Here is a 144,179-nt window from a genome sequence, read left to right on the forward strand (position 1 = left end):
ATAAAAGCTTTAGAAAATGGAAACTGCAACTTCTCAAAAGTGAGTTCTTTCTAGGTAATACTTTTCCTGATGTGCCTCACAGCATTCAGATCGAATATCAGGGGAGGTCCTATCTATATTAGCTCTTGAGACATTTCCCGTGTTGTGTTGCTGACTTTAAAAGCTTCTTCTTCTGCGTTTGATGGCACAAAATTGAACATAGTATATATTCGCGAGTTATTTTTTGGATAAACAACTATTTATAAGTCATTTGTTTTCTATTTATTATGGTAAATTCAGCAAATTGTTTACCATTTAGATTTTTTCCTAATTTGAACTGTGTACAATATATAAACCTTGAGAAACAATTTTCGTGGATAATATTAAATTTGAGTATATCGTATGGTCATATATTTCTCACCTTAATATTAGATACAACATAATAGACTATTCTCTGAGGTTAGTAATAACTTAAATATTTTAGATCATTGTGAGACATTTTCTCATAAGTTTATTAGCTTGGTCAAAAGGGATCTTTAGACTATTTCATAAAAAGGTACATATTAACTTCACCGTTGAAATAGTTAACAAATGAAAAAATATTGACGTTTCACACTAGATACACTTGTATTACAAAAAGAAATCTGAAAAACAATTACTAGGACACTATCAACACCATAAATAACATCCTAATACTTGAACGAATTTTAGTTATATAATACATAACCTACGATTAACTATATCACAACCTTTCTAGACATTCATAAAATTACACGAGGCAAATTTCCTCTTTCATACCATTCAAAATTACGCGAGATAACAATCCAGCAGCTACATCATTTTTTGATGCTGACACCTTTTCAATTCTTTACGAAACGCGGTTACTGCAATAACCTGCTTTAGCCTCATTAAGACACAATACTCATTGATCTTTAGAGAATGATGAGATCGGTTCAACAAATCCCTTTGAAGTCTTCCAACGTTAACATTGGTTGATGAGACACTATCCTATAATATCAATTTAAGGCCTTTAATTAAAAAAACACCTATGTCCTGTAATATTTCAACTTAACAAATTTCATATACTCGCAAAAATATTGTTCCACTTTTAAAATCCATCTAAAACAATCCTCTCCTTTGAAATATGGTTGTTGTTGTTTCTGAAAGTTTTTCCAATCGTTTAGTCTAGCCAAGTGGACATTGCTTCCCTCTTATAAGTTTAGGATTAATCTAATCCTACAGAGGGATGCTTCTACCATAATAGTTCTCCCATGTGCTTCTATTATCTCAAGAGATCTTATCCCTCGAAACCATACTTTGAGCATTCTGACATCTTCTCTCACCTATGTCAAATTAGTTTGTGCAATTCGACTCATCCCTCCATTCTACTCAGCATCCCCGAAAGTTGCTTCTTTAATACCAAATTGATAGACTTTAATGCTGAAATAATAAATAAAGGAACAAATATTGATGTTTCACACCAGATACATTGATATTACACAAGAAATCTAAAAAAAAACACGACAAATTACATCCTAAGACATGAATGAATTTTAGTTACATAACACATGACATATGATTCACTAGATCACTACTTTTCTACACTTTCGAAAGTCTAGTAATCTCCCAGAATTCCCTTTTCCTTTTTCTGAAAAACACTCTTCTAAATGTCTAGCCCCTTTTGTACATAAAATACCACCCCTTAACTGTGTCATGACAATTATAAAGTCAATTAATTACTTTTTTTAGGTCTCCTGAATTAGTATTTATAACTTGAGGAACATCAACAAATAAACGTGTAGGAGTTTTTTTTTTTTAAAAAAAAAGGTCACTCATTAAAAGGAAAAGTCTCAAGTGTGCCATTAAAGCTCAGAAAATTACACAAGGTGTCCCCTAAATGTAGTGGTCTTGATTTTTTTTTTGTCTGTGGTTAGAAATTTTTTAAAGAATTAAAAATTCTTCCTACTTATTGTATGTGTTGGAACACACATAGTTTTCAGGTATTCATTCTTGGTTGCAACTTTGAGTAGAAATAAATCACTTGAGAAAACTAGTAAAACAGAGATTATAATACTACACTGGCTAAAAGACAATGATGGTATATACATATCAAACAATGTATTATCACCTAGTATTTGGCGGCTGGCAAAACTATGACATATGAGAATTGATAATTATTTTGTACTAACCCTGTTATAAGAGGACACTATTGGAAAACTATATGAACGGTGGAAGCATGCCAGAGTGATACTACTTACATTGATAAATGACAACACATAGTTTATGCTAGAACACATGCACTCATGATAGAGCTCATAAACTTTCTGATATTTAATTCAAGAATTACCTCTTGAAGCTTTAACGAATACCTTCAAGCGAATGCACAAGCTATTTAGTAAATTAGAACCTTCAAGCAAATCTAGAAGCTAGTCCACAAACTGGACGATAGTTATATGGTCTTCTACGATTATACCAAGTTCACTTACAAACTATCTGAATACTTGGGTAGGAAAGTATCATACTATAAATATATTTTTCAAGGGTTTAAAGAGTCTCTATTTTTAAATATTTTGTCCTTTTTCCTAGTCCAAGGTAGAGAGGAAGCACATGTCTTTCCTTAGAATAAAAAAAAACATGTACTTCTGTCTTTTCTTAGAATAGAAGAGGATACATACTCCTCCCTTTTCTTAGAATAAAATAATGTACATTTCCCTTTCGTTAGAATAAAAGAATACACAAACTTCTCCCTTTCCTTAGAGTAGAGAAAGATAAATACTATTTTCCCCATAAAATAGATACTAAATTCTAGTTAAATATGGGAACGATAGGTGATGAGTCCATGATTTGAACTCTTTTAGAGTTATCTTTTAGTAGATTTAGTGTCCTGAAATGCATATTTGATCTCAATAACTAATGAAAAATTGTAAGTTTCAGGTACTTAGACTCGGAGACAATGCATGGACATAATTGAGCAAAAAGGATCAAGGTAGTTAAAAGAATGAAGAAAAGACGACATGAGGATCACCTAATCCATTAGGCGAGTCGTCAAATGGACTTATTCTTACCTATTGTTCTAGTATACTAAGATCTGATGGAAAGGATCAAGTCGGCGTTTTGCCGAGCTTTTCGGCGAAGCACTACTAGATCTCCCAATGATCCAGAATGTAATGATTTTGAAGGATAAAGCAAGACATCCATGAAATATAAGAAAGGGTGGATTGCCAAGTTGACCGGTGATCCCTACTAACTAGGGTTAGTGATTTTTCGCAGCAAAATTTTTCAAAAACTATAAATACTTGTTGACACTTGTAGCTTAGTATAAGATTTCTATTATTCGAAGTTTCTGTATTGAGATAGATAATTTAGTCTTAGTTCCTAGAGTTTTTGGGAGAAATAGTTCTTCAGCTTTGAAGAATTGAAGATTTCCAACTCCACGAAATTGCAAGTGGGTACTTAAGAATGTTTATTGCAGACCTGTTTAAAGACATTTTCTATCATACTCAATAAATGAAAACACTTTTCAGTATCGATTTCTATCTCTTTACTATGTCTAGATAAAACCTCGATTTGTGGGGTGTGATATGTGAACATGGTTGAATTTACTGTTGGGTCTTGCTTATTAATATTTATTTTGCTGTTTAAATGTGATTTCTTTCAGTAATAATGTATGAACTTAATGGGATTATAGCTGAAAATATGATTTCATCTTCGTGTTTGTGGCTTGCTCGAGAGAGATGTCTTATTAAAAAAACTAATAAATCAATAGCATGTGATTATTGGATTGATGTGGGTTCAACTCGAGAGAGTGAATGGGATAAGGTGAAGGATAGAAATTATTGCGGATTATCGGTGTTTGACAGAAACAATTTTGATTCGGGGTAAGTTGCTCGAGACAAAATTAACCCCCACTAAAGTCTAGCTTATTCAAAAATTTAAAACGATTTACTATCAATAACATGTACCCAGTTCATTATTTTAGCCCATATTCCTATCACATCTCATGAATCGCGTCTCCATATTTGTATTTTCATTTATCTTCAGTTTTAACTTATAATTTCTTACAAACCCCCATTGACAAAAGAACTTTTGTCACCCCTTGAATTTATTATGCTTTCATTCATAAATATCTTTTATCCATGACTAATATGAATTTATTTGTACTTGGTTGTTAATTTTCGTAGACTCCTATTGGATTCAACCCCAACTCACTTAGTCGGGTTATACTACATACTAACGATCGTAGACACTTAAAATTGGATAAAGAGTCTTTGAGACGTCAAGTCAAAATGGCGCCGTTGTCGGGCAGTGGTGTTATTTGGGAATTTCTAGTTAAGTTGAATTTTGTTCTAGATTGTTATAGTTTAACTAACTTAATTTTTAGTTTTGTTTTGTTTGTTTCCTTGTTTCTGTTTTCAAATTGAAAAGATGAAGAGGCGAACTTTCCTCCGTTAGAAATAATGATGTTCTGGGATAAGATTCTAACTTTCAAGAAGCTAGAAGGTGAACAACTTAACGAGTCGTGGATGAGATTTAAAGAACTTTAGATTCAATGACCAACTCATGAAATTCCCGAGTGGTCCTTCTCGAATATTTTGCCAAAAGTCTTGGTCCAAAGGATCGAGTGCTGACTGATCAACTTATCCCTGGTGGTCTAGTACGAAACCCCTATGTGATAACAGCCCAATTACTTGACCACCTGACGGAGTCCAACCAAGAAGTGGAAAAGGACTTAAGCTTAGAATCTTTGTTAACTCATATGGATGAGTTAACCAAAAAGGTTAGAGAGATAGAAGTCTAGTGTGTGAAGCAGGATTACTATATCGCTCCTCATAGGCAAAGAAAGCTGAAGAACAAAAAGGATGAAAACTGAAGCAATGATCACACTCCTTCTCTAACAAGACAATATGTGGGTTAGGGTATTGGAGGAGTTAAGGTAGAATGTACTTATGTTGAACAAGATGACAACCTCCCATGCAATGCTCATTCAGCTATTAGGACCTCAAATGGATAAAGAGCTGAATGAGCTCTACCTGAATTCGGAAATAGGGGTTTTCTAATAAAAATGAGGCAAACCACACTAATGGAACTTGAGTGTGGACTTACGTGGTGTTGTGACGTAAACTCAGGCACAACTTAAGAGGCAAACCAAGACCTTTTTTCTGCTTTACTCATGTTTTAGAAATAATGGTGTGTTGATTGTGCAGGTTGAAGTGACAATATACAGAAAGTACTGGTTGGTGAGCAAATGGACCCAACAGCGCGTCACCGACGAGTTAGGTGAACCTGACCTTGACCGCCGAATTAGACTCAAAACAAAGTCACATTGGAGTCTGCAAAAATCGGCAAGCACATGAAATTATTGGTGATTTGCTGACCTGATCAGCTATCCTGTTTTTCTCCGCCATTTGGACGCCCACAATAATTGAAGGTTTTGTAACACTCAGAAAGGTAAGTTTTCATTAAGAATGTTATTGAGTGAGTTGGGGAGGACGACTTATATCACCGAGTGGCAAGGATTGGACATTTACTAAAAAGGCCAAAGGTTTAAACTTCTAATTCTTTCACTTTCCCTCACATAAAATCTCCCCCAATTCACACATCTCCAGTATTTTCTATATTCTTACATTCTCTAAATGTTTTAGTTTTTGTCTTATGCTCAGAATTGGAATATTTTGCTGCCTAGCTTTTCAAATTTTGTATTGTTAAAAGGTATATTTTCAAAACCCATTTTTGATTTTTTTTTTATTGCGTTTGGTACTCGTTTACAAAGGACATCATCTAATTATCGTGTGTTGGGCCTCTCTTGTAAGATTAGAATATTTGAATGTGACTATGTTTATTTTCCTGCCTCTACTGCTTTGAATGTGCAATTTCATGTTTTTTGTGCTTCGCAAGAAATCAAAATTCTTGGGTTATGCTTGCTTGTCATAATTGTTCATCAAGTAAAGTATGAGTAGCATGTAATTTTGCCAAATGACGTGATTTATACAATGATAGAATGGGTGACACCATTATTAAGGGAAAAAGTCATCAAATGCCAAAAATTTTGCAAACCCCGAAGAATTACCAGTATCCAGGGGTCAGGGTAATGGGTGTTGTGGGTCTAGTCTTAATTTGAATTGTACATTCTTTGATATTGTTTCGGGGGTTGGGTGTTGAATTAGAGAAGTTGGGTTGAACAAAAGCACATTGGGTAATTTCAGGCTTTATTTGATGTCGAGTTCTGTATCTTTTGGCAAGAATCCTGAGGTCACATGGCCATTCACTGAAAGTCTTCCTATTTTCCCTTTGTATACACTTCTGACCCCATGATACACTATGAATTTTGGCGAGCTAGTTCTTGCTCTTCGAAAGGTGCCAGCAATTCACGTAAAGGCCTATGTATTATCAACAAGCCAAAACTTTTAAGACAACCCTTTTAGTGAGTCGATATGTCTTGCCTAACTGTTTAAGTGTGTTACCGAGTAGATCGACAAGTCTATCTGTAACTCTTTTTATGTAAAGGTAATCAAGTTGTTTCTAATTTTTTTCCAATAATTTGCAGATATGGCTAAACCCAAGGTCGCAGAAAGAAACATGCCACCCCGAAGAAAAGCAAAAAGGATTACAATAAACTAGGATGCAACATCATCCAGGAATAAAGCAACCAAACTCCCAGATCTGGTGGGAAAAGAAGAGGCAAAGAAAAAGCACTTGTATTAATAGAGCACAAATATGACAGTGATGGAATTTACACTACACACCTTACCCGTTCTGAGAGTGAAGGTGTACACCAATAGCCTAAGATTTCAGCATTCGATGAAACCATGCTTGTAGCAGCACAAAAGGCAGAGTTATGCTCTAAAAATATGAATGGCCCCTCTAGTATTTGAAGTCCTTAGACCATCACCTCTACTCCTTCAGTTTTAAAATAGAGTAGTGGTACTAACACCACCGGTTCAGGGCCCCCTCCTCATAAGTCAATCAAAAGATTAAGGACTAAGGGTGAGGACAATTCTTGAGGAAAAATGTTTATCCACATATGGAGTGATTCATAGGTATCCAAAAATCATTAGTTTCCTCAAGTACCATAATTTTCCGATTTTCGCAAATCATTGTGGCCCATATATTCCAAATTAAGTTCGGGAGTTTTAGGCTTCTTATGGGACCTTGATACCATAGAGAAAGAAGCAGGTAGCAACATTCAAACTGGTGGACTATATAGTCATCCGGGGTAAATGGGTCAAGTGCGACAATGATATTATTGATGCTATCCTTGAGTGTCTTGCTGGTATTCATAGTGACTGCTTGTGACTAAACCACTAGACAAAATGAAGAAGTGGTTAGCTCGATGATCACATCAGACAATACTCCCAAGTTTCTCGAAGCTGGTTGTTATTTAAAAGAAGGACCTTAGCTGGCTGTTTCGTCAGTAGTACAATCATGCCATCTCAAAATGAATCCATTTTTTGGCATGCCAAAGCAGCCTAGCAGCCTGTTTAGGTTTCATTATTGGTAAAACTCAGATAACTTTGGGGACCATCATTACATTAGAGGTTCTGATGCGTACAAGATAACTCCAGACTTCACTTTACTTCTCGATATTAATCTCCAAGCTGTGCAAACGTGCTCGGGTACCTAGATATTCCAAGAAGGGTGTGGAAGTAATGCCCACATCCTCCACTGATATACGAAAGATTGAAGTTGAATATCTTAAGGATCGGGCAAAGAAGAAGCATAAGGAAGCCTTTTTGGATCCTTCCCCAGATATGCACACGACTCTATAGCTGCAAAGGAAGTTCTGCCCTCTCCATCCATTAGGCCTTCAGGTACATCGACTTCTATAGCTATTCCTACTAACACCTCAGGTTCTTCTACTGCTACATTGCCACCTAGACCTACTAAATTCTTGTTTCTTAAACTCCAATCACCTAGGCATCATTACTCCAGATTGGACAACTTGCTTACGCTGCCGATAATTGGGATGCCGAACTTGAGGCCTCCATTTGGAGCAGGATTTAGACCTCCCTAGCTGATGTCGTCTCACCTTTGAGTGATGATATTAATAACATTGCGGCAAGAATAACAGTTTGTGAGCGTGGACAAGGGGATACCGAGGAATGACGACCTTAAATGCCATTCTAGCTATATTGTCAGACGATGTGAATTAGCTGAAATCCACTGATATGTGCGTGGTCTTTGGGACGGTGGAGATCCTAGATATGCTAGATACGCCTACGAATACCACCGGATATGAGGATAGAGTTACGCAGACAAATGATCCTAAGGCTGAGGAAAAAACGGGGATATGTTTGAGGTAACTAGGGAAGCAACAGATTAGGGTCTGGCTGAGACTTAAGAGATCATGTAGATGTTGTTGTACATGCTTCACTAGCAGGTACACCTTTTAATGTCTCTAGTGGACTTGGTGGTTCTGAGGCGACACCATGCAGTGAGGCCCAAGTTCACGTTGATGCACCCGATGTTGATGCCCAGACAGATGGAACAACTACTTAAATAGGATCCCCTCTTTTCCTCCTTCTTTGTATTACTTTTTGGGTATTTTCTTTTATTTCCATTTGAGGACAAAATGATCGTAATTTTTGGTGGTGTAAGACCCACCTTCTGTGTGAATATTAATGTTTTATATTTTGTTCATATATTTGGGTCGTTATACTTAAAATTTTGTTTTATACTGCTTTTTGTGGATGTTTGAGTTTGTGGCTCCTGTTTTTAGTTGTAAATGATTTTTGACCCTTCAAAAAATTTTCCGCCACCTCCTACATGTATTTGAGTGTGGCTGTTCTTTAGAAAATTTTAGATCTATATCTTTATCATATATCAATTAATGTTAAAACATAATGTGTAATCATATCCAAATTTAGCATTAATATAATTGACATAAATAATGATCTTATCATATTCAAATAAAACTTTAATCTGACAAACTACCTAAAATCAATGTGAGTATTTTTTACCGAACCAACATATTCAAGGAAATGAAAGATCATAAAATTCATGACCACCTAATAACCAATTTTTTTTAAAAAAAAAATCGCTTTATAAATTGTTAATCTTTCAACCAACTTGATTCAGATTTCTATTTAATTTTAACAATTATCTCATGAACATGAAATATACCTTCAATTTACGAAAATAAATATTTAAAACTAATCTTAATTTAGAATGATTTATAAATGATACATTGAGGATATTCTAATGACTCAAATAATATACAATTTTAGTGATTTATATTTATTAATCATAATTCTCAAATCATATATATATCAATGATTACAAGTAAATAAACCACTTAAGTTATAACTATCTATTAATCACAAAATTCTGCATTTATAAAATAGATATATATGTAAGGAATATTATGCTCAAATAATTATCAAAAACAAATTAATCCATTTGACTTGAATAGTGAATGTCACGACCTAACTTAGCTTTGGAAACAATAATCAATCAAGCATAAATATCATAAAGTTAGAAAAATCACAATCAGTTTAATGATATTTTGTTCATAAACAACTTCTATGAATCTCTTTCTTATAAAGCTTTGCAAAATTTAATTAATTAATAAGCAACAACCCTAAGAAAATTGCAACTAGAAGCCGATTAATAAATAAAAATCATTTACATGTGTAAAAGTTCATACTAAAATTTATTAAGTAAAAAAATCGATGGAACTTTAACTTTTCTTTTTACTAATGAAAAGTTTTCATTTGGGTTCCATTACTTTAAAAATAAAGGACTTCTAATAATCATTAGGGCAAGTATTTTCTGTTGCTGTCCATTCTCACATAAAAGTGAAACAATTGTCGCTAACACGTTTTACCCTCGTGATAATCTCACAATTAAGATAGTTTGTACTTTAGCCAACGAATAAAAGCTCTTCAAGTTTTATATGATTCGTTCTTTTTCGATAAAAGTTTTCCAACCATTGAATATACAATTGAATATACATATAATTAGGTTATATATAAAGATGTAAGTATGATTCTTATACTGATTGTTGGAAAACTATATGCAAACATCGTATATTAATAATAGAAAAAACATAGTTTATGTTAGAACACATACAATCATGATAGAGCACATAAACTTTCTAAAATTTAATTTAAGAGTCACCTCTTGAAGTGTGACGATGTACCTTCAAGTGAACCCACACGTTAATCGGCAAGCTAGAAGCTTCAATTGAATGCAAAGCTTCTCCAAAAATTGGACGACAGTTCAGCGGTCTTCGACAGTGATCTCAAATTTAATTACAACTCTCTAAATTCTTGGTCGAGCAAGTATTATATAGAAAACTTATTCCTTTCAAGGGTTACAAGAATCTCTATTTGTAGAGATTTCTTCCTAGCCAAAGGAGGAAAGAAAATATCATGTCTTTCCTTAGAATAGAAAAAGACATGTACTTCTCCATTTCATTAGAATAGAAAAAGATACATACTTCTCCCTTTACTTAGAAAAGAAAAAGACATGTACTTCTCCATTTCCTTTTAATAGTGAAAGACACATACTTCTCTCTTTCCTTAGAATAGAGAAAGACACATACTTCTTCCTTTTCCCCTTTGAATATATTATATGTTCTAGTTAAATATGGGCACAGTAGGGACCAGAAATGTAACGACCCTTTTGGTCGTTTCAAGTGCTAATGTCGTGTACTTTATAAAGTACTTTTCGATAGATTCTAATTGGGTATTTTGGTCTATTGGTAACTATATTTATGAATTAGTGGGCCAGTTTTAAATATTAATTTAGTTAGTAATTAGAGAAGATACTACTAAAATTAGTAGTGGGTCACTTTATTTATTTATTAAAAAAATTGATTATATAATAATTATGGTGATAATAATCTGTTATAAAAAAGGAGAGGAGAAGAGGAGAACAATGGAGAGCGGCGTTGAACGAAAGGAAATTGGAGCTGCTAACCTTTCCGGTAAAAAACTCATCCAAGATACCGATCATTTTTCATACATATATTTGGTTAATTAGTGAGTACAAGTCAATATTATATTGTCATTGTTTTATTTGTAAAAATTGGGAAAGAAAATAGAGAAAAATCACATTAGTATTATACTAATTAGAAGGAGAAGGAAATTTGTTAAAGGTAGACTCATGGTTATTGTGTGAAAGTGGGTGAATCTACATGAAATGAAAATGATGACATAATGATTATGATAATGATTGACTAATAAGATTATAAAGTTTGTTTATAGTATACGATGCAGTTATGTTAGAGTGGGCACTGGTTTTTGAAACAGTGACTTTAATCCTCAATGCTAATATGTGTTAGCTTTTTATAAATTGATCTTTAGTATATTGAGATAGTTAATTAAATATTAAGTATAGTATATTATTGAATATCATTAAGTCTGTTATTTGGAGATATAAAGACTTAACTTTCTGTTTGAATGTAGGAAATAAGAGACCTGACACATTAGTTGACCTCAAGATTAGGAAATTGATTATAGATTTGTGTTTACTATTTTTGGGACTAGGCTAGACATAAAATAATATGAGTGTTTATAAAGTCATTAACTTACAAGTTATGCACATATACTTATAGATTGGAAGGGTTCGGAGGCATTGAGGAAAGAAAAAGTATTGGAGAAGTAACTTGCTTGACTTCAGTTCTTTGGTGGAGGTAGATTATGGTTTATCTTATTTGATAGTAAACTCTTAATAGTGACTGATATACATTAAATGATATTGTGAAATTTTCTATGTACTTGATTGTGTGATTGTGTGGCTTGGTCGTGTGTTTTTTGATTGGTCTAAAATCCTGATACCGTGGAATGTATAATCTTAAACCATCTCTATTGAAGTATTCTTGGATTGAAGTGTCACGTTCCGGCACGGTATTCTTGGATCGGAGTGTCACGTTCTGACGCGATAATAATAAAGGAAAAACATGTTGAATTAATGGAAAATACTCAATCTCAAAGAAATCAACTCCCAAAATGGTTTGGTTTGGAGGCATGAGTCCTCATGTGTGATCTTGATACCATTGACTTAATACGTGCTTATTTTATTGGTATTGACACTTGTTCATGTTGTTTGTCGCTTATCACATGTTAAGTGCTATATTGAGTTCATACTATTATTCTTTGTATATTTTTTACTATTTTGGGTTGACCAATGATACTTCTCAGTACATGTTGCCTCATACTGAGCCCTACTTGTTTTCTTTCTTTGTTTTCCTTTTATGAAATGTAGCGACTGTACCTATGACTTCTGATTTTCCTCACCTCTAGCAAGCCTCCCACATATCAAGTTTCAGGGTGAGCTATCCATTCAAACTCGTGTTGGGTTCTCTCGGTCATGACATGATGTCCTATACTTTCAAACACATACTATTTTATTATTTTATTTTGGTGTATTTGATATTCTTAGACATAGTATTGGAGATTAGATGTCCTTAATGTGATGACTTTAAGGTTTTGGGAAATGATATTTAGTAACATTTGAGTTTTCGCGTTATACTTGTATTTTGTAAGTTAGGTTAAATTGGTTGGTTCGCCCACGTAAGAGGTTAAGTGTGGGTTCCACTCACAACTCATTTTGGGTCGTGACAAACTTGGTATTAGAGTGTTAGGTTCGTTGATATCATCACACAAAGATAAGTTCAGTAGAGTCTTGAGGAACAGTATGGGGACGTCTTTACTTTTCTTCGAGAGGCTATAGGACTTTAGGAAAACTTCATTCCTTCTTTCTTTCTTGCTACTACTTGAATCCAATTGGTATCTAGGTGATATAAATTGGTATTTGAACTTCTTCACTCTATTTCGCATATTGTTAGTACTAGAGTGTTATAAGTTGAAATAACAACACTAGAAAAAAATATGCCCCTGGAAATACATATATTTTCTCGATTGACTATAAAGCCTATAATAACTAGTGATTAACATAATTTTTTTATTAAGTTTTTAAAGTTGAAACTCATGTTCTTTATGTGTACTGAATATGAAGATGCTTATGATTTTATTATTTTTATGTCATGATTATTGTTTCAAAAAAATGAATATAGTAGAGAGGCTTAGTGTTGAGTTTGTGACATACTAGTTTTGAGTTTTGAGGATTCTCAAAATGTGGTAATAGTCGCATGTTGAGTGGAGATTAGTAAAGCAGCATTTTTCTAGCTTCGTAATGAAGAATTATATACCCTATACTTTGAGGTATAAGAGAAGATAAGTTACTGAATAACAAGAGAATGTTGCACCAATGGAGGTTAGAGTCTCTAATATGATCCACATATTGAGTGATGGTTACTACTCATTAGTATTTTCCTTGAAAGAAATTAGGACATAAGAGAGGTTTTCAGAGAGTTTTCAACTAGAGAGAAGAGTGAAGAAAAATATTTATTTTCTTGCATACCTTTCCTCCAACCAGCAACTTTCAGATTGTGTTTCTCCATTAACTAATCGTTGGATCGGGGTAAAATATTAACTATGTGTTCCTGACATCTTGGTGGTTTATTTAAACGGTAGAGATTGAATTCGGATGTCTGAAAGATCATTTTTTTGGTTCTGAAAAACAGCTACGTTTGGGTGGTGTTTGCATTAAAATTGTAGAGCCATTGCATTTATGTGTATATTATGAGGTGTTTTACTATTAAATGTAAGAAGAGAAATCTTAATTTAAGACAATGGAGGTTATTAGAGTTCATAATGATGATAAGGGGTTGGTGATGTACTATGATTGAGATAAAATTATATAATAAGGATTGTTGGTTAAACGAGTCTTGTACGGTACTAACGAGTTGCGAGCATCTAATGTTGTGGTTTTTCATTATTTGATAAATAATGTGGTTGTATGGAAATTCTTAGGAGATGTTGGAACACCACTTGAATTGAATTTAAAAGAGTAAGAGTCAAAAACAATTGTGGGATATAATGCAATCTTTAGAAAAAGATGAGAACAAGAATATTTTCTCTCATTGCAAGGGATAAAGAGGTGTCTTTTGGAGATCTAGAATTGGGTTTTGAGACATGTGGTTTCATATATTTTAGTATGGTCATGTTTTTAGTGTCACGTGTTTATCAAATTGGTTAAAGCTATCGAATAAGACTTAAGAAAGGAGTATACATACACTCAACTCCAGTGTGATGATAAGTTCTCTTGTGATTTTGTGTTTAGTAATAACTGCGTTGAACATTTAAAGAAGGATATGATAAGATCAATGAAGAGGCGATCAACGATAAATTAAGATACATAAATTCATAAAAATCATCAAGGTATCAATCATGTTTATAGATAAGGAAATTGAGTTACATTGTTTGATTTACAATTCAAATGTTTCATTTTGAATCTATTTTTGTGGTGGTATGTTTTATAAAGGTATGAATTTGTGAGGTAAAATAAAAATAAATAATATATTATTTACATCAGATATTAAACATATGGAAGGACTAATGCATAGTGTTAATTCAAAATTTTGTTATGTTTGATTATTAAAGGACTGAAGGAGGATTTCACTTTAAAGCGTTAATTTAGAGTATAAGGTAAAATTATAGATCATTGATCAAGGAATAAGATTGCTAAGCAGGTTAGCAAAATGAGCAACAATATGGTGTATTGAATCATTCAAGGTATTTGAAAGTGGTGTCATCTATAGAATTTAAGAAAGAAACCTCTCATATAGACCCATGGATCAAAATTGAATGTTGTATGAATTTTCTTTTATAAGCTTAGATCTGACTATGAAGTGTGGACTGGTTTGCCACAGGCTTACTAAGAGTTTATCGTTTACTTTTATAAAGATTCAGTTTTGGTTTGGGTGACAAATATAAGGTATGAAAAATTTAGTGTCGTGGGATTAAATTTCTCAAATTATGATAGGTGACGTAAGAATTATGTACAAGGTGAGATCTAATTCTACATGGTTATTAGGAATTTAAAGTTGGGTTAGTATTTCCCTATTGATGGAACTACATAGAATGTAAGATGTGTTACATAGACATTCGATGATGAATAGAGGTTATGAGCTTACAGTATACAATATAATTTGAGTGATCATGAATTTCCCTAAGTATACGTATCGGCATGAGGTATATATGATTGTGTTTAATGGTAGCTAAAGCATGGTATGTGGAAGTGGTGGGAAGTTGACTTTGAGTGTGATTTAATGGTTTTATCTCAATGAAAAGGTACTAAGAAATTTGAAATTACTGTTATTAGCCTTGTTTGGGACTCATAATTGTCATAACATGCTTAAATGGAAAGATAGTTAGCCATAATATTTGATAAGAATACTTTGATACTAATGATGGTTTAAGAGTAAGGAAAATGATCGATATGATTATGATGTTTGTTAATATTAAGATCATTTCCTTAAGTTGATGCAGGCTTCGATAAACCAATGTGTGCAATTATAATAGAGACTAAATTGGTGATTGTGGGTAACTAAGAAATTAAAGAGATAGAGTTGGATGAATGAAAATGTTTGATATGGACAATATATGGATGAATGAAAATGTTTGATATGGACACTATGAAAGGAGTATCTTGTGTTATTCGACTTTGATGTTGTATATTCCTATGTGACATCTTTCTTCGTAGTGGACATTATTTGACTACGCATTTTTTAAAATCTATGGGTTGATTCATGGTGGTGGATCGGATGTATCGATTCTCTTTTTTCCACTTGACAGGGTAGGATCTTTGGGCAAACTTGGTAATTTTAGTAATGATAGATTTAGTTTTGTTTGGGATAATTAATGTATACAAGTAGTTCTATACGCACAAATTTGCTTATGAGAACTAATTTAAGAGCTGCTATGAAGAGTTACAATTGCCTAAGAGTATTGTTAGAGGATCTGTATTTTGCAGTGTATCCCTTGTTGGTGTTGACTTTATATTATTCTTCTTCGGGTTAGATATGTTGATTCTCCCTTGATGAGTAATCGATGTTTAATGATAATTTTTATCACTTAAGCTTGTGATGAGATTGTGTTGCGAAAAGGAAATCTTGATAAGATCTGTGATGGTTTGTGCATTATGAGTGTGTGGTTGTTGGTTAAAGTCCGCTTCTGATTGCGACCACTACCGATTCAGAATCTTTTTATGGTTATGTTAGATAATATTTGTCCTGATGGTCGTATCAAGGTCAAGTTGGAGAATCGGCCAGGTGAAGAGTCCATTATTGAAAATAGTTTTGGTGTTAGTTGAGCTACATACCACAACAATTATCACTAGTGTAGTGAGATGGACCCAGTTAAGGCATTGTATTGGAGGAGGTATAGATCTTCAATTGGTTGGTTTAATATTCTGATATAAGATCTTGGGTACTACTATTTTGAATGAATTGTTGAGACAACTACCCTTTCTGGTCTTGCCTTTGTTTGATCATTCGAGGACGAACGATGGGTAAATTGGTATCGATTGTAACAACACTTTTGGTTATTTCGAGTGCTAAAGTCTTGCATTTTATAAAATATTTTTCGATAGATTCTAAATGGATATTTTGGACTATTCATAACTATATTTATGAATTAGTGAGCCAGTTTTAAATATTAATTTAGTTAGTAATTAGAAAAGATATCACTAAAATCAGTAGTGGGTCACTTTATTTATTTATTATTATTACAAAAATGATTATATAAAGTAATTAAGGTGATAACAATCTATTAAAAAAGGAGACGAGAAGAGGAGAACAATGGAGAGCGGCGTTGAACGAAAGGAAATTGGAGCGGCTAACCTTTTCAATAAAAATACTCATCCAAGATACCGATCATTATTCATACACATAACTGGTTAATTAGTGATTACAAGTAAATATTATATTGTCATTGTTTTATTTTTTCAATTGTTAAAGAAAACAAAGAAAAATCATATTAGTATCATACTAATTAGTAGGAGTAGGGAATTTGTTAAAGGCAGACTCATGTTATTGTGTGAAAGTGGTGGAATCTACATTAAATGAAAATGATGACATAATGATTAAGGTAATGATTGACTTATAAGGTTTTAAGGTTTGTTTATACTATACGACGCAGTTATGTTAGATTAGGCACTGATTTTCGAAAACCAATGACTTTAATCCTCAATGCTAATATGTGTTATCTTCTTACAAATTGATTTTTAGTATATTGAGATAGTTAATTAAATATTAAGTACAGTATATTACTGAATGCCATTAAGTATGTTATTTTGAGAAATAAAGATTTAACTTTAGGTTTGAATATAAGAAATAAGAGACCTGTCATATTAATGGACCTCAAGTTTTGGAGCTTGAGTATAAATTTGTGTTTACTGATTTTTGGTTTAAGCTACACATAAAATAATATGAGAATTTATAAAGTCGTTAACTTACAAGTTATGCACATATACTTGATAGATTGGAACGGTTCAGAGGCATTGAGGAAAGAAAATGTATTGGAGAAGTAACTTGCTTGACTTCGGTTCTTTGGTAGAGGTAGGTTATGGTTTATATTATTTTATAGTAAACTCTTAATAGTGACTGATATGCATTGAATGATATTGTGAAGTTTTCTATGTACTTGATTGTGTGTTTGTGTGGCTTGGTCATGTGTGTTGTGATTGGTCTAAAATTCCGAGACCATGATATGTATGATCTTAAACCATCTCTATCAAAGTAATGCATTGAATAAAGAAGGCTCGATGAAATATTATTAACGAATGAAAAAGTGGTGATATTAAATTATAAATTAATGGTACTATTGGATCAGAGTGTCACGTTCTGACATGGTATTCTTGGATTGGAGTCAGATTTCGACACGGTATTTTTGGATGGGAGTGTCACGTTTCGACACGGTATTCTTGGATTGCAGTGTCACATTTTGACATGGTATTCTAGGGTCGGAGTGTCACGTTACGACTTGATAATATTAAAGGAAAAACATGTTAAATTAATGAAAGATACTCAATCTCAAAGAACTCAACTCTCAAAATGGTTTGGTTTGGAGGCATGAGTCCTCATGTGTGATCTTGATACCGCTGACTTAATACATGCTTACTTTACTGTTGTTGACACTTGTTCATGTTGTTTGTTGCTTATCACATGTTAAGTGCTATAGTTGAGTTCATACTATTATTCTTTGTATATTAGTTACTATTTTTATAGACCGATGATACTTACTCAGTACATATTGCCTCCTACTAAGCACTACTTGTTTTCTTCTTTGTTTTCCTTTTATGAAATGCAATAAGTGTACCTATGACTTCTGATTTCCCTCATCTCTAGCCAGCCTCACGCATATCAAGTCCAGGGAGAGCTATCCAGTCAAACTCGTGTTGAAATCTCTCAGTTATGATATAATGTCCTATATTTTTGGACACATACAATTTTATTCTTTTATTTTGGTGTATTTGATGTTCTTAGACTTATTATTGGAGATTATATGTCCTTTATGTGATGATTTTCATGTTTTGGGAAATGATATTTAGTAACACTTGAGTTTTCGCGTTATGCTTGTATTTTGTAAGTCAGGTTAAATTGATTGGTTCGCCTACTTAAGAGGTTAAGTGCGGATGCCACTCACGACTCGTTTTGAGTCGTGACAAGAAAGACACATCCTTCTTCCTTTCCCCCTTTGAACATATTTAATGCTCTAGTTAAATATGGGCATGGTAGGGACTATGAAATTAATTACTAAGACATTTGATTAGGGAAATAATTCAAAATAATTAGATTGAATTAGTCTTACCATAATATATTAAACAGAGAAGGTCTAAAATGTCCCTCAAGTATTTGAATTGGTACAGAACTACCCTCCATCTACCTATCGGACATAAAATACCCCTAACATCTACCTTTCGACTCAAAAATACCCCGATGTTAACATTTTGACTCATATTTGCCTTATTTTTAATAAGTCCCTTAAAATAAATTATTAAATGTTTATTTATAATATTGCTTAATGTGATTGGTCTAGATTTAAACCCTTCTCAAATATATAATTAAAATTCTATTTTTAAAAATTCTATTTTTGTTTATAAAAATCACTTATCATTTATATTTTGACCCGATACACTTGCAAATAATATTGATTTTTTTCATGATATCTTCCTGTTGGCCTATTTTAAATCAACCCCAATTTATTATAACATAAATCAACTCATAAATGGAGATCCAACTAAAATCCATACTTACCTAGACTACCTATCCATTTTAAAATATTGTTATTTTCATTAATATATAATTTTATCACAATTATCCAAATGTCTTGTTTATTTTTTTTTTACTCCTTTTATTAATCTCGTATTCTTAATTAGGATATTTGAGACTCAAACTTTAAATGAACTCACATATTTATATTCTGTTAATTAGTATTAATGTCATCATGGGATGAGTGTGGGGATAAAAGAAATGATTATTTTTGTTCTTTTATTTTAAATTTTGGGTACACAAAAATGTAATATTTGTACATATTTGCTTGATTAACTCGTCCTTTATTAAAATTATTATTTCTATATGAATGCATCATTATTTTCCTCCTTTCTTTTCTCTCTTGTTTGTCATATATTTTTAAAAATAAAAATATTTGACCAGATCTAAATAGAAAAAAATTTGGAAGAGATAGGAAGTCAAGGGCCAAAAAGGACTAGTTTCGAGAGTATAATTTTAAATTTGTTTTACGAAAAAATATAATAAACAATAATAAATTACTAAGTTTCAAAAAAGACAATTAATCTTATGATTTAAGAGAAAACGATTTCCCGAATAAACAGAGTCGCCAGTTAATTTTTAATAAATTTCATGACAAAACTTTATCAGTATTTTTCAAAAGATTTAAAAATATAAAATCAATTGAAAAACGGTTCGAAGTTAAAATATACATTCTGAGAAGGTGTTAGACCCTCGGAAAGCTCACTAACTCGCAGTTGATTGTCGATTTGACTAAATCACTTTTTTTAAAATAATTTCCGAATTTTGACTAAGTTAAGTAAATTCAAATCCTTTTCTTATTTTATGCTACTTCATTTTATTTAATTATTTAAAGGGAATATAAACTAAAACGAGAAATTTCTAAAGGAAAATAATTCAAAGTGTTAACCTAATATATATATATATATATATATATATATATATATATATATATATATATATATATATATATATATATATAATGAAGGATAAATGGCTATTAAGGGATTATTTAAATTAGAACCCAAAAAATAAAAGTATAAATTTAAGGAATCACATAGTGTAACACAATCATTACATTATGTCCCGAAAAATTTAGTATTTACTAATAATCCCTTAAAGTTGTTGTGGCGTTATACATTAGTATGTTGTGATACATGGTAAATGTTACACAGTAACCTAAAACTGTTAATATTAAAAGGGAGAAAAAACGGAACATTTAAATTTGTTATCTAAATCAACTTAAATTACGGTAACAGTTCATTAATAAGCATTAATTCAGCGCGTAATTGGATAACAATTTCAAATTTTAAAAATTCAAGATTATATCATCTAGTTTGAATACATTTTTATGAACATCCAGTTATTAAACTTATTGACTGATACATGATAACAATTTTCAAAAACTCGTGACACACAGAAAATCATATGGTACACATCAAATTCATGTATCAATGCATCGTCTAAACACTATAACACACTGAGTCGATATATATCAGCAAACATAGTTGATGACGCAGTTATTAAACTTACTGACTGATACATGATAACAATTTTCAAAAATTCTTGATACATAGGAAATCATATGATATACATCTAATTCATGTATCAATGCATCGATTAACATACTATAATACACTGAGCACTTATGTATTAAGATTATTGTCTGATACATAATAACAATTTTCAAAAATTCATGATACTTAAGGGATTCCTTTACTAAAGTTTTTACTAATATCAACAACAATGGTTGCTGATTTTTTTCTTTTTTTTTTTTGGTGTATTTTGTCAACCTTTGATTTAGATGATTCACCAAAATGTTTGTTTGAATCCTTCCGAACATTCATAGGATCATGCAAAAACTTTTTTCTATTTTCTTTTCAATTTTCATCGTCCGAATCATAAATCCTTCTATTAGTAAAAGGATCTATTAATATGATGTAATGGAACAATGAACAACAAAAAAAGAACGGATGATGGAGTAAGAAGAAAAAGAAGACCTAGAGGCAGCTGATGTAATATAGCAATGAACAAGAAGAAAATAAGAACAGGTGATGGATTAAAAAGAAGAAAAAGAACTATAGACGGATGATGGAGTAAGAAGAAGAAGAACCAGAGAACAACGGTCAAATTTTCAGAAATTTCAAATTTATTGAATTTTGAAATTCAAAATTTCATATTAAATGTTGTGAAACGTTTTTAATTAAAATTAATAATTCAAAATTCAAACAGTGATTCAGAAGATTGAGTATTTTAGTGGAGAAAAAATAGGCATGATATTGGGGAAGTGTGTGTTATAGAAGAGAGAAGGCTATGTATCTCTAAACTTCTACTAAAATTAATAAAAAGGAATTATGTAATATTTAAAAAAAGAAAGGAAAATTAGAGAATACTAAACTTATAGTTGTGTATTTAAGTTATTTTTCCAAACTAAAATAATAGCTTAGTGGCTACAAAAATAAAGAGAAAGATAGAGGTATCAAATTTGGTCCTTTGAGCCCATTGTCTGCTACAAGACCTGCTGGACAAAACAAACTTTTTAAGGATTTTGGGCCTATTTCTCCTTCTTACCCTTTGCATTTCTCGTTAGGCCATAGAGGCCTAAAAACTTTTCATCTAGTCAGCCAAGTCTGTGGAATTGACACACAGGTGGAAGACGATGAATAGATGGCTGAAATTTTTTGATTTTTCAGACTCTGAAAAGCCTGAAAATAGGTGATATACCTATTGTATACACTGTAATACAGCCAAAAATATGATTTATGGGTTGCTAAAAATGTCAGAACATAGATCGTAAAATACAGCTCGGAGTTGATGAATGAACTAGGAAGGTGCATATTAATGAATAGTCTAAGAAAAAAACAAAGGCACATGGATAGCTAAATATATTAATAGCAAAATTAAGCAGAGCATAACCATCAATAGAAAACATTATGCTAATTAATGTTGCCTACACAAAATGGTTGAGATGGAGCAGTAAACATAAGGACACTCATTACAGTGATCTTCGAATGACTACTAGAATACATAAATAATAGGTAAAGGAAGAATTAGTTGACATATTTTGCATGCTTCCAAAATTCCTAAAAGTACTAGCTAGAATCAAATATAGCTACATCAAGAGAGAACATACAATGACAAATATAGAACTATAGTAGACATCAATAGTAAAAAATGCTAAGATAGTATCCTTGAGGGATAATACTATCGAACAGTGACACCACATCATGACGAAAATCAAGTCGAACGAGTATTGTATTAATTTGATTACATTTCTATGTCGGTAAACAACAAAAAATGACACATACATTTTCTATTTTTTACAGCACTTGAAAGGCGAAAAGGATGAACCAAGGCGTCAATGAATAAGAATAAGAAAAACAGAACTTTGCGTAATCTCAAAAGGAGAGAGTAAACTAAACTTTTTGGAACTAGACTCGGCGAAACCGAACCGGCAAGATATCATAAAGGAAACAACATCAATGCTAATGTTCAAAACAGGGGCAAATACAACACATAGTTCATAATGTCAACATCTCGATTTATCCATTCAACTAGAGATGAAACGGATGAAAATTATGGCATTGGGTACCAAACAATAATAAAGGTTCATGCTAAACAAGGGCCAAACTAAGACATATACGATCACCTCGACAGTTGGTCACAACCATATTATGAAAATCAAGACAACAAGACCAACAATGGTTTTGAATCTGACATCCCAAATAATCATACAGGCGCCTCTAAATCTGGCTCATATGTGAAAGACAACCTCTTGGAGCATGTAAAGCGACCACAGTTTCAAAGTGACACGAACAGAGAGATAAGTAAAAAGAAATGTGTTAAGACTTTCATGTTAAACAGAACATGTTGTCTAACTCAGAAAATGAGAAGAAGACAATAACATCAAACTTTCAACTATAACAAAGAAAAAAACCCACAACCATGGATTTTCAAACAGATTCTATCCTTGATTGGTAGTTAACAATGAGTCAAAAACATTAACAAGCTCACACAATTGAGAGTCAAACGAGCAATATATTCGGAATAGAATAGGCTTGAAACGAAATGAGCATTACCTTTCGAAGTGCAGCAAAATTGGGATAGCAACGAGCAAAGATAGATAACAATGACCTCCACCACGCAAATAACGACACGGACAACAGTCGAGAAAGGTTTCAAACCCAACGCATTAACAATAAAAGCACTCCCTTTCTTTTCCTTGAAGTGTATTTAGTGTGTACTAAAGTATTTTTTGCTCAAACTTTCTTTTTGCCTTAGTAAAAAAAATTTTGACTACAATTCTCCAATTTATTTTAAAAAAACTTCCCCCTGATTGAAGATGAAGAGACTATGTATAGGCAAAAATTAGGGTTCAATTTTTTTGGGGGAAAGGGGTGAAAAATCAATAAGACAAGGACAAAAATCGAAATTCAAACTTCAAAAATTTCACCATTTCTGGCAAGACACCATTTTCTGAAGGTTCAAACCATTCTGAAGCGGGAAAGGAGAAATAGATGGTTGGGATTCGATCCCAACGTCCTTGGGCGCGAAGTGAAGCAATCTCATGCTACCAAGGACAATTTGCGTGACCTGCTGCTGCTTTTTCTGGTGCGACGGTATGAGCTGAGGGAGACATTGAGGAAGGAGATAAAAGCGACGCAGAGTGCTGGTACGAGCCTTTTTGAGCTATGAACATTTTCCGTTAACTCGCTTTCGCGTTAGGCTCGACTAGGCGTCGTCTCGCCGTCATGCGCAATGTCGTTTGTTCTGCTTCACACCGTTTACTTATTGTAGTTGTTGATGTTTTGGGTTTCTTTGTGGACTCCGAACTGGGCCGGGTCGGGGCTTTTGGTAAAGACGAAATGGGTAGGCTGAATTACAGTGGCAAAGGGGATGGGCTGTTGCTAACATTTGAATTAAAATTTGGGAAATTTTTCAAAATGTCAATATTTTAGCATTTAAGAGGACTCATTAGCAACAATTTCAATATTTAGTGAAAATGTCATTTTAGATTGTTATGTATCTTATTTATGTTTTTATTATTTATTTTTATTTAAAGAATATAATTATTTAATAACAAAAAGGAGAAAATTAAGGGGGAATATTTCAAAATGAGACAAGCATCCTTAATTTTCTCATAGTTATATTTTCAAATAAAATTTAAATTTTTTTTTTCTCCAGAATTTTTACCTTTTTAAAATTATATTCATTCCACAATATATTCTATTTATATTTATTATAGTTTTTTATTAGTTTGTATTCATTCCAATAGTTATACCGAATTTATCTATATAGTCATTTAAGAAATATATTTGTATTTTCATATATTTTTTCCCTATATAGTTTTTTTTTCTTCAAAAATCCTGTATGTATTCATTTCAATATGTATTTTATTTGTATTTCTATTTATTCTAGTTTTTATTTAGTATTTTGTATAATAATATATAAAATACATAAAATTAGTATGATGAAAAAGTGGATGAAATATAAAATTGAAAAGAAATAATTGAATATTTGGTGCACTCATTCTTAAATAAAATACATAACTAGTTGACATACCTTTAGAATAAATACAAATTAGAAAAAAATGTCAAATTCAGTTGACATACCTTTATTAGTTTGTATTCATTCCAATATGTATGTCAAATAAAATGTAGCTATTTAAGAAATACATTTGTATTCCATATATATTTTTCACTGTGTATTTATTTTTCTTTTCAAAATCTTGTTTCCTTTTCTAAGTCGTATTCATTCCAATATGTATTTGTATTTGTATTCAAATACAAATAAACTAATAGAAAGTTGTGTTCTTATAAATAAAATACATAACTAGTTGACATACATTTGGATGAATACAAATTAGGGACAAATACAAGATTCATAAACCATGCAACATGAAATTTTTAAAAAATACAAATATTGATAGTATACATAGTGATTTGAATACAAATTAAGAAAGCATACCAAATTCTAAAAAAGAACTATAAATACAAAACAAACTAATAGAAAATTGTTCGACAACTATCCGATCTTCGTCATCTTTTTCAAGATCCTCATGAGTAGACAAAGATTCTACATTTGCGTTCTGAAGTTAAGGAAGGTTTTGCACACCAATGAGTCTTGTAAATGTTCTTACCCTCTTTCTTCCCTCATTTAAGTAGCGGATCATACATTATACACTATAAGTTAAGTAATAAATAAATTAAAGGATGAAAAATCACTAGAAATTGGTTGATTAAGATTAATACCTCTAGTAAGCCTCTTGGATTCAGCCATTGGAGAGTAAATCATAACGGAAATTGAAAAATACAAATAACATTTTTTAAGATTTAAACAAAAATAAAATTAGAAAAGAAATCTGAAAATATGATAAAGATAAGAGATACCTTAATCAAAGGAATTCTTGTTGATTCAATTTTGGATTAAAAAAACAACCAAAATATATGGCAAAAAAATATTTGCAACTTGAATGTTGGAGGAAAATCAGAAAAGATAACCATGAGAGAGAGAAAAAAATTAAATGGGAGAGAGAATTAACAATTTGAAAAGATAAATATGAGAGAGAATGATAAGTATTAATTGAAAAAGAGAGATAAAATAGGAAGAAAATTGGGGCACATAAATTTTTTAAAATAATGATATTTTTGACATTATTGCTAATATTTATAAAGTATGGATATTTTTACTTAATATGTTATTTATTTTGACTAGTTTACTAATTTTTCCTTAAAATTTTGCCTTTTTGGAATTGGGTTTGAAAGAGGAAAGGGCTGCTGATTTTATACTAACGTTGGGCTGGGCATATGTATTTGGATTTGGCGAATTAAAACTTACTTAGCAAACTCGATCAATGAATAAGTCATACCAATTAATATAATTAACCAACGAGCTTTTCAAGATATAAAGTATTATATAACTTAATTAATTAATCAAATTCTTACTAAAACAAAAAATTTTGAGACGATTTTTGAATGTTTATAAGATAAATCAAATGCATAAAGACAAATTATATATATATATATATATATATATATATATATATATATATATATATATATATATATATTAAGATTTCAAATTATTTTAACGAAGAAGGGACTAAAATTCCCTTAAACTATGAGATTCGGTACAATTACCCTCCATCAATTAATGAGTATGATCCATTAGATATAAGAGTATTTTTTAGCCAAAAGGTAGATGTTAGGGGTATTTTAGGGTTGATAGGTAGATGAAGACTAATTTTATATCCATTAAAATACTTGATATCATTTAAGGCCCTAAATTAAAGATCATTTCACTAGAAAATCGTAATTGTACTCCTCTACTTACATCTCGAAGTTATCCACTGTACACATATGTAATTCTACATGTTAAAATTACATTTACTAATCAATAAATTAAAATTTTAACAAATTTAATTTAATGATTAATTTCCTTTAGGGAGTGCTTAAATTATTCATGTACCGGATTTATAATTCCACTTGCAAGATTTGACACGATGAAAACTTATACACTTCTCAAAAGTGTAACGACCTGTTTAGTCGTTTTGAGCAGCAGATTTATTTCTGAAAAAACTGGCTGAGACGACGGATCCCACGACGGACCGTCATGGGCACGACGGACCGTCGAGGGGGTCTCGTTCCAAAACACTTAGAATTCTGAAATTTGGGTACTGAAATCGACTCTCTGAACTTCGTGACGACATGGCAGGACGGACCGTCGTGGGAATGATGGACCGTCACAGACTCTTCAAGGAATTGAGTCTCTGAACTCTATGACGGAAGCAACAGGACGGACCGTCGTAGGCACGACGGACCGTCACAGGCTGCGTAATCCCAGGCTGGGTCGGATTTTTTTAAATGTTTTAAGGGACGTTTTGGACTATTCCTGCTTATAATTATAAAGTTAGTGGTTGAATATTAATAATCCAATTTCTTGAGGGTTAAAAGAGATAACCTTGTATCAATTAATGGGTTAATTCATCATCTTTTATACTTAATTATATGCTAATTAGGTAAAAGAAAGAGGGTTTGAATAAGAAAAATAGAAAGAACAAGAGAGGGAGATCGATCGAGAGAGAGAGAGAAGAACGAAGAGGAAAACGAAAAAGCTTTGGGAAATTGCTTGCTTGATCACGAATCTTCGGTGGAGGTAGGTTATGGTTTTTATGCTATTCGTAGTAAACTCTTAATAGCGAATGATATGTATTGGGTAGTATTGTAAACCCTTCTATATGCTTAATTGTGTGCTTGCATGATGTGTTTATATAATTGTGATAAAATAAGCATGATGAAGCTATTGAATCCTAAATCTTGAAAACCTCTTGTTAATGATGATGCCTTGGTATAAAAGAAGGCTTGATGAACTAAACTAATGAGGTTGATGATGCCTTAGTATAAGAGAAGGCTTGATGAACTAAAGTAATGAGATTGATGATGCCTTGGTATAAAAGAAGGATTGATGAATTCATAGAATGAGATTAGTGGAGCGGGTGTCACGAACCGACACGTAGAATTAGGAGATCGGGTGTCACGAACCGACACGTAGAATTAGAGGATTGGGTGTCACGAACCGACACGTAGAATTAGAGGATCGGGTGTCACGAACCGACACGTAGAATTAGGGGATCGGGTGTCACGAACCGACACGTAGAATTAGGGGATCGGAGTGTCACGTTTCGACACATAGTAGAATTAGGGGATCGGAGTGTCACGTTCCGACACATAGTAGTAGGGGAGCGGAGTGTCACGTACTGACACAAGAGGAATAAAGATAACGAATCTCGAAATTATGTTAATAAATTCGAATGAAAAGAACCTATTTCCCAAATGAGTATGATATGGAGGCTTGAGTCCTCATGAGTGTACTTGACGTTATTTATCAAAGATTCTTGTACATGTTGTTGATACAGATTGAGTATTGTAGTTGATTTATGATATGATCTTATATATACTATTTTCTATTTTGAGTTGGCCGATGATACCTACTCAGTACTTGTGCCTTGTACTGACCCCTACTTGTATTTGTTTTCTTGATTTAATTTTGGAGTGCAGCAAACGTGCCGTCGTCTTCAACTCAACCGCAACTCTAGCCAGTCTTACACCGGATTTCAGGGTGAGCTAATGCTTCTAGCTTGGGATGGATCTTCTTCTTCATGTCTTGATGCCTTGAAGTTCCGGCATGGACTAGCTTTTTATTTATTCTAGCTTTCTAGATACTCTTAGAATTAGTAACTTGAGGATAGATGTTCTTGTGATGATGACTTCCAGATTTTGGGGATAATAATAAGTGTTTGAGTTTTTAGAAGTTATTTGATTTATTTTGTTAATGAGTTTTAAGTCTTCCGCAATGTATTTAGTTCATTATATTTGAAATGATGGGGTTTAGATTTGTTGGTTCGCTCACATAGGAGGATAAATGTGGGTGCCACTCGCGACCCGTTTTGGGTCGTGACAAACTTGGTATCAGAGCATTAGGTTCGTTGGTCTCATCACACAAGAACGAGTCTAGTAGAGTCTTAAGGAACGGTAGGGGGACGCCTTTACTTTTCTTTGAGAGGCTATAAGACTTTAGGAAAATTCCATTCTTTCTTTCTTTCTTTCGTGCTATTACTTGGATCCAATTGATATCTTGGTGATACAAATTGGTATCTGACCATCTTCACTCTATTTTGCAGATGGTTAGAACTAGAGCAACAGCTGCGCCAACACCAACATCGGCAAGACAAGAAGCGTCTGAGCCAGCCACTGGAGCTGTAGCTCGAAGAGGAGTAGTGGCAAGAGGCCGTGGAAGGGGTCGCGGGAGGACGTCCTCTAGAGGAAGAGGACAAACACCTAGCCCATCTGGTACTAGGGCGGTGACTCCTCCACCGGCTGAGGAAGTGGTAAGAGAGGGGGAGGATGGGGAAAATGAGCAAGTACAGAATGAGGAATTACCACCCCAACCTACCCCAGAGATGATCAATCAGGTTCTTGCTTATCTTAGCGGGTTATCTGTCAAGGCCAGACACCTTCAGTGTTTTCTACACCAGCACCTCAGGTTCCGGAGGTACAACATGCGGCTACTGTGGCTCCCCGCATGGATGCCTCATTGGAAATAGGCACGTTTCCTCGTCTGACTACAGGGCCTATAATGACAAATGACCAGCATGAACTTTTCAGTAAGTTCTTGAAATTGAAACCTCCAGTCTTCAAGGGTGCTGAATCTGAGGATGCCTACGATTTTCTGGTTGACTGTCATGAGCTACTACACAAGATGGGTATAGTAGAACGGTTTGGTATTGAGCTTGTGACTTATCAGTTTCAAGGGAACGCCAAAATGTGGTGGCGGTCACATGTTGAGTGTCAACCAACAGAGGCACCACCTATGACTTGAGGATCATTCTCTAGCTTGTTTATGGAGAAGTATATCCCCCGGACTTTGAGGGATAGGAAAAGAGATGAGTTTTTGAGCCTAGAGCAAGGTAGGATGTCGGTTACTGCATATGAGAATAAGTTTCGTGCATTATCCCGATATGCCACCCAACTTTGTTTCAGTCCACAAGAGCGGATTCGCCGTTTTATGAAGGGGTTGAGGTCAGAACTGCGGATTTCAGCCTTACAGGTAGCGGCTACGGCAAAATCCTTTCAAAAAGTGGTAGACTTCGTGATAGAGGTGGAAGGAGTGAATCCAGATGACTTCACCATGGCATCGACATCAAAAAGGTTTCGAAAGGGAGGTGAGTTTAATGGTTCTTACTCTAGAGGACAGGGTTCAGGAGGTTACTCAGTCCGACCAATTCAGTCTTCACTACAGAGTGTAGTTGGGGGTCCACCTCAGACCGGTCAACACTTCTCTGAGAGACCTATGCTTGACTCCAGGGAGTGTTATGGATGTGGGGAGACTGGACATATTAGGAGGAATTGTCCAAAGCAGAGTTATAGACCCCCAATAGAGAGAGGTAGAGGTGGTCATGGTAGAGGCCGTTATTCTGGAGAATACGGTGGTCGAGGTAATGGTGGTCACAAAATGGCCGGGGTAACGGGCAAACTGGAGCCACTACAGCACAACATGGTAGGGGCAACGGGCAGACAGGTGATAGGGCCCATTGTTATGCTTTCCCTGGGAGATCTGAAGCGGAGACATCTGATGCTGTCATCACAGGTAATCTTTTGGTTTGTGATTGCATGGCTTCTTTATTGTTTGATCCTGGATCCACATTTTCTTATGTATCTTCCTCATTTTCTAATGGTCTTAATTTACATTGTGAATTGCTTGACATGCCTATTCGTGTTTCTACTCCGGTGGGTGAGTCTGTGATAGTTGAAAAAGTATATAGGTCTGGTCTGGTGACTTTTGTGGGGAGCAATACTTATGTAGACTTGGTTATCTTAGAAATGGTTAATTTTGATGTAATTCTGGGTATGACTTGGCTTTCTCCGAATTTTGCGATCTTGGATTGTAATGCTAAAATTGTGACGTTAGCCAAGCCTGGGACAGATCCGTTAGTGTGGGAAGGCGACTACACTTCCACTCCGGTTCGTATCATCTCCTTTCTTCGTGCTAAGAGAATTGTTAGTAAGGGGTGTTTAACTTTCTTGGCACATCTCAGGGATGACACTACCCAAGTACCTTCAATCGAGTCGGTTTCGATAGTTCGTGAGTTTGTAGATGTGTTTCCTGCAGACCTTCCTGGTATGCCACCGGATAGAGATATTGACTTTTGCATTGATCTTGAACCGGGTACTCTCCCCATTTATATACCCCCTTATAGAATGGCTCTCGCGGAGTTAAGGGAGTTAAAGACCCAACTTCAAGAGTTGTTGAGCAAAGACTTCATTAGACCAAGTGCATCCCCTTGGGGTGCTCCTGTTTTGTTTGTGAAGAAGAAGGATGGAAGATTTCGGATGTGCATAGACTACAGACAACTGAATAAGGTAACGGTTAAGAACAAGTATCCTCTTCCTCGCATTGATGATTTGTTCGATCAGTTACAAGGTGCTTGTACCTTCTCAAAAATCAATTTGAGATCTGGCTACCATCAATTGAAAATACGGGCAACGGATGTGCCCAAGACTGCTTTTCGGACCAGGTATGGGCATTATGAGTTCTTATTAATGTCTTTTGGGCTTACGAATGCCCCTGCTGCTTTCATGAGCTTGATGAATGGGATTTTTAAGCCATATCTGGATTTCTTTGTCATTGTATTCATTGATGATATATTGGTATACTCAAAGAGCAAGAAAGAACATGAGGAGCACTTGAGAATTGTGTTGGAAATGTTGAGGGAGAAAAAGCTTTATGTCATATTCTCCAAGTGCGAGTTTTGGCTAGATTCAGTGTCCTTCTTGGGACACGTGGTTTCTAAGGATGGAGTGATGGTGGATCCATCTAAGATTGAGGCAGTGAAGAATTGGGAGAGATCTACTAATGTGTCAGAAGTAAGGAGCTTTGTTGGTTTAGCTAGTTACTACCGCCGATTTGTCAAGGGGTTCTCTTTTATTGCTTCTCAATTGACAAGCTTGACTAAATAGAATGTTCCATTTGTATGGTCGGACGAGTGTGAGGAAAGCTTTCAGAAGCTCAAGACTTTGTTGACTACTGCACCAATTCTCACCTTGCCCGTGGCAGGTAAGAACTTTATTGTTTATTGTGATGCATCCTATTCTGGGTTGGGTGCAGTGCTAATGCAAGAGAAGAATGTAATTGCTTATGCTTCGAGGCAATTAAAGGTGCACGAACGTAATTATCCGACCCATGATTTTGAGTTGGCTGCGGTAGTGTTTGCATTAAAGCAATGGAGGCACTATCTATATGGAGTTAAGTGTGAAGTCTACACGGATCATCGTAGCCTACAGTATGTCTTTACTCAGAAAGATTTGAATTTAAGACAGAGAAGGTGGATGGAACTACTGAAGGATTATGACATCACTATCTTATATCATCCGGGAAAGGCTAATGTTGTGGCAGATGCTTTAAGTAGAAAGGCAGGGAGCATGGGAAGTCTAGCTCACTTGCAGGTTTCTAGACGCCCATTGTCTAGAGAAGTTCAGACTCTGGCTAATGACCTCATGAGGCTAGAAGTAAATGAGAAGGGAGGGTTTTTGGCCTGTGTGGAGGCAAGATCGTCCTTTCTTGACCAGATTAAAGGAAAGCAGTTTACCGATGAGAAGTTGATTCGGATTCGAGATAAGGTATTGCATGGAGAGGCTAAGGAAGCAAAATCGATGAGGAAGGTGTTTTGAGAATTAAGGGAAGGGTATGTGTACCCCGCGTCGATGATTTGATCAACACTATTCTTACAGAGGCTCATAGTTCAAGGTATTCTATACATCCGGGTGCAACCAAGATGTATCGTGACCTAAAGCAACATTTTTGGTGGAGTAGAATGAAGTGTGACATTGTGGAGTTTGTTGCCAAATGTCCGAATTGTCAGCAAGTAAAGTATGAACACCAGAGGCCCGGAGGAACCCTTCAGAGAATGCCCATTCCTGAATGGAAGTGGGAAATAATTGCAATGGACTTCGTGGTTGGTCTTCCAAAGACATTGGGGAAGTTTGACTCTATTTGGGTAATTGTGGACAGATTAACTAAGTCTGATCAATTCATTCCGGTAAAGGTGACCTACAATGCAGAGAAGTTAGCCAAAATTTATATCTCAGAAATCTTTCGATTGCATGGAGTTCAACTCTCCATCATATCAGATAGAGGTACGCAGTTTACTTCTAAGTTTTGGAGAATATTGCATGCTGAATTAGGTACTAGGTTTGACCTTAGTACTGCATTTCACCTTCAGACTGATGGTCAGTCTGAGCGAACGATTCAAGTGTTGGAGGATATGCTTCGTGCATGTGTGATAGAATTTGGTGGTCATTGGGATAACTTCTTACCCTTAGCGGAGTTTTCATACAATAATAGCTATCGCTCAAGTATTGATATGACTCCATTTGAGGCATTGTATGGGAGAAGATGTAGGTCTCCCATTGGGTGGTTTGATGCATTCGAGGTTAGACCTTGGGGTACCGACCTTCTGAGGGAATCCTTAGACAAAGTGAAATGAATTCAAGAAAAGCTTTTAGCAGCTCAAAGTAGGCAGAAGGAATATGCAGATAGGAAAGTTAGAGACTTGGAGTTTATGGAAGGTGAGCAAGTCTTGCTGAAGGTTTCACCCATGAAAGGGGTGATGCGGTTTTGTAAGCGAGGTAAGCTTAGTCCGAGGTATATTGGTCCCTTCGAAGTTCTGAAGCGCGTGGGGGAGGTAGCTTATGAATTAGCCTTGCCCCCAGGACTGTCAGGGGTGCATCCGGTATTCCATGTGCCTATGTTGAAAAGATACCATGGGGATGGAAACTATGTTATTCGTTGGGATTCAGTTTTGCTTGATGAGAATTTGTCTTATGAGGAGGAGCCTATTGTTGTTTTAGATAGAGAAGTTCGCAAGTTGAGGTCAAGGGAAATTGCATCTATCAAAGTTCAATGGAAGAATCGGCCGGTTGAAGAATCCACTTGGGAGAAAGAGGCTGATATGCAAGAAAGATACCCACACCTGTTCACAGATTCAGGTACTCCTTTTCGCCCTTGTTTTTCTTCTTATGATCATTTCGAGGACGAACGATGGGTAAATTGGTATCTATTGTAACGACCTGTTTAGTCGTTTTGAGCAGCAGATTTATTTCTAGAAAAACTGGATGAGACAACGGATCCCACGACGGACCGTCATGGGCACGACGGACCGTCGAGGGGGTCTCGTTCCAAAACACTTAGAATTCTGAAATTTGGGTACTAAAATCGACTCTCTGAACTTCGTGACGACATGGCAGGACGGACCGTTGTGGGCACGACGACCGTCACAGACTCTTCAAGGAATTGAGTCTCTGAACTCTGTGACGGAAGCAGCAGAACGGACCGTCGTAAGCACGACAGACCGTTACAGGCTGTGTAATCCCAGGCTGGGTCGGATTTCTTTAAATGTTTTAAGGGACATTTTGGACTATTCCTGCTTATAATTATAAAGTTAGTGGTTGAATAGTAATAATCCAATTTCTTGAGTGTTAAAAGAGATAACCTTGAATCAATTAATGGGTTAATTCATCATCTTTTATACTTAATTATATGCTAATTAGGGTAAAAGAAAGAGGGTTTGCATAAGAAAAATAGAAAGAACAAGAGAGGGAGATCGATTGAGAGAGAGAGAAGAACGAAGAGGAAAACGAAAAAGTTTTGGGAAATTGCTTGCTTGATCACGAATCTTCGGTGGAGGTAGGTTATGGTTTTTATGCTATTCGTAGTAGACTCTTAATTGCGAATGGTACGTATTGGGTAGTATTGTAAACCCTTCTATATGCTTAATTGTGTGCTTGCATGATGTGTTTATATAATTGTGATAAAATAAGCATGATGAATCTATTGAATCCTAAATCTTGAAAACCTCTTGTTAATGATGATGCCTTGGTATAAAAGAAGGCTTGATGAACTAAACTAATGAGGTTGATGATGCCTTAGTATAAGAGAAGGCTTGATGAACTAAAGTAATGAGATTGATGATGCCTTGGTATAAAAGAAGGATTGATGAATTCATAGAATGAGATTAGTGGAGCGGGTGTCACGAACCGACACCTAGAATTAGGGGATCGGGTGTCACGAACCGACACGTAGAATAAGGGAATCGGGTGTCACGAATCGATACGTAGAATTAGGGGATCGGGTGTCACGAACCGACACATAGAATTAGGGGATCGGAGTGTCACGTTCCGACACATAGTAAAATTAGGGGATCGGAGTGTCACATTCCGACACATAGTAGTAGGGTAGCGGAGTGGCACGTACCGACACAAGAGGAATAAAGATAATGAATCTCGAAATTATGTTAATAAATTCGAATGAAAAGAACCTATTTCCCAAATGAGTATGATATGGAGGCTTGAGTCCTCATGAGTGTACTTGACGTTATTTATCAAAGATTTTTGTACATGTTGTTGCTACAGATTGAGTATTGTAGTTGATTTATGATATGATCTTATATATACTATTTTCTATTTTGAGTTGGCCGATGATACCTACTCAGTACTTGTGCCTTGTACTGACCCCTACTTGTATTTATTTTCTTGATTTAATTGTGTAGTGCAGCAAACGTGCCGTCGTCTTCAACTCAACCGCAACTCTAGCCAGTCTTCATTACACCGGATTTCAGGGTGAGCTAATGCTTCTAGCTTGGACTGGATCTTCTTCTTCATGTCTTGATGCCTTGAAGTTCCGGCATGGACTAGCTTTTTATTTATTCTAGCTTTCTAGATACTCTTAGAATTAGTAACTTGAGGATAGATGTTCTTGTGATGATGACTTCAAGATTTTGGGGATAATAATAAGTGTTTGAGTTTTTAAAAGTTATTTGATTTATTTTGTTAATGAGTTTTAAGTCTTCCGCAATGTATTTAGTTCATTATGTTTGAAATGATGGGGTTTAGATTGGTTGGTTCGCTCACATAGGAGGATAAATGTGGGTGCCACTCGCGACCCGTTTTGGGTCGTGACAAAAAGGCATATAATCAATCTCTATATCCAAATACAATCTCCATTAACTAAATTATTATATCATCAATTTATATTATTATCATCCAATCGACAAGACATATTTACCAATCTTAGAATCTCATCATTAGATAAACCAAAATAATAAACAAATACATACATATTATAGTAGTTATATTAGGAATAAGAATATAAGTACATGTCATAGCTTAGTAGTTATATTAGGATTAAGAATATAGGTATATGTCATAACTTGGAGAATATGAGTTTGACAGTCAGTCTAAAGCAACTATGTTTACTCTGTCCTATTCAATACATACAAAATTCACTAGCACAAGAAGTTGGAACTATTTATTCCCATAATCCAGATAAACTACTTATAATCTTGTTCTATAATCATACTGATGGCATGTCAAATTCACATCTTAGATTATGAACAAAAAACATAATACTTATAATAATTGATAATATAATCCTTTGTGTATAAGCTAAAACTCAATATACTAAACCATATACTATATAAGTAAACGAATAAAAATAAAGAATATATTATCTATTATAATTAAACAAATAATTATTCTATTATAAATATTAGGGAAAATGCACAAACATATCATCGAACTTTTACAAAAGGCTCATTTATGCCATCAGTTAAATGTTTGGCTCATTTATGCCATTACTATTAATAAAAAACTTATTCATGCCATTATTTTAACAATGGTTTGGCAAAACCATTTTGACACATGGCAAATTATTATTCGGCCACATCATCAATTTTTTTAATTAAAAAAATTGTAAGTCTAAAAAAAATTAGATTTTTTATTAAATAAATTGATGACGTGGTCGAATTATAATTGGCTACGTCATCAATTTTTTAATTAAAAAATCAAAATTCTGAATAAAAATTGAATTATATTTTTTGATTTTTTTAATTAAAAAATTAATGACGTGACCAAATTATAATTGGTCACATGTCAAAAGTAGTGTTACAAAATCATTATTGTAAAATAATGGCATGAATGAGTGTTTTCTTTAAAGGTAATGGCATCAATGAGTCTTTTCTGAATGTGCAATTACATATTTGAGTCTTTTTCCTAAACATTATATCTAAGCACATGGTTAATTTTATATATCCCAACAAATAGAAAGTAAGAGAATTTGAGAAAACTATATTCGCTCAACTTTTATGATTGAAATACCTAGAGGAAGTCTTTTCCCATGCACAAGGAAAAGAAGTATAATGGAGATCCCAAAAGGGTTTGCTTCAGTAAAGTCAATCGCACAGTATGGAAGCCACCAACTTAAAGATTCAGCCATGATGATCGAAGAATATGTTAAAGATATGATGAGAGAAGATAAGCTTGGGGTAATCTTCTAGAAGTTAGTTTGTGCATGAAATGAGATCCTTCTTTTAGGTCATATTAGGTACTTATTTTCAAGAATTTGGTGTGAGAATATCTACTTCGGCAGACTCACCATTAAAACGTAATTGTAGTTTCTATGCCATAAATATCAAAGTGGACACTGTCTCATTGATGTTATTGTGCAAATTATATTACATGAATCGTAGAGAACTACATTGATTAATGCTAATACAGACACGTGGTTACTGGAATTCAAGTACAAAATAAATTTACATCTGCAAAATCAAGGTGTGAAGACAATCGATGATTTCAACAAATTCAAGTAAAAATGCAGAGAAGGTTATATCAGAAGAAATATCAAAACTAAGAAAGAATGTACCAGCTTTAAGACCTCTCAAGAACGATGCTACAAGAAATTACGAAAAATTGTGACTGAACAACGTGAGTTATCACAAGAATCTTCTATATTTGTTAATACAAAGAAATGATGCAAGGAAGCCTAATTTGTTTGTTAAATTATTTCATTGAACGATGAAGATGGTTTATGTTAATCCTACAAAAAGATCTAAAATATGAGTCGTATGACTATTGTTGTTGGTTTGACTTATGTTGCGGAAAACTGCTGACTAAAAAGAGTAGCTGAGGGTATTATACAAAAAAATGGAAACAAAGACTTAAATGAATGTACATTTATTCGCGTGCTAATGCAAAAACTTTCAGTATGATGATTGAAAGAGTTTAGACCATATATTGTTAAAAAATCAATTTTGTCCTAAGTTAATACATCTTTGATCAATTTAGAAATTACATTCTTTTATTCATAAATGCCCCCAATACTTTGCTTTAGACATATTATATATCTCACTATACATTACGAAATCTATAAACTTAAAGATTACCCCCTGATGATTAAAGATTTCCTTAATTAGATCATGTTAGGTCATTGATCCCAGGCATTTTCTTTCAGCATATAAACTTATTTCACACATTAAGCTCCTTTGTAATGATCAGTATGAGAAATTTTGACAAAGAACATCAAAACCACTACACTATTACACGAACTTCAAAAAACACTATAATTATAGGGAATGGAAAAACAAGTTCAAAAAGGGAATTGCTCAAACTAAATTGGGAACTTCAAGAATTCCAATTTAATAATTTATACTTCATCTATTACAATTACATGAAAGTATAATGATAAACTAAAGACTATGATCGTATATATGCTATTTCTTGTCCTAAATTATTGGACCTTTCCACTTAGAGCCAAATTTGAACACTAGACTTGAAGATCTAGGTTCCTAATAAAGACCAATTTCATCAACATCGCCCAATATGCTACCCTTAAAAATTCGATGAACCAAAGAGAATAATCATAATTGAACAACTTCCTTAACGAAACACTTCCACCTTCACAATTCTTAGAGACATTCTCCTCAATTACATCCTACATGTGAACACACACCTTGCAGCCATTTAAAAGACTTTTGTCCATGTCCAAATTCCATAATATTTTTCTTGATCAGCCATGAGTTTTGCATATCGATTCTTGGGGAAGAGTATATGTACCTTATCTCCACATGTTCTAGAGTCACTTCTTGTGGAGTGTTGTTAGTTTTGCAATCTACTTGATCAAATTTTTAATGGAAAGAAATCGTAAAAGACTTCAATGAATGTAGCCTTATTCTTGTGCTAATGCAAAAGATTTTAGTCAAATGATTGATAGAGTTTAGCCCCTATACCTTTTTTTACAAAATCAGTTTTATCTTAAATTAAACGTATCATTGTTCAAATTAGAAATCACATTCCTCTATTAAAAATTCCCAAATACATTTGCAAAGAACATCAAAACTATGAAACTATTACACGAAGTTAAAGAACACTATAATAATAGAGAATGAAAACACAAGTTCAAACAGGGAATTGTGGAGAAGAAATTGGGGATTTTAGGAATTGAAATTATATAATTTAGTCTTCAACTGTTACTGTTAGATGAAAGAGTAGTACTAAACCAAAGACTATGATGGTATGTTTTTTGTGGTTCTAACTTCTTAGTCGTTTCCACTAAGAGGCAATTTGAGAACGCAATTTGAACAATATACTTGAAGATCTTGGATCCTAATAAAGCCTAATTTCATCACTATCTCCCAATCTGAGACTTCTATTATCCCTTGTTATGGATCTAGTTGTGGGACGTTACAAGAGAAAATAAGATTTAAGGTTGATTTAGGATACTGGAAAGAGATTTTCTTTTCACTAGCTATAGTATTGGTTTGTTAAAAGAGAACATGTATATATTGTGTCTGAAGTACTAAAAAACATGTCTAATTTTCTGCTTATCATTTCATGAAATGCAAAAAAACATTAAATACAACACTGGTGGATTAACCACCCTGTATGAAAACAAGGAAGGAAGTTGAAATGAGAAATTCAAGGAATGAATCTTGACTACAACAAATTCTACATAGATATAGGAAAACTAAATAACTAAAAATTTATAGTGATATACAACACACAACTGCTACGCAAAAATAAAAAATAAATAACTTATAAGTTGAAGTAATCGACTTTTTAAGTTCCTTAAATCTTCCATGTGCAAACCAGTGGTAGAACTAAAAGGGTGCCAACATTACTCAAGCGCTATGTTTTGAATGTATTAGTATTTCCCCCTTTTCCAACAAATTCTTCCTCATCCCTTATTTGTTTAGTATCTTCAATTCTCATGAACTGTCCAGACCTAGGGTTTCTAGATTTTCATGATTTATTGTAAATTCGAATATTATGGTTCCGTTGATTTAAATACCATTTTTCTTTATAAAGTAGTATAGTTCCTTGCAGAGAACACAGAACCATATCTTGTGTAAATTTAACTTGGTTCATGATTATACTTGCTAGGATAGGTAGATAGACATTTATGCTTCAAATTTTGAATGTCATATTCTCAGTATATAAATGTTGCATCCTCGGTTAGCATGTCACTTGTTTGAGCTATTCAAATTTAGAATCTTATTGTTTTGACCATGTTTTTAGCATTTACTTTAGTATAAAGTTCAACATGTTAACTGCATGATTAGTACCTGATCATTGCATCATGTTTAGTTTTTGGTTATACTTCATTACATATTTGTATCCTTGTTAAGATTATATTATTGCTTAATTATGTATTGTTTAGCTTATATACTTTGTTCAACTCTGTGTGTGTGTGCGTGTGTGTGTGTGCGTGTGTGTGTATGTGTGTGTGTGTGTGTGCGCGTGCGTGTGCGTGTGCGTGTGCGTGCGCGTGGGCGTGGGCGTGAATGTGTGTGTGGTGCGCGTGTGCGTGTGCGTGTGCGTGTGCGTGTGTGTGTGTGTTTTTATGTGTGTGTGTGTGTGTTGCACACTTAGTATATTCCAAGTAAAACCACATACTTTGCACTACATCGTTTCATATTGTACGTTCAACCACTCAACTTCAAGATCACACTTAGATTGATTCTCGATTTAAGTTTAGTAGCTTCAATTGTGAGTCCTCATACTTTGAGTACAGTAGACATTCTTTCTATTTAGACTTTACTTTGAGTTTTTAAGGTTTGTTACAGTTAGTTGGGCATGTCCAAGCAACTCAACTCAGTTAGAGGATTTTCAAACATAGTACTAGATTCAGTTAGAGTTGTTACTTTTTTTTACGAGCTCTTGTTATTTTTTATATGTTCACACTAGTTGGGTTTCTCCCCATTTAAAATATCTACTATTTTTAGCATGTGTATAATACATGATTTACTAAGCTATTTATTATTAATGCTTGTCATATGTCAGACGTACACTATGCTTGTATCATTGTTATCCATTGTATTGTATTGTATCATTATTATACCTAAAATGTTTGTTTTGATTGTTATTTAAACCTATTGTATTGTATCGTTAAATTTTGTTGTTACATAACAATGAAAACCCCTATTTTATGAAACAACCAATTTGGTGTGTTCCCATTGTGACTTAATTTCTTTTTCCAATTATATATTTACATAATATTTCAAAATACTATTTTACCCTTTATGTTAATTATTTTAATCTAGTCAAACCTCCTACACTAGAATAATTTATTAAATTTATAAATTACAATACAGTACTATACGATCAAACCAAACAATTAAAATCTTATTAAATAACAACAAACAATATAGTTTAGCCAAATATTGTATCTACCATATAATATAGTACAATACAATACAACGCATTATTAAACAACGGGAAACAATGATCCAAATAAAGTGTTAGGGTCAGCTTGGGGTCACTCATGATCCTAGGTCTCGTGTTACGCCTACGGGCAATCCATGGGACATGACAATATCATTTATATACAAGTTATTATGATTGAGTGTTGTGCATCACACCAGTGCTTACACATATATAAACATTTCAAAGTATCTATTACAACGTCAGTTTAATACATCGACGAAGCTGGTCCTTACACGCCATGCCTATTTGCAAAAATAAGTCCCTAGCATGCGTATATACTTATTGATAATTGTATGGGTTCATGGTTTATTAAGCTTTATGTTGTGGAACATATGTATTATGAAACTTTTTGATGATTATATTTGATAGTTGTGAATTGTTTATGTGTTAAAGTATGGTCTACTTAATTATTCTTTGATGTGTTGCTTATGTCTACTTTAATTCGGCACATGATGCCTACCTGTAAATAGCGGCTTGTACTAATACTACCATGTACAGTTCGGATATTTCTTGAGCATAGATCGTGAATGCACCGTAATCAGGCTTTTAAGGATCATTTTGTTTCCCCGGTGACCCTATCAATATTCCAAACTTTTAAGATATTTTATCTTTGTTTTAGTTGTTTGACATTTCATTAAAAATGATTGTAGTTAGAATTGTTGTGCATTTACTTTTTATTTTTTTTAAGTTGTGAGAAAATGTTTTAATTTAGTTTTTTCAGCATTGCCTATGTATAAAAGTAATGACCTAATTGTTGTTTTTGCAATGGATTTATTATACTTGGTAAGTTGGATTACAATATTTCCACCAATGGAGGGTTACTATTGGTACCACTCACGCCTATTTGGTCATGACTAAGTTTGTATCAATGTCTTCAATTTGTTGCTTTCATCGTACAGGAATGATATAGACATGACCAGAGGAATTGCCCTAGGTCTTTTTAGTCATATTAACAATAGGTTTCTCATGATTCAATTCACATTAGAAGGGATAATGATACTAATGTCATTTTTCATCCCTATGGTGCATATGATGGTTGTAATTAGACTAGGCATAAGGTTGATATGCAAGTAGAAGAAGTTCCCATAATGGAAAGGTGGCGCTCAAATTAGCGACAGAGAAAACTTTATTTCTTTTGTAGTAAGGTTTCAGGTATATAGAAGCATCACACGTGAATATTATGGGTACTATTCTTATGTGTGACCAAATGGACACTGTTTTATCTGATCCTACCTCTATCTTTTCGTATGTGCCAACAAAGTTTGTGGTAGAAATATACATGATCTGGATTCGCTTGGTATCGTTGTTCATGTGTCAACTCTAATAGGTAACTCACATCTTGTCGATAAAGTTTACCATTCATGTCCTCTGTTGTTTATAGGTTATCCAATTGTGCAAGATCTAGTAGTCTTGAATATTAGTAATTTGGCAACATCATATATTTGAGTTGGTTATCGCCTTACGATCCAATTTTAGACTATAAGATAATGGGGTTAGCTATACTTGATTTGAAAGGTGACTATCATACCGTTTATCTGAAATTCATCTATTTCATTTGATCTAAGAGGTTGATGGGGGGCGCACTTCCGTAGCCCCTCTTTGGGATGCTGGCAAAAATGTCTGTTCCTAGGATGACTTCCAATATTATGTGTGTTTTTAGAGGTCTTCCCTGTTGACAACATGCTATTGGACCATGACATTGAATTTTTCATCGATCTTGAGCCATATACTTGTCTTATTTCTATCCTTCACTATAGGATGACATTGATTAAGATGAGAGAACCAAAGTCTCAATTGCATGAATTTCAAAAGTAAGGGATTCACCCATTTGAATGCTTCCCCGTGGGTTGCTGCAGTTATGTTTGTATTAGGTTTGCTCATGGCGAAACTATATTATGCAAAGTATTCAAAGTGCGAGTTTTGGATGCCTTCATTATCCTTTCTAGGTCATGTGGTTAAAACAATAGAGTAATGGTGGATCAACAAAATATCGAGGCAAATAGAAATTAGAGCAGGCCTACATACTATGCCAAGTTTTTAAAGGGATTTTCCTCAATTGGCTTTCATCTAATAAACTTAACTTAGAATTAAAGAGTTTCAATTCATATGATTGGACAAAAGTGAGTAGAGTTTACAATAACTCAAGGAATTGATGAACTCTAGTCTTTTTATCTCCTTCATAGAGGAGAGTAAGAATTTAATTATTTAAAATAAGTACTCATATTCTTGGTTTGTTCTTGTGTTAATTAAGGAATAGACTATCATATTATATGTCTATAAACAATTGAAGGTTCATGAGAACTATTTGAGTCATGATTTGGTGTTAGATAGTAATTTTCACACTTATGATATGGATGTATAACTCGTATGGAATATTATGTGAAGTGTTTATTGACAATTACAATTGGTAACATATCACAATAATGAAAGACATGAATTTGAGATCAACATAGATGGATGAAACTATTGAAGGATTATCTTGTTACTATTCTCTAGTATCTAGGTTTGGCTAATATGGTAGCTAATGTATTAAGAGGAAAGATAGAGACTATAGGTATCCTAGCATGTCTAGCAATTACAAGAGGTCCATTAGATATGGTCTTGTAAACCTTGGCTGATAGTTTAATAAATCCTGCATATCCACCAAATATGAATTGCAAGCCATTTAGTGGCAAGGTCTACCTTCTTAGACCAAAGTTATACTGTAGAAGAATTTGTTTATGTACATCTCAAAGAGATTGTTAGATTGCATGGTGTATCCATTTGGAATGTTTTGATTAGGTGTTACACAATTCACCTCTAAATTTTGGGTTAAGTTGAATGACAAGTGGGGAATAGGTTGAGTCTTACCATAACGTTCCACCCTTAGACGAATGGCCAACCGGAGTGGATGATTTTCGGTCTTAGAGGACATGTTCCACCCATGTGTCATGGACTTTAGAGGCTATTAGGATCTGTTGTTATCCATGGTTGAGTTCTATTACAATAATATCACTTGAGCATCGATGTTGCATCATTTGAGGTTTTGAATGGGTGGAGGTATGAATCTCCATTCAGTTGGTTTGATGCTTTTGAGGTCAGAGGAGACTTGTGGCAGCACAGAGTTGACAAAAGTAGTATGCAAACAACAAAGTAAGAGACATGCACTTTATGGAAGTCGAGAAATTTTTACTCAAGGTATCACCCATTAAAGGACTCATGAGGTTTTACAAAAAGAGGAAGATTAGTATGACATTTAATTTATCGGTCTATTTTAAATTCTTAAGCATGTAAGGCTAGTGAAATATCGACAAGTGTTTCCGTTGAATTTTTCTAGGGTTAACCAGTCTTTTATGTATCTATGCTTAAGAAGTACCATGAGAGTGGTAACTACACCATACATTGGAATTTTGTGTCACTTGATGAAAACATATCTTATTAAGAACCTATTTTGATCATTCATATAGCTTTCCAGAAGTTGAGAACTTAAGAGATTCATTCAATAAAGGTGCAATGGAAGAACCAACAAGTTAAGCAGGCTACATGGGATAACGATGCATATATAAGCAACAAGTATCACTAATTATTTATAGAGGTATTTCTTATGATTCTTCCCTTTTACTTTTGGGGGATGAACGGTTGTTCAACAAGCACTAATTCAGTAATTCTAGTTTTAAGGTCACGTTGATTTCATCTATAACTAAAGTTTGGGTTCCTGTTGTTTAGATTCCTATCATGCTTCTTATTTAATATATACTATTTTCTAGGCTAAGTAAGTTTTTGATACTTACTAGGTACCCCACATTTTGGCACTGACACTACATTTCTACTTTTTTATACAATATCTAGCAATCTTAATCCCGCTCGACTTATTTTTTGCCTTGGTTGTTCAAATTATGGTGATCTCTTGGTATTTAGAGACTTTGTGTTGTTCCTTATGTATAATTATAATTAAATTTTTATTTTGTAAGATCGATTGGGTTCTCGTATAACTCTATTCCGTACATTCTATGTTCTTATACAGGTGACACTATGTCTACGGTTTTGTTCTTCTATATTACTGGTGTTTCTCAGTCTTGTTTGGCCCAACTTGTATATTAAATACTATATATATATATATATATATATATATATATATATATATATATATATTCTAGTTTTGGGACACGTTCTTTGCACGTTTGTTCCATATGAATTTTAATAGATATGTTAGAATTACTAAAATTCTATCGAAACATGTATGTAATGAGAGACGAAATGCAACAATGAAAAAAATGTCTTCAATAATATGAACAAAACTATTCAAATGAAGGGCTAATACAATAATAATACATATCGAAAAATAAATACAAAGTTAACTGCATAATTTTTCGAGTTCTTATTGACTCCTTATCCCATTTATTATAAAATTAGGCTCGTGCTTCAAGGATGGATTTCCTTAGGAGAATGCGTAATTTTATGCACTAGTAAAAGGGGAGGAACCTATTTTACACATACTACAACTTGGTTGGCACAAAAACAACACGTGGAGGTCATGGTCAATTGTAATTGAAGGATGGATCGGTTGGGTTGATTGAATGGAGAAGGTAAAAGAACAGACTTGGAGAAATGGTGATATTTATGATGTCATGAAGTTATCTAAGGTCAACATACCATGTGACGAAGATCATTTGTATGTTGCATTATGCTTTTGGTCTGCTTCAGGTAACTCGTTCCACTTTAACTTTGGCATGTTGAGTCCACCGTGTTGGACATTTCTAATTTGACAGAGATTAGACCCCACTTAGTGCAGTCCTTAACATCCACAATTCGAACTTTTCTTTGCAAGAGTGAGAAAAATAAGAAAATATACTATGACGAGTTTATCAAAGAGAACATGGAAATAGAGGATGTAACTGACGATGAACATTTTAGGTTCCTCAATATGTGGCTTTGCAAGTTTTTCATTTTCAATGGTTCATCAAGGGTAACGATGGAGTATAGGACAAAGATTTTTTTAATAATTCCTACCCTCTATTGTGACCCTTGATGACCCATTGCAGAAAATGAACTTTCAAAGCCACATATTCAGGAACGCAAAATGTCCATCCTCTGTAACATCCTCTCTTTCCATATTCACTTTTATAAACTAACTCCCCATAATATGTTTCCTTATTTCTCAATCTTCGGCAAAGAGGACATCGAATTCTCGATGTCTAAGATTGTACCTAATCACCTCACCGTGAGGTCTAATCCCTGTCAAAGCACAAATGTACAATATAACTGGACTCATCATGCCAAATACGAAGTGAAATTAGTTACCCGAGGGAGACCAAAATAATGCAGCATACAAGACATCATTGTCACATGATATAGTGACTTTAGATAACTGGATGGAATCACAAAAATCAATCGTTCTCCATGTCTCCCCTTTTATATTTTTCATTTGATTAGCCCAACCGATCCATCCTTTGGTTGTAGTTGGCCATGACCTCCATGTTAGTGTTTGTGCCAACCAGGTTGGAGTGTGTTTAAAAGAAGTTTCACCCTTTCTACTAGTGGATAAAATGTCTCGAGCTCCTAAAGAAATTCATCCTTGAAGCACGAGCCTAATTTTATAATTTATGTTGTACTTTCAAAAGAATTAATAGTATTAAGAGAAAAAATAGTTTTTTTTTGGATCAATACTATTTGATTTTGTAAATTGACAAATAACCTTTGATAAATATTTAAAATTATGTAGGCAACTAATATGAAATGGATATAACTAGACGTTATATATCAAAACTTTTCTATAAAAAAATATAATGAATCACAAATTAATGCGACTTCTGAACATTTTGACGGAACTCATATATGAGTGAATGACCATTGAGGTCTTCAATCCCACAAATTGAAATAACGTCACTTTTCCAACTCCTAATAATGTTATAAATATATGAATTAAGTGCAGTTATTGCACTTTGATTCTTTTAATTATGTAATTAAAATTTTAATATCTAACTGTATTTTAATTTCGGTGGAGGGGCAATATGGTTATCCAACTCTTAAGAAAAAATTTTCCCACTTTTAATATAATACATATATGATGATTGATGTAAATGTTTATATCATAGTCGAAACTCTTCAGTGATTTGGTTATGAAATTTTTTCAACAAAAAAAGATTTAAAAATCTTTATTTTGCTGACTGTTCGTTGACAATTAGTCCTTAGCAGTTAGGGCTCTTGATCTTTGTCATTATAGATATTTTCTTCAGTCGTAGCATTTCTAGTTTTCATAGTTATTTAACAGCATGAATTCAATCATGTTGAATCCTTCAGTTCATTTAATTTGAAATAATTATTATTCCTGGAAATTTCAATTACAATTATTAGTCGTGGAAATTTCATTTTGAATTTACTTTATAAGGTTAGTTTTCTAAATTAATTTTTAACTTGAGGTTTTTCAATTTGTAAAATAAGTATGATGATTACATTATGTATCATTATTTTTATTGTTGATAATATTAATAACTATTATATCAATTATTAGCCACTGGAAAAGAATATGGGAGCATTTACGTATATGGAAATGATTATGCTCGGATATTGACATGAATTTTAGGGTCCATTATTCCTCTTATTGCTTTTGATCGCAAGCCTTTCAAGAGAGGTAAGACAATGTGGGATTATTTACGAAAAAATTACAACTAAAACAACAAAAACTTACTTTCAATTAGAGTTTGAAATTGCTAATTTTTCATGAGGAGGTATCTTAGTTAGAGATTATTATTCTGAATTTCAGAACTTATGTTCTAAGTTTGCAGTTACTTTTATGTCAAATACATACTAAATCTCTATATGTAATTCAGGCAGTTCATGAGCAAAGCAAGCGAGACCAAATTTCTATAAATTATAAGCATGTCCTAAGAATGACTAGCTATATAGTTAATATTCAATCCTTTTTTTTATTTACTATGTGTTTCATTTCATTAAACAAATTTGAATGTCCCTCTTTTCCATAATGGACCTCTCTTTTAGAATTTTATAACATAACATAAATAAATTAAACACTAACAAATATTAAATGTTAAGCTTTTAGCGGAGAGTAATTTTACTTCTAAATAATAGGTAATTTACTTTATAAGGTTATTTTTCTAAATTAATTTTTGTCTTGATGTCTTTCCACTCATAAAAAGTATGATGATTACATTATATATCATTAATATAAATAACTATTATATTATAGTTTCTAAAAGGGTAAAACATCTAACAAATTTCTATTGACATTTCCGTGTTATAACTTTTGATTGTGAGCACAGTCGTCTCAACCCCTGGGCCACTAAAGCCATCGCTTGGGGCCCCATATATTTTGGGACCCCCATTTTTGAAAAACAATTATATATACATATATATATATATATATATATGTTATTTTAAAATATATATATGTACTATGAGTGTTATGATTTCTACTAAAAAAATTGCATATGAGATTAAAATAAACCCAAATTTCGTATGATACAATTTGATGAAAATATGAATTGCGAAATGACAAAGTCCCTTGAAGAATTTTGTATTTATATATGTAGAGTAGATCAAACTATTAAATCACTTCAAACAGATTCGAACCAATTGAAACATATGTAAAAATATTTAATATCTTATTTAGTGGTAAAATATTGAGATCTCAAAATTGTGAGAAATTAAAAAAATATTGTCTTAACCTTCGCGTAATAGTTATTATCATATTGATTGTTTAAATTTATTTTTTGAAATAAAAATGTTGAGGAAAATAATATAAGTAGAAGATAATGATCTAATGAAAATACTCAATCAAATAAAAGACTTGATTCTTTTTCAAATACACATATTCTTTATAAAATAATAATAACACTCTTGTAACTGTTGCCTCAGCCGAAAGAAGGTCTTTATTAAAAATTAAAATTTATTAAATCTTCTTTAAGATCAACAATATCATAAGATCGTTCGAATGAATTAATTATATCAGCATTTTAAAAGGATTATTAAAACAAATTGATTACAAAAACAATATATTTTAAATAAAACTATATATGATGAAAAAAAATAATACTAGTGCCCTCTCTTAAGTTTCGCTTTAGGCCCCCTAATTTTGTTGACTCGACCCTGATTGAGAGTGTGTATGCGTCTGAACATGTGCGTGTGTGTCTGTTTTTTATTTTGTGTTTGTTAAGCGTTTGGTACTAGATATGCAAATGAAAATGCTTGAGTGAATCTTTATACAAATACTTTAAACTATTAGACTGTTCCGATAAAATGTTTACTTTTTTCTTCTCTAAGAAATTATTCACATGAGATTCTGTTTGATTTTATATGGTTGTTTGAAATTAATATTGTGGCCCGATTAAAATAATTTGTTTTTATATGTTTATATGTAATAATCATCCATCAGTTGAAAAAAGTATGTCAATAAATTAGATTGACATTTTTTAATATCAATTTTATGATAGACTCGATTTGACTCCGTTAGAAGTTCAACGTATAATTACACATGAAAAAAAATATAAAGATAGACATTTCAGATTTTTAAATATGACATATAAGAATAATAAATTGATCTAATCAAGTTAATAAGATAAACAAACTTATTTTTCCCTTTCTAAATAATTCTAGTAGAGTTCTAATGAAAATGGAACTTAATAAAGATTAGGGTTTGTAGATTACCAGATATTGAAGAACTACTCCAAAACTTCTTCTTTAGTCCCTTAAAGAAAAATGTTGACCACCTATGAAAAGGTACAATGAATTAGTTCATCAAAGGAAAAGGGAAGAAAAAAAAGAGAAGATAAATAATGTAATATTAAAGGAATAGAAAGAGCTTCAACCATATAAAGAAGGGGTTGAGCTTGGAAATGATCCACTAGAGGAGCAAAAACTATTGTGAGTTTTTCTGACCCGACACCAACATCTTATTGCTGAGGAGGCGGTTTTGGAGAAAGAGTACTAATACTCCCTTACACTTGATATATATAGGTTAATTTTACGAAACCTAAGGGCTTTTTGGTTTGATGGATTTGGGCCTGTGGTTTTATCATTATTTTATTAAAATTTTTTCAAAATAACAATATTTTAGCATTTCATTGGTTCACTTGTCAAAACTTCCAATATTTATTTAAAATGCCAATATTTTAGTTTGTTATAATGTAAAATTAAAGAATACAAACTTTTAATAACAGAATGGAGAGAATCATGGGAGAAAATATTTCCAAAAACGTAAAAATATTTTCCTTAATTTTTTATCATTACTTATTTTTAATTTTTTAAATATAATTTTTCTGAAATGTATTCGAATGATTTTCTTTGATTATGTGTTTTTAGACGAACTTCATTGAATATAATTTTGCATACAATTCAAAACTCGATTGTATGCAAGAAGAATACAAATCCAAATCTGAATACAGCATAGATGATATACAAACTGATATTGAAAATACAAAATGAATCAAATAAAATACAAAATCTATTTTACTAATGCAATCAGTATTAATACTTATATAATGTATACATAAATAAACTACATTTTAATTATTTAGAATAAAAAATGCATACAAATGAAAATCAAAATATAAACATTCTGGTATACAAAGGGATATTGAAAACACAAAATGAGCAAAATAAAATACAAAATTTGGTTTAATGATGCAAATAGGTTGAATGTATATATAACATAAATAATCTGTATTTTGGTTATTTAGAATGGGAAAAAGCATAGGTACCCCCTCAACCTATGCCTGAAATCTCAGATACACATTTATACTATACTAAGGTCCTATTACCTCCCTGAACTTATTTTATTAATAATTTTCTACCCCTTTTCGACCTACGCGGCACTAGTTTGAAAAAATGTCAACGCACTGGGCCCACAAGATAGTGCCAAGTAGGTCGAAAAGGGGTAGAAAATTATTTTTAAATTTAATTGAGGGGGTAATAGGACCTTAGTATAGTATAAGTCTGTCTCTAGGATTTCGGGCATAGGTTGAGGGTGCACTTGTGCATTATCCCGTCCATACTTCAAGCGACATAACACAAATCTCTTTCTGCTTCTCCAAAATTAACCTTTGAATGTTGTTGCATAAACTTGGATATAACACAAACATAAAACTGCAATATCGGGGCGAGTATGGGTTAGGTATGTTAAACCTCCAACCATACTTCTAAAACTTCTAACATCATCCATCTCTGTTCCACCATGAAGCTGCAATTTTTCACCAATATTCATAGGTGTAGCACCAGGCTTGCAATTAACCAAACCAAACTTAATGAGAAGGTCCTTTGCATATTTCCTTTGTGAAATAAATATTTCATCTTCAGTTTGATGGAATTCAATGCCAAGAAAATAGTTTATAACCCCAAATCTAACATCTCAAACTCATTCACCATTAGAGACTTAGATTTATCCACCAGAGAAATAGAATATCTAGAATAAATGATATCATCAACATAAAGGAAAAAAATGATAAATCATTATCAATTTTCTACTGAATCCCTCTCAAAGCGAGAGAGCTTTCCAGTATATAGAAAGAATAAAGATTGCACATCCCTAAAGATCCATCATTCCTATCCCTAAAGATTAGCTATTCTATCCCTACAAATCTTCTATTCAATCCCTCTAAATCTACCATGCTATCCTGCCAAATCAGCTATTCTATCACAGTATTTATTCCTTTGATTCTACAAAAATGTATATGATCATGCTAATTTATATAACTATATAATTGCATAATATATACAATAATTTAGTTATATTTCACGCTTACGTGCCCCGTCAAATTGATGCAGTGGATCAAGAAACATCACTTTTCCTACTAGAATCTGATGGCGTTGTCATGCCATGGATTTTGTAGACATATCAGCTATTTGAAGAGCACTGGACACATGTGGAAGAATAATGACTCCTTAATCTATATCTTCTCCAATATAATGACAATCCACTTCGATTGTGTTTGGTCCTCTCATGAAAAACAGTATTACTAGCAATCTGAACAACACTTGTATTGCTAGAATAGAGAGGAGTAGAATGATATTGAGGAAATCCAATCTCAGCAAGTATTCCACAAAGCCATACAACCTCAGAGTAAGCAGTATACATGGATCAATATTCAGCCTCTAATGTAGATTTTGACACACAATCTTACTTTTTTACTCTTTCACTCTTTCATGATATCAATAACTCTCCAGGAACATGCAACAACCACAGACTGAACAACGAGTATCAGAACATCCCACCCAATAAGAATCAATAAAATCATTTAGATGAATAAGAGAACCACTTGAAAAGAACAATCCACGAGTAGTTGTTCTAGAAGATACCGAAGGATGCGACGAATAACCACCAAGTGGAGATGACGGGGAGCTTGCATAAGTTGACTAACTTATTATAATGCAAGAGAGATATCAGGCCTAGTAATAGTAATGTAATTTAGACTCCCAAATATTTGTCTAAATATAGTTGAATCAAGAAGAAGATCGACTTCCTCACAACAACACTTCACATTCAATTCCAATGGAGTATCTAAGGAGGAGGAATCTTGTAGGCTAGCGAAAGAAATCAGATCCTAAATGAATTTGTGTTGGGTTAAAAACACAACTGAAACAACATTATTAACTTCTAAAACAAAAATATAAGTTAGATTACCAAGATATTTAATATGAAATGAATATTCAAGATGATTTTGGAGGCTAGTGATTAGTGAAGAATCAGTTCCTGTGATAATAATGTCATATACATACACCAAAAGAAGAACATAACATGTAGATATTTTCCAAAGAAGCAAAGATGAGTCGAATTTTCTCTGTTCAAAAGAAAATTGTAGCAAAGTAGACTGAATTTATTAAACTAAGCTCTTGGATCTTGTTTTAATCCATACAAAGACCGCTTCAACTTGCATACATCTGATGTAGGCGATGATAACAAACCAGGTGGAGGTTTCATATAAGTATCTTCTTTAAGATCACCATGGAGAAAAGTACTTTGACATTCGTTTGATAAAGAGATCAGTTTTGTGAAGAAGTAATGGCAGTACAAAATACTAATTCTCGAAAGTAGGAAGAAGAGATGCAGAAGATGAATCTACATTCACAGGAAAAAATATTGATTTCAAAGTAAACAACAATTCTAAAAATACAAAATTTGTGTGAATATGGATCATAACAAATAAAACCTTTTTATGAAGTAATATAATCCATAAAAGCACATTCAGAAAACTATGCACAAATTTTATTGTGTTGTAAAGGAGTAAAATCCACAAAACAAACACAACCAAATGTATGAAAATCACAATAGTTAAAATTTTGGTGATAAAGACAAATATATGGAAACTGAATATTTAGAACTTTAGATGGCAATCTATTATTTGAATAGACATTACTAGAAAATGCTTCCAGCCAATATTTAGATTGTATTGAGGACTCAATCAATAAAGTACGAGTAACATCTAAAAGATTGCGATTTTTTTTGTTCAACAACTCCACTTTGTTATCGTGTATATGGGCAAGAGTGTTGTGAGATAATTCATTTGCCAAGCAAGAATTTTTTGAATTCATAGGACATATAATCTCCATCAGAATCAAATCTTAATAGTTGGATGCATGAAGAAGATTATGTCTCAATGTAAGCTAAAAATGTCTTGAACCTAGAAAATACCTCATATTTGGATCAAAGAAAATACACCGATGTAAAACCGACTATAATCATCTATGAACGTCACAAAGTATTTGAAATGCGCATGAGAAATAATTGGTGAAATGACCCAAGCATCACTATGTGACATCAAAACATTTTGTATAACAACTACCAAAATTAGGAAAAGGAAGAGTTTTTCTTTTACCTAATTTACAATTAGAACAATCAATGGAGGCAACAGAAAATTTAGCTTTGTTTCCCAATAAACAATAATTTGATAAATGAGACAACACAACAGAATTTGGATGTCCTAGACGGTTATGCCAAACCTCAATCTTTCTAGCAGTAGAAGTACAAGCAAAAAATAAACACGAGGAATGGAAAAGTATATAGGAACCAATGTTCCAACATTAGGCCCCTTCGCGATAATCCTCCCGGACACTTGATACTGCACAAGACAACCGTTACGTGAAAAATTTACATCACAATTGTTATCGACCAATTGTCAACTGAAATAAGTTTAGTTGAGAGCTTTGGTGAAACAAAAATATTCTTAAAAGTTTGAGTAATATATACCCAACCTTGGTAATGGGTAAATTACTACCATTGATAATTTGTATTTGTTATGGATCTTGATACTTACGAACATTTTTAGGATGCTTGTTGAGTTGGTCATATAATTCGAACCACCTGAATCAAAAATCCAAAAATCAGACGTAACATCATTACCTTGTAATCCTAATGCTGAAATAGCTCACAGGATAATTTGTTGCACCATTTCAGGAGAAAGAACTTGTCATGAAGATGAGTTATCATTAATGGAATTATTTATCCCAGCTTGGAAAGTACTTACCCTTCGATATTAGAGGCGCGTGGGACACTCTTTGATAATGTATCCTTGTTGTTTATAATAATTACAAAACTTCTTACTACAATTTCTAGCAATATTACCATATTCCCTGCAACTATAACATTGAGTTTTACTCATAGCCAACCGTTGCTTTAACCTTGAGCAACAAATGAAACACTCACATCATTTTCTTTCTTGAAAGCATTTTGTGTGACCATGCTTTTCTCTTTATGGAGTAATTCCCTAAAGCAAATATCTAAAGAGGGAGACAAGTCACGATTCATCAAGTTAAAGCGAACACTCTCAAATTCGGAGCGTAATTTCATCAAAAATTAGTCTAGTTTGATTTGCTTATGAACTACATGAATCACTGATAGAGATTCAAATACGTATTTTTGGCATAGACAATATTTGTAAATTAAGCCCATTAGTTCAGAAATCCAAAAAAATAATCTTGAATTGAAAGGCCTCCTTGAAAGTAATTAACAATTTTATACTCTAACTTAGAGCGTCTTGCATTATTATCTTGGTTGTAAACCCTTTTGTATGTAATGCCACATGGCCTTAGCTGTCTAGTACGGTCTGAGATTAAAAACAATTAGAGGTCCAATTGACCCTAAAATCCATGCCATCACTTCAGGATCTTTAATTTTCTATTCACCTATCTTTGTTGCATCAGTAGGAGCAATATCACTTCCATCTATCTGGCCCCATAGTTCTTTGCCGGTGAAAAATAAATGAAATTGAAATTCCCAAGAAGAATAATTTTTTCCATTGAAATGAACACCGAAGGATTCAAAATGATGTGAATTTATGCTTTTGATATCTATGAAAACTACAAAGACTCAAAAGGTAGCTAGAATGACCAAGAAATTTTTTTTTAGGATTGATTGTCGAAGAATGGTCAATCAAAAACCAAGATGTACAAATAAATTTCAGAAGGAAGCACAGATGACTAGGAAACAAGACAACCAAGAGAAGGCTATAATACCATTTGATGATATGGGGTCTAACTCTACCTCAAAAACTAGCTCATGAGGGGAGGTTTGTCAAAGTCAATCTAAGGAGACCAAATTCCGTTCCTCTACCGATGTGAAAATTCTTAACACTCGCCCACACACCAAATCAGAATGGGCCTGTATCTGATACCATGTCAATTTTCTGTTGAATTCCTCTCAGAGTGAGGGAGTCTTTCTATCATATAGAGAGAACAAATATTATATATCCCTGAATAATCGTCATTTCTATCCCTGAAGATCAACTCTTCTATCCCTATAAATATGATATTCATTCTGTTTAAATCTTCCTTGCAATCCCTCCAAATCAGCTATTATATCACAATATTTATTCCTTTGGTTCTAGGAATGTATATGATCATGCTAATTTATATAACTCTATTATTATATTAATATATACAATCATTTAGTTACCTGTCATGCTAAAAAAAATTACCTTTATTCTTTACATACAATGTGGGTTCATTCTCACTTCTCACATATCCCTTTCTTCAAAAATACCTATTGATTTTTCTATACAACTCTCGAGGGGCTTGTTTCAACCCATACAACGCCTATTAATGTTTTTGAACCTTTGTTTCACCACCCTTCTTTATAAAACCTTCTGGTTGTGATACATAGACCTCTCTTGTAGGTCTTTATTGAGATGTTGACTTGACATCAAATTGATAAACTAGCCATTGTGATTGTGCAGCCTATCCTAGAACAAGTCTAAAAGTTTTCAAATTGAGCGATCAGAGAAATTTTTTATTCAAAATCAATACCATATTGATGCGCATATCATTTTGCAACTAAACTAGCTTTATGCTATTACAGTCTCCCATATGCTGCAAACTTTGTCTTAAACATCTACTTCAAACCAATTGCATTTTTCTTCTGGTAGGTCCACCATCTCCCATATGCCATTATTTTTGATAGATTTCATCTCTTCAAACATCTCTCTTCGCCACTTTTTGTTTTTAGATGATTCTCGATAATATGTAGGATCTAAATAGAAAAAGAAAACAGACAAGTTATATATATATCATTAGTGTACTTGGGGTTTGACATATTAAGCCTTGTTGATCTTCTTAGACTCTTCAAGAGTGGTAGATGGAGAGTTTCTACTCACAGAAGTTGAAGAAGATAAATCTGGAGAATGGGTAAAAGAATCGGATTCTATAAAGGTAGGAGTCTACTGCTAAATTGCATCAAAAGTGATTTCAGTGGTCATATGAATGTGTTATTGCATCTTATCGTTGCTTCCACTCCAATTATCGCTTATCATTGTATCAAACACTACATCCTTTCTAATTAAAATATTTCTACTAAGAGGGTTATGCAGTCTATATGCTGTATATTGTGTGTAGTAACCAATAAACATAAATTTTCAGATTTTTCATTCAATTTATGACGATATTGAAATTTTACCAAAGCATGAGAAATACAATAAAAAATTATTAAATAACTTACAAATGTTATCTAGCCTTCAAAGCTTCAAATGGATTCTGATACATAAAAATATTTTTTTGAGACACATTCAATAAATGGACTGATGTCGCCACAACTTCAATAAAAAATCTTTGCTTGTAAATGATTTATGCCATCTCCACAACAAAGTGATTTTTTCACTCAGCAATACCATTTTGCACAAGAGTATAAGCTGTTATCAGCTCCCTATGAATGCCATTTTCCTCAAAAAAGATATTAAACTCCTTGGACAAGAATGCGCTGCCTCTATTTGTGTAAAAAGTTTTTATACTACAACACAAACTACTTTTAGCGTCAATAAATATAGACATTAATAAAGAGTGTTAATGTCTTTACGAGCATTAGTTAAGTAAAACTAGAACTAATGTCACAAAATTCTTTAGGAACATCTACAAAGAGTGCTAATTGCCTCTAAATGATCATTTTGACGTAGTGACACATACTACTTTTCTTCTCAACCTGGGCTTTAAAGTTCTTGAAATTTTTGAAATGTTTCTGATTTACGTTCTAAAAAATAGACTCAACTCGTGCGACTAAAATCATCACTAAATAGTAGAAAATAATGACTTCCACCAAAGGATGTATTATGAATAGGTCCACATAAATCAACATGTATTGAGAGAAAAGATATAAAGTCACCAGTGAAGTTGTCCCAGATTTTCAAAAAGACACCTTAACTTTGCAATTGTCCTATTACCCCACTAAATATATTTGAACGGATATTATTATATCATTTTTCGGTCAGTCCCAAATTTTAATAAGTAAGTGTGTTCACACACCAACCATTACTTGACACGTGTTAATTTAATTAAAAATATATCTTTTTCATTTTATGTTTTCCTTTATTTTTTATTTTTCTTTCTCTTACTTTTTAACTTTTCTTTTTGATTTATCTTAAATTTCACTTCATCTCCCACCTCTCACTTTCAAGTGATTCATTCCTCCATTTTTTTCTTCACCTTCCACGCACATGTCAAATTGGACCCTACTCCCATTTCTTTTCTTTTATATTTCTTCTTCTTTTCCTGTCAAATTCTTTACAGAATTCGTATTATTTTATAGAGTTTATTCAATTATTGATAAAAAAAATTAGTTATTTTTATAAGATAATTTAAAATTTTGATGGTATCATAAACTAATTATTTCATATAAATTAAAATTTTGAAATGATTCTTTTGAAAGAATCCATGAATTCCCCAAAAATTGAAAGAACTTAATTAATCGAATAAAAAAAACTATATGATATCCTTTCTCATCATCTTGAAATCCAATGAGTTTATCAAATTGTTTTAAATGTATGAAAATATTTAAATAAAGTTTTAAAATTAAAGAGAGTAAAACTAATAGTAGTAAAAAGAGAAAGGTGAAGTTGTGGTAAAAATGGTTACATTGAAAATAAGATTCTTTAATGGATGGAGATGACAATAATTTTTTGATAAAAAAAGAAGAAAGAATGAAGAAAAAAAAGGAAAAAAATTTAAAATAACAAGACAAATAAGAAAATATATTTGTGACCGGAATGTTGTGAATAAAATCTATTACCTAATACAATTAGCAGTATCATAGGAGAGATTTTTAGGATAATTTCTTACCTTTGGCACAACTTCTTGCTAGTGTATATATACATGTAATGTTGATACATATGAAATAATCAATTCTGTTGAATTAAAATATTTTATAATAAAATATTTGTAAAAATAAAATTATGTAACTATTTTAGGCGGCCCCCTCTTTGAGAGAGTGCACACTACTTTCTATGTCAGGTGGACGAAAAATGATATAATAATATCTATTCAAAAAAGTTTTAGTCGGATAATAGGACAGTTGCAAAGTTAAGGTACTTTTTGAAAATTTGGAAAAACTTCAGTGGTGATTTTATGTCTTTTATTATGTATTAATTCAAGACACTTTGAAGCCCTCAAAGCTTTTTCAACAGGAAAAGAATTCCTAGTTTGTTTTGCATAAATGGACCTTTCACACATATCAATAAAATCAATATTTGGTAGTCACTGAACCATACCTTTGTCAACTAGCAATTTCAGGCCCTTAATATTGAGGTGACCATACATCAAATGCCACAAATTTGACTCATCCTTTGCACTTGCAACAAGCACAAAACTTTCCATGTTAGCAACATCTTGTTTGACATCATAGTGATGCGAACCTTTTTACCTGCATTCTTGTTTGTAATGACACAAACTTTGTCATCAAACCAAAGAGAATGATCATAGGACATTAATTTTCCAACAATCAATAAATTGTATCCTTAATTAGGTACAAATTGAACGTTGTCCAATGTTTTTACTTTGTCGTGGCTATTGTCAACACTCACAGTGCCTTTTCCTTCAACCTACATCTCTTTTGCGTTTCCAATCTGCAACTTTTTCTTTTCCTTATCATCTAGATCCTGGAACAAAGATTTGGTGTCTGTCATATGATTTGAGTGTCACGACCCAAAAAAATGGGTGTGATGGCACTCGTCTAATCCCACCAAGACAAGTCAGCCTAAAACCCAATATCTAACAAAGTGCGGAAGTATATGACAATCCAACAACAATTCCTATTATGAAACAAAGTCATATTAATCCAATCCCCAAAATCAGGTTGTCACGTGCACAAGCCTCTAATGTAAATATTAGAATTGAAATAATATAGAAGTCTAAAAAGAAGTTGTTTTTCAAGTAAAAACAAAGTCATAAACTGGAGTAGGAAAGTTTGCTTAGATGACAAGCAGCTACCTCACAATCCTCCACAAGATGCCTCGAAAACGAAGAGAATGGAAGGTATCACAAAAATCCGGGCTTGTAACCTACAAAAATTTGTAGAAGCAAGGGGTGAGTACCAAACCACGCGGTACCCAACAAGCAAACCTCTAAACACAAGTTGAGTGAACAAAATACGGGTACTCCTTACGCCCTATCTAAACCTCCACGCTACAGCCTAACAGTTTACCAAACACACCACTCAATAACCACACTCTATTAGTTTAGACATTCTCAATAACAACTCAATATTCAACAGTCACAAGCTTCAACGAGAAACAATCACAAGATCAGCAAAACACATGTTCAAGTTCATCAATAATAAAATGTGCAATGCCATGAGATGCAATGTCAAATATCGTGATGCATGTCTTTCTTAACGATACACACCCGCTGTCTCTCAGTCCGGGACCCATGGGGGACATATCTGTCCATGCATCCATCGCGGCGCACGACACGACCCTCGATAAATAGTAACCTTCACGGCACGCGATACGTCCCTCAAAATATAATATCCACCGCGGTGCACGATACGACCCTCGAAAATAGTACATCATCCTCTTACCACAACCATGTCTCAGATACAATGAAAATGACATGCTCAAATGAAAAGGATAAGATAACCATTTGATAACAAAGCACAATTTACAACAAGAAATACAACACCAACAAATAAACAACAAGTCTCCAAATCATTCTCAACATCACACAAGGAAATACAGGAATTTCATACACTTAACAAGAGTTTAGAAATCCACTTGCCTTAGCCAATCGAATAATTACTCTTGGATTTGAGCCTTCCCTTTCCGTTGAGCTTCCGAACCAATGGAATCTATTCAAGCATATATTTACAATAAGGTTTCGAAATTAACAACACTCACACTTTTATGTGTTTAATCTTAACCTAGAAATTCATCCAAAATTTATAATCAAGTTTGTAATACTTGATGTCAATTAATATTTCAACTATCATATTTTTCATCAAATTTCAAGTCTAGAATTTAATTCTAAATCACCCAATATTATAAATCTAATAATATTCACATAATATCCTCTACCTAATATTTAATTACTTGCTATAATATGTCAACATATAAAAACTATCTCCAAAAATCAAAGTAACATAGGAATGGGACAAATAACAAACAACATAGGTCTGCAGATTTTTTTTAATTTTTTTTTTCAATTGAATTGTGAATCTTTTTCCTAAATTCAAATCATCATTCCCAAGGATTAATAAGGATCATTTTCCAATCATCACATTGGCCATCCAATTTTTTTTTAAATACAAAGAAAAACGGTACTACATATATACCAATTTGCATATTTATATGCAATTAAAATTAACTCCTTTCTATTTCAAAACATTACAATAATAATAAACTAATATATATATATATATATATATGTATGTATGTGTATATATATATATATATATATGTATGTATGTGTATATATATATATATATATATATATATATATATATCGATAGCATGCTTTGCTCTTTACCTGGATGAGTTTGAAGTGGTGTCGACGCCAGCCGCCACTCACAGGTAGTTTCTGCTTTCCTTTCTATCTTCTTTTCTTTTAAATTACTTATGTTATTAAAAGTAGCACTCCTTATTAACTTATATTAATACTTCAGACTTGACCCATTATTATTTAAAATAACTAAATTACCCCCAAATTAATTAATGTAGTTAAATGACTATTCAAAATTATCAAAAAAATAACTTTTTCGGGTCCGAGTCATTACATTGAGCGATCACTACTTACAAACCATACATCACTTGGCTTGTGATCTTTAGCAATGCAAGCGACAAAAAGATAATTGTCTTCCTCAATTTTTGTTGCTGCAGAGTTTATTTTCTAGCCTTTATACCAACAATTAGCCTTTATATGCCCATAGCACTGAGAATGATGAAATTGAATGTCATTCATTGTGTTACCTTCATTATTGGACTACTTATGCCCATCATTCCTTCCTCTGCCTCTTCCATAGACAAGATCTCGACCACTACGAAAACCTCCTCTTCCTCGACCTCTACTTGTTGGACCATCATTCTCACCATATTTGGTTGTTGCTTCCTTTACGTAGTTTTCTCTATCTTCATTCTTTTCAATTGATCAATTTAGTCTCGCCTCATGGGATTGAAGAGATCCTACCTGTTCATCAAAGGAAAAACTCATACATCTTTAGAATCTTGTATAGCAGAAACTACATGATCAAATTTGGAGTCAAACTTTTGCATTATCTTTTCCACAATCGTTTGATCAGTAACTTTCTCGCCATATGATCGAACTTTGTCAACAATTGCCATTGATTTAGAAAAGAAATCAACAATTGATTCTCAATTTTTCATCATCAAGGTTTTAAAGTTACGGCGAAGTGATTGCAATCTTACCACAATGACCTTCGAATCACCATTAAACTCCCTCTGTAGAATGGACCAAGATTGCTTTGATGTGGTTGTTGCAGCGATCCATAAAAAGCGGCTATCATGAACTGCTTGGTGGATATGATAAAATTAATACTGAAATAAGACATAAAGAAAAATGTTGTGAGAATTGTGAAAATAACACACAATGTACTAAAACAGAATGTAATACATTATACGAGAATATACTAGAGATAGATAAAGAAGATGAAATACTTAATAAAACTATGTCCTAATAGAAATGGAAACAGAATAATATAATTTTAAGACAGGAATTCAGCAAATAGGACAAATAAAGAACCAACGAGATCTTGATAATATAGTAAAATTTTTAGATCAAATAGAAATAATAGGAGAAAAACCCTTAAAACATTGAGAGAATAATCAAATAGTATGCAAGTTACATATAATAAACCCAGAATATATAATAAAAACAGCCTCAATAGAAGCTACAAATCAAGATCAAGAAGATTTTAAAATACAAATTAAAGAACTATTAGAATTAGGAGTAATAAGAAGATCTACTTCAAAACATAGATCTGCAGCATTTATGGTAAGAAATCATAGTGAAATAGTTAGAGGAAAAGCTAGAATGATTATAAATTATAAAAGACTAAATGATAATACTTGAACAGACGGTTATAAATTACCAAACAAAACAGAATTAATAAATAGAATCCAAGGAAAAAGAGTTTTTAGCAAATTTGATTGTAAGTCAGGATATTGGCAGATAAAAATGCATCCAGATAGTATAGAATGGACAGCTTTTACCTGTCATGAAGGACATTTTAAATGGTTAGTTATGCCGTTTGGGTTAAAAACCGCACCTCCAATCTTCCAAAGAAAAATGGATCAAATATTTGGAGAATATAAAAAATTTGTTTTAGTACATGTAGATGATATTTTACTATTTAGTAAAGATATAAAAGAACACTTAGGACATTTACAAACATTTTTTAGGCTATTTGTTAATAATGAAATAATAATTACAAAAAGAAAATAGAATTATGTAAAAACTATATAAACTTTTTAGGAATTACTTTAGGAGAAGGAAAGGTTAAACTACAACCTCGTATATCTAAAAAAGCTCTATACATGCCAGATAAATTAAATAATTTAAAAGATTTACAAAAATTCCTAGGTATAATTAATTATGCAAGACCTTTTATTAAAGATGTAGGAAAAATATCAGGACCATTATACTCTAAGACAGGAACTAAGGGACAAACAAATTTTAATATTGAAGACATAAAATTAGTACCAAAAATAAAAGAAAAAACAAAAAATATTCCCGATCTTAATATGCCATTTGAATCAGACTATTTAATAATAGAGACAGATGGAAGTTTTGAGGGATGGGGTGCAGTATTAAAATCAAGACCACATAAATACAGTTCTAAAAAAGAAGAAAATATATGTGCTTACCAAAGTGGAAAATTCAAAGAAGAGGGTAATAAAGCTAGTATAGATGTTGAAATTTTAGCTGTAATATATGGTTTAAATAGTTTTAGAATTTATATTCTAAATAAACCAAAAATATTAATAAGAACAGATTGTGAAGCTATACTAAAATTCCATCAAAAAATTAATGATAAAACTAGCAGTAGAAGACGATGGCTAAATTTTTTAGATACTATATCAATTTATCATTCTATAATTTTTGAGCATATCAAGGGAAATGATAATAGTATTGCAGATCAGCTGAGTAGATTACTGATCAAAGTTTAAATTTTACAGAATGAGACCTCTACTACCAGACAAAGGTAAAAGGGTTCAACCTTCAACCTCATATTTTGCAGACTCTTATAAACAGACAATGTTATCAAATTTGCATTTTAAACCTCTAGATAAAATTGATGATGTTAGAAGAGAAAGATTGAAGTTTGGACAACAAAACTTAATAGCATACGAGCCGTCTAACTAGAAATTCAGACACTTATCGAACTGTCAACTAGACAAACAACAAACATGCCTCATAGATAATATATGGATAGATTATAATAAAAAAGACACTAAATATGTAATTGCTGTTTTAAATGCTTTAGGATATTATTTTACTAGCAAAAATAAAGAAAATAGATTTAAATATTATGTGGTAATTCATGGTAAAACAAATGGTGTTTTTCAGACATGGATAGAAGTTTTATACTCTATTAAAGGTTTTCAAAAACTTCTTTTTAAAGGTTTTAATGATTTTACAGAAGCTTTAGACTATGCTAGAGGGATATTAGGGCCAAATTACTATATTTCTCCAGCCTTTAGACAAAACCCAGATAAAACTCCACAATACAACATCCAAAAAGATACAGTCAAAATAATATTTTGTGAGCATTGCTCATCCATGACTGAAGCATTCAAAAGGCTAAATATAAGAAATTAAGCTCTAACACAAGAGAATGCCAAGCTCAGGGAAAGACTCCAAAGAATGGAAAGCAAAGGTAAGACTAAACAAGATGTACAAACTCAGACAGATATACAGGGTTTTCCATCCCAAATAAAAATGGATGAGATGGGTGTGCATTCCCCAATGAATGTTAAGAAAACCACTGTATCGGATGAAGATACAGCTTGTCCAGTTCAAACGGTAGCCGGTAAAGACTTCTCAAATCCGTTGACGGCTGTCACTTTGCCAAAAACTTAAAAGGGTGATGTTTATCTTCCAGAAGAAGGTTACCTCTTTCATTTAACCACTCTTAGACAAAAAATTAAAAAATCCCAAAAAAATAAAGATCTTGAATCTTTTATAACCCAAATCGTAGAAAAATTACTTAAACAACAAGAAGAAAAAGAAAAACATATAATATTTCCGACTCAATGCAATTTGCTCAAGACCCAAACGATGATGACTCTGGTATGAGTTTTGATTCAATTGCATTACATAATTTAGACAATTAATATATATATATATATGTATATATATATATATATATATATATATATATATATATATAGGTAAGAGATAAGTATTGACAGACAATACTTCAGACAAAGGACTGAATAAATGCAGAAAGAAGGAATCATTTCACGTGCGATGGGGCCCAATGCGTATCCGACGGAGAAGATAAGATTCTTTTTCATTTTGAAGTTCGGAGTTTGAAGTCAAGAAATGTGTATATAAGAAGACATTATCAGAAGAGGAAAAGCAGAAGGCGAAACAAGGCGAAGAAAACCACAACCATCAATATTCTAAAATCCCCAAAAAAGCCAAATCTTTTTCCTCTTTAGTTTGAATATAAAAATGTTTTCAGTTCTTTATTTCAAAGTTTGTGTAAAGTTATTTTGGAAGCTTTTCGGGTTTCCCGAAAGGGAAACTTCACTCTGTTCTAAATAATGTAAGTTTTCATATCTATGTTTCTAGTAAACTTCCCATATATGTATATTATGTGTGTTTGGTAAATTACTTGTAATAAGTTAATTACTTAAATTTATGTAAATTTATTAATATTTTCATTAATCTATATTACCTAGTATATGGTTAGTCTGTTAGCTTCTTAAAAGTATCAATGGACAAAGTCCATAAAAAATAGATTCATGAATGGACAGAGTCCATAAAAAAAGGAAGTTAAAACTAGAAACTAATATGATAATTACATAATAGAATAAAAGAGTGAAGGGAGTACTGAGTAGGATTGTACAAGATTAAAAGTTTAACGAATATACATATATACATATATACATATATATATATATATATATATATATATATATATATATATATGAAAATGAACCCTTGAAAACAAAGTGCAAGCTAGGCTCAGTGGATAAATGGTTCAAGAAATGCCCCTAGGGTCACGGGGTTGATCCCACGGACAACATTCCCCTATATATATGAAAATGAACCCTTGAAAACAAAGTGCAAGCTAGGCTCAGTGGATAAATGGTTCAAGAAATGCCCCTAGGGTCACGGGGTTGATCCCACGGACAACATTCCCCTACCCCCACCCCCCTTTTAATGCTTTGAAAAATGAAACTTTTGAGCTTAGACTTTCTTCTTCTTTTTCATTATTTTTTTCCTTTTATACCATTTCTTCTTTTTAATCTGCTTTTGTTTAAATTTAGTAGATACATTCTTTTTTATTTTTTTTATTCTTTTTATACCTATTATTTATTTTGTTTCAACGTAACTCTTTTTTCATATACTAGATTTAAAATGATCAATTTATTGGGCAATAATAAATGACCACAAAATTTGGTCACAATTTAGCCAGAAATATTCAAAGTCGATAATATCCTTTTTTATTTTAAAATAAACTTTTCCCATTTTTTAATTAAAAAGGTATTAAAGTTAAAAGGGTAAAAATGTTCAAAAAGGTAAAATAACATAGTGTGAAATATGTTATCTTACCATTCTGTCCAAAGGATTTTTCTTTATATTTAACTTTAAATTGAGATACAAATATAATTCATTTTAAAAAAAATGGTAAATTAGATGTAATTGAACGAAGAAACTTTAATATCGTTAACATCCATTTAAAAATATTAATTCATAGAATTCATGAATATTCTATTATATTTTTAATTCGTTTTTAGAGAGATGGAAACCAAACTGATTTGATTTATTCGTTATTTGTCTTATTTACAAATTGTGATTAACCTAGTAAATTGAACTACATGAACTAAAAAATTGATGATGCTATTTATTTATCTTCTGAATATGCATTATAATATTAGTAACTCTATTCGTACACAATTTAAGAGAATCTTGATGATTTTCATAGTAATATGTGATTGAATGGATGCTCATTAAAATTTTAAAAGTGAAAAATAAAGTAAAAGATTACAAAATAAAAGTATAAAAGCACAACAAAAATTTAAGAATGCTCGATGGAGCATGATAAAAGTAGAAAGAAATGCTTATTACGGAATGATAAAATTAGTTAAGTTTGGCATGATAAGGTAAATATCTTTTTTTCCCTCTCTCTCCATTTTTCATCATTTAATTTCATGTATTTTAGGAATTAACTTATGTAATACAGTCGATCCACTAAAATTATTATGAATATATATTTTCCTTGATATCTTTGATTAGTTTACCCTTTACTTTTATGAACAAATGAAATATCTATAGTTCATACACACAGAACATGCCGAAGATCTACTATACTCACCGCGCACTTGCACTACCACCTAAACTTCTTCTTTATACTTTGAACCCCTTGAGAAAAAATTCAAGGTCTTCCATTGGACTAATGACATGTTCTCTCCACTCCCATATTTTATTCTTTAACTGCATTGATTTGTTGTACTTGAGCCAATGGTGTTTTTAAAATAGCTTCGCTACATTTATGAGATAGGACTAACGTCTAGTATTGGAATGTATGTTCTCACGAGTGATCTCGGGACCAGGTCCATCGAAAGAAAAAACACTGCAAAAATAAATAGCGCAAAGTATATCACACGTAAGAGTTTTACATGAAAACCTCCTTGTTCAAGGGAGTAAAATCACGACCTGTCTTATCGGACTTGGCAAATTTTTTTCAGGATACTTCTCAAAGCAAAAGTAAAAACCAGTTTAAAACACCACATAGAGATTAATATCCTAATCTCTAAACTAAGTAATATAAGTATTACTTAAGATCCAAAGCAGATACCACACTGCTCACTATACTCACCCAACTGACTAGTGTAGACTTTAACGTATGAGAATAAGTTACCATTAACTAAGTTCATACAAATAATTCACCCACTTGAAAAGTGTCTAACAACAGTGAAACAGATCATACAAGTTAAGCTCAAATAAACAATCAAGAACAACAACAAATACAAAAAAGCTTTACTTTAGTTGATTAGGTCCTTGTTGTATGTGTTCTTGTGGTTGAGTTCTTCCTTGAAGTTGACTTTGTATTTTTAAGCTTGTGAATTTTGTTTGCCATGTCTTGACTTGTATTTTTGGAGGAAGACTATATAAAATCAACACTGCTCCTTGAGACCGCCCATTGGGTGAGAGTCAGATGTTTAGAAAAGTTGTGCACCTACCACATCAGAGGTTGTAGCTTTTTTGAAAACTAACATTTCCCGCCTTTTTGATGATAACAGACTCATTGACCAATTCCCCTATCAATAATAATTCATCGTATAACTGGAGTTTCATCATCCTCTAAGTTGTCAAATCATCAAAATAGAATTTCCACCCTTTTGATGATGACAAACTTGTTCAACTTATTCCCTCTATCAGCATGACCACAACCTCTTCAAGTAGCTAGAATTTATCCCCTTTATCGGCATGACCATGTCTTTTTAAAAGTAGCTAACATCATTGATATCATACCTTAATAATTTCCCCCTTTTTAACATCATGAAAAGGGTGAAAGTAGTAAACCAATCTTACAGAGATGCAGTTCAAGCAATTTCATGGCAACTTGGGAAACAATCAGCATTAGTAGAAATTCATAAAGTAATTAGACAAGTTAGTAGAAACAATGCATTTTGCATTCATAAACAAAACATCAGCAATCAAAGCATTACACATATTATTATGAATGAGAACCAGAACATTGCTTACTCCGTTTCAAAAAAAATGAGGAAACATTAGTTGAATAAACTACTCAAGACCTTCGATATTGATAGATCAACAACTAAGGAACCAAAAATAAAATTTCATTTCATTTTTCATTTCATTGTTTTAATCAGACCCTTCCTGTTCAGAATACTTCAAGTTATCGGACAACCAACTTCTCCTTTTTTGAACATAATTTTCCCCATTTATTCGTTTTTCTTGGTCTACATGGTCCCTCTTCACACTTAAAAACATGTTCATTAAAAAAATCCTCCAGTAAGAACAAAGGGATTAACAATTTGAAGTGTATTTTGAGAGAGGAGAAAACAGAAATTTTAAAAACTTAGGCAAATTTATTTTTCTAGGGACATGGAAAGAAATATGGAATTTAAACGAAGTGAAATTGTGTATTATGTTCAAGAAGTGTCTTTTGATATTCAAAAGATGAGATAATTGTCGGATACCTGAATGATAGAGATGTGGCAATTACAGCGGTTCTTATGCTTAATTCAAACTGCAATGTTGAGAGAGCTAACCTTTAAGAAGACAACTAGGTCCCTTTTTGTAGTTTGAATGTTATTGCCTAGATTTTTCCTGACATCCCTTTTGCTTCAACCCTTTTTCCATGTGTATACCTACAAAAGGTATGCGACTGAATTTTCTAAAACATTCATAATTGAAAAGCAAGGATACCTGCTCCCTTTGCATAGTCATGAGAAAGTTGATTGCTTCATACATAAATGATTCAAGAAGATTTCAACGTTTCCATCATCAAACTTATTATTTCAGCCATATCTTTATGAACTTCACGATGCTTCTTGATTTACAAGAGTTGAGCACATCAAGATGAACTACTACATTCTCCACCCCTGTTGTTGAAAAAGCAATTGATACTGTTTTTCATGATTGAGAAATAAGCCTTTATCATGAGTCACTCCTGAAGTACTCTTTCCATCAAATTGATAACCAGCATAATAAATATCACATGTTCCTCCATATCAAAAAGTTTATTAATGGACATAATAGAACCAGGTCCTCTGTTTTCTTCAAATGTCACAAGGTTTTCTCAACATCCTTCAAACGTGATTCCTTTTGTACATGAATATGAATTTTCAGGCATTCATAACATGAGATGTTTTCAATAGCTTTTCTAAACAAGGACCAAGTCCCTATCTTGATCAACCATCAATTCCTTTGAACACTTTGATATCTTCTTCGTTGTAGCTTAGTTTCTATGTGAGTATGCAAATGGTCCTTGCCCAAGGATATAGTGAAGATGTCAACCACTTGATCTTCCACTTGGAAAATATTCATGATGACATTACCCCTTCGTAACATTGTTTTGACTTCAAGTATGTTCAGACATTTGAGTAGCTCATGGATGTACTTTTCTTGACATCCCGAGGGTACCTTTTAAGGTTTGCTTGATCTACATATGTACGAAGAGATTTAATTCTTCCGTTATGATGACATTAAAACTCATTATTTATGAATGCAACAAATTCTTCACACACGACACCTTTTAAAGCCATTGTTGAAAAGGAATTTGGAAAGTCTATTAGCTTGTTGGGGAACCGAGTGTCATACTCTTCTTCTTGAAAGTTGAGCTTGAACAACTTATTATTTTCACCTCCAGAATTCACATTATTAGTTTAAACTAAATCATCTTTGTTCAACACTGTCTATAGGATCAACTCCCTTATTAGGTTCATAATCTGCATCACATTCCTCTAGATTGTTAGGTTCATGAAGAGGATGTTCTTCATCAAGTCCATTGTTGAGATCATATTTCTGAATCTGAAACATCTCAGAATCTTTTTTGTTTCGTAACTTACTTCTCAATTCTTTGAGATTAAAAAAGTTACATGAACATTTTTTCAATGCACACATTTTTATACATCGGATAAGAGTTGCTGGAGGAAGATATCCCACAAATACTCTTAAACATCATTGAAACTACACTTATAAATATAACCATTTTGGTCATAAATCATGTAATATTTATCAGTTTAGCCCAAGGGTTCCTTCAAATATTAAAAGCCAACATATTTCACCTAAATGGTGGTCTGATCTACTTCTCATCAAAACTATCGTCACAGCCTTGGTCAGTTGAAAATTTCATTTTGTGCAAATTGAGGTCCAGGTCTGTTGGCACAAGTTTTCTTGATAGAGAAGCATTAAAAAGAGCACGTCTCTAGTTTCATACCTTAACATTCTCACTTTTAGTATTAAGGCAAGTAAGGCTATCACAACGAGTAGTTATCAGATCAGCAATTTATGTTCTTAAATCTCTTTTCTATCAGAATCATCACCCGAGAGAGAAAGTTTGTGACCACAGGTTCTTTCTTTTACAAATTTAACTTAATTTCATTCATCATACATCTATGGAACACTTTGAAAGATATTAATTCAACCATTGACATAATACACATACTCAATAGTGTGTTCTATATATTTCCCAAACATGTCTATCAAAAAAATATACCATTTCTTGCCATCGCCAAATTAGACACCTCCACCTTGAAGTTCCTTGACAGATAAGAAGTTTTGTAGTTTTCATTCATGTGATTTGAGAATCCATTTATTCATAACCCATGCTTATTGATGCTAATGCTCTCACTTTCATAGAAAATAAAGAGTGATAAGAAAATCTTTTGTCTAGTGAGGCAGACTGTCTTTCTTCACCTTAGGACAATGAGCATGACCAGGTCTCTTCTTCAGTCTATTATTCTATTTGAAATATTTTGATGAACATACTTCATATGTTTTCAGAAATGAACAATCTTTTTTAAGATGTCTATCTCGACCACAATGCACATAAATAGATTATCAGCATCAGAAGTATTTTTGTTTTGAGAACGTAAAAGGATTTTATCTTGTCACAACCCATCCTTCTTCTATTGTTATTCTCTTGAGGTATTATATTATGTAAGAATCATAGAGGAATTAGTCTATTTGAGAGATTTATCCAATTCCTCTTTTACACGGACTAGATCCTTCTCTAGCACATAATTTCTCTCTAAAGCAAATCTCATTTTCATTTCAGTAGTATGTAGATTATTTTCAAGCTCGAGCGGCAAGATACTTTCCTAGTTCTTCTCTTTGTCACATTTCTCACTCAACATTTTTAATTTCTCCCTAAGATCAAGATTTTTAGTTTCTAGAATTACCAATTGTTCTTCCATAACAGACATTTTGCCAACAAAAGCTACTTTTTCTTTGTGAAGAATGTCTAGGCTATTGTTCTTCATATTGTTTTCAGTTGTTAACTTAATGATAGATTCAATCGAAGTAGTGGTATACTTCTCAACTTCTTAACAGAGTAAACGTGCATGTTTTTCTTAAGATCACAAAGTGTCTCCTCTTCTTCAGCTTCTTCATCATCCAATTTTTCCATAAAGGTCTCATTAGAGTGCTCTAAGTCAACTAAACACTCGAAGAGTATTCACATGCATTCATCTCCTTTTTCACAACCTGGAAAAAAACTTTTCTCCTACTTATCTTAGGGCAGACCTGGACCTTCTTTTTGTCTGCTACTTTTTGGTGGCCATCTTCATGTATGCGACAAGTCTTTTATGGAGTAACCTAATTGATTTCACTTGTAACACGCGTCCTTAGAGCTTGTAGCAATGTCATGAGTTTCTTTCTTCATGGACCCTCCACGTTTGGTCACAAGTTTTTGAAATCTTTGAGTGAAATGGCTAGTGGTCTAATCTATTTCAGAGTGGTCTCATCTATTTTAGAGTTTTCACTTTGTGACACCTGAGAAGCTAGTGATTCATCCCTTTATGTATCTCCCTTTTTATCATCATTCACCAGGAAGATCTTCCCTCCTATATTCTTTACCTTTGAAAATGAGACCCTTCCTTATTTTATGCATGTCATGAGCTTGAAGATGCTTAAAGATAGCGCATAGAGTCATTTCTTCAAGTTCCCTTGTCTTATTTCCAGTTGCGAAATCATTTGTCCAAGTCCTTTTTGGAATAATGAGTTTCCTTATAATTATGTGCAATAATAATGTAATGTTATGGTAGAGGCTTGAAGGTTTTTGACGAAATGTGGTAAATAGTGAGAGTGCAATGTTGCCCTCTTATATGAGTAATGCTTCATGGTTGTCCTTGTGTGGATTAGAGTCTATTGTATAGGCTTACTCCTAATAAGGAAAGAAGGATATTTCATTTCACAAGTTTGGATGATGTCTTACTCTAAGTTTCACTTGGAGAGATGTATGTACCCCTTAGAATATTAAAGAAAGAGAGGATTGATATTGACCTACATTAAAATGGTTATTTTTCTTTTAAGATTGATCTTAAGTATGGTAATTTTAGGAAAGTTCTTATATGATACCTAGGTTTGGTTTCTTGGAAGGTTCCACCAAAGGTGATGATGTGGGTTGAAATGATGTAAAAGTTACTTAGTCCTACTATTTGGAGGAAAAGAAAGAGGCATCTATGTCCAAGTCTCTTCTATGTTTCCCTTGAGGTTTTACCTAGAGAGGATGGTTACCCTAAATCTCTAGAAAAGGATGGTTGTGGACCTTAAGAGTCCCAAAATGTGTTCTATGCTTGATGAAATGATGGAGTTACCCTTGGTATTCATGGAGTAGTTAAGGCCTCATATGGTTGGGTAGTATGACCTAACTTGATTGTTATGAGTTTCCTTTAGGTGTTAGGCTTAAAGGAATGATGATGCTTGAGTAGTACCTCTTTATTATTGATTTAGTAGGCTCCTTGATATGAGATTAGGAGTGTAAAACCTCAATGATGTCAAACCTCTTATGTGAGGAGTATGTAGGTTTAGTTTTAACTTGCCTAGACCTTGGTGTTTATGGGCATGATGTAATAAGAATGTGATTAGCCTTACCTCAAATGGCGGCTAATGTATCTAGATTGTAAGATTTTAAGTGCCCTTATTGTTCCTATGTTGAGTTCCCTTGGACTTCTCTATGTTGAGAATCACATTGAGGTGATGTTATGAAGGGTGTTCCTAAGCTTAGATCCCAAGAAAGGGATGTTTTCCTTAGTAATTAAAGTTGGTTAGCTCAAGTTCTCTTATTTGAGATAAGTTGCCCCTGGGTGGGGGATGATGGGTTTAGTAGTAAGGTTGTTGATGTCCCTATCTTTTCCTTCTATTCTTACATAAACTTTAAGCCAAAGAGTTCCTAGTAGCTTGTCCATGAAGAGGGTCTTGCATATAAGTATAAGTTGCATGTTGTCTTTATGTTATTCATGTCTTAATTGACATTATGTTATGCATGTTTTAAGAGGTCCTTATTGCATGAAAATGGATTTTAATTAAAGACTCATGTTTTTCAGGTTGTTATACATCTTGATATGATGTGTGTGCACTTGACTTCAGGAGAAGTATTTATGAACATTCTAAAAGTCACTTTTTTTAATGTTAGGGTGTTTGGCTCCACAATGAGGTGTTGAATTTTCTTTAAATGAGAAACAATGAGTCCTTTTAAAGAAAATGTGACTTTTGTGAATTGGGAAGTGTTAATGTAGGCTCACTCTTTAGAAGTGAGGGTATGTCTAGCCAATGTCCTTGATGTTTGCCTATAAATTGCATTAATTTTCCTAAATGATGTATGTTAATGGAAGCTAGTATCATGCTAGGAATTGAAATTGTATGAAATAACTCCCTATTGTTGTGATGTGGTTTGATCTACCATTTTAACTTCACGAGAAAGAAATTATGAGCATGTTTTGGTTAGAAGTTGAGAATTTCTCCTTAAGTAAATAAACCTTGTTAAATGCTTGTATATAAGCCTTATGATGCATAAGTGCATGTTATAACTAGGAGAAGGTAGCTCCTCCTTGAAAAAAATTGAACATGTTAATGTCATATAAGACCTTGCTGGTATTATGTATAGACTATAATATTTTAATTGGTCTATATTGTTTATAATGCATGTGTATCTAGTATGAGTTGCTTAAATTTTTGATGAGTTAAAATATGGATCATGGCGAAGTGTGCAATTGAAACCCATTGTATGTTCAACCTTATGATGAAATAATGAGCATGTCTAAACACAAACCCAACTTCTTGTAAATCGAGAGGGGCATGAGATTTATGCTTGCCACCAGATCACATAATGCCTTTTTAAAATGTAATAACCCGATTGTACAAGGAATGGTGAACGCACCCAGATTTTCTTTCTTTTGAAACAAAGATCTTGTAGCAATAGCACTACAATGCTGCATTTTATCATCATCCTCAAAGTGACCAGCCTTTTCTTTGTAACCAGATCTTTCATAAACTTGGCATAACCGTGCATTTGTTCTAAATCTTATACCAAAGGGACATTGATAGAAAATTGTGTCAACATTATTATAAAACGTCGATATTTACCATCCTCGGTCTTTTTCACTAATCTTTGAGGAAAGGGGGTGGTGATCTAGGCATAGGAGTTACCTTTGTAGGCACTCAAAATCTTTTCCAATTTTATCTTCTACTTCACCACTAACCTCTACCACTTTGTCATTATATGTCATCACCCTTTCCTCATTAGACGACATAGGTAGGTCAATGGTTTGTTTACAACCCTGAGTAGTAATTGCCATACGATATCCATCATTTTTCTGATTTTGGACAGTGTTGCTAGAATGAGTTCCCGGTTGCCGTGTGTTCATAGTCGCAGATAATTGGGCCATTTTCAACCCAAGCTGCTTAATCGATATTGCATGTCTATCGACTTTCTGCCCAATACCCGCTAAATCACTCCTTAACTCTTTAATGTTCTTATCACTAGCACCAAATCTCCTCATCATTTTGTGAAACATATTCTTAACTCGCGCCATACTATCTAGGGGTGGGCAAAAACACCGGAAAACCGAAACACCGAACCGAACCAAAATTTTTCAGAATTTTGGTTTCGGTATTTCGGTTTTCGGTTCGGTATTCGGTTTAATTTTTTGTATTTTTGGTATTTCAGTTCGGTTTTTGGTACATATTACTTTGAAATTCGGTATTTCGGTTTAAACCGAAATATTATATTATAATTTATAAATTATATTATATTTAATAATTATTAATTTTAAATAAATTTTTTTTTTAAAAAAGAAACCCTAAGTCCCTAATACCCTATTATTTTGATTTTTGACTCTTCCTCACTCCCTCATCCTCTCCTCTTCAGCACTTCAACAACTCTTCTTCCTCTTCTTTTCTCATCTCCTCTTCAGCAGTTCAAGTTGTTCAACAACTCTTCTTCCTCTTCTTTTCTCCTCTTCCTTTTCTATTCCAGCCGGCGTCCACCGTCCACCAGTAGCAGCGCCGCCATCCGCCACCCAGCACAGCAGCAGCAGCAGCCGCCCAGCACAACAGGCAGCAGCAACAGCAGCCGCCCAGCACAGCAGGCAGCAGCAGCAGCAGCCGCCCAACACAGCAGCAGCAGCCAGCCGCCCAGCCGCCCGCGACAGCAGCAGCCAGCTGCCCGCGACAGTAGCAGCCAGCCGCCGGCGACAGCAGCAAGCCCATTAAAAAACCAAAATAAGAAACTGAACCGAATTAATAAAAACCTAACCGAAATATTTCGGTTTGGTATTCGGTACGCAATTAACAAAAACCAAAAACCAAAAAAACCAAAAAAAACCCGAACCGAACCGAAATACCGAATGCCCACCCCAAATACTATCTCCACCATCCCTAGGAGTAACTTCATGATTTTGAGGAGGGATATAGGGCCCATTCCTATCATTTCTATTACTATAGTTACCCTTGTTGAAGTTGTTGTCGTAGTTGTAGTTTCCATCTCAGACATAATGACCCTCACAATTATAGTTACCATATATCCGACCTTGGATTCCTTGACCTTGGAACCAATTCTCCTGATTTGAGCCTTGGGCACTCGGTCGGAAACCCCCCGTCTTCTCATTTACTGCATAAGAATTCTTAACATAATAGCATTCATCATTTGGTGGTGGTGGTTTAGACAAGTATTTAACTACATTTATCTTTTCTGCACCCCAGTGACATGTTTTAATACCAACCCAAGCTCAGTTCTCATCTGAGTCATCTCTTCACGAATTTCATCCATGGCAAGGTTGCGAGTGGATTGCACTGCGAAGGTATTTCTCCCAGTATTTGACTTCCTAGTACTCCAAGCTTTATTATTCTGGGAGATTTTCTCTAACTTTCTGGCAATCTCGGCATAAGGACACTCCCCATAAGAACCACCTGCTATAGTATCCAACATCGCTTTATTATTATCATCATGTCGCTGATAGAACTATTCATTCAGTGACTTATCATCTATGCGGTGATTGGGGACACTTCTCAAAAATGAAGTGAATCTATCCCACGAACTACTAATTGACTCTCCTGGTAGTGCCACAAAGTTGTTCACTCTTTCTTTGTGGTTTAGTTTCTTGGAGACTGGGTAGTAACGTGCTAAGAAAATGTCCCTTAGTTTGTTCCAAGTGAAAATTGAGTTATACGGGAGCTCAGTGAACAAAATAACAGCCTCTCCTATCAGTGAGAGAAGAAATACTCTTAGCCCTATTACATCGAAATCCAAATCAAGCCTCCCTACACAACTTTTACACACTACCCTTACCTTAGATTTATGGGAATGTGGGCCCTCAGAAAGTAGCCCTGAAAAAAAACCTCTAGCAGTGAGCATTTGCATCAGACTACTAGTTACCACAAAGGTGTGGCCTTGTGGTAGAGGAGGATAGACAAGAGGCCCACAAGAGATCACAATATTATCATAGCCTCTGTAGTATTCTTGCGAGCACGAAGAGGGATTTTGTCCCATTTGTTAGTTTTCACCCGGATCATTGGGTAATAACTGACCATGAACATCAACTGGAGTTGGGATGTTCTGGTTTGGATCATCATCGTTAATACCCAAGTTTCGATTCATATTGTGTAGTGTACGCTCTAATTCGTGATCGTAGGGAAACAAGGGTTCTCTTCATGTGCGTACATTTGGCATACAAGGAAGATAGTTCTGCAAGAATCAAAAACAGTAAAAAAAAGATTAAGAAAATATCAACTAAACTTTAGTAATAAGTTTAAGTTAATCTAGAATCTATTTTCCCCGGCAGCGGCGCCAAAATTTGATACGCTCAAACTTACTTATCAAATAAGATGTAAAGTGGTTGTATGAAGTACAGAACCCAACTAATGAGGTTGGGATCGTTCCCACAAGGAAAATAGTTCAGACTTAACTTTAATCTATTATTATTATTATTTAGACAATTATTTCCTTAGAAAACCAAAAACAATAAAAGGGGGGGGGGGTTTCTTTCTAAATTAATGAAAATAACTAACTAAATAAAAGTAAACAACTAACAGATTCAAATCTTGGAGTTTAATCAATCAATAAAAGTAACTAGGGTTTAAGTGTTCCCCGCATGTTCTTAACTTGATAATTCTAACTATAACAATTCTTTCCTAGTATCTTGTATGAAAAGTGATAAGCTATGTATTTCTAAACCCTTGGTCTGGCATCTAGAAAATTTCACTACGTACCTTGGTCCGGCTACATGTGTTGGTATACTAACTCTTACCGTTACCTCATATTAAGCATTGCATTCGATATTTGACTATGTTATTACCTCTTACCAATCGACACTAGCCTATTGGATAGTATACACTAAATTTATGTTGATAATTCTTTTCATATTATCTAACTCCTTTGTCCGGCAAATAGCATTTAAGGCGAGTTCTAACATTGACCATCCGTTAAAAAGACTTCTAAATGAAATACTTATCAATACATGCAAGATACTATTCTGGAATTGTTATTTTAGTTAGATTTTACCTCATTATTCACCCATGGTTCCCACAACTCTAGTTATGGAGTTTAGTTACCCATAGTCATAATCAAAATATTCATATATTTAATATAAGAAATCATCCACTTACTTTAATGATAAAGAATAAAATCTAGAAATTCACTTGATCAATCAAAAAAATCACCAACAATCAATTCAAGAAAAAGTGTAAGAATTGCTGAAATTAATCCTTCAATACTTGAACAAGAGAACTAAAGATTCACCAATAGTCTAACAATCAAAAAGTCTAATATCAATGAGTCTACTAACAAAGAGTCTACTAACAAATAGTCTAACCCCAAAAATGAGGTTTTTCAAAGTATTTATAATAAAAACAAAACCTAATAAAAAAAGGATTTCAATTACTGAAAATCTATAAAAACGCGACTGGGTCGACGGACCTCATAACGGACCGTCGTGGTCACAACGGGCCGTCATGGTCACAACGGGCCGTCATGGCCTTCGTCGTCCCATACTTCACAAATTATTCTGTTGCTTTCTTTATTACCCACAACGGTAGGTACGACGGACCGTTCCAAGCACGACGGTCCATCGAGGGTCTCCGTCCATAATACTTAAACTTCTTGGAGATTGGGTACTGGGAATACTCTCTGATCATTGCGACAAACTAGAAGGATTGACCATCGTGGCTATGACGGTCCGTCATAAACTTCTGTAATCCCACATTGGGTCATATTTCCACATCTTCCTTCAGAAGCTTCTCTACAATGCCACCTACGGATCGTCACAAGCTCGACGGAACGTCACAGGATCCGTAGGTGGTCTCTTCTACATTTCTCACTCAAAAACTTCCGCATTCATCTTTGGAAAGATTTCCTGAAAATAAAGAAAAACTTATAAAAAATCAATACAAAATGGCTTTTGGACACTCACTAAACTTAAGGAAAAAGCATTAAAAATACCATTAAACCACTGTATATCAATTGCCTGCGGAGCTAGCTTATGTCCATCCAGTCTTTCATGTATCCATGTTAAAGAAGTGCCTAGGCGATCCAACATCGATTCTACCTGTGGAAGGTTTGGGGGCTATGGACACTTGTCCTATGAGAAGGTAGTTGTTAAGATCTTAGACAGACAGGTCAAACGGCTGAGGAACAAGGAGATTGCCACAGTGAATGTATTTTTGAGAAATCATTTTGTTGATGGTTCTACATGGGAGGATGAGGCCGACATGAGATCTCGTTACCCTCATCTTTTCAGCTATTGAGGTAAGACTTCGTACTTCTTGATATATCGTGGTTTCACGGTATTATTAATACTTTTTCCTTAAGTTTAGTGTGTCCAAAAACCTTTTTTGTTCTAATTTTTATATAAGTTTCTCTTTGTTTTGCAGGGAATCTGTCCAATGCTGAATACGGAGATTTTGAGTGAAGAAATGCAGAAGAGACCACCTACGGAGCTCATGACGGTCCGTCATGCTTGTGAAGGTCCGTAGGTGGCAGCGTAGTGCAGGTGCTGAAGAAAGATGGGGAAGTCTGACCAAATGTGGGATTACGAAGCTTGTGATGGTCTGTCGTGTCTATGACGGTCCGTCCTGCAGGTTCGTTGTGAAGTTCAGACAAGTAATCCCAATACCCAGATTCCAAGAGTTGAAGTGTTTCCGAACGAAGTCCCTCGACGGACCGTTGTGCCTATGACGGTCCGTCATACTTACCGTCGAGGGTGGTGAAGAGAGTAGCAGACGAAATTGCATAAGTATGGGACGACGGAGTCCATGATGGTCCGTCATGTCCACGATGATCCGTCGCATGGTCCGTCGACCAAGCCACGTTTTGGCAGATTTCCAGCAAAAAGAGTCCTTGTTTAATTAGGTTTTTTATAAATAGTTCGAAAAAACCTCGTTTTTGAGGTTGGACTCTGTTAGGTTAGACTCCGTATTGTTAGACACCAGATATTAGGACTCTTACATTGTTAAACTCCGTATTGGTAAACATTGTATTGTGAGATTCTTGATAATCATTAGACTTTTTGTGAGATTATTGATTACTTTGAGATTCTTGAAAGTGATTTTTGGAGATTAATCAAGCAAACTTTTAGATTTTACTCTTTCTGATTGAAGTAAGTACATGAATTCTTATCTACTATATTTGAATATTGTGTTTATGTCTATGAGTAACTAAACTCCATAACTAGGGTTGTGGGAACCATAGGCAAATAATGAGATAAACCCTAACTAAAATAACAATTCTAGAATAGTGTCTTGCATGTATTAATAATTCTTTCGATTAAAAGACCTTTTAACGGATGGCAAACATTAGAACTCGCCTTAATGCTACTTACCGGACCAAGGAGGTAGATAATAGGTGTCACACCCCTTTTTCGCGCGGCGGCATAAGGGTGTTTCCAATTTAAGTGACGTAATTAATTAGGGGATTATTTTAGCTTTTTCAAAGTCGCCACTTGGAATTGAGTTATGGTGTTCCAAGTCACCTTTTATTTAATCCCTAATCAAAAGGAAATGACTCTTTGTTTGGTCTGCGAATGAGTTCGGGTAAGGAATTCTATTGACCGAGGGGAAGGTATTAGGCATCCCTCGAGTCCCGTGGTTCTAGCACGGTCGCTTTATGGACATTCATGACTTAAACTAATTTATGAATATTGTATTATTAAGACAAATATATTTACCCACATTTTTTGATATCTTAACATATTTAAAATTGCACTATTTTATAGACATGTGAAGTTTTTACACATTTTTATTAAATTTTTTTTTCATGCTTTCAACATTTGCTTGCTTATTAATTTCTCTCTTTCATTTATTTTATTTATTTTTATTTGTTTTTTTTAATACTAATTTTCACGTTTTTTTTGTTTGTTTAACTTTTCTTTTTTTTATTTTTTTTTACATTGATTTTCTTCTTTTCTTTTCTTACTCTTTTAATATTTTTTTAATGATAATAATAAAATATTTCACATATTTTTTACACTATACTTTTTGTATCTTTTCATTTTTAAAGTATTTTTTTGTGTACATTTTTACATTCTTTTTATTATATATTTACTTTTTATTTTTTATTATTCTTTTTCTAATTCGAACATTCCTTCTTCACTACCTTTCTTTTCTTTTCTTATTCACGTATTCTACCTCTTTTCGTTATTCCATTTTTATTGTTATTATTTTTTATTTATTTTACCTTTTTTCTTTCAGTTTATTATCCTCTCCTAACAAGTCTATTATTATTTGTTTTTTATAGAATCTAAAAATAATAATGTAAGACAACACATATAATATAATATAAAATATAATTTAATACATTTCTAAACACAACCAAACAAAAAATTCATTCAAATTAGTAAGACATGAAAATAAAAATTTGGATAACTATACATATTATCATTAGAATTATAATAACTACACATATTATCATTAAAAACTAAACATGAAAAATAAGAATAGACTTAGACAATAATTTTACTTAGGCATGAAATAAACTATGAATTATTTAATATGAAATAAACTACGGTTTGTTATAGCAATTTCACACAAAATAAAACTATATAAAGGATCTAAACATAAAGTTGATAGTAAATATTTGAACAAACTTCATATAAAACATAACGGTTTAACCACATGTGAAATTTGACAACTTTAATATATGGTAATCAAGTGCTTGTATAAACACGATATTAAATTGTATAAAAAATAATAAAAAGTGATACCTCTTGCGAAGATTCCACCAAAAGAAAACAATTCGAATCAGGAACCGCGAAAATAGACCTCAACTTCAACCTTTTTTGTGAGTCAAAAGTCAAATATGTGAATATATTTATTGATTTTTGTTTGTGGAAGAGTCTTTTTTTTGTTTGTATTTTTTCTTTTCACCCTTTTTCTTTCTTTCGGTCTTTTTTCCCCTTCTCGTCTCTTCTTCTTTCTGATCTTTTTCTCTTTCTGATCTCTTTTTTGTTTGTCTTTTTGTGTTTATTGTACTGTGTGCGTGTGTGGGACGTGGGGGTAATGGGTAAAGTGGGGGGTAATGGGATTTTTTTTAACTTTTTTTTATATTAAATATATATGAAATGATAACCATATAATTATTAATTGTTTTGAGTAAATAAATAAATAAAATCTAAATGGTTAATAATATATATATATATATTAACAATCAAAAATAAACTTTTCTAATAAAAAGTATATTTATGTTGTTTATTTTTATATCTTTTAAATAAACTTAATGAAAATAATAAAAAGTCAAAATATATTTAATATAGATTGATAAAATTATTTACGCTCTAAAAATTGGTGTTAAATTTAAATTCGGTCAAAATTACATGTCTACAGTTTGCCCCTCTTTGACTGGAAACACGAAGAGTTTTTCAGACGAAGAAGTAGACAAAGTGACAAGTTTTTAACGAACTTTAATTTGAAAGACCAAAATTTGTGCGACCGAGTCCTTGTTTGGACATCCTACATATCCCGGGTGATAAGGGAATCAGGACACTTGTAGTTCAAGGAGATAAAGTGATGAGTTGGAAGTTAAGTGAGGTTCCATCGAGGCTCCAGATCGCGACTCTTATCCTTACATAAAAATTGAAAACTATTAGTCAAAAGAAAAACAAATGTACAAACTTCCATCCATGCAGCTTTTCTTGAATCTTCACTTGAATTTTGACTTTAAGATATCACCTTGAATTTTGAGTGAATATCTTAACTTAGAATTGGAATGGAGGCTGAACTTGCCACTTAGGCGGAACTTTCGACATTCTTCAAAATGACAACTTGAAAAATGCTCTTGAATAAATGCGTGTTTTCTTGATCAAAAGTTGACTAGCAAAAGATGTGTGGAAATCAGGCTGCTACATGCATTGAAGAAGCTAATTCTAACCATCATGGAATTGATTATTCTAAGAAATTTGAAACTTTGTTCTTGAATTTCAAATCCAGGTCTCGCTTGAGAAAACCTGAGAACCACCACAAACAAAAAATAAATAAAATTTTTGCCCCAGTTTTCACTGGGAAAATTTTGTGAGTTATTAGCAAATATAAATATAAAACATAAACTTCGGCTAGGAAGTGTTTATTTCAGGAGAAAATAAAACTAAAAATCTAGACTAGGGAGTGTTAATCCTACGAGAAAGTAATCTAATCCCATTATTCAGGAGGGTCCTGCTAGTCCCATTATCCAGGAGGGTCCTGCTAATCCCATTATTCAGGGGGGTCCTGCTAGTCCCATTATCCAGGAGGGTCCTGCTAGTCCCATTATCCAGGAGGGTCCTGCTAGTCCCATTATCCAGGAGGGTCCTGCTAGTCCCATTATCCATGAGGGTCCTGCTAGTCCCATTATCCAGGAGGGTCCTGCTAGTCCCATTATCCAGGAGGGTCCTGCTATTCCCATTATCCAGGAGGGTCCTGCTAGTCTCATTGTCCAGGAGGGTCCTGCTAGTCCCATTATCCAGGAGGGTCCTGCTAGTCCCATTATCCAGGCGGGTCCTGCTAATCCCATTATCCAGGCGGGTCCTGCTAGTCCCATTATCCAGGAGGGTCCTGCTAATCCCATTATCCAGGAGGGTCCTGCTATTATCCAGGAGGGTCCTGCTAGTCCCATTATCCAGGAGGGTCCTGCTAATCCCATTATCCAGGAGGGTCCTGCTAATAAAATTTCAACAAACTAATAATACCAACGAAACATTGTGAATGTTATCTTCATTATTTGGAAGTTCCTTCAAGGAGAAAAGAAAAGTAATAATAATAATAATAAATAAAATAAATATTCCAACATTCAAGTAATTGCTATTTTGATATATATTAGCCAACTTTCATATAATATTCCATAAGTCTTTATTGTAGGGTTTTCATTTCGCTCGTTGCAAACTAGGTTGAACATCTAGGTTACTCGAATCCTTAATCTTGAAACAACTTGTGTCCCTTCTTCAACAAAGAAAATTTGTGAGTTTGAAAAGGTGGCGGTTGGTTTGTGGTTCCATCTTTCGACAAGGGCGGCTCAGACACTTATGACGCTTTGATTGTTTCCAACGGTCAATACTTCTTATTGATTGATAGTACTTTCATCCGAATTTGCTTACTTTGGGACCTAAATCCAATTTCTTTATCTCACAACACTCATTGTTTAACCTTCATAGGATCAGAGAATTTTTTAATTCAACACTTGAAGACAGATTAACTCAGTAGCCTGATGCTTAGTCTAGTACCGATGAGAGACTTGGTAACGAGTCTTGAAATTCCTTCATCGTTTTTTTTTTGTGAAAGACCCGACTCAAATACATACCAAAAAAGTGACGGAAAAAGTATAAGAAAATTATGAACTATATGAGAATAAAAGAAAAGATTCGATGAAGACTCCTTTTTTTTGTGTAAGAAGAAGAAAGAAAAACTTATCTGAGTGTGGAGCCGAGTCTACTGATCATGCCATGCAATTTGAATTGATCTCCAGACTTGGCTATCCAATCTATTCATCAACCATTATTGATTATTCAATCTTTTATGTGGAATCCCGACACTTAATGAAGCCATAAATAATTTGGAACCTTTATACACTTTGTGATATTCACGAAGGTCCTTGCCGCTAAAATTCAATCATGTTAAATGCTCCTGCTCACGTCTGCCTTATGGTGCATGTCAGAATTTTCACCAATAAGACTCTCCAATATTCAACTCATTTTCGCCTTACGGTGCCCACTTAGGGTTTTCACCAATAAGACTCTCTCATTTTTTTTACTCACATTTGTCTTATGGCGCCGATTCAGGATTTCTTACCTACCCTTAACCAACTTACTTTCGACATATCAAGGGTTGATGCAAAGACTTTTTTTTTTACTTTAGATGATGGGGTTGATTTTGAGCTTTGAGATGAGAGGCCGAATGAATACACAAACGACTTTTGCCCCAGTATACTACAATATGAATTTTTGGATTTGTATTTGGTTGAACCGAACCCAATATTAGGGCTGCCTACGTATCTTGCCGAAACAAGAATCAGGTCAAACGTAGTTCAGGCAATTTGTTTTGTTTTTTTTTTGTCAAGGACACAGCATAACCAAGAGATCCCATTGAATCAACCCTTGAAATATCAAGCCCAAACGTAAGGGTTTCTAATGTCGAAACTCAATCATATGTAATATCTTTTCACAGCATCACCATTGACGACCGTTTCTGTCACTTTGCCTTCTATATCTGCTAAGTAAAGAGCACCATTGGGTAATACCCTTTTAACAACGAATGGTCCTCTCCAATTTGGAGAAAATTTGCCTTTGGTTTCAGCATGATGTGGCAAAATGTGTCTCAACACTAATTGACCCTCTTCAAAATGTCTGGGACGCACCCTTTTGTTGTATGCCCGTGCCATTCTTCTCTGATATAATTGTCCATGACATACTGATGTCAGACGCTTCTCATCAATCAAACTTAATTGCTCTAACCGAGTTTTGATCCATTCATCATCGTCAATTTCAGCCTCCACAACGATTCGTAAAGACGGGATCTCAATCTCTGCAGGTATAACTGCCTCAGTCCCGTATACTAGTGAATATGGGGTAGCGCCCACTGACGTACGGACTGTAGTGCGATAACCCAACAAAGCAAAAGGCAACTTTTCATGCCATTGTCGAGAACTTTGCACCATCTTACGAAGTATCTTTTTTATATTTTTGTTAGCAGCTTCCACAACCCCGTTTGCCTTTGGGCGATACGGAGTCGAATTTCGATGCTCAGTCTTAAATCGGTGGCATACCTCTTGCATCAAATGGCTGTTGAGATTTGCGGCGTTGTCAGTTATAATCACCTTTGGAATACCAAACCGACAGATGATGTTGAAATGGATGAAATTCACCACGACCTTCTTGGTCACTGACTTGAAAGTTACTGCTTCCACCCACTTTGTAAAATAATCAATAGCCACTAAGATGAACCTGTGACCATTCGATGCTTTTGGTTCTATCGGTCCAATCACATCTATTCCCCATGCCACGAAAGGCCATGGAGCAGACATTGCATGCAACTCAGAAGGGGGAGAATGTATTAAATCACCATGTATTTGACATTCATGACATTTACGAACAAATCGTATGGAATCCCGCTCCACGGTGAGCCAATAATACCCTGCTCGAAGTATCTTCTTGGCTAGAACATATCCATTCATATGAGGTCCACAAAATCCTGAGTGTACTTCAATCATGATTGTGGAAGACTCTTGAGCATTTACACACCTTAGAAGACCTAAATCGGGTGTCTTCTTGTACAGTATGCCTCCGCTTAAGAAAAAACCCCTTGCTAGTCGTCGAATAGTCCTTTTTTGATTACTAGTTACATCTGACGGACATTCTCCAGACTGAAGATAAGTTTTGATATCATGAAACCAAGGCTTACCATCAAATTCCTCCTCAATCATGTTGCAATAGGCATGTTGATCACGAATTTGTATGTATAAAGGGTCGATATGGGCGTCATCAGGGTGTTGGAGCATCGAAGATAAAGTGGCCAATGCATCTGCAATCTCATTGTGCATTCTGGGAATGTGTCTAAACTTTATCGACACGAATCGTTGACAAAGACCTTGTAAACAATGTTGATATGGTATGAGCTTTGGGTCTCGAGTTTCCCATTCTCCTTGAATTTGATGAACTAGTAAGTCTGAGTCTCCTAACACTAACAATTCTTGGATGCCCATGTCAACAGCTAACCTCAGACCCAAAATGCACGCTTCGTACTCAGACATATTATTAGTATAATAGAATCTAAGTTGGGCAGATATGGGGTAATATTCCCCTGATTCAGACATAAGAACAGCTCCTATTCCAACTCCTTTTCTGTTAGAGGCACCATCAAAGAATAACTTCCAACCTTGATCGTTATCGTGAATAACTTCATCGATACAAGATATCTCTTCATCTGGAAAATAGGTTTTAAGCGGTTCATATTCTTCATCAATAGGGTTCTCTGCCAAATGATCTGCCAATGCTTGAGCTTTCATTGCGGTCCGCGTTATATAGATAATGTCAAACTCTGTGAGCAATATTTGCCATTTCGCAAGCCTGCCTGTGGGCATGGGCTTTTGAAAAATATATTTCAACGGATCCATACGAGAGATGAGATAAGTAGTGTAAGACGAAAGATAATGTTTCAACTTCTGTGCTACCCAAGTTAGGGCACAACACGTTCTTTCAAGAAGGGTATACTTTGCTTCGTAAACGGTAAATTTCTTGCTGAGGTAATAAATGGCCCGCTCTTTCTTTCCTGTGTCATCATGCTGACCCAGTACGCAACCAAAAGAATTATCAAGTACTGACATATACAATATCAAAGGTCTTCCCGGCTCGGGAGGAACCAACACAGGGGGATTTGATAGGTAACTCTTAATTTTTTCAAAAGCTTGTCGACATTCTTCGGTCCACTCGACTGTGGCATTCTTTTTCAACAACTTAAAGATAGGCTCACAAATTGTTGTGAGTTGAGCAATGAATCTGCTGATGTAGTTTAACCTTCCTAGAAGGCTCATAACCTCAGTTTTGTTCTTTGGAGGTGGCAATTCTTGGATTGCTTTAATCTTTGAAGGATCCAACTCGATACCTCTTCGACTGACTATAAACCCCAAAAGCTTCCCCGACGGTACTCCAAATACACATTTTGCAGGATTAAGCTTGAGATTGTACCTGCGGAGCCTTTCGAAGAATCTCCTTAAGTCTTTCACATGATCTGACTGTTTTTTAGATTTAATGATAACATCATCCACATAAACTTTGATTTCTCTATGCATCATATCATGAAACATGGTTGTCATTGCTCTCATATAAGTAGCCCCTGCATTTTTTAATCCAAAAGGCATAACACGATAACAATATGTACCCCATGGAGTGATAAAAGATGTTTTTTCTGCATCTTCATCATCCATAATAATCTGATGGTAGCCCGCATAACAATCCACAAAAGATGCAACCTCATGTTTAGCACAATTATCCAATAAAATATGGATGTTAGGCAAAGGAAAATCATCTTTTGGACTTGCCTTATTCAAATCACGATAATCAACACACATTCGAACTTTGCCGTCTTTCTTAGGGACAGGTACGATATTGGCTAACCAAGAAGGATATTGAGCGACTTGAATGACTTTAGCCTCAAGTTGTTTTGTGTTCTCCTCTTTAATTATCACACTCATGTCGGTTTTCAGTTTTCTCAACTTCTGCTTTATCGGAGGAAAATTGGGATCAATTGGCAACTTGTGAACAACCATGTCCGTGCTTAATCCAGGCATGTCATCATAAGATGACGCAAAAATATCTTTGTAATCAAACAAGGCCTGGATTATATCGTCCTTTTGATGTTGAACATGTACACTTATCTTAGTCTCTTTAATAATTTCCTGATCCCCCAGATTTATCGTGTCAGTTTCATTCATGTTTGGATTTGACTTATTTTCAAAATGATTGAAATCCCTCCTTACTTCTTCAAATACTCTGTCTTCATCATGTTCAATTTCTTGACTTATTATTTCAATATTAGGTCGAAGATTAGATTGGATATTAAGATCTGGCGAAAACTTCTGCATGCATGTCATATCACTAGAATCGACATAGAAAGAACTGTATAAAAGAAAACGAACAAATATATTAGACTGAAATAAAGATGCAATTACATCCTATTGAAAAGGGAGATAGAATGTTTGAAATAAACGACAAGATAAAATCCGAATTACAATCCTTGAATGAATCGGATGATAAAAGAAAAAACAAGACAGACTACCAAGACTCGTCTTTAACGGGGAGAGGGGTGGCCTCCCAATTGTTTAGATTGACATCAGGACCAATGAATTGCACATCTTTGTCGCTAGTGCCTTCTCCAAGTTCCACCATATCAACCTCGACAAATAAATCTTGAAAATAGTTGATCATTTCTTCGCTAACTTTCATCACTGGCTCTGGAAAAGATGATTGATAAGATTCTGTTGCGCGGGCTTTGATGAAAGATTTGTAGATTGGTTGTATAGGCTTGGTAAGTGACCATACATCTCTCTTCTGCTTCTTTGCCTTCATTTTGTCCTCGACTCTAGGCTGGTAGCCTAAGCCAAAAGTATCGATGCTCTTTGGTAGACTCACAGGATAAGCTCTTCCTTGCAAGCAGATTCCTAAGCCTTTACCCGGCTCAAACCCATGTTTCAGCAATTTATTCACCAGCATTACAGACGCGATGGACATATTTGGTTTTGGAATGACACTCCCCTCGGGGACATGCTCAATAACCACTACCTCAGAAGCCTGATAAACTAGTGCCTCATTCTCATTATCCGCATTGATAAAAGGGAAGGAAGAGTCTTTGTAGATTGACAAATCCCCCTCACCATGAACAATTACCTCTTGTCGGTCGTGTTCAAACTTAATCATTTGATGCAACGTTGAGGGGACGGCTCCAGCCTTATGCACCCATGGCCTCCCCAATAATAGATTGTAGGACGCGTTGATATCCAACACTTGAAAATTCACAGCGAAATCCACAGGCCCTATGGTTAGTACGAGCTCTATCTCACCAATAACATCTGTTTTTGACCAATCAAAAGCTCTAACACATACATTGTTGGGTCGGACCCTTTCAGCACAAACATTCAATTTCTGTAGAGTTGATAAAGGACAAATATTTGCTCCAGATCCTCCATCAATTAGAACTCGAGTGACATATGAAAGCTCACACTTTACAGTGATATGTAGGCCTTGGTTATGTCCTGTGCCTTCTTTGGGTAGTTCATCATCCGAAAAGGTGATGCGGTTTACCTCAAATATTCTCCCAGCAATCTTCTCTAACTGACTCACTGTAACTTTACTAGGAACATGTGCTTCATTCAAAATTTTCATTACAGCCTTACGATGTTCATCAGAATGTATTAGCAAAGACAACAAAGAGATTTGGGATGGAGTCTTTCTTAATTTTTCCACCACGGAGTAGTCTGATAATTTCATCTTCCTTAGGAATTCCTCTGCCTCTCCTTCAGTGACCGGACTCTTCATTTGTATTTGGTCATTTTTAGTTTTCCTTAATTCCACCGGACATAACATCTTCCTGAACGGGTTATTCCTCCTATTTCATCAATTTATTCATCATTTTTTCCTTGTATGTCACGACACTAGGCTCATAATTCCAAGGAACAGCTTTGGGGTTAGTCATTGGGAGCTGAGATACTGGCTTGATAATCACCGGAGGAATATGGGCCCCTCGCACGATCAAGATAGGCTTGTTTGGCCCTTTTGGAACAAACGATTTTGCCTTACTGGGACTTGCCCAAACATCTTCAAGGGCTCCTTTCACAGTTAAGATGGGTGTGTTTGATGGACTCAACTTTTCTAACACACTTTCCGCCCTTAAAGGCATCCTTTTTGTTAAATCAACAACATTTGCTGACTTCTCAATGCCATTTCCAACCCTAAGGATTGGCTTATAAGGAGATGCAAACTCTTCATGACCCTTCATCATTTCCAGCATGTTTGTTTCAGGATGCCTCGGCAATGGATTTTGATTGATGTTGGGTCCACTCAGACTTTCAACTATAATTCGATTAGAATCGATCAAATCCTGAATGGCCCTTTTCAAATACCAACATCTCTCTATGTTTTGCACTGGGGCATTAGAACAATATGCGCAATGTTGAGAATAATCCAAATTTCTCGGGGGAGGATTCGACATCTTTCTCTCAATAGGACTCAAAACATTCAACGTCCTTAATTTTTGAAACAAGCTAGCATACGACTCCCCAATAGGAGTGAACTCACCTTTAACGCCATTTCCCTTTTTGTATTGTGGTCTAGGACGGAAAGGAATTCTAGCAGTGTTTTGATGAACTTGAGGGGGTGGTGGATGATTTTGTGGAGTTGGTGCACGCCATTTTGGATAAGAAGGGGTGCAATTGGTTGTGCATTAAAAACATGATATGGAGTGTATGGCATAGAATATTGTGGAGCTTGGGAAGGAAAATAGTGTTGTGGGGAATTACCTAGAACATGAGTCCTAGGCGCTGATGCAATAGTGGCCACATCCTCCCTTCTCTTCTTCCCTCCAATATTTCCAGAACCATTTTGAAGCACTTGTGTTGTGGCTTTTAGGGCAGCCTGACTTACAATCTTTCCAGACTTGATGCCATTTTCCACCATTTCCCCCACCTTAATAACTTCAGCGAATGTTTTCCCTACAACAGAAAGCAGATAGTGAAAGTAATCAGGTTCTTGCGCCTGGAGAAAAACGTCAATCATCTCTGACTCCTTCATCGGTGGTTTAACCCTAGCAGCTTGTTCCCTCCATCTGATAGCATATTCACGAAAATTTTCCGTGGTCTTCTTCTTCATGTTAGCTAACGAGGAGTGATCTGGGACAATGTCAATATTATATTGGAATTGATGTACAAAACATCGAGCCAAATCATCCCATGTGTGCCAGTTGGTGATATCCTGATCTATGAACCATTCAGATGCAATCCCTACTAAGCTTTCCCCAAAATAGGCCATAAGTAACTCTTCTTTGCCCCCTGCACCCCTCAATTGGTTGCAATATCTCTTTAGATGAGCTATGGGGTCTCCGTGACCATCATATTTTTCAAACTTTGGAGTTTTAAAACCAGCAGGTAAATGGACGTGAGGAAACATACACAAGTCACTGAATGAGATGCCTTTGTGGCCTCGTAGTCCTTGCATATCTCTTATACTCTGTTCCAAACTCTTCATTTTCTTAGTCATTTCTTCATGTTCCTCATTCTTGACCATCCTCTCAATTTCAACAGGGGAACTATATTGATGAATGTGGGGATGAGAACTTGGAATTTTAATGGTCTCTTCAAGAGTGTAACTCTGCTCACGCCGAACTTTGGGCGGAGGATCGCTGTTGGATTTGGTCACCATCGTTGGCTGCGGGATGCTGTTAGTCGGGGCAGTTGACACAAAGAGTGGATTACTTATTACAGGCGTATTCGAAGGGCGCGCCATTGAAGTTCCAGCGACATTGGATGTGTTAGCATAGGGGTCGAATCCAGGGGGATATATCGGATCGCTTGTCGACACCTGGATAGGGTGAGACATATTTGTATTAAAATAGTCTCGGATTGAAGATGGTGGAGGTTGTCCACTCATCCAAGCCTCGTACATCTCTGCCATTTGTTGTCTTAACACCCTTATCTCTTCTGTTGTCCCTGTTTGTTGTGAAGTCATCTGGTTTTGGATCTCCTCATCATTGTCCGATTCATTTCTGTCTCTGGGGGCCATTTTCCGTTTCCCTTTCGATCTTGTGTTGTAAGGATGTGATGACAGTTTAACCACAAACCAACCACCTTTAAGCTAGTATGTCTCTCTCTCTATCTCTCTCTCTCTCTCTCTCTCTCTGAATAGAGTAATAAACCGATTAGTGTTAAGAAATTATGCACATTACATCCACATACATACTTCTAATATGGAGGACCTCATGTTTCATCCCGGCTTACCTAGGCATTCTTCTCTCCATTAGTTTTTTAATATTTTATTATTATTACTTATTTATTTACTTATTTGTTTATTTATTTATTCTCATTATGATTATCATTTTTTAAGAGAAAGAAGAAAGAAAGAAAAGAAAAGGAAAAATAATAATAATAATAATAATAATGATAATAATTTGGATCGAACCCCCCTAGGTTGCCTACGTATCATGTTTGGCCCATGAATCAGATCTTGCGTAGTTCGAGAAAGATATTAATAATAATTTTTTTTAATTTACTTTTTTTTTTTGCATGACATATGCACACAAGGTGATCGAAAGTAAATCTTTTTCATTCATTTTCAAATATTTGAAACAATGATTTGGATAAAACAAATAAAAAACAGAAGTACCTAGGACTTAGATAGATTCTAAATGAAATAAAATAACAAAACGAAAAGAAAGAGAAAAAACTAATAATAATAATAATAATGAAATAATCACTACTAAGAGAATAGACTCTAAAAGAAACTGAATCCTCGAATCTCAATCATCTCCAAGGCCCTTATAAATCTTCGCCAACGCTTTCGGTAGATATGGAGCCAAAGCACGGGCCTGTTGGCCCAACCTCTCATCGTTCTGGTGTAAATATCTAGCATAAACATTGTTGAGTTCATCCCTGAGTTGCAGTATTCGGACTCTAGCTTCATCCATATTGTCATAACAATTCTGTAACCAGTGGTGAGCAGTATTGACTTCATGCGTCAAATTTTCCCTTTGTTCTTGGAGCTCTTCAATTTGAAGGTGGAGTGCATCTCGCTCGGCTATCCTTTGACCTCTCTCAATCTCACAGTCTGCCTGATAAGCACTGAAACGCCTTGCTATTTCTCTTTCTCGTTCCATAGAGGCTTTAACTTGAGTTTGGAGCCTAGACTGTGCGCAGATAAGTTGGGCCCTTTCTTTCTTATACTCCTCTTCCTGTTGCTCCATAGCGCCTGTGGCAATGCCCAAGTCTTCTTGTAAGGTTAGAATGGTCGAGCGGTGTTTTCTAACTCTAACTTCAAATATCGCATCACGTTGGGCCAACTCCTCTTTAGCGTTTTTAAGGTCATTACTTAGGATATCCAGAGTAGACTTGTAGCTTCTTTCGACTTTGATTCGAGCTTGCTTAATCTTAACCTCAACTTCTGCTTCTCGATCTATAGGTCCTTTTATTGACCCTTCTGGCATAACCTTAGGAAAGGGCTGATCATGAACCCAGTCTAAGTATGCTTGGTCCACCTCGCCTCTTGTGCGATCCTTCACCATATCGTGGGGACTCGAGAGTATGCATCCCCCCCAAATCTTAAATATCTCTGATTGCCTTAAAGGTATCTTGGGATGAAACTCATACATGAATTCACGCATATCTTCATTGGGTGGTATAAACTGGCGTCGCCCAAGTTGTCACATGACTCTAAGTGGCATGTAAGGCTGGACACCTCGAAGACCCATTAGGACAATGAACGATCAAAAAGTAGACATGTATATCACCTCGGCCGACGGAAACCAATGATAATTCCACACAATATTGTCAGCAGCCGACCCGGCACCGACCGGCTGAGACTCCCGTCAGATTATTGAGGTGTTGCTTCCAAGCTTCAATACCGTTCGGAAAACTATGATCTTTGATTCTTTCTTTGTGGCCTCCAATATAATCATTCCATTCTACTTTAAAGCCCACTGCATAAGGGTGATGACGAATGTGTTCAATCATCCATAGTTGTAATAACATATTGCATCCCTCAAAGTAGTCTTTTCCATCCTTGCACATAGTTAAAGCACGATAGATGTCTGCCAGAATCATTGGTACGAGGGTGATATTAGGCTTTTTCTCAAAAGCTGTAATGATTGCAGCTAAGTTCATGCTAATCTTTCCTCCCTTTTTTGGAAATACCATGATCCCCAAAAAAGCCACCACGAAGGCATCATAACTGTGTGCTTCCCAGGTCAGACGACACCCATTATTACGGAGTTTCTTTCCATACACTTCGAATCCATCACTTTTGCCATATCTTTTGTACAAAAATTCTAAAGGAACCCATCAATTATCGAGACAACCACCTATATCATTCTCATTTATATGCAATAATTCTAGAAACCTCCTCCCATTAATATGTTTTGGTATCATAGGCTCTTCTATGTGAAGATGTTTACCCTTTCCAATGAATGCCCCTATCTCCTCAAGGGTGGGGGTGAGTTCACAATAAGAAAAACGGAATACATTCCTTAACGGGTCCCAAAAATGCACTAATGCTTCTATCAAATCCCGTCGTGGCTCAACATACAAAAGGATTCGTAGAAATCCCAAGCGCTTGAACACCATTCCTCGTCCATGGTTTGTCATGTTTTCATACCATGTCTTCAAGAGTGTTGGGGCCTTATCCACTATCATGAATCGAGGTGATTGGTCCTCTCTTTTTCTCTTATCTCCCTTTCCATATGGATTCATATTTCCCTATATTAGGATAGTGACAAACTAGGCTTAATAAAATATATATTTTTTAACAAGAATAACGGAAAAATCAAACACACAAAAAAAGTAATTTTTTTTATTTTAAAATATATTTTTTAAATAAGAATAAGTAAAAATCATACACACACAAAAAAAAGCAAATTTTTTATTATTATTTTTTTTAATAAAATAGTCTTACACACACACAAAAAAAAAGCACTTTTATTTTTATTTTATTTTTTATTTTTATTTATTTGTTTTTTTTTTTAAAAATAGTTATTAAAGGAAGAATGAGAAAAAAATATATATATACAAATAGCCCTTAAAATTTTTCAAAACTAAAAATATTAATATGTTCGATTGTATTTTATTTTTTGTTGATTAAATTTTCAATCTTTTTTTTTATTTTTAAATATATAGAGAAGCTTTGATGATAATAATAGATTTTTCTATTTGTAAAAGAAATATGAATTTTGATAGAAAAAGTTGTGTTTAATGAAAGAATTACGTCAAAACTTTAATTTGGTATTTTTCGTTATAATTAATTTTTCATTATGATTCATTCATCTAAAGCCGATCACCATTTGTATAGTCTTCCCCATAATGCAACAAATAACACAAAATAATGTACATGATAGTCTCAAGTAAGGATACTTCTCCTAGACAGGCTCGACCCTTGTGTCGAGCTCCCCATTAATTCAACATTATGCATGATGCAGATTAATCGAATCCTATTAGGGATAGTCATTGTTGAGGCTTGTTTTACTAGGTAAACAATCTAATAGGGAAGGTGTCTAGACTGGCCATAAAACGAGCGGACTACTCGAGTCGAGAAGGGACAGCTTACCAGTAGCAGGGCTTTCTGGCCTCACTGTTAGTCCTTCCCATCCTAAGACATGTGTTACTATAGAATCCTTCCCAGGAGCGTTGCCGCATCTCTGGTATCTCATGGCTCGGGAGCGTAATCGCATCTCCGAATAAAGTATCTCAGATGACTCAGATGGATGCGCGAGGAAAGACAATTATATGATAGTTAACATATTATCAAAAGGGTAAATAAGCAAGCCAATAACATATTATGCAATTAAACACAATATTCACAAATCGATAAGTACGTAAATACACAATAAAGTCATGTAGAAGTCCATGTTTACAAGCTCGAATTCTATTCCCCAGCGGAGTCGCCAGAGATGTCACACTCCTTTTTCGCGCGGCGGCATAAGAGTTTTTCCAATTTAAGTGACGTAATTAATTAGGGGATTATTTTAGCTTTTTCAGAGTCGCCACTTGAAATTGAGTTATGGTGTTCCATGTCACCTTTTATTTAATCCCTAATCAAAAGGAAATGACTCTTTGTTTGGTCTGCGAATGAGTTCGGGTAAGGAATTCTATTGACCGAGGGGAAGGTATTAGGCATCCCTCGAGTCCCGTGGTTCTAGCACGGTCGCTTTATGGACATTCATGTCTTAAACTAATTTATGAATATTGTATTATTAAGACAAATATATTTACCCACATTTTTTGATTTATATTAACATATTTAAAATTGCACTATTTTATAGACATGTGAAGTTTTTACACATTTTTATTAATTTTTTTTTTCATGCTTTCAACATTTGCATGCTTATTAATTTCTCTCGTTTATTTATTTTATTTGTTTTTTTTAATACTAATTTTCACATTTTTTTTTGTTTGTTTAACTTTTCTTTTTTTTTATTTTTTTTACATTGATTTTCTTCTTTTCTTTTCTTACTCTTTTAATATTTTTTTTTAATGATAATAATAAAATATTTCACATATTTTTTACACTATACTTTTTGTATCTTTTCATTTTTAAAGTATTTTTTTGTGTACATTTTTACATTCTTTTTATTATATATTTACTTTTTATTTTTTATTATTCTTTTTCTAATTCGAACATTCCTTCTTCACTACCTTTCTTTTCTTTTCTTATTCACGTATTCTACCTCTTTTCGTTATTCCATTTTTATTGTTATTATTTTTTATTTATTTTACCTTTTTTCTTTCAGTTTATTATCCTCTCCTAACAAGTCTATTATTATTTGTTTTTTATAGAATCTAAAAATAATAATGTAAGACAACACATATAATATAATATAAAATATAATTTAATACATTTCTAAACACAACCAAACAAAAAATTCATTCAAATTAGTAAGACATGAAAATAAAAATTTGGATAACTATACATATTATCATTAGAATTATAATAACTACACATATTATCATTAAAAACTAAACATGAAAAATAAGAATAGACTTAGACAATAATTTTACTTAGGCATGAAATAAACTATGAATTATTTAATATGAAATAAACTACGGTTTATTATAGCAATTTCACACAAAATAAAACTATATAAAGGATCTAAACATAAAGTTGATATTAAATATTTGAACAAACTTCATATAAAACATAACGGTTTAACCACATGTGAAATTTGACAACTTTAATATATGGTAATCAGTGCTTGTATAAACACGATATTAAATTGTATAAAAAATAATAAAAAGTGATACCTCTTGCGAAAATTCCACCAAAAGAAAACAATTCGAATCAGGAACCGCGAAAATAGACCTCAACTTCAACCTTTTTTGTGAGTCAAAAGCCAAATATGTGAATATATTTATTGATTTTTGTTTGTGGAAGAGTCTTTTTTTTTTGTTTGTATTTTTTCTTTTCACCCTTTTTCTTTCTTTCTGTCTTTTTTTTCCCTTCTCGTCTCTTCTTCTTTCTGATCTTTTTCTCTTTCTGATCTCTTTTTTGTTTGTCTTTTTGTGTTTATTGTAGTGAGTGCGTGTGTGGGACGTGGGGGTAATGGGTAAAGTGGGGGGTAATGGGATTTTTTTTTACTTTTTTTTATATTAAATATATATGAAATGATAACCATATAATTATTAATTGTTTTGAGTAAATAAATAAATAAAATCTAAATGGATAATAAATATATATATATATATATATATATTAACAATCAAAAATAAACTTTTCTAATAAAAAGTATATTTATGTCGTTTATTTTTATATCTTTTAAATAAACTTAATGAAAATAATAAAAAGTCAAAATATATTTAATATAGATTGATAAAATTATTTACGCTCTAAAAATTGGTGTTAAATTTAAATTCGGTCAAAATTACGTGTCTACAATAGGAAAAGAATTATTAACATAGATTTAGTGTATACTGTTTAATAGGCTAGTATTGATTGGTACGAGGTAATAACTTAGTCAAATATCGAATATTATGCTTAATATGAGGTAAGGATAAGGGTTAGGATAGCAACACAGGTAGCCGGACCAAGGTGCGGAGTGAGATTTTCTAGATGCTGGACCAATGATTTAGAAATACATAACTTATCACCTTGCATGCAAGATACTGGAAAGAATTGTTATAGTTAGAATTATAAAGTTATGAACCTGTGGGGAACACGTAAACCCTAATTACTTTGATTAATTGATTAACATCCAACATTCAAAGTTGTTAAGTGTCTCTGTCAAGTTTGTTAATTAATTTTACTCATTTAGAAATAGAAACCCCCCTTTATTGTTTTTACTTTCCAAGGAAGTCATTGACCTAACAATAGTAATAACAGGTTGAAGTTAAGTCTAGACTATTTTCCTCGTGGGAACGATCCCAACCTCACTAGTTGGGTTATTTACTTGACATGACCGATTTACTTCTTATTTGAGAAGTAAGTTTGAGCGTATCAAATTTTGGCGCCGCTGCCGGGGAATCTAGCTTTTAGATTAACTTGAACTTATTTCTATTGTTTAGTTGATATTTTCTTGATTTTACTTTGTTTTATTGTTTTTGATTTCTTTTCAGAACTATCCTCCTTGTATGACAAATACACGGAGAGGAAGAGAACCCTTGTTTCCCTATGATCACGAGTTAGAGCGTACACTACGCAATATGAATCGAAACTTGGGAATAAATGATGAGGGCCCGAACCAGAACATCCCTGCTCCGGTTGATGTTCATGGTCAGATGTTACCCGATGCTCCGGGTGAACATCAACAGAGGGGACAAAATCCCGTTCCACGGCCCCAAGAATACTACAGAGGGTATGATAACATAGCAGACTCGGATGGGCCACTTGTCTTGCCCCCTCTACCCACAAGTCACACCTTTGTGGTAACTAGTAGCCTAATGCAAATGCTCACTGACAGAGGTTTGTTTTCAGGGCTACCTTCTAAGGATCCACATGCCCATATACATAAGGTAAGGGCAGTGTGTAAAAGTTGTGTGAGGAGGCCTGATTTGGATCTAGATGTGATAGGGCTCAGAGTGTTTCCTCTCTCACTGATTGGAGAGGTTTCAATATGGTTCACTGAGCTCCCATACAACTCAATCTTCACTTGGAACCAATTAAGAGATGTCTTCGTAGCACGCTACTATCCGGTCTCCAAGAAACTAAACCACAAAGACAGAGTGAAATACTTTATGGCACTACCAGGAGAGTCAGTTAGTAGTTCTTGGGTTAGATTCACCTCATTCTTGAGAAGTGTTCCAAATCGCCGTATAGATGATGAGTCACTGAAGGAATACTTCTATCGGGGACAAGATGATAATAGTAAAGCGGTGTTGGACACTATAGCAGGTGGATCTTATGGGGAGTGTCTTTATGCTGAGATTGCTGAAAAATTAGAGAAAATCTCCCGGAATAACAAAGCTTGGAGTACTAGGAAGTCTGATACAGGGGGAAACACCTTCGCAATACAGTCCACTCACAACCCAGCCAGAAATGAGATTCGTGAAGAAATGGCTCAGATGAGAACTGAGCTTGGGTTGGTACTAAAACATGTCACAGGGGGTGCAGAAAAGATAAATGCAGTTAACTACTTGGCTAAACTACCACCTCCTAATGATGAGTGCTATTATGCGGAGGACACTTATGCAGTAAATGAGCAAACAGGGGGTTTCCGACCAAGCGCCCAAGGCTCAAATCAGGATAACTGGCGCCAAGGTCAAGGGAACCAAGGTCGGAACTATGGTAACTACAACCGTGAGGGTCATTATGTCTGAGATGGAAACTACAACCGCGACAACAACTTTAACAGGGGTAACTATGCTAATAGAAACGATAGGAATAGGCCCTATGTCCCCCCTCAAAATCGTGAAGTTACTCCTAGGGATGGTGGAGATAGTATGGCGCGAGTTGAGAATATGTTGCACAAAATGATGAGGAGGTTCGATGCTAGTGATGAGCATATTAAAGAGTAGAGGTGTGATTTAGCTAGTATTGGGCAAAAAGTTGATACACATGCAATTTTGATCAAGCAGATCGAGTTGCAAATGGCCCAATTATCTACGACAGTGAACACACGGTAACCGGGCACTCTTCCTAGCAACACTGTCCAAAATCCAAAGAATGATGCGCACTGTATGTCAATCACTACTCGGGGTGGTAAGCAAACCATTGACCCACCTATGCTATCTACTAAGGAAAATGTGAGAGAGGATAATGATAATGTGGTAAAAGGTAGTGGTGAAGCAGAGGAAAGTAATGGAAAAGATGCAGAAGTACCTCTCAAGGTAATTCCCATGCCTAGGCCACCACCACCTTTCCCCCAGAGATTAGTGAAAAAGAATGAGGATGGTAAATACCGGCATTTTATAACAATGTTGAAGCAGCTTTCTATCAATGTCCCTTTGGTCGAAACTCTAGAATAAATGCCAGGTTATGCCAAATTTATGAAATATCTGGTCACCAAGAAAAGATCGGTCACTTTTGAGTATGATGATAGACTGCAGCATTATAGTGCTATTGCTACAAGATCCCTCGTACAAAAGAATGAAGATCCGGGTGCGTTCACTATTCCTTGTACAGTTGGGTCATTAAATTTTGCGAAAGCATTATGCGATCTGGGGGAAAGCATAAATCTCATGCCCCTCTCGATTTACAAGAAATTGGGTTTGGGGGATCCAAAACCCACTGCGATGCGACTACTGATGGCTGATCGGACAGTGAAACGGCCCATAGGGATACTCCATGATGTGCTAGTAAAAGTGGAGTCATTCATCTTTCCGGCTGATTTTGTTATTCTTGATTGCGAGGTTGATTTTGAAGTGCCTATTATTCTTGGGATCCTTGCTACAGGTAGAGCATTAGCTTATATGGAGAAGGGACAGATGACATTTCGGTTGAATAATGAAGAAGCGACCTTCAACATTTGTAGGACCATGAGGCAGAGTGGTGAGCTCCAATCGGTATCTTCCATATCCCACAAAGAATAGATAAAGAAGAAGACTGAACAAAAAAATGCAAAACAAGAGTTTATGGTTGGGGATTTGGTGCTTGTAGACAGTTCTGGGGTGCCTTGTCTTCCAGGCAAGCTCAAGTCCAAATGGACTGGCCCTTACCTGATTACCCAAGTATTCCCTCATGGATCAGTTGAGTTAAAAGCCAATGAGGGAGTGCGGTTTAAGAGGAATAGAGATAGAATAAAACTCTATTTTAAGCATACAACATCGGGGAATGAAGTGATAGAGCATACCATCTTGATGAAGTCTGAGCATTCAAGGGTCCCTAGTTGTGCCGTGACATTAAATCAGGCGCTTGTTGGGAGGCAACCCAATACTTATAGTCTTTTTAGTAATAGCAGTATTTTTATACTAATGAGTTTTTAAATTTGCATGCAAGATACTAGGAACAATTATTATAGTTAGAATTATCAAGTTATGAAACTGTGGGGAACACGTAAACCCTAGTTACTTTGATTAATTGATTAAAATCCAACATTCAAAGTTGTTAAGTGTCTCTGTCAAGTTTGTTAATTAATTTTACTCATTTAGAAATAGAAACCCCCTTTATTGTTTTTAGTTTCCAAGAAAGTCATTGACCAAACAATAGTAATAACAGGTTGAAGTTAAGTCTAGACTATTTTCCTCGTGGGAACGCTCCCAACCTCACTAGTTAAGTTATTTACTTGACACGACCGCTTTACTTGTTATTTGAGAAGTAAGTTTGAGCGTATCAGATTTTGGCACATCACGAGGAAATTCTGCAGAAAATTACTCTGCAGCAGTCACTGACGGACACATCGACGGACCGTTGTGCCTGCGACGGACCGTCGTATGCATCCGTCATACCAAATACGTTTTTCTGTTATTTTGAAACTAGGGCACACACAACAGAACTAACGATGGGTCGTCACAACTGTGACGGACCGTCGTCAGGGAACCGTCGCGTGATTAATGAGTTATACCCGACCTGACCCGGCTGGACCCTTTTTCAAAATCAGACCGTTTAAACCCCCCCAACCCCTCATTTCACCCCAATCCTTCATTATTCCTCTCATCTCCCCTCTTTTTTCAACTTCCACATTCCCTCCCACCGATCATTGCCCCCTAAAATTCTCCAACGCCCTAGAGTTATCATCTACTAGTCGGAGCTACTGCTGTGGGTGTCTACTTTGCCAACTGAGTAATTGTCCATTTGTTTTTTCTCCATTTCTAAGGCATATGTCTCTAAATTTATACTCATTTATCTTGCCTTTTTGTTTACTAGTTAGTATTAAGCTTAGTTCCTCGCCGTATGTTGTTTACTTTAGACAATTCTGTCTAACCTAGGTTACAAATGTTTGAAATTGCCATGTATACCACCCTAGACATAGGTGCTTTTGTATTGCTAGTTTCCTAGGTAGTTGGGTTAGACACATGTAGGTCCAAAACACTACAAGGTTAATGTGGGTTCATTGGGGATGCTTAGGGTACCCTCACTTCTACTATTGTTATTCAGAACGAGACCCCGATGACGGATCGTCGTACCCACGACGGACTGTCGTAGGGTCCATTGCAAAAGCCCTAGCACCCTGTACCAACGGACACATGTGATGGATCGTCGTACTCACGACAGTCCGTCCTGCACAACCGTTTTGGTTGTCAGAGACCCTGTTTCTAAGGGTCTCTCATTTTTCCCAAGTGTTCCCCAACGGACACATGTGACGGACCGTCGTCTTGCACAACTGTTTTGGTTGTCAGAGACCCTGTTTCTAAGGGTATCTCATTTTTTTCTAAGTGTCCTTCAACGGACACATGTGACGGACCGTTGTACCCACGACGGGCCGTCCAGTGTGACCGTCATGACGGTCAGAGACCCCTCTCCTAAGGGTCTCCATATTTTTTCTCAAGTGTCCTACGACGGACATCTACGACGGACTGTCGTGCCTGTGACGGTCCATCCTGTACATACCGTCATGCTAGTCAGAGTCTCTCCTTCAGTGTTCTCTATATATACATAGTCCAAGTAAAATACGATGAACCTCACGACGGTCGGTCATAGTCACCACGAGCCGTCACCATGCCCGTCATGTATCACTGTTTCTACAGCAATGACATACTATTTTCACTGTTTTATTTCTTATGGTTTCGCTTGTCTTGTTTGCCACTGCTCGTACTAATATTGATCCATTCCAGCTACTATCTACTATGGCACCCAAGCAAGATCGAATCTACGCACGCGAGCAATCAAAGTCTGTCGCCACCCCGTCTTCCCGCATGGTCATCGGCTCTGATGATGAGCGTGACACAGAGTATGTGCCCCCAGGCACTTCCACCCCTTCCCGTGCTGCACGTGCTCCCAGAGCCACACCCAAAAAGGTGGCATCCGGCGTAGTCACTGCCTCCCAGTCTGATGAGGAGCGCACACTAACCGGCACACCCTATGGGTCAGCAACAAATGAGGAAGGAGCGTCTGGCTCCTTAGGAGTATCATGGTCCGAGGAAGCCTCTGGCTCTACTGAGGTTCCCGCACCCGCCACCGCTGCAGCGTCGGCCTCGTCTTATTTGAGGCTGACAGTTCAGACTCTACATCTGTCTCACCAGCTCAGGTCCCACCCCAGCCACTGAACTGCCCAACCGGTGCTGTGTTGACGGGCAGTTTCAAGTCTACTTCGACTCCAAGTTCCTCACTGATAAAGGAGTGATGACTTGAACACTCACTTTTGAGCGGCGGGTACTTACAGGGAGTCACCCGACGATGCCTGAGATCCACAACCTCTTCACCAGGTATCGCATGGAGTGGACAGCACGTCCGTTGGGATGATACAGTGAAGAAATGGTCCGAGAGTTCTACGCATCCTACGTAGCGACTCTCCGATCACAGATCGATAGCCGGGCTGCCCCCGCTAAACAGGCCCCACTAGAGCAGGTCCGAGTCTGGGGCGTACAGGTTGACATTTCCCTGCCAGCCATCCGCCGGTTTCTATACTCGAGAGTGTTGATGCTACTCGGACCCCCCTCACTGCCGAGTTTGACTACTGCTGGCAGATAGTTAAGGATGGCCAGTTCTTGCGCGAGCCATCACTGAGAGAGACTACCAAGAGGTGGATGGACCTGCACCTGTCAGTAGATGGAGAGGGTGCCGATTGGGTGACTGAGCCGAAGGGGGCCATTAAGAATTCCAACCTCAGGTTCACAGCAAAGTTCTTGTGGCTTCTTGTCCATCACTTCCTTTCCCCCACAGGTGCTGATAATATTGTTACGTGGGATCGAGAAGTGTTGATGGCGGCGATGATAGCCGGATTCGAGGTGTACTTCGCATGGCTTCTCCAGGCAGTCATGCATGAGAGGGCATTCAAGGTCACTACTACCTACCCTTTCCCGTGCATGATCTTTGCCCTTTGCAGGTCCGCAGGTGTGCCCATATGGAACGTAGGTCATCTTGAGACCCCGCAGGGCACTGTTGACGTCGGCCTCATTAGAGACGAGGCCAATGAGTTGGCTCCACGAAGAGGTCCCTCTCTAGAGCTGCCCCCACTTGCTGATGATCTTGCTGATACAGTAGCCCAGGCCCGCACAGCTACACAAGCATCCAGTGGCACTACCCCGGTCGAGTCTATCCCGGGTAGTAGAACAGCCCCGAGCTCCTCTCGCATAGCCCCTCTACAGGCACTGGTCCCGCTTGCAAGGGTCCAAAAACTTGAGGCACAAATGGCCACTCTTCTGCATCATATCCAGCCATGGATGCAGAAGTCGATTACTGAGTCCGAAGAGCGCCTAGAGAGGAAAATGGTGCAGCTTACAGAGCGGAAGATCGCTGAGGTTAACCAGCGCCTGGACGCCTTTGAGTTGAGATTGCTAGCCCGACCAGCCCCTCTGGTGGATGTGTCGACTCTTCAGGCTGCAGTCGACAGTCTCTTTGCAGACATCGACACAATCTTAGAGGCTAGGGTGCCGGAGTCTGAGGCCCCTTCTGTCGAGCCTACTGAGGACACCGTGTTGGCGGCCCTTTTTGCTACTTCAGAAATTCCACCACCTCCCCCTTGAGAGACTGCCAAGAGGCGTAGGGGTCGAGCAGAGGACGAGGCGCGAGCAAGGAAGAAGGAAAGCCGAGAGATGGAGGCTGCGCGGAGAGCCTCACTTGCTGAGGAGGCGGCGCACCAGATGAGAGCATCAGAGTTAGCGGCTGGGGCGTCTAGCTCCCTCACTGTAGATATAGCAGGAGGCACTACTGATGGTGCAGTTCTTGCTGAGGACACCACTAAGGGTGTCCAGATTGCAGAAGACGTGGGTTCCGGGGAACCGAACCCACCAGCTTGCTGATCGACGGCGCTTTGCACCACAGGTTTGCTTCACCTACCACTCTAGTATTTAGATTTTTATGCATTGGGTACAATTGCATGTTTTTTTGTTGTGGGTGGGGTAAATGGAAAGTGAGTGTTAGGGTGAAGTCTGAGTAGCCCAACTCACTATCCTCTTTTGGGGTTTTCTTGCCTGTGTTCTTTTTCCCCAAAAGACTGATTACTTTTTTTGTTGAACCGACATGTTTATATCTTTTGTACATAGTTTAATTCTGGAGCATGATGGCTAAAATGATATCCTGATAAACTGGAAAATAATGCAAGACTAGGCATAGTAACTGATAATTGTGTGGCTCTAAGCATGAAATAGAGTTACACCATTGCATTAACCTAAGTCTTAAATTCGAAGTAGGTGTCTGATAATCTGGTATAGTGATAAGATGTCAAGTGAGTTTGAGGAAAATTCAAATAAGTCCACTATTGGTACTGAGCTAGAACTTGCCTGGTTAGTCCTGCTAAAAGTAAGCTGTAATAGACAATTAGGAAAGGATCATACGCCCTTATTCAATATATCCCATTTCTAGCCTAAATAAAAGAAACCAAATGAAATTTATCCTTCTTTGATCCAAATAATCTGAGTTTAAATTAGACCTTTCTTTTTCACCCCAACTGATCTTTTCTGTGAACAATGTGTTGGCCCTGGTCCCTCCTTGGACATGTGCACCTCAACTTATGCCAAAAGTATAAGTTGAGGGTGGCTAATGCATAAACAACCTTCGTTATGGCCCTGACCCAACTTTGGGTATTGTGTACCTTGACTCATGTAAAAGCCATGAGTTGAGGGTGGCTATTATGAGGAATGCTCTGGAAAGTGGGGTTGAAAGTACAAAGAGAGAGAAAGAACAAAAGTTAAGTGACTCAAGAGTTAGTTGAAAAGAAAAGTAAAGAAAAAGAAAAATACACCAGATTATACAAGAAAGAAAAGAAGAGAGTCACTTACACAAATGAAGAAAGAAGAGAAAGTAGCAAGGTGAAAGAATATGAGAAACTGGGAGAGATAAAATGATAGAAAGTGAAAGGTTTAGCCGATATGTCAAGGAGGGCAGAAAGTCACTAAAGTATACCTAAATATACCTTACCTGACCCCGAGCCTATGTTACTAGCTAAAAAAGTCCTATCGTGATCCTAAGGGTTGTATAGCAAACTTAAGGCAGTGAAAATAAGGGCAAGCTTATGGCAATAGGTATGAATAAGTGTGACTTTGTTCTGAGAGCGAGTGTTGAAAAGTAATCCTTATACTCAAACTGAAATCATTGTGTGAAAAAGGAGGATTTTGTTTTAAAGTGAGGAAACTAGTTGCAATACCGGAATTGTTAGCACCTCGGTGAGAAATTGAAGAGGATAGGTGTTAGTGTACGGTGAGTCTGTGTCATGTTCTGATCCTACATAATTCAAGCCTAATAGTGATAACATGCATAGATTTGATGAGATTAATCAGGATTGATAGCCAAATGATTGTAAAGGATAAAACATGGATACTATTGTACAAAGCTTTTGTATTGATTCATACTACGTAACTTGAGGACAAACAACAAATTTAAGTTGAGGGTGTTGATATACCGTGGTTTCACGGTATTATTAATACTTTTTCCTTATGTTTAGTGTGTCCAAAAGCCTTTTTTGTGCTAATTTTTATATAAGTTTCTCTTTATTTTGCAGGAAACCTGTCCAAAGCTGAATGCGGAGATTCTGAGCGAAGAAATGCAGAAGAGACCACCTACGGAGCTTATGACGGTCCTTCGTGCTTGTGACAGTCTGTAGGTGGCAGCGTAGTGCAGCTGCTAAAGGAAGATGGGGAAGTCTGACCAAGTGTGGAATTACGGAGCTTGTGACGGTCCGTCAAGTCTATGACGGTCCATCCTGCAGGTTAGTTGTGAAGTTCAGAGAAGTGATCCCAGTACCCAGATTCCAAGAGTTGAAGTGTTTCGGAATGAAGTCCCTCGACGGACCGTTGTGCCTATGGCGGTCCATCATACTTGCCGTCGAGGGTGGTGAAGAGAGCAGCAGACGAAATTGCATAAATGATGGAGTCCATGACGGTCCGTCGTGACCACGATGATCCTTCGCGTGGTCCGTCGACCAAGCCGCGTTTTGGCAGATTTCCAGAAAACAGAGTCCTTGTTTAATTATGTTTTTTTTATAAATAGTTCGAAAAACCTCATTTTTGAGGTTGGACTCTTTAGGTTAGACTCTGTATTGTTAGATACTAGATATTTAGACTCTTACATTGTTAAACTCCGTATTGGTAAACATTGTATTGTGAGATTCTTGATAATCATTAGACTTTCTTTGAGATTCTTGATTACTTTGAGATTCTTGCAAGTGATTTTTGGAGATTAATCAAGCAAACTTTTGGATTTTACTCTTTCTCATTGAAGTAAGTACATGAATTTTTTATCTACTTTATTTGAATATTGTGTTTATGGCTGTGAGTAACTAAACTCTATAACTAGGGTTGTGGGAAACATAGGTAAATAATGAGATAAAACCTAACTAAAATAACAATTCTAGAATAGTGTCTTGTATGTATTAATAATTCTTTCGATTAGAAGTCCTTTTAACGGATGGCCAACGTTAGAACTCGCCTTAATGCTACTTGGCGGACCAAGGAGGTAGATAATAGGAAAAAAAATTTTAACGTAGATTTAGTGTATACTATCTAATAGGCTAGTATTGATTGGTACGAGGTAATAACTTAGTCAAATATCGAATACGATGCTTAATATGAGGTAAGGATAAGGGTTAGGATAGAAACACACGTAGCCGGACCAAGGTGCGGAGTGAGATTTTCTAGATGTCGGACCAAGAATTTAGAAATACATAACTTATCACTTTGCATGCAAGATACTAGGAAGAATTGTTATAGTTAGAATTATCAAGTTATGAACCTGTGGGGAACACGTAAACCCTAGTTACATTGATTAATTGATTAAAATCCAACATTCAAAGTTGTTAAGTGTCTCTGTCAAGTTTGTTAATTAATTTTACTCATTTAGAAATAGAAACCCCCTTTATTGTTTTTACTTTCCAAGGCAGTCATTGACCAAACAACAGTAATAATAGGTTGAAGTTAAGTCTAGACTATTTTCCTCGTGGGAACGATCCCAACCTCACTAGTTGGGTTATTTACTTGACACGACCGCTTTACTTCTTATTTGAGAAGTAAGTTTGAGCATATCACTTCTAAGTCTAAGTTTCCTTATCTCTCTATATTTTGTTGCTATTGCTTTGTTGTGCATATTGATTATGATATGATCTTAGTAGCATTACGCTAGATAGTGGTAGTGTCATTCGGGGATGAATGTTCCTAAAAGCGGGGGGGGGGGGGGGGGGGGTAATGTAACAACCCTAAAAATGGATAAGATAAGAAATGCTTAATGTGTAAAGAATGCCTACGATTAGACGAAGGTTCACACAGATTGATGCACGTAGAATCAGACCTCGAAACCCTTGCTACAACAGATACAACTAACTTGGAAAGTTAGTTGAGCTTGGAAAGGTTGGGTCCACCTATGTAGGGATCTCGAATAGGAAGATTTACTCAAATGAGTCTTTACCGGACATAAAAAGAAGAAATATTAGGTTTTAAGGGTCTAGGGGTAAAATGGTTTTTTTCTTGGGTATGGGTAGTATCATAATTACCCTAAATATGTAATTAATTATTTAATTAATAAAGTGGAGGGGCAATTTGGGGAGAGAGAGGGCCGAAATTGAGCCCTTGAAATGAAGTCTTGCTCCACCCAAATTCGAACCTAAGTGGGAGCAATGATTTAATGAGATTTTTGTAATTGGTGAATTAATTTAATAAATTAATAATTAATGGCTGATTTAATTAATTATTATTTATTTATTTATTATGTTTTTTAAAAAAATTGACTAAGTCTTGCCAACTATTCTAGTTTTAAGAAACACTATCTCACACAAACTCTCTCTCTCACGCCTAATCTCTCTCTCTATATCTTTCATCCAAATTGTTTTTCTTGGCTGCAAAAACATTAGATGAAAACATTAGAAAACAATCAAAAGTTCTCTATACTCAAAGAACTTACAAGAAAAAAATATACAAGCAAGCAAGCTAACTTAAGAAATGAAAACTTTGCATCATCTTCTCCAGAGGTTCGTATTGAAGGTTTAGGGGAGGTTTTGGGAAGCACTTGGAAGGTGTAGAAAGATACAACAAGGTATGGATTTTATCTCTTGGAATCCTTTATCCAAAAGAAATTTCTTTCTACAAAATTCAACGTATGAAACTAGGGTTGTCCCCTTTATTGTTGAACTCCTTGTCCCTAGTCTCCTTTCGATTCCAATCTAAATTAGTTTATAAATCATGTTTTTTGTATGGTTGTTTGTATATAATTGTGAAATATGATGTTCCTTATGATTTAATGTTTGGAAATAGAAAGCATGTTCAATGTGTAAATGTTTTCTGTTGTTCTCCATTTGAAGTCTTAAAATGTCTTTTTTGCTGATTGGAATATTGTGCATAAGGTGTGTAAATTGTGATATTAAATGAAATATAAGGTGTATGATCTTAAGTGGAAAAATCTAAGCTAAAACAAAAATGAATCTACACCTAAGAATATGTTAAACGAATTGTGAAAGTACCTCAAAACGAACGTATGAATGTTTTAAATAAAGGCTAAAAAATTTAGTAAAATTTCCAGCACTTGGTGATGGAATTTTTGGCCAGAATACTTGAGGTTGAGAGGTTTAAAAATATATTTAAAACGTGTGAGGTGAGTGAGGATTGAACTCAAGACCTCACTACATGAAAGCTTAAAAAAATAAAATAAATGAGAGGTGTGGTATTCGAACCCACAACCTCTTAATCAAACAAGAGAGTAAGAGGGGAATTTTAAATTAATAAAAATAATGGGAGGAGTGGTATTTCGAACGCACCACCTCTTGGCTGAAGGAGGAGACAAAGAGAGAAATTAGAAAGAAAATAAAATAAGGTTGTGAGGGATCGATCCCACAACCTCACTGCTAATGCCTAATTAGTTAAATTTTAAATGAAAATAAACATAAGGAGATTGTGGGGGTTCGAACCCACAACTTCTAAGTCCCAAGGGAAATAAAGAAAAAAAATAAAGAGAGGCTGTGGGGTTTTGATCCCACAACCTCATGGTTAAGCCAAAATAGAAAGGAAAATAGATAGGAAAATAAAAAAGGGGTTGTGGGGGTTCAAACCCACAACCCCTCGACAAAAGGAAGTGTTGTTCAAAAGATTCGAACTTGGGTTCTCTTGCCCCAAACTTCCGTATTGATACATAAATCATACGTGAATTAAATGTTCAAGAATAATGTCACCTACTTAGATCGAAATTAAAATCTTGGCATATATACAAGATACAAAATTCTTGTACTACATAATCTTAGGAAGCTGTGAGTCACTCATCAAACTTTGAACGAAGCCTCATGGATTGTATGTATAGACCCATAAGTCTAGTATACGATTAAAAATAAGTGAACATAAGATTTATGTAATGAAATGATGAAACCTTAGAAGGGTTAAGTACGTCTGTAAGACAAACTAAATGGCCAAGTGCATTGGCATATGACTAAATGAACAATGAAATGATGAAACCCTAGAAGGGTAAAATAAGAGTGTGAAACACACTAAATGGCCAAGTGCATTGGCATATGATGAAATGAACATTCACGTAAAAGGGATGAGTAATTATGAAGAGAAAATGTTCTAATGTTAATTAATATGGTGACAACATGATATGAGGCTAATGTAAAAGATGGGAGCAATCGCAAATGATCCTCACTGAATGTTACAAAAACGTACTCACCTATGTGAGTGTAACATTAATGAACAGACCGGTCTCTATGAACACTCTAATGAAAGTATTGAGATTAACACACTGAATACAAATGATTAGATGAGAAATCATGTATTGAACTATGATGTCCTCATAATAGAAGTCATCTTCCATGACGTATGAGTTGAATGAAATGAAACTTTATACTAAGAAACGATAAACTAGCGATGAGCGGTGATGCCTTCTTTCGGGAAGGGCAGAGGTTCATGAAACTCTCATGAGATGAGATTGTCCGGCCTGACGGGTATAGGTCTCCTTATATCTCCTAGTCTTTGAACCTATACTGCCAATATATGGATCTAGCGGGGTTCAATCCCCTATATACGCTAGCATGTTTTGGGTCACTTTGGCTGGTGATTCCACCTCTTTTCAATGTGGGGCAGACATTGGATTTCATTATGCTTACATGATCTATGTCGGTTAAAGTTAAAGTTCCCAATGAATGAATGAGGTCAACCTCAAATGATATACACGGTGAAATGAATGATACCAAAGGTGTTAGGATAGGACAATCAAGATGTGATATAAACTCAAGTAATGATACTAGATTATTCTTTATCATTTCACAACAAATCCGATGAGAGTTTTAAACTACATCTTAGGTGTAGCATGTGTTTACACTAGCTTATGAATGAATAAAATGAAGTACGTATGAATGAAGGAAGCAGACTTTGTGTTTTCTAATGAAGACTCCCTAGTTGAGGTCCCATATGTTGAGCCCTCATTTTGGAAAGTCTTAATGTCAAGTCCATGATTCCAAGGTCTCATGTCATATGAATGAATGCTATAAAAGATGCTATGTGTTATATGCAATAAGATATGTCCTACGTGTAAGATGTTATGTGATGTGTGCAATATGATAAGTATGATGATGCATGTTACTCTCATGGCATGATTTTCCTAATCCAAATTTTGAAAGTTCACTAACTTTCCTAATCCTAGTTTGGCAAGTCCACTGACTTGACTTTCCATAATCATGTTGTTAGGAAAGAACTATTCTTACTCATGCATGTCCTTGGTATTTGCTTGCATATACCCATACTTAGAACAAGTGTGTACTAATCCCATACAACTCTATATTTTTAGGTGTAGGCACAGTTGGACGCTAGAGGTTACAGGTTGACGTACATCTATCCGGACGTGGCACTTTCATCCGGACGTGGCACTTTCATCCGGACGTGGTAGGCCCTCATGCTTTCGAGGATGTCTACCGTGATTATCTAGCTTAGATGTAGGCTTTAGCTAGTGGAGTATGTTCCACTAGTGTTTGTTCCACTTTTATTTCAGACATTGTATTTGTGCCGTTTTGGCAAAAATATTTTTAATTCAATTATGATCTGTTTCTTTCATTTTATTATCTCTATATTAGATGGTTGATTTGTGAATGCCTATGATGTTAAGTTTAAAACGTTTATCATGAAATAAGAAAAATAAATAGTTCAAATTTTCCACTAAAATTAACCTAGATGAAGTAAGAATGAAGTATGTAGGATTCTCTGCAACCTCTGAGTGGTCAACGCCGCCGGTCTCGTTCGGGGTCTAGATTATGGTCATGATAGTATTTTAGCTTTGCATTTCAAATGTTTTGTCATGATACTTGAGTAGACATTTATGCAAGTTGAATGTTTTTTATGACATTCTAAGTTTATTTCTCAAGTTGATAGAATATTCTTGTTTTTTAAATCTTCCACTGAGTAAGTAAGCGAAGCAAGGGGTTCGCTTGGGGCTAAAAATGGTCTTCGAGTGTTAGCAATGTCTAGGGTGTAAAATAGGGCGTGACACTGTCAATAACTTATGTTTTAATTAAATAAACATATCTCTCCTAACAATAATTCTAGAAGTGTTGGAGAGGTTAGATTAGAGTTTTATCTATTTAAACCAATTTGGAAAATATTCATTTGTTTTTATACTTTGAATTTAATTTCACTTCTTTAGTTAATCATTCCTTCTTTTATCCACTTCTTTAATTAATCTTTTCTTTTATACACTTCTTTTTAATATCTAAAAGTGTTTGAGAGCCTCCTTAACAGTTCTTGATTTAATTGAAAGTAGTAGTTTTGATCATATTAGGTCAGTTCTCTCTCAATGGTATGTTTCCTATTTATATATTATTGCAATGGCTAGCATTATTCTTATGTCTTCTTTTGTTATGAATTCCATATATAAATCATATTTATTGACTCTGAACTTAGAAGAGGTTTAGGGTTTTTATTCTATTTAACTAAAATATTTTAAATTGGATTACACAAAAATAAGAAAGTTGACATTAATGGTGTGATTGAAGGTTACTACTTCATAAATTTTAATTTCAAATAATGGAAAGCTTACTGAGTATTTAGGCCAATAAACAACAAAGTGTGGCTTTTGAATATTTAAATGAGACAACACCAAGGATGTTTATTAATTGTAAATGATATGGTTGAGAACCTGAGATCTGAGGTTTCTAAATTAACGTAGATAAGAAATACTAGGTGATTCTTTCAATATGTCCTAGACTTAATGCACAAAATTACCTAATACATATTTTTTAGTTGGAGGTGGCAAAATTAATGCATTTTAACCACCTCTAAGTAGTAAATTTTCAAAATATAATCATTATCATCCTATGACAGCAAGATACGGGAGGACACATTTAAGAAATTTGTGACATGAATGGCTACAAAGAGGTGAAGACAAAGAGTCTTGGAGTAGTACTCTATATACTTAGCAAAAACAGGTCCCACATTAGCCAAATCGTTGCTCTAATTCATGTTTGAGAAACTTCTTTTGTCAATATATAGCATTAGAAAGGACACATTAAGGTAAAATAACTAGATGAAGTAATTGTTCAGTAAGGGTAGTTATAGATTCTAATTTCTCGTACACATTACTGATTGTTATTTGAAATTTTGTGATCCTAGGTAATCTTTTACTTGTACATAAAACATGAATCTTAACTAAGAATGATGAAGCTACAGGTCATACACTAGAAAATATCAAAAAGTTTGAGGAATATACTAGAAGCTTATGTTAGTCTAAACGGTCGTAGTGGTTCAATATGGAGGGTAGAAATGACTGCAATTGATGATACATTATTCATCAAAAATGGGTAGAAAGAATTTGTGGACGCTCGTACCCTTGAAGAAAACAACTTATTAGTTTTCAAGCACATTGGAGACTCAACGTTTGATGTTTCCATATTTGATAATCAAAGCTTGTGCTCGAAAATAAAGTTCATTGTACATTAAAAATGTGAGCACACTGATGTTGCAAGTGAAAGCAAGACAAACAGGCCTACTGCATACAACTAATGGTGTGTCTGAGACTTGAAATGACAAAGAAAGTGGAAATACAAATTCTTTGTTCTAATTTTTGAATTGCTTCAGCAAATCAAGCCTTACAAAAACCATTTGTTTTATCGTTACTTACTACTATAGGCTTTTTTTTCCTGCTTCCACTACAAACATCAGTGTTCACATCCTTTGATGTAAAATGAACTTTCTTTTTTGCACAATCTTTGACAATCAAATAAACATTAAACCTAGAGGAACCAATTTACATAAAGATGAGTAAGTCCTTTTCCTTAAGGAAATGGGTGTCCATAAATTCTTTCCACCTATCTTTGAGGAATAATATATCGCCAATTGTGGTTAATTCTACTTTCCATGGGAACCACTGTAACCTGTAGGACTAAAGTAAGCATCTAGCTTATGCCTCAAAATTTTTTCAATTTTGAAGGGTATGACCTTTAAATTCATCATTCCTAGATAAGATACATTTTATGTACAAAAATATGACTAATTAGTACACATAGCTGCCAAAACTGGAGCACAAGAACAGTCAGGTAGAGTAGCAGAAGATAAAGAGATCAGCACCAATGAAACCATGGTGCTATATGTGAATAACTATGAACTAGATCCCGCAAGGAGACATTAATTGATTCACTGTCACTGTTCAATGTGAACTATGGACTGATGCGAGGATTTCCTTAATAATGGGATTGTCAATAAGTCTGGTGTCTTCAAGAATATGTCAATCATACCTGAGACCAGAGTGGTGGTAGCTGATGTGAACGCATTCCTCGACATTTATTGGATATTTCTGTTTTATCAATATGAATTGATGAACAAAGCACTTGGAAAGTATTCTAGCCACATGACCAGAGAGTTTTATTCATCTTATGCAGCCACACTGATAATTTTTTCTGAGAAACAGAGACAACTAAACGGGGGTAGAAAGATATTGCCATTACCGGGAATCCGCTCAATTTGATTATGGTTCAGGGAAAATTGATAGAAATCTTTGTGGTGACTATCAACAAGATGTTGCATGGACCGAAATATATTGCACAAATTTTAGTTGGACTTTTTGAGGGAAAACAACATGAGTCCACCATTGATACTACGATGGAGGATCAGAATTCTCGAGAGGGTCTTGCAATGGATTGCCAAGCAAATTATTGTAGATGGGGAGAATACAGTTTTGGTCAAAGCACCGCCAACACTCATTACTAAAGCTTCATCGTCTTATCCGACTAAGATTTGGTGGGCTATTGTCTGGGAACAAGAAATACCTACAACTAATGATGAAACCTTGAATCCTTCATTGTCTTCTTTCGTAGAATGCCACATGGTTGGTTACCCGGTAAATTTGGGGCAAATTATAGCGACTAAAAGGAGAGACAAGGCACTGAATCAGAGAGTCGGACACCCATTTCCCTGTCTATCAGGAAAACTATGTCGACAAGCAAACATTCCCTATACATGTTAGTTAACTATTGGGGTGAAGCAATACGACTCACCCAAACATATAAAATCAAGGATGTCTCGAACAATCTCATTAGTGCAAAGTTTGGAGTTGTGGGCACTTTGTCTGTTGTTTCTCATGTACCAATTGACATCCCACATGCGTATAGAGGTCAAGAACAGGAGGAGCCATCACAACCTTCAACAGAAGCATCACCACCACCACCAACTTCAAAATTAATGTTCAAGTACTGATTTCCTTATTCCTATGATTTTCCTTTAAAAGGTGGCTGCACATCAGCGCCAGACCAGGACTCTAGGTTGTCTGAGTGTAAATTGGATGCCCAGTTGATAAAGAGAGATATGTTAGCCCAAAGAAAGAGATAAATGATGAGATACGGAAGGAGCTGGCTGTCTTAAAAGACATGATCAATGATTTAGAGATCCTTGTTGAAGACCGATTCCAGGCAGGCACTTCAACAGATACTGAAGAGTTAAAGTCCGCAGTTGGATGAAATACAAGATCAACATGCCAAATTGGCCAAAAATCCAGTACAGGTACCCACTCTAGTCTTGCCAGATTCCCTAATGCAACTACTCAGTCTGGCACCATCAACTCAATCACTTGACAATTTATTGGTTGAACAACCCAAGAGTAATTCTGGCAAAAAATAACATAATGAGGATACACATTCTAAACTATCCATAGAGGAAAGAAGGTAACATAAGAAGGCCCACATGACATCAAGGAAAGAAGCCAGAAAAAAGAAACACTTGAGGAACAACAACAAGATTTAGTGTTAGTTGGAGCTTCTTGTAGCAGACTCCCTATCCCGATTGACAGTATCCAAATTGATCATGCGCTGGTTTTTAAGAGTGCACCAATTAAAAGGGTTCCAACACAGATCCGACTACTGGTGCCTAGTGCACTTGAGTTATGACCCCTCCTCATAGCTATGTTTTGTTCTTTTATTGACTCTGAGAGAAAAGTCTTTTTTTTGTGAGAGTGTAGTGAACAACCTGCCATTCAAGCTATCAGGTTAATGGTGGTTGATTTTTTGTTTAATGTGAAAATGGTTACTACATTGTGTTTTTATTGGTGTGTCAAGTTGTGCAGCAGCTAACCAATGTGACATGATTACCTTGATATGAGATTTTTCTTTTAGGATCGCTGGAGGACATAGATACTTACATGCTGAATGTTGTTAGTCTAATAAATGAATTGGTGCACCATGAAAGTGGAGAATGCAGTCTTGTGTCTTGTATATGTGCCAATGTTGTTCAAAGTCTAAGGCTAGGAGCAGAAACTATAACTTACCTGACTATTCTTTCTTATATATGAGGAAAACTGGATCGGAGAGGATCTATGGGCTATTTTTGTTAAGCCATTCTCTAAAGATATGATGTAAAAACCGAGGCCAAAAGCCTAAGTTGAGGGTTATTACAATCTGAGCAGAAAGAAGAGGTGAAAAAGAAGGTTCAACCACTAAGTTGAGAGTATATATACATAGATATATTAAAAAACTAAAAAAATATTTAGAAAGAAGTGTGAATAAAGTAAACAAAAATAAATAAATGAAAAATAAAAATAAAAATAAAAAAGAAAATAATGGCTACTGGGATATGCTGAAATGAAGAAAAAGAGGGAATCAGTTAGAAAATATTTTTGTGAAACTTAAACTTTGGAAAACCAAGGAATAGTCTCTAAAGAACCCAAATATCCATTCCTAGCCTGAGTCTATGTTACAAGTTGATAAAATCCAATAGTGATCCTATTCCGGGTGTTTGAAAATCAGAGCGTAGAAAGCAAGGGAAATCCTTTGGTAGTTTATTGATTAGTGTTAGAAGTTCTTTGAGAGTGAGCGCGTAGTACCTAGTCCTAATTATCTTTAGTGAAGTACTTCTTTGGTATAAGGACACATTTATTGAATTTGAGAGTAGATTATGTGAGTTGAGATTTCACGAACATAAGCATGCTCGACCGTGAGTAATGAGATGTCATAGATTGAACCTTGCATGTTAGATCCATGGTTTGGTATACAAATTGTGATTAAGATTGCTTCTGTGTGGTTGCAAATTTTTTTGAATGATTTGAGCGCTGAAAATATTATTTTCTCATCGCTTGAGGACGAGTAATGATTCTAAGTTGAGGGTGTTGATTTGTCGCAAAATCTTGGAAGGTTTTATGATTAAAAACTAAGAATTGATACTATAATCAAGTGTATTTATGTGTATATAATGTGTTTGGTATTGTTTGTACATGTGTACATGAAAAAGAAAAGAAAAGAAGGTTATTGATAACAAAATTCTAAGTGAAGACCAAGAAGCCCATAAAAGGTCGTAGTTCACTAAATGAGCCGTTGTGAAGCCCATGAAGAGGAAGAAATACAATGGAGGTTGATGCAGCTGGTACCTATTTCTCTAAGTGAAGACAACGACAGTTATAACGGGCTGTAGTCATTGTAACTGATCATGGTGTTTCTCGTGAAGATAAATTAGTAAGATGACTTCAAAGATCCATATTATTGTATTGACCAAGTAAGACCACGAATGCCCAGATGGGCGGTGGTCATCATAATGGGGCATATTAATGATCGTGATGTATTTCCGTTAAGTAGACCTCAAATAAGCTGAAAAGTGAATTTGCCAAGTTAAGACCACAGTACCTAGATGTGTTGTGGTCATTGTCACGAGCCATGATGACGTTCGTGAAAGAAATCTAGTATGCAAATCTTGTCCTAGAGAGTACCGGAAAGGGTTTCACAGACCTTTAATCCCTTGACGGGTCGTAGAGCTGCCCATGAAGCTTCTTGAAATTCAGTCATATTTCGAGTAGGAGTCTTTTGAAAACTCTTTCTTTGAATCAAATTTGATCATTTTTTATGTCTTTTTGGATCTTACCTTGAAAGACGAACATATTTCCAATATTCTTAGTCTTCAATTTTTGACTTTTAACATTAAATTAAGTTCAAGTTGGAATTCCTATTTTTTGGATTATGAAAGTTTCTTCTTATTCTTGTAAGTACTTCTTAAACATGTTTTCATTTGATATTTATAGATTTTTACATGAAATAATGGGTGGCTAAAAACTACAATTAGGATTGTGGGATATGACGTGAATTTAATTGTAATTCCATTAAACGAGTAATAGGCAATTTGTTTTTGCAAATTCTAATATAGCTTTCAGTATTAACTTATTATAATGAGTGCACACTTTATAATTATCCTGTATCTATTATTTGTTCGGGAGAAAATTAATCGTTTTGAAAAAGCTAAATTAACTTGAAGAAATGGAGTCAAAGTTTGAGTTCGAGATAAAAGAACGTTATACCATTCTACACGAGGTTAAAACTAGTAACACTTTGGGAATGAGAGGACTAGAGTGAACATTATTTGATTCGACTGAGAAATATCAGATATATCTATCTCGTTTGTATTTTGTAGAGATAAATTATGTGAAACTCCATTAGGGGAGAACATTAAGTGTAACATTATGGTGAACACATTCATGGTTTCTTTTAATCAACGAAACAACTTGTGAATTGAAAATTCTATATATTGTCTATCTATATTTCTAGTACAAATCATAGTTACTAGAACATCACAACTAAACCCATTTCACTTTCCGTAATTGTGTCTTTAGGAAATAATAATGACATTTAAGGAAAATGTGACACTGAAATCATTTTTGTAAAGAAATTCTTTTTAGGATTGAGCTCAACTCACGTTGATTTCAATAAAATTTACTTTGATCGTTTATATCTCTTAATTGAGGTGTAAGTTTTGACGTATCATGCATTCAAAGTCGGCCTAGGTTGTGTGTTGATGCAGCGAGGTATGGTTATAACTTATGCTTGTAGACAACATAAGGTGAATGCGAAGAAATATCCAAATCATGACCTCGAGCTTGCAGCAATTGTGTTTGCACTTATAATTTTGAGACATTACTCGTATGGTGTTCACAAACCATAAGAGCCTTCGGTATGTTTTCACTAAAAAAGAGTTGAATCTTCACCAGAAAAGATGGCTTAAGTTCCTCAAGGATTACAACATGAGTTTGCATTACCATTCTGGTAAGGCCAATGTAGTAGTGGATGCTCTTAGTAGAGTATCTATAGGTAGTGTAGCACATTTTGAAGAGGAAATAAAAGAACTAACAAAAAGATGTTCACGAGCTTGCTCGATTGGCAGTTTGCCTTATGAGCATATTAGATTGTGTTATAACATTTCAGAATGGGTCAGAATCTTCATTGGTAGTAAAGGTTAAGGAAAATCAATACAGTGATCCAATATTTTGCTTCAACCAAAGGGTGCAATTCAATAGCAGAGAGTTTAGGTTTTCTCTAAGGGGGAGATGACGTGCTTTGCTATCTTGGTCGATTATGTGTTACTAATATTGCTGAGTTGATACAAAAAAATTCTTGCAAAATTCCATAAATCCAGGTATTCTATTCATCCATGCCCCCCTAAGATATACCGTGATATGTGGGAAGTCTTTTGTTTCAATGGTATGAAAATCGATATATCAAATTTTGTAGCTAAGTTCCCTAATTGCTAGTAAGTTAATGTAGTACATCTGAAACCAGCGGGTGTGACTGAAAAGAGAAACATTGCTACTTTGAAGTGGTAAGTAACCAACAAGGACTTCATTACATGTTTACCTCATACTCGCATCCATCGTGACTCCATTTAGGTAATAATTTTAAGAGTTACTAGGTCTACGCACATTTTGGTCGTTAAGACTAGAGACTCAGCGAAAGACTACGCCAAGCATTAAATTATAAGATACTCAGGTTCCATGGAGTTCCTTTGTATCATCTCATATAAAGGTCAACATTTTACCTCTCATTTCAGGATGTCATTTCAAAAAGGTCTGGGTACTCAGGTTAATCTTAGCACCACATTTCATCCACAAATGAATGGTTAGGTAGAGTGTACCATTCATACCTTAGAGGACATGTTGAGATCTTGTGTAGTCTATTTCAAGGTTAGTTGTCATGATAACCTTTCTCGTATAGTGTTTGCCTAAAATAATAGCTACAATTCCAAAATCTGGATGCCCCCTTATGATGCATTGTATGGGCGTAGATACATATCTCAAGTTGGTTTGTTTGAAGTAGGTAAAGCACCCTAGATAGGACCATACTCGGTTCATGATTCCATGGAAAAAGTTCATATCATTAGACATAGACTTAAGATAACCTAGAATCCCCAGAAATCCTATGTAAAGGTAAGGAGAAAGGACTTGGAGTTTCAATATGATGATTCGGATTTTTTTAAAATTTTCAACCATGAAGGGGATGATGAGATCTGAAAATAAAGGGAAACTAAATCTTAGGTAAGTAGGTCCTTACAAGATCTTGAAAAGATTCGATAAAATGGCTACAGTACTAGCAGCAGTGCATCCGGTTCTTCATATTTAGTTGTTGAAGAAGTGTGTGAGTAATCCAACATCTATTGTACCTTTAAAAAGAGTGGTTGTGAAATATATTCTTACTTATGAAGAGGTACCAGTTAAGATTCTTAATTTTCAGGTTCAAAGGTTCAGAAACAAAGAAGTTACTTCAGTTAAGGTTTCTTTGTGGAGTTAGTATGTAGATGGATCTACTTGGGAAGCAGAAGAAACCATGAAGGCCAAGAATCCTCATCTCTTTCCGCCCAATTCCAATACAACTTGAGGTAATAGTTCCTCAAAAAAAATTTAATTACTCATGCGTAGCTTCAGTCTTAGTATCATGTTCCTTAAGTTAATACTTGCATTTACAACTTATTTCCATGTTATTGGAACTTAGATATGTCAGAAATCTGTTTCTAGTATTTAGTGGTAGGGTTTTTAGCTCTTTCCCTCCCTATCGTGCTAGTTTAGACTTCATTCGAGGATGAATGTTCCAAAGGAGGAGATAATGTAACACCTCGTATGCTATGACTATCAAAATACAAATTTAAGAAGTTTAAGATGCCATTGACGGGCACCACCCACAGACTATAGGGTGACCCACTATCCGTCCTGGGGCCAATGGTGAACCACTAGAAACCCTTTTAAGAATAATCTTGAAATCATCCAAGGGTTTACCCACTATCTTGCCCATGAATCATACTTCACGCCACAGATTGTAGTCCTTGTTCGTGGATCGATGCCTCAGAATCCTCTATTTAAAGCGATAGATGGCTGTCCAGAATAGATCGTTGGTCCATCCATGGTCCGTCAGTTTGGTCTGTTGGTGGCTTTAACAACTTCTATGTTAGGGGTTGTTAGGAGTGTTTCTTATGTGTTAGACCCCTAAACTAAGTCGCTAACCCATACACTACATAGTTCTAGTCAGTCTCCGGCTAGTAAACTAACGAAAATCTAACATAATAAATTATTCACTAAAATCATGACAAAATTTGAGTTAAAATAATAGGGAAAGTCGAGCATCCTTAGTTCAAGAACACAACAAAATATTGTCAGTTCCATCCCTAAAATCAAAGTATTTATCCTTGAAATACGTCACCAAGTATGTGTGATTTCACTAGTGGGTTCCTTTCACCCATTAGGTCACTAGAACTTAGTAAGACTCTTGATTCCCTTCATATTATTTAGACATAGGGTTTTGATAATTTCATAATATTATTATGAATTAGTTATTTTAATGTTGCTAATCAGATTACCATGATTTTAGTAATGTTTTACGTAGATTTCTTCCTAAACTCAGAACCTTAGTTATGTAGTTCTTTTAGTTCATGAACTACACATTCTAGGTTAGTTATTTCTGATATACACACCTCAAATTGGAATGTTTAATTATTAGTTCACTAATGTTGCATTTTTAGTTAGCATATTAGTATTTTGAGCTATCCAGCATTACTGAAATCCAATCATAATTTTTAACGACATAATCAATTGGGAGTAGGCTTAATACCAAGAGGACTATGGTAAAGTTACCCTCATGTCCAAAAACTACGTGCCCCTAAACGTTATAAGTCCACTTCGTGGGCATCAGTTTAGTATTTATGCCAATCATACCTCTATACCTCTAATAGAGTATATTGGGTCCTCTTGATGGACCGTATACATTAGACTCCACATTTAAATAATGTGGTTATATGTAAGTTATTAGTAGCTCCTTGTGAAATTATAGTGCATTGACCTGGTTATCAATTAAAGTTGAGTATTTAGTTTCACCATGTTATACACTTGGTTATTGCATTCAGTTAGTTCATGTTCAGTATTTTTTAGAATAGTATCATGCTTATCTTTTACCAATTGTTCAATTATGCATATTATTCCGTTTTACTGTATTATGAATGCTTAGTATCATTCATGTACTGACACATACTATGTGCTACATATTCTCGTGATGTAGGTTATGGTCCGTAGCATTGATATCTTGATATCTAGTTCAATAATGTAATGCACCAAGCATATACCCTGGACATGGCCGGCACCCAATGACAATTGTTGACCTTGAGAGAACCCTTGACTTGACTTATTTAACTCAATGGAAGACTTAAATATAAAGAAAGAAACATTTTCAAAAGAATTAGTTAAATAAAATAGCTTGGCCTAAATGGCACTTAAGTTTCATGATAAAATATCTACAATAAAAAGAGACTCAAACCAAACTATTTGACTGACTATCCATCTATGAAATATCTATAATACTAAGATGAATGTTGGAACAAACCCCACAACATTATATAACTAAATTTATGGAAAGTAATAAAAGAGTCCTCCAGAATGCAAATAGGCTCACCAAGAACTCTAAGAGCTGAAACTGGATCAACGGGGCGTTTGATGCTGATGCTGGTTACCTGCATCTGCATCATAAGAAGATGCAAGCCAACTGACATCACTACATTGAATGTACGAGTATACGAGTTGGAATGCTTAACACAACTCTAATCTTGAAATGATTAAGAGGAAACTTACTTTAGCTCTACTCAACTCATAAATTACTGAACTTAATATAAAGCAATCAAAAAACATGTGATACATATAAAGCTTTGTAAAATAGTAAAAAAAACTTACTTCATTAAAAATTCAATAATAAACTCAACTTTAATTTATATGAAAGTAATATAGTTTCTTTGGGAGATTCTCTAACCGACAACCATCACTTTGAGCCTACGCAATGGTACAACGTCTTAACTCACATTGCAAGAGGATCGTCATATACCTTGCCGTCAGTATAGAACCAGAACTACTAAGTGGATCCACTATTCTATGCGAAAAAGCACTAAGGAATCATATAAAAAGTATGAACCTTCTTATGTCCATGTTGGTTACATGGTTATGGGGGCTTGAATTAATATGAACTCGCGTCCCCATATCGGTGCTCAATAATACTCCCAAAATATTTAGCTAATATATTTTTAAGACAAATTATTCTCTATTTTGAGGTAATTTCTCAAACTTAGCTTTTAAAGATCTCTAGGAAAACATAGTTTCCTCATATTTAAAAATAGCCAAAGGCTCTATTGGAAGTCTTGCTTCCTTTCTTGCTTATGTTAAAACATTTGTAACTCTTAGGGAATATTTAGTTTCCTTATAACTTTTAAAAAATGAACTCAACTCTTTACTCTTTCCTTAACTTGCAACTTGAGCCTTAAAATGAAGCTAAAACGTTTGCCAAAGAGTCTTGGAAACTTTAAAAATTTAATTTGACTTGCTTCTTAACTTTTAGACTTGACTCGTAACTTCTTTGATTTTATCTTAACTCTCCTTTAATTGGATTATCGATTCAAGGTTCATGATCTCATGTTTATGGATGATTTCATGATGTTTAGATGTACCTTATTGTGTTATAATCAACTGAGAAACATGGGTAAACAACTTAGGAACTAGTACGAAAAGATGGGGAACGAACGGGGTGACTAGGTGTCCTTGGTACTTTGAGACGCGTGGGGCGCTAGGCCGCAAAATTCAGAGGCCAATTTCGGGTGCTATTGCTGGCGCGCCTCCCCGAGGACCATAGAGGCAGAGACTGTCTGGTCGGACAACAGGAAGCGTGGCGCCCTAGGGCCATATGGACAAACATTTTTACTTTTCTTCTTTATTTTTAATCTCGGAACCCTCTAAAACTCCATGGATATTTCCCCAAAAACTTAGGATCACTTATATCCTCCCAATATATTTGACTTGAAAAACAACCCGAAAACACAAATCAAAGTATTTCTAGGCATGCAAAAACTCAACTAACAAGAATTCAACAATATTCTTCAAGAACTTCACTTTTCATCATTCAATCTACTCAAATCATTGAATTAAACAAGTTTGTGTGTGGGTGAACTAACCCAATATGAAAAGATATCACAAACCTTAATAGGGATCACCCTTGACGAATTTCACTTACAATTCCTACTTTCTTGGCGAAATGTTGGTCTTTCTCCGTTTTCCTTGTTCTCTTTTCCCTACTAAAAACCCTAAGCATAAAGTAAATTTTTTAATATGAACTAAAACTTGTTTTTACCCCAAATAAACCTTTAAAATGAATTAGGGAATAGATGGGTGAAAAGACTAGTTTGCCCTTACTTTAATATGGAATCGGACTTTCCTCACTTAAACAACCGAACTTTCGATAGGCATATCTTCTTCATACAAAATCAAAATCGTTGAAATTTGGAGCCGTTGGAAATATCTTTCCAAGGGATTTCCAACGATATCAAGAACCACCCCTAAATCATCGTGGGTTAGAGGTTATGACCATTTGAAAATGACAAAAGCTCACTTCCTAAACTTAGGAATTTTTTAATATTTTTCTTTTTCTTTCAAAAAGTGATTATTTTTAATTCTTAGATTATTCTTAGTTATTTCTAGTTACGAGATGTTACATATCTCCCCTTTGGGAAAATTTATCCTTGAATAAAATTTCTTTCATGAAGCTAAAAATAGTAACCTCAAGTTTAACATTCCGCAATTAAAAGCAAGTATTAACATGCTTACTCATAAATTATAATATACCAAGAAGTATCTTTATATGCATTCTCTTTGGAATAAAAAATATATAGATATCTCTTCTTCATATTATCTTCAACTTCGCGAGTCGCTTTTTTTAACGAATTGGTTCTTCAAAAGGACCTTGACTGAGGCTACCTCCTTTGTTCACAACTTGCCAACTTGGCGATATAAAATCTGAATCAGAATCTCTTCATAGGATAAGCTATTCTTAGACCCAACATTTTCAGTTGTTACAATTCTTGAGGTATCTCCAATTCATAAGATACATTGCCAATTCTTTTGGATATACTATAAGTACCAATATACCGGGGACTAACTTTCCCCTTCTTACAAAACCTCATAACACCCTTCAAGGGTGAAACTTTCAGATATGCCAAATTATCTGTCTCAAACTACAACGGGCTTCTCCTAACATCTATAGGCATTTTGATGACTCTTTGCTATTTCCAATCCCTCTTGAATAACCTTAACCTTAACCATGGCTTGGTGAACCATGTCTGGTCCTATCATCCTTGTTTCACCAACTTCGAACCACCCAATAGGAGATCTACATCTTCTCCCAAAAAGAGCTTCATATGGAGCCATTTGGATTCTCGAATGATAGTTGTGCTGTAAGAGAACTCAATGAGATGGTACATGATCATCCCAATTTCTTTTGAAATTAGTCGCACAAGCTCTCAACATGTCTTTTAAGGTCTATATAGTATAAACTGCTTGTCCATCCATCTAAGGATGAAAGGTTATGCTTAAGTTCACCTTTCAGCCCAAACATTTCTTGAAAGACTTCTAATACAATGTAGTAAATTGTGCACCTCTATCTGAAATGATTGAAATTGGAACTCCATGAAGTCTTACCACTTCCTTAATATATAACTTTACATAATATTCTGCCGAATGAGTGGTCTTACGGTCAATAAGTTGGCTGATTTTGTCAATCTATCGACAATCACCCAAATTGAATCATGCTGTCTGTGAGACCTTAGCAAGTCTGTGATGAAGTCTATTTTAATCATCTTCCACTTCAATTAAAAAAGTTCTATATTCTGAGCCAAACCTCCAAGACTTTGGTGTTCTATGTTCACTTGCTGGAAATTCGGGCACTTGGCAACAAACTCAACAATGTCTTTCTTTATGCCTTTCCATCAATATACCTCTCTCAAATCACAGTACATCTTGGTGGAACCCTGATGAATGAAATATATGGAGCTATTAGCCTCCTCCATGTTCCTCTCTTGGAGCCCATCCACCCTAGGTACACACAATCTACCTTGATACTTTAGAACAACAACTTTCCCTTGTTCAAAAGGTAATACGCTTTGCTTATGAACACTTTCCTTCAAATAAAGCAAACTAAGGTTTTGGTCTTTCTTTTTCTTTACCTCTGACACTAGTGATGATTCATGCCCATTTGTCACCTCTAGCACTCCTTCTGTGGAATCCATGTCTTACTCCTAACTGTGCAAGTCTGTGCACATCTCTGGTTAACTCTCCTTTTTCTTCCAAGATAAGGGTGGTAATCCCCATGGATAACCTTCTTGAAGCATCAGGAACCACATTAGCCTTACCTAAGTTGTAAAGAATACTCATATCATAATATTTGAGTAGTTCTAACCACCTCCTCTATTTGAGATTTAGCTCCTTCTATATGAATACATATTGTAGGCATTTGTGATCAGTGTATATATCAATATGAACACCATACAAGTAGTGATGCCATATCTTCTAGGCGAAAACTACAACAACCAACTCTAAGTCATGGGTTGGATAAAATTTATCATGAACTTTCAACGGTCTGGAAGCATAAGCTATAACCTTGCTATTTTGAATTAAAACATAGAGAAAACCTACTCTTGATGAATCACAGTACACCACATATTCTTAAGTACCGTCTGGTAAGGTAAAAGACGAAGTAGTAATCAACCTCGTTTCAACTCCTGAAAGTCAGCTTAACAGTAGATGAAATAAATGAAAACCCTCAACAAACATTCTATAGTAGACAACTAAACCCAAGAAATTCCTTATATGAGTTGGAGACGTAGTTCTTGGCCAAATATGAACTTCTTCTATCTTTTGGGTATCAACTCTAATCCCATCACCAGAAACTATGTGGCCCAAGAATGAAACACACTTTAGCCAAAACTTCCACTTGGAGAACTTGGCATATAACTCCTTATCTTTCAAAGTTTGAAGAACTATCTTGAGGTGAATATCATGAGATTATTCATTCCTTGAATATATTAGTACGTTATCAATGTAGACGATAACAAACCGATCAAAATAAGCGTTGAAAACTCTATTCATAAAATTCATGAACGTTGAATGCGCATTGGTCAAAACAAAGGACATGACCAAAAACTCATAATTCCCATATTTATTTCTAAAAGATGTATTTGGGATATCACATTCACGAAGTTTCAACCGATGGAATCCTAATTTCACATTAATTTTTGAGAAGCGAGAAGCACGCTCAAGCTGGTCAAAAAGATCATTTATTGTAAGACCCCGAAAATATGTGACCTATAATAGATCCTAATATGTTGAGTAATAATGATTTTAGACCTAAATAATATAATAAACTTTTTTACAAGTATTGGATCTAAAGGATTAAAGAAAATTCTTAACGTCTGAAAACTAGAAAAATTCAACCATGTTGACGTCCCTATGTTTGGTGAAGGTTTCCGAGGGTCATATGAAGTTCAAAACTTATAAAAAGACTTTTATTAGGTTGAATGAAGTATATAGAGTATAAATTTATGAAAACGACACCCCAAGGACAACCGTAAGGGTCCTTGGAGAGGACCCAAACATGGGTGGGCAGGCTGCCTGGCAGCGTCCGAACAGGCAGGATTGGAGGAATAGGTCGTGATGGGCATTCCTCACGAGGTTTTATAACTCAAAATGTGATGAGAAGCCTCGCGATGTGAGTATTACATGCACCTCAACCCAAAATTTAAGAAAAATGACAGGATTTAGACCCTCGACGCGCACCTACTTCACAAATATCGTAAATGTCGTATTTGGGTGTTTTAACTTTACAAATAAACCCATTTAAGTGACATTCTTTGGGATAATTTAATGGGTGACTATATAATTTTTTAGGGTCAGTTTTAAATCAATTTTATCACTCAAACTAAGTCCACAAGTTGCACTCAAAAATCTCTTTCTCCCCCAAATTCTCTCTTCCTCCAAAACATCATTGAAGACCCATAGAGCTCTAAGAAGAAGATCAAGCCTTCAAGTTTTTAAACCCAATTTAGTAAATCTATCATTAATATGGTATGTTTTCTTTCACTCTTGGGATTCCTTTCCCCGAGAGGTCCTTCAAAAGATGATTTCTAGATCCCCAAAAATAAGGGTTTTTCTCCTCACATGAGTCTTGTTTCTAAAATAAAATTATGAGTTATTTGTGATGAATTATGATGAATTAATGTTTTTTAAGTATGAATTGATGGTCAATTGATGAATTCCTATGATGTTTCCCTTGACCTATGTCTTTCCCCCAAATCCCAAATTTATTGATTGATTAAGGTGAATTGTTGAGGATGATGAACATGTCCCTTGTTTACTTTGATTTTGCTTATGTTAATACTTCATGAATTGCACTATTTTCATATGTTGGTTGTGAATTATTGGGTATTTAAGGGTGAAATGAATTTCACTATTTTCATATGTTGATTGTGAATTATTGGGTATTGAAGGGTGAAGTCCCATTGAGGGCAATGAGGTATGATCTTGATTCTTCTTTGATCTCAATTATGAAAGGTGAAATCTAATTATGTGATAATGATGCTATAGATAATTCTGTTGTTGCGATGTTGGTGACAAGTATCCTCATCCCTAACCCTCAACCTATGAATTAGATAGGAAGTATGAATTTTTTTTATATGATGTGGTTATTATATGATTGCGTTTAGTTTCTCATGAATTATAATGTGGTGTCTAAAGTGAAAGTATATTTCTCACTTGTGATCAATCAAGAGCAATTATGATAAGATAATTACTTAAGGGTCTAAAAGAGACTAATGTGAACTTGTATGATGTTATATGATGATAACTAAAGGGAATAATTGATTAGCACCGAAAGGTCATGTAAATGAGATGGAGGCTCACGTTAGTAAGTTTGGCTTTCCATATGGGTTTCCTTACGTTAGCAAGTCCGAATTCCTTAGTTATGTGTTGTCTCATGAGATGGAAACCTCCACGTTAGTAAGTCAATGTTTCTAGCAACAATCACCTTGACCCTTAACTATGTGCCCACATAAGATTCTAGCTTCGTGGATCCACTTAGATAGCTACATACAAATGATTGCACCTTAGGCAAATGTTAACACTCTCTTTTCGGTGTGAGAGTAGAACACTGAATTCCATGTAGCTCACATGGTCTCATGTTGGTTATTGCACTACTTTCCTTAAAATTAAAGTAAATGAATAAGTTAAGTATGTGAACTCTTATTAGGGTTGTCTCGAAGGCTTCTACATAGAGTAAGGGAGGGTATGTGACCTCTCTTACTCATTTCACATGTGGGGTCCTAAGGGATGGTTCAAGTAGTGTTCTTTTATGATTATGATTATGATTATGACTATGATTATGGTTGTGTTAATAGGCTATGAGTAAGTATTGATGTATAAACATGTTATGAAAGTATGTTGTAAGTATGAAGTGGTTGCATAATGTAAAAATATAGCCTTAGATAGGATTATGGGGTTCTATATTAGGCATTACATAAGTATTGTGTGGGTAATCTACATGCATGGTTACTATTATGTTGAATTGACTTATTATGATTTGGTATATACATGTTGAGTTAAATTGATAAATAGCATTGTTTTAAGTAAATTGTCCCTTTCCAATGCATTGATGATTATGTTCATAGGAGCCATACTTAGTACATGTGGTTTGTACTAACAATATTTTCTCCTTTTTTCCAAAAAATTTTAGGTTCGAGCCATTGAGGAGATTCGTGGTCATTAAAGAAAAAGACTTAGCTCTTTCCTAAGTCAATTGGTAAATCCTCATGAGTTTCGAGGATAAAACCACTCATCAAGCCTTAATGGTTTTGTCTATGTATTGAGACAATCATTCCATTCTCATGTTGAGACTTTCGTTGTAGCCTATATGACATATTGTAATAAACTAAGGGCTATGCCTAAACAATTGTGATTCATTCTTTAGATGGTTTATTGTGAGACAAAGTATTGGACTAAATTCCTATATGTTGTATGTTGTTTATGCAAGAAGCCTATGTATGCTTCCTATGTAGAGGTATATGTAAACCTCCTTGCTATATAAGCAAAAAGTTTGTAATTTTCACATATTTTCTTACCTATAATGTGCTATGACGAACGCTAAGGGCTTGTCTAAGTCCTCGTAGAGAATGTTGACGCTGATAAAGACTAGGATGTACTTAGGGTCGTTACAAACTTGGTTTTAGAGCATTAGATTAAAGTAAATCCTAGGATTGATGTCTCACTAAACCATGTCTATGTAGGATCTTATTCATAATTGTGAAGCGCCACACTTATGCAAATATCTTGATAAGCTTTGCATGTTTCCTTCATTTAAATAGCATATTATTCATAAGATTTTACTTGGATCAAGATTTGATTTGTTCAATATTGTTTAAAGTCAATTCATTTTACAAATATCTTTACTCTCTCTTTCCTTGCATGAACTTTGTTTTTTTTTAATTTGGGATAAAGTTACCAATTGCACGAAAAGTATCTTGATAAGCTTTGCACGGTTCCATCTTCTAGATAACATCTTCCTTTTAAGATTTTACTTGGATCAAGAGTTAAGTTGTTCAATATTATTTAAAGTCAATTTGTTTTACAAATCTCTATACTCTCTCTTTCCTTGCATGAACTTTTGGAGAAAAAATGGAGTCTCTACGAAAGACTAGTAGTGTCTTACATTCTCTTGCCACCGCTAGATTTGCAAGAGCGCATCTACTCTTCGACTTTGTGTCTCCCACCTCTCAATAGCTCATGCAAATGTTCATTGAAAAGTAGCGAGAATTCTAAAACTTATACCTTTTTAGTTTGTCATGTCTGCTATATTTTTTTTATTGATACTTGTGAATATGTCTTATGCGACACTATTCTTGCTCTTCAATTGTTATTCTTGTGATTAAGCTTGTAAAGCAATTTTATTTGCATCAGTTGAACCAATTAAATTATCTTTTGCGAAAAAGTTCTGTTAAAACATGGCAGTATCTTTCATAAAACAAATAGCTAAAGTTCTGGTCTTAACAATTTTTTTCCTAATATATTTTAAAAAAGAAACATCTCATAAACCCATGAGCAGAAGTCACTTTTTGTTTACATTTTAGCAATGAATAAGGATTAATAAAATTGGTTTACACAAATTATCTATTCTTAGGTCTTAACCATTCTAATATAAATGCAAAAGAGCTTTTAAGGTTAAAATATTTTCCAATTTGATTACTCTTTTATTTAACCTTTTAGAATCCATATTTAGATTTTAAACTAATTAACATATGTTTGGACAGTTAACTATTTTTTTAACATATCTTAAAGGATTTCTTACACCTTTTTTTTAGGTTAAATTAAAATTCTTATTTAGAATCTCGTGAAGTTAACTAGACCTTAAATTAGAGTTAAATTTAGCTTTAGTTTATTACTTAGGTGTTCTGATCAATCTTTAGAAATAATTAGGTGGTGACTCCTTAAGATAATTAGTTTAGAAATCACCAATATTTGTAGACCTATTTGACGAGAGTTAAAATGGGGTATAACCCTTATTCATCAACCTGTTGTGCCTATGTGAGCATATAAGTTGCTTGTTATTCTTTAGGTGGTGCCTACGAGAGGTAAAATGGGGTCTTAAACCAATATTAATTTGCTTGTTATTCTTTAGCGTGTGATAAATCTCCTTTTTGTGCCTATGTGAGTATATAAGTTTAAGCTATTTTCCATGCATTAACAATGTTTGGATTTCGATAAATATGCTACTCCATTAAATGGAGCACTTAATTTCTTTGATTTCTCAAATTTGAGTTCTTAAATAGAAACTTTTTTGAGAATGAGAAGTTATAATGTACTTATAATTGTATGATATTTTTTCGGCATGTTATCAAAATATGAATCACTTTTATATTCATTTATAACACCGTTCTATACATGGAAGGAAGAAATTATACCAATAGTACAATGATCCACACATTGTTGTTGTTATAGATCTTTGCATTTATGATCAACATTGCTTTGATATTAGTTGTCATATGTTTCTTGTTAATTACTTCTTTGTTTGATGGAGCCGATAGATTGTCGAAAACAACTTCTCAATATCATAGAGGTACTGGAATGACGGTGTGTACTATACTCTCTCCAAACCCCACTTTATAAATTTCATTTGATTTGTATTGTGTTTGTATTTAGGTATGAACTTAACACATAAAGAGCATAGATAAAGCTGCTCTTATTTATTTCGGATTAACTCTAATAAAGTTGAATACAACTTGTTCAATATGTCATACTTTTATCATGTACCTTGTATTTTATTTAATGAAGATAGCTCTTAAAACAACAAGTCTTGAAGGGTTTGAGAGGTTAGAGTTGAATTTTATATCTTAAACTCCATTTGGAATCCGAGTTGAGTTTTATTTCTCAAAACAAATTCAGAAAATATTGAAAAATATGAAGTTGGTTGTACAACTAATTCTTCTTTATAGTTCATTTGTTTTTATACCCTAAAATGAATTTTACTTCTTTCATCAATCACTCCTTAATTTATGTTCAACTTATTTGTCCTTAACAAATCTTTATTTAACTCAAAAGACACTTTTGATCATATAAGGTAATTTTCTCTCTCAATGGAATGTTTCCTTTTCCATATCAGTGTGCTTGGTGGGATGCTATGTTTCTTCGTGTCATGAATTCCATATTTAATTCATATTGATTGAGTCTTAGCTTATGAGAGGTTTACGGTTTTATTCACTTTAACTACAAAATATTAAACTGGATTACCCAAATATAAAAGAAGTTGACATTGATGGTGTGATTGAATGTTTCTTCCTTTTGAATGTACAACAAGAAGACTAGTTTAAATCATAATTACAAAAAATAGTCTTTGTCATGGAGTTTTTATCTATGGTACCTCGTTGTTTTTGCTTGTTATTAGTAAACATTTGATAAACCTCCTTATTGTGCCTACGTGAACATATGAGTTTATTCTATTTTCCTTCGCATTAAGAATGTTTATATTTTGAGAATGATGCTACTCCATGTAACGGCGCACTTAATTTCTTTCACTTCTCAAATTGAAATTCTTAAATAAGAATTTATTAGGGAATGAGATGTTATAATATATTATTATTATTGCAGGATATTTTATATACGGCTAGTTATACTCCATGTTGTCAAAATATGTATCACTTTTATATTCATTTGTTACACTGTCCTATACCTGGAAGGGAGAAGTTATGCTAATATCACAATGGTCCACACCTTTTTGTTGATACAGATCTTTGCATATATGATAGCTATTAGCTGTCATAGTTTTCTTTTAATTACTACTTGATTTTCTTGAGCCGATAGACTTTCAAAAATAACTTATCTATCTCGGAGATGTAGTGGTAAGACCAGCGTATACTCTACCCTCTCCAGATCCCACTTTGTAAAATTTCATTGGATTTGTTGTTATTGCTATTGTATGCATGTCCATACATGAAACACAGAGAGCATCGATAAAAGATGGTCTTATTTATTTTGGAACAACTCCAATAAAGGTTGAATACGTCTTGTTGAATATGTAATTCTTTCGATAGCTTATGTTTTAATTTAATGAACATACCTCTCCTAACAACTACAAAATTTCTAAAAGTTTTTTAGAGGTTAGAGTAGAGTACTGTCTATTAAAACTAATTTTAAAAATATTCATTTTTTTATACCATGAAATGAGATTTGCTTCATTATTTAATCATTTCTTCTTTTTTGTGCAGCTTGGTTGTCCTTAACATTTCTTGATTTAACCGACACTGGTAGTTTTGATCATATCAAGTAATTTTCTCTCTTAATGGGATTTTTTCAATTTCCATATTATTTTAATGGCTGGAATTGTTCTGAAATCTCTTTTTGTTATGAATTTTGTATATAAATCATATTTATTGACTCTGAACTTAGAAGAGATTTAGGTTCTATTCCATTTAACTACAAATTTATAAACTTGATTACCCAAAAATAAAATTTTAAGTTGACACTTGATTGCCTGATCGAAGGTTTCTTCGTTATGAATGCCGATTTTGAAATATGGAAAGCATAGTGAGTATTTAGGTCAACAAACAAGAAAGTGTGGCTTTTAAACATTAAAATTCCACAACATCGAATGTGTTTACTAATGGTCTATGAAGATGAAGAGGTTGATAACCATGAGGTCTCAAAGTTCTAACTCAGCAGAGACAAAATATACTAGGTGATTCTTTTAATTTGTCCTAGATGCACAGAGTGAACTGATACTTATTGTTTGTGGGAGGGTGAAAAACTAATGCATTTTTACCACTTCTAAGTCGTAATTTTTCAAAAAAAAAATTAATGCATTTTCACCACTTCTAAGTCGTAATTTTTCAAAGAAGAATCATCGTCATTCTATGACAACAACATGACATGAGGGACACATTTGAGAAATTTGTGACATGAATGGCTTGGTAGTAATAGAATGTAACAAAGAGGTGAAGACAAAGATTCAAGGAGTACTACTATGCATACTAAGCAAAAACAAGTCCTACATTAGCTAAATGGTTGCTCTGAATGATGTATGAGAAACTTTTTTGTGTCAATATATAGCATTAGAAAGGACACATAAAGGTAAGACACCTAGATGTACTAATTTCTCATTACTAGTAGTTATAGATTCTAATTGCTCGTCCGTATTAACAAAATGTTATTTGATTTTAGTGATCCTAGGTAGTCTTTACTTGTACATAAAACGTGAATCTTAACTAAGAATGATGAAGTTGCAGGTCATACCCTAGAAAATTGCTAAAAATTTGAGGAATAAACTAAAATCTTATGTAAGTGTTATAGGTCTTAGATGTCCAACTTTGATGGTAGAAATGACTGCAATCCACGATACATTATTTCTCAAAATAGGTGGAAAGAATATGTTGACGCCCATTCCCTTAAGAAAAATCACTTACTAGTGTTCAAATACATTGGATCAACAAAGTTTGATGTTTTCGTATTCGATAGTAAAATCCTGTTCAAGAAAAAAAGTTCATTTTACTTTAAAAAAATTGAACATGCTGATGTTACCAGTGGAAGCATGACAAAGAGACCTATAGAAGAAAGTAATGATACAACTAATGGTGTGTCTTTGTCTTGAGTTGCCGAAGAAAGATGAAATGCAAATTCTTTGTTCTGAATTTTCTATTGCATCAACAAATCAAGCCTCAGAAAAACCATTTGTTGTAGTGTTGCTTACTGTTATAGGCTTCTTTGTTCTGCTTCCACTAGAAACATCAATTTTTCAACATCCTTTGATGTAAAATGATCTTTCTTTCTCGCACGAGTTTTCATTATCAAATACTGAAACATCAAACCTTGAGGGAACAATGTACTTAAAGATGAGTAAGTCAATTTCCTCAAGGAAATGGGCGCCCACAAATTCTTTCCACCCATTTTTGAGGAATAACGTATCGTCAATTCTACCTTCCAAGTGGAACCACTTGAACTTGTAAGACTAACATAAGTTTCTATCTTATTCCTGAAACTTCTATCAATTTTATAAGGTATGACCTTTAATTTCATCATTGCTAGTTAAGATACGTTCTATGTGCAACAAGAAGAGTTGTTAAAATCCCAATTTTAAAATAGTCGTTGTCATTGAGTTTTCATCTGTGATAACCCTTTTACATCTTTTCTGTTAATCTTTAAGATATTTTGAATCTCCTTATTGTGACATTCTAAGCATATGAGTTAAAGTTATTTTCCTCTGTATTAGGTATTCTTAGCTTTTGTGAAATATGCTACTCCAACAAAAGGAGCACTTAATTTCTTTGATTTATTAAATTCAACTCCTTAAATAGGAATTTCTTTTGGAATGAGATGTTCTAATGAATTGATTTTTGTATGATGTTTTGTATCACTATTTATACTCCTTGTTATCAAATATGTATCACTTTCAAACTCATTTAAAATATTCTCCTATACATGGAAGGAAGGACTTATGAAAATATCACAATGCTATGTGCCTTGTTGTTGTTACAAATCCTTGTATATATGATCCACATTGCTTTGATATTAGTTGTTATATTTTTCTTGTTAATTACTTATTTTTTTTTTTGAGTTTATAGTATATTGAAGACAACTTCTTTATCTCAGAGAGATAGAGGTAAGACGTATGTGTATTTTACTCTCTCCAGACCCCACTTTATTGAATTTCATTTGATTTGTTATATTGTTTATATGTAGGTATCAACAGGATGCGTATAGAGCTTCGATAAAGCTACTCTTATTTAATTTGTATTAACTCTAATAAAGGTGAATACAACTTTTTAAATATGTCATTCTTTCATTACTTACCATGTGTTTTATCTAATGAAGACAACCATTAACATAACAATTCAGGAAGTGTTTGGAGGTTAGAGTTCAGTTTTATATCTAAAAACCCAATTTGGAATTATAGTTCAGTTTTATCTCTGAAAATGAAATTGGAAAATGTTGAAAAATATGAAGTTGGTTGTGCATCTAATTCTTCTTTATAGTTCATTTGTTTTTATATCATGTAATAAATTTTACTTATTTTATCAGCCATTCCTTCTTTTTTGTGAAGCTTATTTGTCCTTAAAAACTATTGATGTAACTAAAAGTGACAGTTTTTATCAGGTAATTTTCTCTCTCAATGGAATGTTTCCTTTTCAATGTCATTGTGTTTGTTGGGATCTTATGTTTCCTTTTGTCATGAGTTCCATATTTAATTCATATTTATTGAGGCTAAACGTAGAAGAGGTTTAGGGTTATATTCTATATAACTACAAATATTTAAACTTGATAACCCAAAAATACAAGAAAACTGACCATGATGGTGTGATTCAAGATTTCTTCCTTTTAAATGTAAAACAAGAAGACTAGCTCATATAAAAATTACAAAAATGAGTCGTTATCATGGAATTTTTATCTGTAGTTCCGTTTGTATGTTTTTGCTTGTTATTCTTAAAAATTAAATAAACCCCTTATTCTGCCTATGTGAGCATATGAGTTTGAGCTATTTTCCTTTGCATTAAGAATGTTAGATTTCAAGATATATGCTACTCCATTACAAGGAGCACTTAATTTCTTTGATTTCTCAAATTTGAGTTCTTAAATAGGAATTTCTTTTGGAATGAGTTCTTATAATGTATTTATAGTTGTATGATATTTTTTTACTTCTAGTTATACTCCATGTTGTAAAAATATTTAACACTTCTAAATTAATTTATAACATAGTCCTATACATGGAAGCGAAGAGTTATGCTAATATCACAATGCTCCACACCTTGTTGTTGTTACAAATCTTTTCATTTATGATCTGCATTGCTATTCTATTATTTATCATATTTTTATTGTAATTACTACTTGATTTAATTGAGCCGCTAGACTTTCAAAAACAACTTCACTATCTCGGAGAGATAATGGTGGGACCAACATGTACTCTACCCTTTCCAGACCCCACATTGTGAAATTTCATTAGATTTATTGTTATTGTTGTTGTATGTAGGTCAACACATAAAACACACAGAGCATCGATATAAGGTGCTCCTATTTATTTCGGAATAACTCCAATAATGGTGAGTACATCTTTTTTAATATGGCATTCTTTCAATACCTTATGTTTTAATTTGATTAACATAGCTCTCATAACAACAATTGTAGAAGTTTTTGAGAGGTTAGAGTAGATTATTATCTATTAAAACCAATTTAGAAAAATAATCATTTGTTGTTGTACCCTTAAATGAATTTTACTTCTTTAATTAATCATTCCTCCTTTTTGTGAAGCTTGTTTGTCCTTAAGATTTCTTGATTTAACCGAAGCGGTAGTCATGATCATATCAGGTAATTTTTTCTCTCTCAATGCATGTTTCCTATTTCCATATCATTTTAGTTGCTAGGATTTTTCTTATGTCTCTATATCTATGTCTGAAAATAGCTTCTAAACTGACTAAAAATGCTAGGATAGGCAACTAAGTCTAGCAGAAACAGAAAATAAATGACTAAAGGACTGAAATGAACTCATGACTATTGTCCTTAGATAATGAGGACTCATCACTGAATCTGCTGAACTGCAAATCGGAATTCGATCTAAGCGTGATCTGGATGCTGAGAACATCAATCTACATCAAAAGAAGATTTAACACATTATGCATCTATACTGAAGGTACTGAGCATGTAGGATAGAGTAAAGCTGAAATAAAACATAACTGAACAAGCACGTAAGTAAGTATATTAATCAAAACATGAAATACTTAATGCAATGACCGATTTATAACATGCTGGAACTTAAAACTGAATATACTGATAAATGGTCAATGCAATAGAGAGTCTGACTGAACTCTAAGAGCTGCTAATAAGCGACAATAAAACTACATGAGCTAAATGTGGAGTCCGATGTATGCGCCCCATGGAGAGGGCCCAATATGCCCTGCCAAATGTATAAAGGCAGGCTGGCGTGATCACTAAACTGATGCCCACATAGGGGGCTTACAACCTACTTGGCTAGTAGTTTTGGGACTAGTTGGGTACACTGAACCCAAGTCCAAATTGGTATTATGCTACTCCCATTGATTTATTATGCTACTCCAATTGATTTATGTAGTTAACTGATTACGTCTAAATTTTTTTGTAAATACTGGATAGCTCAAAACCGAACATGCAAACTTAGAGTGCAATATTTAATCTGATAACAATGTGTTAATGAATGAGACATATATAATTGAATAACTAAAATATCTGACCTATCATCTGTAATTCAAGAACTAAAGAAATGCATACCTACGGTTCCATAATTCATGAGATAAACTGAATAATAACATGGAAATTTTATATGGAACATATAACTAATTAATTCATGAAGTCATATTGAAGTTCTAGAAACCTTAAGTCTAATCATGATATGGGAATCAAGAAACTAACTGAAAACATGGGACCCAATGGGTGAAAAGAACCCACTAGTAAAATCGCACATACCTGGTGAAGAAATTCACAGAGAAATACTTAGATTTCAGAGCTGGAACTGCTGGAACCTTATTGCGTTCTTGAAGTAGGGTTCTTGACCTCTTTCTCCTTTCTTGCTTCTAATTTTCTAAGTTTTGATTAATGATTTGACTTAGGTAAGTTTTAGTTATGCTTCTAGGTTTAAACTATCTAAAATCTGATGATTTAGGGTCAACACGACGTATCTTAGGGTTTAAACAAAGTGAGAGAAGACCGAAATACCCTTGAGTTAATTGTTGTTATAGAAAACGACGACCTAGACCGACGGTCTGTCGTTCAATCGAAGGTCCTTAGGTTGGGTCAATTCGATAGGCCTTTACTAAAATGGACATATCCTTTTACTCGGAGGTCTGATTTTAGCAAGGTTGGTGTCTATGGAGAGCTAATTCAATTATCTATATGTTGGTATGTCATAAGACACCTAATTCATTATCTTCTAAGAGTAATCATCAATCGAAGTTAACCTAACTATTTTTCCCAACTAATTGTCTGTTAATTTCCACCTACAGTCAGACATACGGACCGTAGATAGAACGACGGTCCGTGCTGGTCAATCATTGTTCATATCAGAGAGTGGGTAAATGGGGTGTTCATCGACAGACACAGACTACGGACCGTAGGGTCGTCAGTCATTCGACACTAAGTCAAATTTTTCCAGGCTGAGTTTTTTGGGGTTTTTAACTCAATCGGCAGATCTGCAGGACGGGCCGTGGTTCAAACTACGGTCCGTCGATGGTAATCGTTGATTGCACCTGCAATTTTATTGAAAAGGTGATTTTTGGTCTGTTTTGGATACGGGATTTTACAATGATGTTGCAAGTGGAAGCAGGACAAAAAGGCCAATAGCAGAGAGAAAAAATACAACTCTTTTTGTGGACAACACCCTTAAGTCCAAGCAAGATTGGATCACTGTCTTCATTTTCCTTAACCTCCATTACTAAAGAAGGATCTGCTCCATTCTGGATTGTTACACCACTATCTGATATGCTCATCAGGTGAACTCCCAAGTAAGAAAGCTTGTGAACATCCTTCACTAGCTCCTTTCTTTTTTCCTCAACATGGGATACACTACCCATAGATGATTTGATTATAGCATCTTCTACTACATTCAACTTACCAGTATGATAAGGCACACTCACATCATAATCCTTAAGGAACTCAAGCTATCTCCTCTGGAAAAGATTCAACTCTTTCGGGGTTAACACATACTGAACGCTTCTATGGTTAGTGAACACATCTACATGAGTAGTGTCTCCATATCTTGAGTTCAAACACCACTGCTGCAAGCTCGAGGTCCTGAGTTGGATAGTTCTCATGCACCTTAAGCTATCTAGAAGCATACATTGTAACCTTACCTCGTTACATCAACACAAAACCAAGGCATACTCTTGATGCATCAGAATAGATCACATAACCATCTGAACACTCTGGTAGAGTCAAGACAATAGTTGTAGTCTATCTTGTTTTCAGTTCTGCAAAGTTTTTCTCACAAGTATCTAACCGTTGAAACTTGACCATCTTCTGAGTCAGCCTAGTTAATGGTTACTATATATATGAGAATCCTTCCACAAACCTTCTATAATACCCGGCTATACTTAAGAAGGTTTTGATATCTGCTGCAGAGGTAGGTCTAGGCCATTGTTTCACTGCTTCTATATTCTATGAATCCACTCGAATCCCTTCGCTAGATACAATGTGACTAACAATGGATTGAAACCATAACTCACATTTGCTAAACTTAGCGAATAACTGGAGATCCTTGAGAGTCTGTTGAACTACTCTCAAATGACTCGCATAATCATCCTCATTCCTAGAGTAAATGAGGATATCATCAATAAAGACAATAACGAACAAGACCAAGTATTGTTTGAATACTCTGCTCATTAAATCCATGAAAGCTACAGGAGCACTGGTTAGTCTAAATGACATATCTGCAAATTCATAATGACCATATCATGTTCTAAAGGCTATTTTCAGAATGTTACTATCTCTGAATCTAAGCTGATGATAACCCGATCTGAGGTCTATATTTTACATATGGATAGCACCCTGAAATTGGTCAAACAAGTCATCAATCTTGGAGATGATATACTTATTCTTGATTGTGACCTTTTTCAACTGTCTATAAGCAATTCACATTCTGAGAGAACCATCTTTCCTCTTTACGAACAACACTGCTCACCCCATGGTGAAATACTAGGTATGATGAAGCCCTTATCTAGAAGGTCTTTCAACTGCTCTTTCAATTCCTTGAGCTCTGTTGGAGACATTCTGTAAGGAGGAATAGAAATAGGCTGGGTATCTGGAAGGAGATCAATTCCAAAGTCGATTTCCCTTTCGGTAGGGACTCCACGAAGATCTTCAGAAAATACTTCTGGAAACTCATAGACTTCTAGAATTTACTCAAGAGTTGGAGTTTTGGAGCTAGAATCCTTAACCAGAACTATATGATAGACATAACCCTTAGAGATCATCTTTCTAGCCTTGAGGTAAGCGTTAAGCTACTACCGTTCCATTCTAAGATTGGTTCGTCTGGAAACTTAAATCGAACAATCATATTTCTACAATCAACTGAGGCATAACATGAATGTAACCAATCCATGCCTACTATATTTCCCCCAAATTTTCTATTAATTTCCACCTACACTCAGACCAATGGACCATAGATCGAACGACGGCTCGTGCTGGTCAATCGTGATTCATATCGAAGAGTGAATAAATGGGGTGTTGATCGACAGCCAAAGACTATGACCGTATTCCGACCTACGGACCGTAGGTTCGTCCACCATTTGACACATAGTCAAAAAAATATGCTGAGTTTTTGGGGGTTTCTGACTCAATCGACGGATGTGCAGGACGGGTCGTGGTTCAGGCTACGGTCCGTCAATGGTAACAATCCGATTGCACCTACAGTTTTTCTAATAAGCTTATTTTTTGTCTGTTTTTGATATGGGGTTTTACAATGATGTTGCAAGTGGAAGCAGGAAAAAAAGCCAATAGCAGAGAGAATCAATACAACTAATGGTTTCTCTGAGCCTTGACTTGCTGTAAAAAAGTGACAATGCAAACTCTTTATTCTAATTTTTGAATTGCTTCAGCCAATCAAGCCTTATAATAACATTTTGTTGTATGTTGCTTATTGCTATAGGTTTTTTTGTCCTACTTCCACTAGAAACATCAGTGTGTTCACATACTTTGATTTAAAAATTTACTTTCTTTCTTGCACGAGCTTCGACAATCATATACTGAAACATCAAACCTTGAGGTTCCAATTTACTTAAAGACGAGTAAGTCATTTTCCTCAAGGAAATAGGCGTCCATAAATTCTTTCCACCCATTTTGAGGAATAAAGTATCGACAATTGCTGTTCATTCTACCTTCTAAGTTGAACCACTTGAACCTATA

This window comes from Solanum lycopersicum, chromosome 5 (assembly GCF_036512215.1).
Source record: "Solanum lycopersicum chromosome 5, SLM_r2.1".
NCBI lineage: Eukaryota > Viridiplantae > Streptophyta > Magnoliopsida > Solanales > Solanaceae > Solanum > Solanum lycopersicum.